This window comes from Mesocricetus auratus, unplaced genomic scaffold (genome assembly GCF_017639785.1).
Source record: "Mesocricetus auratus isolate SY011 unplaced genomic scaffold, BCM_Maur_2.0 Super-Scaffold_100691, whole genome shotgun sequence".
Lineage (NCBI taxonomy): Eukaryota > Metazoa > Chordata > Mammalia > Rodentia > Cricetidae > Mesocricetus > Mesocricetus auratus.
Window position 1 is genome coordinate 22,296,102 of NW_024429267.1, and position 144,179 is coordinate 22,440,280.

Consider the following 144,179-nt stretch of genomic DNA (forward strand, 5'->3'; position numbering starts at 1 on the left):
TACATGTGTAAACATACATGCATTCGTTTGTGTGAATGAGGACATGGACTTGCTATAGAGTGTATCCTCACCTTCTGCATAGCTTGAGACAAGGTCTCTTGTTTATTTGTGCCTCCTATACCAGTCAGGCTGTCTAGCCCACAAACTTCCGGGACTTCTCCTCTTTCTCCCTCCCATCTCTCTGTGAGAGTGCTGGTATTACAGATGTGCGCTCCAACTTTAGCTTCAGGTAGGTTCTGGGTATTTAAACTCAAATCCTCACACTTGCACAGCAAGAAGTTTACTCACTGAGCCATCTCCTAGCCTCTTTATTGTTGTTATTTTGGCTGCTGTTGTTAAGATTGGATCTCACTATGTAGCCTTGACTGGCTTGGAACTCACTATGTAGACCAGGCTGGACTTGAACTTGTAACACACCCACAAATTCTACTTCTCTGCCTCTGCTTCCTGTTTTAACTTCTAATGTTGTGATTACATCCATGTGGACAATACCCAGCACTAAGATTCTTTATTTTCGAACACAAACACGTATTTTGGTTATAGTCATCTCCCATTATCCTTTGGCATCCCCTTTCCTTTCTCTCCCTCTGAATCCCTCTTCTTCCCATAGTCCTCCAGTAACTACACCATTAGAGAATATGGCAGCCCTCCTCCAGAAACCTGAACAGTTGGCAGCTCCTCAAGAAGAGATAGATTTTCCATGATGCAAAGTGGGAAGGCCCAACTTGTGTAGGTGTCCATAGCTGCTGTGTATTCATGGTTGACATGGCAATGTCTTATCCAGATGGGAACATTTCATGACACTCTCCCCTACCGTCAGGTCCCAGGTCTTTCCAACCTCTTCTCTGTGACATTGTCTGGGTCTTGATGGGTAGGGTGGGGTAGGAATGGACTCCCATTTAAGACTTAGCCCTCATCAGTCATTTATTCTAACACTTTGATTGGCTATAAGTTTCTATACTAACTGTCCCTCTCTTAGAAAACGAGCTTTTTTCTGCCCCTGGATGACAGCTGAACTAGTAGTCTGTGGGTATAAACACAAATACTTACAGGCAATATGCTCATTTCATTTAAAGAAACCAGAGTAATGTGTTCCTCCCTTGGGCACCTTCCCTCCCCAGCCATAGGCTTTTACGCAGGTTTATAGCACTAGGGATACATTTCTTCTCATGGAGTGAGCCTCAAATACAATCATAAAGTGGTTTATTATCCCCAATATACTCATGACACTGTTGCACCAGTCGGTATCTGTCTGGTACATCAGTGTTGTAGCACACATGGTGTACAGCTGGGCGAGACCATTGATGAATTTTCTCACCCACTAGCATACATGTCTATCAACTGAATAGATATTGAAAAGTGTTACATAAAACAGTGAGATTCTATTCAGCTGACAAAGGAAGAATGAAGCTATAAAATTTTTAGGAAGGTACATAGCCTCCAGGCTCTATGAATGCCAGCCAGAAAGGAGGGGTTTTCCAGCTCAGTTCCATTCTTGATTTTTCTATGTCGTGTAGCCAAAATGTGTGATGTCTCCATTCAGAGTGTCTTATCCTCTAGTTCTGGTGTGCAACCAAGAGCAATGGCAGAAACCTGTATACTTTGAAGACTACCGAGAACTTTCTGGCCACCAACTCTGAAGGAGAAATCTCCCCCCTATACTGTTTAAAATCCTATGGTTTGGGAGAGCAGAATTCTCTGTTCATGAATGGTACATCCCTTTCAAATACTTTTAAAAATCTTAAACATAATTTTAAAAATTGTATATTTTGGTTTCTATATGACTTTTAAAATACATATTCAATATCTGTTAACCATTTTCACTCTTTTCCCTCCTCTATTTCCCCACCCCAACCCTGCCAAAGACTTCATTCTTAGGACCCTTGCAACTTTCATATCCTTTACTATCTCCACTTCATGAGCCTCCTTTAGTGGTTCCTGGCCTCTACAGACCCTCACTCAAATTAAATACAGAAACCTAAAAATTCAAAGCCAGGACTGCATATGAGAAAGAACATACGGTGTTTGTCTTTCTGGACCTGAGTTGCCTCACTCAGTATATTTCCCAGAGCCATCCATTTTCCTGAAAATTTCATAGTCTCACTCTAACAATGGAGTAGAATTCTACACTGCATATGGATCACATTTTCATTATTCATTCATCAGTTTCTGGACAAGATTTAGGCTGATTCCATGTCCTACCTCTATTGTGTCTAGAGCTGTAATGTATATGGATGCGGAGGTATCACTGTTGCCCTGGAAACAAATAAAAATTATGTTATTGAGCAGGTTATGTTTACATATTTAGGAATGTATAAATAAATATGTAATAACAATTAAAGAAAAAGAGGTCATGAATTTGAAAGGGTTCAAGGAGGGGTATGCATTGGAAGGTTTGGAGGGAGGAAAGGGGAAGAGGGAAATGATATAATCTCAAAAGATTGAGAAAAATTTAAAGCTAAAAATAGGACTTCCATATGTTGTAGAAGTACCATTCTTAGACATATACTGAAAAAACTCTAACCTACAACAGAGATCCTGTTCACAATGACCCATGTGCCTTAAGTGTAGGCATTGCGCTGTAGATGTATCAGTTGGTACTGAGCTCCACAACTCTGTGTTTTCATTGGCCGTACCTTTCTGTAATGGTCTCCATCTGTTTCAGAGATAAGTGCCTCAGTGAAGGGTGAAGATGATATTTATCTGTCTGTATGAGAACACATATTTAGAGGGTAGTTAGGGCTTCTACTGGTTTAATAATATGGTAGTTTTAAGTTCTCCAAGGTTTGTGACTTCACTAGTCCTGGGTGGTTGGCTAGGTTTCCAAAAACAGGCATGATTTTCCTTTTGTTGAACTGACTTTAACTCAAGTCAGAGAGCTGTTGATCACTACCAAGGTATGTGTGTCACGACTCCACCCTTATGGTTACGGTGCCATGCTAGTGACTTGTAGTTCATAGGCCTCACAGCTACATGGGACTGTTGGTTGCTTTCTCCCTTTGGAAGCTTGCATGATGCCTTCAGGTACCACAGAAACTAGTCCTCAAGGAAGAGGCTTTGAGGACAGATCCAGCTCAGGAGTCTCAGGACTCTGAGGAGCACACATGCACATCTATTGCAACTTGGTCTATAGGTGCATAACCATAAGAAAGATAGTGTGAACAGTGAGCACCTGAAATATGGTTTACGTGACTGAGGAACTGAATTTTAGATTACATTTCATTTCAGTTCATTTAAATTTAGTTCCAGCATGTATAGTGTTCTAAATAAATAAGATAAACTTAGTGAAATGTAACTAGTGGCTACCATATTGAAAAGAACAGCCTTAACCAGTTTTTTACCAAGTTAGGTGGCATATGACCTTTACATTTAGGGAACTGAAGAAGAATACAATCTCCCATGGGTGAGGTAGACTAAGTCAGTCATGATGACCACATATCCCCATGTGGCAGAAAACACATGCATTCTTGCATGTAGTTACTAGATCAGGGAACTTGCAATGGTTGGATTGTTTGTGAATATGAGTAGAACATAAAGAAACCGTGAGGATGGTGAACATCCTGTGGTGGCAGCAGGAAGCTATTATCTGTGGTCATCCAGTGGCACAAAGAGGAAGAGTTTCTGAAACATTCTCAAATGGATGCTGTATGTGCAGAAACTCACCTCTCTTTGAAATGGCCGTTTTGCAGGCTAACTTCTGAGGGCTTTGAACACTATGGTTTGTGTCTTGACTAGTCTGCTTCCATTGTAATATAACCTTTCCTTCATAGGCCTGCATACCTCTCTGTGTGTCTCTTGGAAGCACTTCTCATTGAGTCCAGGTGTCTTGGATAAAACGTCTTCATCTCAAGGTCACTAACTTGGCTGTGTCTGTAAAGACCTCTTTAGTAATAATCTTTTGCTTCCTTTGGTCTCTACTAGAAGCTGAAAGCCAAGCACACTCATGTGTCCACAGAGATCAGTCACAGCAAGAAGTGGAACAGAGGAATAGGGTGTAGATCTAGGAAGAGAGGATCCTATTCAGAGAACATGAAAATAGTCATTTTTATTACAAATGTGCTTTTGGCATCCGATTCAACTGGAATTCAAACCATTGAGTGGCAGTACTGTAAGTAAACTCAACTCTATTCTTATTTATGTGAACAAGATCTCTCCATGTGAGCTTCAATTCATTTTAGCAGAACTGACTCGTCTAAAGGAAAACGCCCTATGGGAGAAGAGGGACACCCCACTCATTTCACATGTGTTTTCCCAAAATGTGCATAGAACAAGAACAGTTAAACATTTTCTATGCATGAGGCTTAAAGCAATGGTGAGCTACAAGAATCATAATTATAGTTTGAACCAGGGAAAAAATTCTCAAAATCAGGAGTATATAAGCAAGAGGAAACATTTACTTAGTTTATACATATTCAGAAGGAAGTAATAAAACATTTAATTATAAGAATAAAATTTATTATGATAATATCTATAGAGGAATGGGCACTTAACTTTAAGAAAAATAATGTAAGATGCTGGACTTTCTGAGTCTTATAAAACTGTCTTAGAGTTGCTTATAGGTTATTTGTTTGTGTGTATGCACATGTATGCATGTGCATACATGAGTTTATGTATACCATGTGTATGCAGGTGTCTACAGAGGCCAGAGGAGTTGGCTTCCCTAGAGCTGGAGCTATGCATGGTTGTTGGCTGCTTGATATGTATTCTGGGAACTAAATCTGGGTCCTCTAGAAGAGCAGCAAGTGCTCTTAACTTCTGAGGCATCTCTCATGGCCTGAAAGAGTCTCACTGTGTTCCTTTGGAGGGGGGAAAGTGATGCTGTTGAACCTAGGTCTTTCAATGTGTTACACAATGGCTCTTCTATTAAATGATAATCCCAGCCCTTTTCTCAATTTTATAAAATGATGGAATCAAATTACCACAACTGGTGAACTGTCAGTGCAGAAGATGGATCCAAGCGTCTATATCTCCACAAACAAAAAACAGTTGACAGACTGGCAATATGGAGATAATACATGCTTTTAGAAATCTGGAATTTACATTGGGCAGTGGTGGCACACGCCTTTAATCCCTGTACTCCCGAAGCAGAGGCAGGTGGATCTCTGAGTTCAAGGCCAGTCTGATCTACAAAAGCTAGTTCCAGGACTGCTAGGTCTACAAAGAGAAACATTGTCTCAAAAAAATTTAAAAAAATAAAGAAAAGAAAAAGAAAAAAATCTGGAATTTAAGCAAGAGCTTGTAATAACCTGGGGAACATTTAATCGGCAAAGAATATCTGAACCTCCATGTATGGCTCAGTAATCCAACCCAGTGTGGTGTATACCCAAGGGACTGAAAACATAGTCAGATAAAATTGTGTCATAAACATTTGTAACAGAATTATTAGTAATGAACAAGTGAAAATGATCCAAATGCGCATCACCTGGTGATCAGATAAAATTTGGTATATTTATACAATGGAATATTACTCAGCTATATAAAGGAATGAAATAACAATACATTAATCCATTAATGTATTACAATAATACACTAACTACAATGTGGATGAGCCTTGCCAGCACTACGACAAATGAAATAAAGCAGTCATAAAACATGTGTTGTATAATTTACTTTTGTTTTTATGAACTGTCCAGAACAGGCAAATCCATAGAGAAAGAAATAAAATTAATAGTTCCCTGAGGAAAGATGAGGGAAATGGAGAATAGCTGCTAATATATATGTCTTCCTTCAGGATGATGGGCAATATCATGAATGCATAAAGGCCACCCAACTCTCCGCTTAGAAAAGGTCTAGACTGTAAATTTTATGTTGTGTGGATTTTATCTCAATAAAAAATTCCATGAGATGCAATAAGAATATAAAGCATTTTCATCTGCAGATTTAATATTTTCAACATTCCTGGTTACCACCTTTGCAATGTTTAAAATGTTAGAAAAAAAAATGTGTGCAGGGTAGGTGGAGTCAGGTGAGACAGCCGCTACTGGACTTTCATGCAGAAAGGCTGCAGTGCCAACGGTCGGATTCTATAACTTCACAATTTCAGGTGACTCAACCTTGAGGTTTGTTGATTTCCTAAGAAGTCTAAGAATCAATAAATATGACATCAAGGATCAGAGAAGGAAGGTGAAGTTAGCCTTGCTGGTTGGAGGGATTGGAGGGAAGAGATAGACCTGAGTGGACCAGCCTTTTGAGGCAGAGGATGGAAACAAAAGCAGAGAATCTTGAGAGGCAGCACATGGGAGCCTGGACAGCACAGTGCTGGACACTGCACTCAGCTGCTGCATGGTAGCCGCTGCGTCTCAGCGTCCAGGCATGAGCAGTGAAGATGATGTCGGATTGTTTTCAGGATCAGCGGCCTGATGTATAGAAAGAGTTTAGAGCAACTGCGCCAATATTTGCTGATCAGTCAGCATCTCCAAAATTAACGATGTGCGACACCAACCCCATTGGCTTGAACAGTGGCATTCATTCCTCGATTGCACCCATTACAATGGGTGCTCTTACTTTGGGCTACAGGCTGAGTCCAGGTCTCCTCCAAATATTTCATCTACTTTGAAATAGCTTCTAACCAGGGCACATGCCTTGTGTGGCAAAATATCAAGAACGTGAGACATTAATCTTCAGAGAGAAGTCACTTTACTGTTGTCTTCATTTTATTTTGTTTTATATGTCGCTCTGAATTTTTGTATTTTCATTGAAATTTAAATAGGGATTACACTATCATTCATTTAAAAATTCCTCAGTTGTCACACAAATACAGTAAAAAACACCAGTATTATATCAATCCTAAGCAATATGAACACACACACACACACACACACACACACACACACACACACACACGAGGAGGGGAAGGAGAGGGAGAGATTTTCTTAGATCCTGATTTCATTTTGAATATGATTTCTCTCTGCTCTTCTTTTGACCAGGCAGTCATTTGTACTGTATGGACAGTATTCGCTGCCGCTACCAAAGAGACATAACTTGGAAGTGCTTATGAGTGATTTGCTGTGCTCCTGAGCAGGTGAGACACATCCAAGGGAACCCATTCTCTCCACCCTTCATTTGGCTGCGTGTCTTACAGTTCAAAGCCAGCAAAGCTGTGATCTCAAGTTTTTTATCTGTTCTTGGTGAGAAAACTAAGGAAACCCATTCTGATAGAGATAAATCAGAGACGGATGACTTACACCTCTGCAGACAACCTAGATATATAATCCTTGACAACCATTCATTTGTTTTCCTTCCTGGAATAGTCCATTTAGCTTTCAAGACTTTAGTAACCATTTTTTAAATGCATTCGTATTCGTATGTATGTATTTATGTATGAATTTATGTGTGTATGTATGTATATGTTTGGCCACTCATCCACATGAACAGTACATGTGTTCAGTAGCCTCAGAGGTCAGAAGAGGACACTGGATTCCCTGAAACTAGAGTTACAGGGGGTGATGAGTCACTTGATCTAGGTGCTGGGACCTGAGCTGAGGTCTTCTGCAAGAACAGCAAGTGTTCCTAAGCCCTGAGCCATCTCTCCAACTGAAGCTTCAGGGATCTTTTTTATAACAAAGTGAATAAAATTAGCACTTTGTAAAAATCTCATATTTTTATGAAGTGCTTGAACTTATCTCCTGAAATCAAGTGTTTACTATGAATGTGTAGGAATGGCAGAGTGTTCCAGTCAGGCAGCAAAAACCCTTTCTCACCAGTGTGCAGCGTGCCTTTTGAGCACTGGTAGGATAGGATTGTTTGTTTCCAGAAAGACAATGCTGACTGACTGACTGGACAGAAGTCACAGCTGTTCTCGTTAATTGTGGTTTAAATGTTTTATATGATGGTTACATTTCCTTTGAATGAGCAAGCAATAACCTAGCCCCAGAGATGGAAGAGTTCCTCTCTTGAGATGTGACAGCTCCTGAAGTCCCCATAAAACGACAGTGTCCTTGTGACCTTCCAGGGTTAAGGCGTGTGCACATTAACACAGCTGCCATTCATCATCTTTAGAGGGAGAGAAAACCGTCATGGACAGATCGGCCCATTTCCAAGTGAACAGCAAAGCAATAGAAAAATCTTTAAGTTGTGTGATTCCCATTGATAACAGGAACACTTATTTGTAAGGAAGTACTCCAGAGTGTTTATAGAGAGACTTGGTGTGATTGCTCCTCTCTGATGTCGTCCTGACCATACACACCAGCGTGGACTTCACAGGGGACGATCACAGTTAACCAAGTGGGGATTAAATTATTTTTAAACAATATGTCTACAAGGATACAAAATAGATACATTCCATTTTTACATACTATTTTCCTACCATCATTGCTTAAGTGATGCACTGTAACTAATGCCTTTCCCACATCACTTAACATTGTATTCGGCACTATCAGTCATCTAGAGAGGAATCAGGGACATAGCCGCGTGTACTTAGAACATATGCGAGTACTGTGCTAGCTTATATAACTTGAGTACGTGTTCATCAGAGGGAGGTCTTAGCCTCACAGACACCGAGGGATGCCTGCATTGCTTTCATAATCTGAACATTTCCTGAAAACCACATGTCAGCTTTCTTCTTTCCCTTAATTCTTGAAGTATCCTATAAGAGAAATGGCATTTTATACATCATTATGCTGGAAAATAATAACGTCAGTGTCCCACAAAGGAACACATGAACAAAGTGAAAGTATCTTGGCAAGGTAACTTCTTTTTGCAAGATGGGTGTGTGCAGAACCCAGATTGGACTATTGAATGTAAGGAGCCAAGATAGTGTCTATGTTTTATTCCTGATATAGGTGGTGACAGTTTCTCATCCTATTGGCGGAAATTTGACCTTACAATCTACAGTGATTGACTAATCGGGGCAAAGGGTAAGGGCGAGGTTCATTGACTACGGACCCTTGTTGGGATAATTACCTTTGATAGAAAAGAAGAATCTGCTTCTCACAAAAATAAGGCACAAAAGATGGTTTTCAAACTATCTACCCCTTATCCTCTTTATTCTCTTTTTCTTGATCTCAATCGATGTCATAATGACGCAGTAGATATTTGGTTTGGTGAGTACCTCCAGAGGGGTCCATAACAAAGGATTTACAGAAGGCATGTGAGAGAATTTATTTAAAAAGTGTACATTTCCAAGGGATGATTCTTGCTGACTAGATGACAGCCGTTTCAAGGGTCCATTCTAAACTGTCACCCATGTTCATTTCAGTACTATGATGAGCCACAGGCCTCTCTAGGGCTCTGCAGTGACTGTTGTACATGCACCAGTGGCTGGATTTTACAGGACACATTTGAGCATTATTCACCATTTTTTTTCATGTGTTAATTTAGTAAGGCTCGGCACAAGGTCTTCTGGACCTTGCTTTCTATTTTCCAGCCACAGACCCTGGGGAGAAGAAGGCAGAGTCAGAGGAGTCACCAGCCAGACACAGAAGGAGCAGGAGATGACTGTGCCATGCTAACAAACCTACCAACACATGGCAGGGTGTAGATAAGGAATATGGGTTAACTTAAAGTGTAAGAGTTAGCTAGTAATAAGCCTGAGCTATTGGACGAGCGCTTACAATTTTTTTTTTCGAGACAGGGTTTCTCTGTATTGTTTTAGAGGCTGTCCTGGAACTCGCTCTGTAGCTCTGTAGACCAGGCTGGCCTCAAACTCACAGAGATCCACCTGCCTCTGCCTCCCGAGTGCTGGGATTAAAGGCGTGCACCACCAATGCCCAGCTGAGCATTTACAATTATTATAAGCCCCTGTGTGGTAATTTGGAAGCAGCTGCTGGGACAGGAAAACTCCACCTATGGATTATCTCTGAAAGGAAAAGAAAAAAAAAGAAATGGGAAGAAAGGAATGAAGCTAGGAAGGAGGGAGGGAGAGAGGGAAGGAGAAAGGAAAGAAGAAAGGAAGAAGGAAGGAAGAAAGAAGGAAGGAAGGAAGAAAGAAAGAAAGAAAGAAAGAAAGAAAGAAAGAAAGAAAGAAAGAAAAGCCAGTGTTTCTTTTTGCTCAAGGAACAAAATCGAAGTTGTTCACCTGGGCATGCAGGAGCTATCAGTGGATGTCTGCTGGCTTCCAGTGGGATCCATCCTCCCCCTCCCTCAGCCTCCTGGCACCCCTACCTCAAGCCCACAGCCCTGCCTTTACTCATAGAAGACCCAACACTTGTTTTCACTCCTCAGCTCCCTACCTAACTGTCCTGTGTCCATTCTTACACGGGGACTTTTAGACTTTACTGGAGTCACCATTAAGCCAGGTATACTCCAAGTGCTTCTCTGTCATCACAGAGACCCAGAAAAAGAAAAACAAACTCATTCCGTTTTTCAGAAGTGCAAAGAATGAGCTTGAGAAAACTATCCTGTTACTTCTCCTGCAGTGGTGTCCCATGGTGAACATTGTCAGCTCACCGACATATCTAAAGTAATAAAGTTTTAAAAAAGACAATTATTAGTGAGCAGAGTGGAGACAAGAGGCAGGCTTCGTGACATTTAGCTATTAACCCTAAGAGTGATGGCTAGACTCGTCCCTGCATAGAGACCTCTTGTGCCCAGAGGAAGCTTTATGTTGCTCTGTTGCTAGAACCTAGCTTTAACTTCCATTCCCTCCTCTCTGTCTCTCCCTCTTTTGTTCTTTCTCTCACCCTTCTGCTCCTTCTCCTCCTCTCCTCCTTCTCTTCATTCTCAAGCCCTCTTCTCACCAAAGAAAGTCTTCCTGCGATGATCAGTGTGAACAACATATTTGAAGCAGTGGCTTTGCTGGCAGTGGGTTGGGAGCCTGGAGCCTGCCTCCTGTCCCCTGCTTGTTACATTCCTGCTGTGCAGGAATCTGAACAAACCAGTTTGAAGGTCCCAGTGGGTGGTGTGTGCTCCTGTGGGGGCATGAGTCCCTGTTTGGAGGTGGGATGAACAGAAGGTGATCTTCTTCTTCTTCTTCTTCTTCTTCTTCTTCTTCTTCTTCTTCTTCTTCTTCTTCTTCTTCTTCTTCTTCTTCTTCTTCTTCTTCTTCTTCTTCTCCTCCTCCTCCTCCTCCTCCTCCTCCTCCTCTTCTTTCTGCTCCTCTTTCTTTCTTTTAAAATTTGTAGCATGCTCAAAGCTCCTCCCCACTTTGTCTCTAAACCTCTGACTTTATGTTCTGGGCTTCCTAGGACTGGGGTTGAACTGTAAGCCAACAAACACTTCTAGTGCTTGCCAAGACACCTTCCTGCTGAGAACTCACAGCAGCCCCTGCCCCAAGAGAGCTGCAACTGACTGGCTGCAGTCCTCAGAGGGACTGCAAACTTGCAGGTCTTTATCTGATTACTTGCCATGACCCCACTCTCATCCAAACTCCACACAGCTGCATCGGGAAGCATGCCCTGTGCAGCTGCACCTGGGTGCACGCCCTTTCTGCTTTATACCTGGAAGCATGCCTTTTGAAGCTGCACCTGGATGCATGCTCTTTCTTCGCCTTCTCTTGGAAGCATGCCCTTGCCTCATTGTATCTGGAAGCATGCCCTTTCTGCATTATATCTGGAAGCATGCCCTTTTGCAGCCAAGCTCTTTCTCTGCCCCACCAACCAGCTCTCAGATAATGACATGAAGACTTCTCAGGGCTGCCAACTAGAGCTTAAATAAAATTCCAACTACACTGTTTCTTCAGTTGCACCTGAGTGCATGCCATTTCTGTAGCTTCACTTGGGAAATGCTCTTTCTGCATTATACCTGTGTACCTATCCTTTCTGCGACTGCACCTAGATGCATGCCCTTGCTGCATTATACCTGGATGCATTCCCATTCTGCAGCTGCATCCAGAAGCATGCCTTTTCTGAGACAGCCTGAGTTCATAACATCAGCACAGAATTGTTTGGTAAAAGAGGAACCGTTGTAATCGACAGAGACCACCAAATGACAAAAGCTATATAAACAGCTGTGGGTGGCTGTGAGATCTATAAATTGTTTGAAGCCCATCGCTAAGGAAGGAAGCTGAGACCCTCCTGAAATGAGCTCATGCTTGCTATCTCAGATGTTTCTCACATTGTGGCCCCCTCCTTTAGTGCGACCCATAAAAGAAGTGTTTCATAGGAGGCAGCCTTTAACTGTAAGCCAACATCTACATGTAACACTCAGCCAAATTAAAACAAAAGTGTGCTCCAAAGATGGACGAAAACACTGACCTTGATGGCTGTACTGAAACAAGGCACCACATACAGAAAATGGTATTTTCTGTAATCTCTGGTTAGCCGACTGTGATTTCTGAGGGTGGTTTTGAGCTCATTGTATCTACTTTAAAAACAAGTCCAGCACAAATGGCTTTGTTGTGCTTGGCTCTGTTGCAGGGGACACAGAGGATGCAGGCAGCAGCCTGTTGCTCTGTTAGGAAAGCTTTGAACTGGCCCTGGAGGGGGTGGGGTGCTTTCCTCCTACTTCAGACGTGGGCTGGGCCAGCTGCTGCTCTCACAGGGAGCTTACACTGAATGTCCTCCAAGGTTCTTTCCAACTAAGCATTTTTGGAGTATATGAATATAGGTTCATTTGGAGGTCAGGGAGAGGAGAAACTAAAATTAGAAGGAATTTTAGTGGGGACTTTCAGAATGGAGGAAGTTGGAAGGGCTGCCAGGCTTTGGAGATTCGGGAAGAATATATTCCAGATGGAAATGTGTATGCGGCGCCAGCGTGGAAGAGGCTGGGTGGGTGTAAATGAAGGGGACCGTGGATGCTGATGGGACAATGAGAGATGGAACAGAAAAGGCCTCTGGAAAGAGAGAAATTGAACTGTGGGGGCAAAGGTGAGCCGAGCAAGAACCTGACAGCCATTCACGCGTTATCTGATGAAGCTGACAGATGCCTAAGGACACCTGAACTTCAGAGCTTCAGAGTGTCTCAGAAGCGCAGGGAGGTGCGAGAGCTGTGCACTGAGTGCTGGTTTCTTACTGCAGAGGGACCGGGCTTTCCCACCTGAATACAGGGGCGTGGCTGCGGATCTGAAGAGTCTGTGGGTCCAGGGCGGAGCTCCCTTCATGTTTGAGGTGTCTCTCTTGTCTGTATGGAGACGAAAGGGCAGCGCGGAAAAGTCTGTAAACAGGCTCTCCAGGCCAGAAACATGGGCGTCTCAGAACGTCCATCTTACCCCAGAGCTTCAGGGGGACTTTAAAAATATCAGAAAAATCCATTGCTAGTGGACAAGTGAGTATAGCTGGAAGACCATTAACAAGAAGTTAAAACACCCGAAGACAGTCAGATGTGGAGCTGTTTCCCAGGGATTGAAACTCATTATCTGTTTTGTAGCTCCACCGTTATAATTACACGATAATATTCCAATCTATGCATAACTAATACACATGGTTATAGGGACAGAGCTGCGGACAATGGAGCAGGCAAGAAGAATCGGTGTTCCCTAAAAGTTGTGCTCATTCTAGGTAGTTTTACCTCTTTTTTTTTTTTTTTTTTTTTTTTTTTTTGCTTTGTTTTGTTTTGTTTTTCAAGACAGGGTTTCTCTGTGGTTTTGGAGGCTGTCCTGGAACTAGCTCTTGTAGACCAGGCTGATGTCGAACTCACAAAGATCTGCCTCCCGAGTGCTGGGATTAAAGGCGTGGGCCACCAATGCCTGGCTTAGTTTTACCTCTTTACGTTTCAGCATTACTGGATTTAGAACTGTATACGTTTGTATCTTCGTCCTATTTCTTAAAAACAAGCCACCAGAGGGTGAGGGGGGCCAAGGAAGCATTCCAAAAGCTGGGGCTAGAATTTGGACCACAAGACATCAGACCATCATGACGCGCAGAGTCCCCTGTGTGGATGCCTGGTCATGTTTTTACCACATTTCCTCCTGTATAGATGCCACCTCTCTGGAAAGCCTTCTGTTTGACACCTGACCTTGTCACGCTTCTCTCTCCCTTCCAAAATGTCACTTTAGGGAAACAGTGGGAGGAGCCGGCCACGACACATGGCTTCTCATGGGCACAGGCTGAACATGCTTGAGGAGGAATCTTCAGGCGAGACAAACTTGTAGTTATATCACATACACACATGCACACACAAGCTCACAGTTCTTTGCTCTTTACTCCTCCTTCCTTTCCTCAACTATTTCAAGGTACAAAACCACCCAGAAGACCTGTTCTCAGCCACTGCCAAGTCACACTGAGTTCAGAGTGACCGGCCCGTCTGATGGTCAGCAGGTCAGAGTCATTGCTTGCATCTGGACGAACCACAGAGAAGACTAGAAAAACCCAGGTACCCAGATGATGCTGTGGGTAAGGATGAATTCACCTGAGACTTAAAAAGAAGAAACCAAGTGCAGTCCCCACCTAAAGGCCAGAGGCTGAAAGTCTGATTTCCATGGCAGGAGAGAGATTGCCCCATCCTCTGAAAATGGAGAAATGAAAACTTACTCTAGTCTGGGTGATCTGTTGTCAAATAACTAACTCCCCAAAGCCCCGTGTTATCCTAAAGCCATAGGTGATGGAGACATCTACAGCTGTCCCTAGTGCTACAACAGCTCCTACAGTTTTGCCATGCGGTTTTGTGCTGTACACGAGAGTATGTACTTGGTCATCCTGTTCCCTTGAGCAAACACTTTGGCAGAGAAACCATCCAGATAATGGAAGATAACGCGTTCCTGGACGCTTGCCACCTCCAGTCCGAAGATTAAAAAGCAAACAAACAAAAAGCACCTTTTTAGAAAAAGCAGACTGGATCTGGCTTTAGGGTTATGGCTGTATTGTCAAAGCTAAAGTGCTTTATTGACAAATAACTTCTTTCCATACACTTTGTCTGACCATATCATGGGTACAAAAAAAAAATACAAAGTTCGAATTGACGAGATCAATAATTATTTGTGAAGGGAAACCATTTCAGATGTGTTCAAAACTAGCCCCCCCATTCCTGTGATCTTTGCTTTCAAAGTCGTCTTGATTTAATGTTTTGCTTTCAGCGTACTTATCTCAGAATTGGGAACTGAAATGCATAAACAGCATTATTTTAAAATAATGTATTTTATCTAGTACAGTACTCTTAGTTATTAAGTAGAACTATAATTTGAAATACTTCATATCTCCTGTCTGCATTTCCAAAAGTCGCTGTTATATTTTATATTGGTGCTAGCATTGCTCACACTATTATGCTTGTGATCTGCTTCACATATTTAATTAAATGTTTTCTATTTTTTTTTACTTATACACTGAGGCATTTTTAACATGAATGGGGTAATTTTATAAGTGGAAAAAATATCCAACCTAACACATAAAATGCTGTGTTCTTTGCCACATAGACATTTAAAAACCAGAATTTCTGCCTCAAAATGTTTCCAAACTAAGGGAAATAGATGCTTTTAAAATGTCAGGGTAAATTTGAACCATGTGTGCTGGCTCATGCCTGTAAATGGAGCGTTTACTTGAGAGATGGGGGATTGCTACAAGCTCAAAGCTAGCCTGGGCTACACAGTGAATTCCAGGTCAGTTGGGACTACAAAGTGAGTCTCTGTTTAAAAAAAAACAAAGCTAAATAAACAAACAAAAAAGCAAAAAGAACAAGTTAGTTTTCTTATTTGCTTTATTTTGTTTTGTTTGATATTTTCATCAATCTCTTCTTAACAATGAGTGCAGGTTTGTTGAAGTTACAGTATGAAGGTTTATTGCGTGATTATTTGCTGTCATCAAAACTATGGAGGCAGGGCCAACGAGATGGCTCTGTGGGTAAAGGTGTCTACCACCCAACCTGATAACCTGAGTTCCATTGCTAGTATCCCCAGTGGAAGGATAAAGCCAATCCCTGCAAGTTGTCCTGTGAATTCCACATACGCTCTGTAGCATGTGCATTCAAACACACACACACACACACACACACACACACACACACACACACACACACACACACACCCCAAATGTTAAAAAAACAAAAGGAGATAATACTAGAGACAGTCTGTCTCCATATAAGGAGCTAGAGACTCTATGCCATATGGCTTATAGAAAGTTTATAAAAATTATTTAATGATAAGGAAAATGTCTGCTGCCTTACATGAAAGTCATATTCAATATGACACACAAAAGATACTAAGAAAAATTATGTAGAGTCTAAATAAATAGCATGTGTAAATTTGTTTGAAAAATACTAAAAAGCTTTTTATACCAGATTAACAGTAGTTTTCTTCACATCCGTTAAACAGGTTTCAAAGTTCATAAATCATTAATTCTTTGAGACCTTTGAGATCATTGATTCAGCTGCTCATTAATTCGATAGACAATGCATTCCATTTATAGATTGATCCAAATATTTGGGAGTTCTTTCTTAAATGAAACTTACCTGCTCCTTCTGGTTTTGACTAGCTGCTTTGAGCCTGCCCCTGGGGGAGACAGGAGTAATGCCTAATTCCTAACAGAGGTAGCCCTTCATGCGTTTGAGTCCTAAAGCCATAGATTCAACCAAACTCAGACCAAAATTGTAACTATACTGAATATGCACAGACCTTTGCCACAGTTCCTGAAACACTACAGTATGACACCATTTACATAGCATAACATTTGCATTGCATTAGCTGTTGTAAGTAATCTAGAGATGAGGACATGCATAGCAGAATGTGTATAAGTTATGTGTAAATACTGTCATGCTGTGTAACAGATTTGAGCAAACAGACATTGCTTCCACTACTTAACATCTGTAGCAGAATTGTCCACTTCTTCCAAGGTGTTCTTTTCCTCACTGTGATCCCCAGCTTCTTTAATCTCTTGACTCCTCCTAAGGTCCTGCTACACTTCCTGGAGGTCTTGGAGGAGTCTTTATCATTGTACAATGAGTCATGCAGTTAGAGCGTGCCCTAAGCTGTGCTCAGATTGTCCCAAGTCCCAGGTGACCATTTACTCCTTCAGTCTCTATACAGCGGAGGTTGAGCCTGAAATCAAGGAAAACTCCCCTGGAAACCTCACACAGGAGCCACTGTTTAGAACTGTCTGTCCTGTCTGAGTTTCTTCTATTACTTTTTAGATCTCAGCACAGGGTCTACAGCAATCTGTGGTTCAGCATCTGTCCTTTATATCATTTCACACTAAGGCATATCAGATCATTTTGCTTCATATCCCAGTCTGTCAAGTTCATTTTGAATTACAACTCTAACCAGCAATATACTGCATTTTGTCTCAGTTTTCTTTTCCTCGTGTTGATTAGTGAGGCTTCACCTCAGAAAACCAACTGAAGGCCAGGAGTTAGAGATTTGTCTTTTGTCCCTGATGTCCCAAATCTGTCTTTCCCTAGAAGACTTTATCACAAGGTATCTCACTAGATCCCACCACTCATTTCCATCTTTGTGAGGTGAACATCTAAGTGCTTATGAGGAGAGACAAGAGGGAAGGAACTCAAGAAATGCCATGCTTGAGTTCTATCCCATGTATGAGGAAGGCCGAGGGGAGAACACACACAGAAGGAGATGAGATGTACCCAAAGGGAAAGAGGCCTGACAAGAAGATAGCCTCTGGCATCGGTCAGTGGCTCCACAGAGCTGACAAGCTGGAAGTAAGCAGAGTGACAGGCTGGGTTCCAACCCAGTGACCCCTGTCAGAGTCACCCATGCATGACCCATTTCTTTGAAATGTGACTTCCAGAAAAATACAGGACGAGGGAACCAAGCTCCTGGGGAAACTGAGCAGCTAGGTGTTTTGGAGACCATGGCTGTTGTTATCACAGAGTGTTCCATCTGGCCTCTGGTTCCACACCTACAGCCTAAGGAAGTTTAACTGGTGAGAGTAGCGTTGTCCGACGCGATGAGATGATGCACCATGTAGGGCTGTTTACTATGTGTTTCAAACCAAACCACGGCACACAGCGTTGATCATTCCAGAACCTCTGTCTTGCTCAGTGTTTCCTTCATTTGTCACACGTTGAACTTGCTTTGCCCACACTCCCCAGACCCCACACTTCACCCATTCCACATGCTTTGAGCTTGTACATGCTTCATGCTATTACGGGAACATCACTGAAGTCTAGCATAGCGGCACAATTCCTACAGATATCTTTTCTGGAACTGCGTTCTGTAGCACCCATTTAAAGTACAGTGGGAATCATGCTTCCTGAAGATACCTAGCTTGTAAAGTTGGGCTTGGAAAGTGGTGTCAGAATTTGGAAGTAAAGACAGTCAATATCATAAGAAGTGCCAAGTGTTAGTGCATAACTGCAGCGCCTACTCCTGCTGGGCCTTTGAGCTCATCTCTTCCTGTGGTGCTAACTCTATTCACTTACTCTTTTTCTTCAGTTAGCAATAGCTCTCCTTCAGGTTGCTTACTTGTGTACCTTCTCCTCCATTCAAATTAAAACAACAACAACAACAAACAAGTAAGCAAAAAAAAAACACAACAGATGAAGTTTCAATTTAAAAAAGATCAAATCTCCCCCAAACTCATTAGCTATCTCTGCTCATTAGATAGTCATTGACAGTGGCATCTGCCTTCATCACCTTTACCTCCCACTACATCTCCCCTTCCAAAAAGTTGCTTCTCTGTGAATGAAGTTAAATGCTATTTGCCCATCCGTCTGACTTCTCCAGTCATTCACATCCTTCTCTTTGGAATGCTATTTTTTCATCTGTGGTTTGGTTAGTGTACATTGTCCATGTACCTACCACACACTTGATATTGAGAGCACAAACATCAAAAGCTTTCAGATGAGGTCTTTGTGGATGGCACAAAGATCAGCAAGGAAACAAAAAGAAATGTGTTTTTTTAAAGGAGTTTGTCAGTAGAAAGGTACCATGTTGATGGAGGATGTCCTTCTGTATATATGTTTCTCTTATTGGTTGATGAGTAAACACTGATTGGCCAGTAGACAGGTAGGAAGTATAGGAAGGGCCACCAGATGAGAATACTGAGGAGAGGAAGGCAAAGAAAAGTCACTAGGGAGATGCTGCTGAGGGAGCAAGATTCTCCTGTAAGATAGACAGACCACGTGGAAATACTTAGATTAATAGAAATGGGTTAATAATTAAGAAAGAGCTAGCCAGTAAGAAGCCTGAGTCATTGGCCAAACAGTTTATAATTAATATAAGTCTTTATGTATTTATTTGGGACCAAACGACTGCCAGCCCTAGCGGAGATAGAAACTCTGTGTACACCATGTGGAGTAGCAGGATGTGATGGGGCCGCATGTATGGACTGGTCTAGTCAGGAGAGGGGTGACTGAGAGTTAGGAGGGTCTCAAGATGCAGTGTTTTAGAAGGTGAGAGGTGGTCAGTTAAGAGTTTGGACAGTATGATGTGAATCAGAGGAAGCCACTGGAAAATTCTGAGCCATTTAGTGGCATGATCAGAGTTCTAGGTTAGGAAGAACACTCTGGCGGCATAGTGAAAAAGGGGATGGGTAAATAGTGATCAGAAGGTAGAGAACCAGAAGGAAGCAGAATCTGTAATAAGGTTGGACCAGTAAAAAAAGAGATGATGGAACCGAGGGGAGGAAAACTCAGTTGTGACAGATACAGCAGAAAGGCTGTCACAAAGAGAACCGAGAACATCCTGCTTTCTCCTTCCTGCTTGACTGGTTCTCACTCTTGGACCCCAGGGGTGAAGCTGAGAAGGCTCAGCTCATGATGTCCTGGGTCTCCTGCACAGAAAGGTCACAAGCCCCAGAGCTACGTAAATGGCCTGTACTTCATCTCAAACTCCAGCACCAGTTTTCAGTGAGTTCATCTCTTCTCGGAGGCCGTCTACACATCTTTAAGTAAGAACCATGATCCCCTCTGTACACTTGTTCCTTCTTATCTGTTGGGGGAAGAAGATTGCTATGCTCTTCCGGCTGGATGCTTTAAATGCCTTGACCTCTGTCTCTGTATCATCTGTAATTAGTTCACCTATTCACCAAATTACCAAATTCTTGAGCACCTAAAATCTATCTTAAACTAAGGTTAGATGGTGACCGAAACAAAGTCATTTGCCATACACAACTTCATTCAATGAGCACACATGTTCCAGAGTTCTTGCTTTTCATGTTCAGTAGTGTATTGTGGGAATCAGCTGACCTGTTGAGCATGCCTGCAAAGGGGAGTGAGGGTTGAGAAAAGAAAGAGACAAAAGACAGAAGGTAGAGTCAGGGGGCTCTCAGTGAATACTGTAGATGTCTCAAATTTACTTCTTATAGCCCTTTTATACTCAAAGAAAAAGGGGAGGGCAAAAGACTTCTTTACTGTGAATCAACAAATAAACAAGCACAATTACCTCATTAATTCTCAAAACATCTAGTAACCACATCCTAAGTCAAATTCCTGTTATTTGACCTTGAGGAACAAGAATAAGTTTGAACTTTCTGACCTTAAGTCAACACAGAACAGAGTACTGTGGGTTCCCACAGGGTACTAAGTCTGTCTCTCCCTCTTCCATCATCCTTCCCCACCCCCTCCCTGTTAGACAGGACTTACTATGTAACCCAGACAGGCTTCAGACTCTCTATCATGAACCAATACTCCTAGTTCCTTTCACTTTGGTTTTTTTCATATGTGTGTAAGTGGTGCGTGTGTGTATGTGTGTGTACAGTGCATGTGCGTGTGTATGGTGTATGTATGTGGTGAGAGAGAGAGAGAGAGAGAGAGAAAGAAAAAAGAGAGGGAGAGAGGCAGACAGACAGACAGACACAGAGAGAGTGTGTGTTCTCATGCTTGTGGATATATAGTTGAGCCTATAAATGTACATGCTCATGTGTGGAGGCCCAAGGTTAACATTGGGAATCTTTTTTCAGTTTTCCTCTACCTTATTCATTGGAGCAGGGTCTCTTAATCAAACCCAGAGCTCTTGGATATGGTTAGTCTTACCAGCTAGCTTTATTTGGGGAATCCCCTGTCTCTAAGACTGAAATTACAGGCAGGCTTCATTTAAGCTACCTGGGACAAAGGGTAGGATGTGTGTACTTCACATAGGTTGCCTAGGAAACAGTTAATTGTTGAGCAATCTCCCCATTAATCACTTTTATGTGTTGAGGGATTTTTGTTTTTCTGTGTTAACTTGAGTTAATCCTATTGTACTAAGGACAAATCAGAAATAACCCTCCATTCTCTTTGGTACCCTTAATTGAACTTATTTCTGTCTCCTTTGCCCATCTGTCCCACCCTCTAGTGGAATTCATTCTTCTGAAAAAAATGCCATTTTACACTTCACTAGTGATTAAGAACATGTGGTATCTGTCCTTTGAGTCTGGCTTACTTCACTTAACATAACGACATCCAGTTCTATCCATGTCTCTGCATGCGACAGGACTTTGGTAATTTTTATGCTGAATAAAACAGGCCATGCTTTCTTTGTAGTGTCTTCTTCTGAAGGGCTTCTGACTTGTGGCTAGCCCTTCAGTGAAAATAGGGATGCAGGAATCCTTTTGGTAAAATTACTTCATCTCCTTTGAACTTAAAGGAACATTGGCTGGCATGACAGATCTACCTTTAGACTTGGGGGATGGACCTCTCTTCTGATCTCCATTATGTTTGCACTAATTTATATTGCCCCAGCAGTTGCGTAAGAACCCCTGTTTGTCTGTGTGTTCACCAAGTATTGTTATTTTTGTCTTTGGGAAGACAGCCATTCTAATGAATGTAAGATGGCATCTCATTATAGTCTGGTTTACATTCCACTGATGATTAGCTAACTGAGCATGGCATGAAACTGAGAAGCAGTTATTAAAGATCCTGACTTTCCATACTGCCTCAGCCTCCCAAGCCGGTCCATGTTTATAGTGCAGTAATAAATCATCAAAGAAGGGGAGGAGCAGCAGAAGGCTTTCCATTACTTGTGCTTTCCATTACATGCCTACAGTGTCTAGCACTGATTAATTAATTACTCAACAAGCACTTACTGGGTGCCTACTATGTGCCAGACATAGTGTGGATGCTGGTAATTTCAGCAGCATCGAAGCAATCAATTAGAGGAAAGGAAAAAGAAAAAAAGATACCAGCTTTCCTTCATTGTGTGTTATTAGTGTCTTTGTAAAAAGAACAGAAAACAAACAAACAAAAAAAAAGCAGTGTTTCTAGGTAAGATGGCAGATAATGGGCTGCCCCTGTGTGAGCCCGTCAAAGAGGCAGAATAAGTAGAAAAAAGGTTTATCTCAAAGACAGAAATAGAGGAAGCTTGTTGGAAATCCATGCAAAAAAATTGAAGGATACTAAGAACAGCAGAGGGGAAAAAAGGACTCCCGAGGCAAAGATGAGGCTGCTGCCTCAGCCATGCTGCTCCCTGCTGCCTGAGGAGAGCCGCTTCTAAGTGGTGAGCCGCCAGTGTCCTGCTTAGAGCCCTCAGAGCTCACTTACTAGGCCCCGGTTAAACTCGGTGGGCCTCAAAGCAAATGTCATACATGTGGGAAAGGAACTTGTGCAGAGGTTGGGATGGAATTGAGAGTGGGTGGCGGTTACAGTAATCAGAATGGATATGAACTGTCAAAAATTAATTCAGTACAAGTTTTTGTTTGTTTGTTTTTTGTAAAGCTTACCTTCAGCACAAATGCTCTCTCAAACCTCAATACAGTTACAGGTTGGGTAAAACTGGTTTCTACACTGTCAGAGGGCAATCTTACAAGAGACTCTATTGTTAAAAGAAGAGCTACCTTGGGGCCTGGGGACAGGGAACAACTATGGATCAGGGAGTTCAGGGAGCTTGCCATAGCCCCTAAGCAATGGGAAGCTCTGAAAGGCAGTTACGCTGAGCCCGCTGAGCCCGAGGGATGAAAAAAGCAAGCAGAGTCTAGGGGTTCAGGCTGGGAAGTGCACACAAAGGGTAGCCCTGCCTTCCACAGCTGGTGGCTAGAGACAGATGTCATCCACTGAGAAAAGCATGTAGTTTGATAGACGAAATTCTATCGCCAACTATCCATCCTTCAGTACTATAGTGATGGGAAATCTGAAATCCAAGGGCGTACTTGATACCCAGTGCAACATCCCTCTGGCACGATGATTTAGTTACAAGGGTCATCCTCTGATTATACTGACCTCAGTGTCATTACTGCTTTCTTCTCTCTCATCTCACTTGGGAGAGAGCACTTTCTTCTAACTGAAAAGTTAACTGGCCCAGGCATAAGATCTGGAAAGTCTCTCTGGAAAGTGATGGAGTCTGTGCAATCCACAGAAAGCAGAGTAGGGCACATACAGGTCCCTGATAAAGACAGAGCTGGTGGACATCAGATTCTGGTCCAATACTGACCCAACCACAGAAAAACCATAGGAAAGTTAAATCCACAAGCTCATCTAACCTCTCCATCCGTTTGAAAAACTCCCTCCCTGTCGATTCATGTAAGTAGCAGTCTGCGACTCTTCAGGACCCAGGAAGGACTGCTCCAGCACCTCAGCCTTTTCTTCCCATGGGTTTCCTTTCCTCCTACGTAGTTAGCTTGTTTTTAACATAATTATATCAGATTTTTGTGTGTTTTCATTTTTGTGTGCTACTCTCCTTTAAATCTTCATCTAATTCTGTGTATGCATTTTCTTTCCATTTGGGGCAATATTTTTTCCTTGCTTTCTTTTTGCATTTTTGTTTCTTTCTCCCCACCCCAGCCGTGCTTCCTTTTTCTCTTCTTTCTATATTTAGTAGCGTTTGACTTTATGTAGTTTTAAAAAAATTCCGGTTTTAATACTTAAATCCCCCTTCTAATATTTATCTAATTTTACTTTTTAATTTCCTGAATATTAGGAAATAATTTCGCTGTTTTTCTTTCTGTTACCGTTAGTTGTTTTCTAATATCTTGCTTTCTCCTCCATAATATTCTTTCCATTTCCCTTCTTTCTTCATTTGTTTAACCTTGTATCTGCTCTACTTCTCCCCTTCCCTTGTCTCTGCCTCCACTTCTCCCTTCCCCTTGCCTCTTTCCTTTAGCTCACTCATTTACTCTTTTCACATTTGCCTAAAGTCATTTCTAACTTTATAGCACATTCTCCAGTGGTTTTGTCATTTCCTTTTTATAGTCATTGACAGTATGCTAGTGACTATAATTGATCTTGTATATTCTTAGATCTTGTGTGGTTTGATGTCACGCTTACAGGAGTTTGTTTCTTGTTTTCTTGAGCTGCGCATCAAGCCTTTAAGAGTAGACTGCTCAAGCACTACTAGACTGCTAGGAACATCCCTATCAAAACCTGACAGGAGACACTGTCTTAGTTGGGATTACTATTGTTGTAATGAAATACCATGACCAAAAGCATTTTGGGGAGGAAGGGATTTATTTGGCTTTCTACCATGTTATGGTTCCCAATTGAAGGAAGTCAGGTCAGGAACTCTGGCAGGTTGGGTAGATACCTGAAGGCAGGAGCTGATGAGGAGGTCCTAGAAAAGTAGTTTATTGGCTTGAACCTATGGCTTGCTAAGCCTGCTTTCTTATAGAACCCAGCACCACTACCCAGGGCGGCCTCTACCCACACTGTGCTGGGCTCTCTCACATCAATTGCCAATTAAGAAAATGTCCTACAGCTTGGCCTACAGCTTAATCTTATGGAGGCATTTTCTCAGTTGAGGCTGCCTCTTCTTCAATGATTCCAGCTTGTGTCAAGTTGACATAAAACTAGCAAGAACAGAGAAATTCAAACACAGAAATGCAAATCACAACATAGGAATGCAGAAGACATGAAAGCTCAAGGTAATACTATTCCAAAAATCATAGTTTTTAAACTACTGAACTAAAAGATAATAGGTAAGATGCTAGATGAAGACTTCAAAGCTTTTCTGAAAAGAATGATCAGTTATTTAAGAGAAGACGCAGATGAACAGATGGATTCAATCTAGAATCTAGCAGGGAAAATCAGCAATATGGAGGACAAAATCAATAAAATGGATAATATCAGCAATATTAATGAAAAGGTACCAAGGAAATTGAAACCGTTTTAGAAAAAATCAAACTCAATAAGTAGGAATGTTAGAAATTAATCAACATTTAACAATTAAATGACTCAGTCGGGTGATGGTTGTACACACCTTTGATCACAGCATTCGGGAGGGAGAGGCAGGCAGATCTCTGTGAGTTTGAGATCAGTCTGGTCTACAGAGATACACAGCAAAACCCTGTCTCAAAAAAAAAATCAATCAATCAATCAAACAAAACAATTAAATGACTCAAAACAACAAAGTCCAGTAAAGAACATTAAAATCAACCAAATGACCATGAAGAAGAAAGAATATCATTATTAGAGATGAACAAGGTTGACAAAACACTACATTAAGACAACAATGAATGTGGGGACATCAGACCTTGAACAGAGACCCACTTCCCCTTCGGCCTGGGAGTAGGCAGCTGTAAGACAATGTTTACTGAAAACAATTCAGTGCCATAAAGCTCTTGGTAGGGCTCCGATAAGGGCTCACTCACTGAAACACCATGACTTTGATCCCCCTATGGCTAGATGCTTCTTCCTGCTCCCTGCTGTTTCTCCCCTCTGGGGCCGGAGATTAAACCACCAGCCAGGAGGGTGAGAAGTCTGTGAGAGCTGTGAGAGGTGTGTGAGAGCTCGGTTGGAGAATTGTGTATGTATGGATGGCAGAAGTCCTTAAACAGGGAAGCGTTTTTACTTGGGGAGTTCTCCTAAGCCGACTTGGGGAGCATAACGTTTTCTTAAAGCAACCAACCGGTCTCTGTGTCATCTATCCCAACCACCTCGCTACATTCTCGGATGCAGGCTGCTCAGCAGGTGCGACAAATGAATAAAGGAAGTAAATATGAAAACAGTATTTAAGAACTCTTGTTGATAACCAAGAGACCAAACCTAAAGGATACACAGGATGGGAGAGAGGCTGAGATTAGACATATTAAGGAATTTATTTAGTGAAATTATAGGAGAAAATTACCCAATCCAGAGAAAGAAATAGATATTTAAAAATGAGTCATTTAAAGCCTCAAGTACACATAGCCAGAGAAGTTTTTTTTTTTTTTTTTTTTTTTCGAGACAGGGTTTCTCTCTCTATGGCTCTGGAGGCTGTCCTGGAACTTGCTCTGTAGACCAGGATGGCCTCGAACTCACAGAGATCCGCCTGCCTCTGCCTCCCGAGTGCTGGGATTAAAGGCATGTGCCACCAACGCCTGGCTGCCAGAGAAGTTTTATATAGATTTCAAAAGTGCAAAGCAGAATTACAATATTAAAGACTGAAAAGAAAAATGACAACATATCTACAAAGGCATAAATATCAGGAAAACACAGATCCCTCCTGAGTAAAGAATGAAGAAAACAAGGAATTTCAAGTTCTGGAAGAAAGTAAACTGCCAACCAAGATTTCAGTGATCTAAGACTGCTGATGGAATAAGGAAATATCAAGAAAAGCACACACTAACATAATTATGACCACCAACCTAGCATTGCAGATGGTACTTAGAGAAATAATATACAGAGAGAAAGGAATAAGAGTCTCAATCATGAAACCACAGGAAATAAAAATTGTGTGAGTAGTTGAATGAAGAAAGCAAGAGGGAATCCTTCATGTCCGATGCAGTAAATCATCAAACCCCTGATATGAATTGGGGTGAAATTGGTATGAATGGGGGAGAAAGTGAAGAATAAGCATTAATCCAATAAGAAAAAAGTGACACCATCCTGAGTGAGGTAACCCAGTCACAAAAAGAGAAACATGGCATGTACTCTCTCATATATGGATTTTAGACATAGATCTGGGGAGTGCCAGCCTACAATCCTATGGCCAGAGAGTCTGGGAAACAGAAACTACATTTAGTGGCTGGTTAAGTACTGAGCTGAACTCAAGAAAGCCAGTATCAGAGAGGGAGGACTGATGATCAAAGGGATTAAGACTGGGCTGGTTTAACCCCCAGAAACAGCTGACCAGACAAAGGTTAACTCTTGAATCCCAGGCATCAGCCTGGGAATCCAGCATGGGACTGATCAAGACCCCCTGAATCTGGGTGTCAGTGAGGAGGCCTAGGTAATCTATTGAGCCTTGGGTAGCAGATCAGTACCCATACCAAGTATACACACGGACTTTGGACTCCCATAGAACAATGTGAGGTGCACTCTCACCCTGAACTCTTGGGGAAGGGTCTAGGCCCTGCCCTATATGAAATGACAGACTATGGACACCCCCATGGAGGGCCTCACCCTCCCTGGGGGAATGAGGGGATAACGGGGGGGGGGGGATGGGGGGAGGACACGGGAGGAGGGGAGGGAAAAGGAGAGGGACCTGGAACTGACTTGTGAAGCAACCTTGTTTCTTATCTAAATTAAAAAAAAAGAATAAAAAAATCATTATTTGATTAAAAAAATTATCATAATAAAAAAGATGCATTTCAGTTATACAATAGTGATTATTATTCTGTAGTGTCATTTTATTTGTCCACTAAATACATAGATTTAGGGTTATTTATTTTATTAGCACATAAAAAAAAAGAAAAAAGTGACAAAGTAATGGGATTGAGTAAATATCTCTCATCAATAACATTAAATGTAAAAGGTCTCTATTCACCAATAAACAGATAGGCTGACTGGATTTAAACCTAGATATAATTGACTGTTTTTTCTAAAAAACATACCTCACTGGTAAAGATCCTTGCATACTGAGAGTAGAGGCATGGAAAATCATTTATCAAGTGCACAAAAACCAAAGAACAAGCTGGCATAGATAATCTGATATCTGACAAATAAGGCTCAAACCAAAATTAGTCAGATTCAATAAAGAAAACCACTCTATACTAAGTGTAACAATTCAGTTAGTTAAAATATATAGCAATTGGGCTGGAGAGATGGCTCAGCCATTGAAGGCTAGTCTCAAATCCAAAAGATATAACAATTATAAATATATATGTGCAAATGTTCAGACTTCAAATTTCATAAGACAATCACTGATGGACACAAAAAAAGTCTGATATGTTCTGATATAACAATGATTTTTAAGTATGTTACCAAAAAGGTTGGAATGATTTAGAGATTAGTATGGTGACTGTGCAGGATGATATGCAAATTTGTAAAGCATTCATATAATAAAACAGAACGATCTTAGATAAATAGCCCCCAAGGTCTTATGAACAACAGGACCATCAGGTTAGAGAGATGGCTTGAGGTTAAAAGCAGTAGCTGTTCTTCCAGAGGTCCTGAGTTCAATTTCCAGCAACCACATGGTGGCTCACAAACAACTATAATGTGGTTTGGAGCCCTCTTCTGGCATGCAGGCACACATGCAGGCAGAACACTATATATAATAAATAAATAAAAATAAATCTTTTTCAAAAAGACCATTCAAACTAAAAAGCAATAGACAGCAAGAAATGATAATCAGAGCAGAAATAAATGGAATGGAGACTAAAAGAACAGTAAATAGACTCTACCAAAGAGCAGTTTCTTTGAAGAGATAAATGATTGGCAATCCCCATTTCGAGCCAAAAGAAACTTAATAAAATTGGAAATGAAAACAGGAATATTACTATAGATTCCAGTGGTATCCAGAGAATCATTAGTGGCTTCTTTGAAAAAAATCATATTCCCTATAACTGGGAAATTTAGAAGAAATTGATAAAATGTTGTGTCTTGGACAATTTTAAGTCTACTTTGATACATTAGAGTTATCCACGAAGAGGAACATCAGCTGAGAAAATGTCTCCATCATAATGCATGTAGGTAAGTCTGCAGAGCATTTCCTCAATTAATGATTAATGTAGGAGGACCCATCGCACTGGGAGTGGTGCCATCCCTGGGTAGCTGGTCCTGAGTTTTCTAAGAAAAGCTGACAAAGCTGTGAGGATCAAGCCAGTAAGCAGCATTCCGTCATGACTTCTGCTTCAGTTTCTGCCTCCAGCTTCCTGCCTTGACTCCCTGCCATGACTTCACTCAATGATGAACTGTGATTTGGAAGTGTAAACCCAATAAACTCTTTCCTCTCCAAGCTGCTTTTGACCATGGTCTTTAACACATCAATAGCAAAGTAACTAACACATCCTGGAAACACATGATCTTCCAAAATTAAATCAGGGAGAGGAACAACTTCAAAAATCTGTATCAATAATATTGAAGCAGTACTAAAAAAATATTCCAACAAAGAAAACCCAGCGTCATGTGAATTCATTCCTAAATTCTACCAAACATTTAGAGAATGACTAACACCAGTGTTCCTAAGGGAGGGATCATCACTAGTATCGTTTTATGAAGTCAGTATTGTCCTGATTTCATACCAAGATAAAGATACAAGAAAAAACAAAAAACTGGAGACCAAGATCCCTGATGAGCATATTTGTAAGAAATGAAAATAAAATTCTTGCAAACCAAATTTAAGAACACATTAGGAATATCATAGACCATGACGAAATTCATTTCATCTCATTGGTGCAAGGTTGGTTCAATATACACAAATCAGCACATTATGTGTAATTCAGCACACAAGAAGACATATATCCAGGAATCACAAACATCCCATTTGATGCAGAAAGGGCCTTGGAAGAGTATAGTATCTTTCCATGATAAAAGCCCTGTAGAAACCTGGAAGAGAAGGAACATGCCTCAACATAGTAATGCCCATATATGAAAAACCTACAGTCAACAATATACTAGTGGCAAAAAAATAACTTTAGAGTATTATTTAGAATTGTTGCACTTATATTCATGGGATACAGGGTCTTTCATTTTCTTTTTCGACTATAGCTTTATCTGGTTTTGGCATTAGAGTATAGATGGCTTCTTTAAAAAAGTTTGAAAGACTTCCATTTTCATGTTTTTCAGTATTTAAAAAGTAACTGGCACTAATTTTTATTAAAATCTTTTATAAAATTCCTGAGCTTCTGTAAGATGAAAGATTTTTTAAATTATTGCTTCAGTTTCATTATTCATTACTGGTTTGTTTGTAGTTAAACTCACTACTTATGTTTCCAGAAAATTATCCACTTTTTTTTCTTTGGTTTTTCGAGACAGGGTTTCTCTGTGGCTTTGGAGGCTGTCCTGGTACTAGCTCTTGTAAACCAGAGTGGTCTCAAACTCACAGAGATCCTCCTGCCTCTGCCGCCTGAGTGCTGGGATTAAAGGCGTGTGACACTACCTATCAGCTCTAAAAATTATCCACTTCTAAGACAGATTTTTAGGTTATTATTTATTCAGGTTAGTGTCTTTAAGATTTCATGTTTCTGTGTTATCAGCTGCAATGTGTTTTTTTGTCTTTTATTTTACTTATTTGGATGGTTTTTCTTCTCAGTCTAGCTAAAGTTTTGTTGGCTTTATTCTTTCAAAGTACTAACTCTTTGTTACTTAGTTCATTGTATTGCTTTCCTTTGGGTTTTAATTTTTTATACTTTGATTTTTATTACCTTTTTACTACATTGTGTTTGGTTGGTTCTTGCTTTTTAAAATTTGCTTTTGAAGTACATGATTAGATTATTTATTTGAGATCTATTTTTATGTATATCTATGGTGTAAACTTTCTTGCTGGTACTACCTTTTATGTACTCCACACATTTGTGTGTGTGTGTGTGTGTGTGTGTGTGTGTGTGTGTGTGTGTGTGCGCGTGCGGTATGTAGCCATTTGTTTCTAGAAAAAAATTCCTTTTATGTTTTTGCTGATAGCCTGCTCATTTAGAAGCATGATATTCAGTTCCATGCATTTTGTGCTTTCCATTCATTCTCTTTTAATTTGTAGTTTTATTAAGTTATGGTCAGATAAAATATATAATATAATTCCAGTTTTTTAAATGTATTGAGATTTGTCTGTGGCCTAAACTGTAAGCTCTTCTGGAGCATGTTCCATGTTCTGAAGAAATGAGTATGTTCTCTGCTGCTTTGAATGGGATGCTCTGCAGATGTCTGTCATCTCCATTCACCGTATAGTATGGTTCATCTCAGATATATGTGTGATTTTTCTGCTTATATGAATGATCCATTAAGAAAAGTTAGGGGCTTTATTATCCCACCATTATTGTATTACATATATTATATCTTATACATCTAAAATAGTTTTAGATCTACTAGTGTTTAAATATGTGGGTGGTCCCTTGTTGAGTACACACATATGCAACTATTGTATCTTCTTGTTAATGTGTCTTTTTATAAAAATATAATTGGTTCCTGTCTTTCAATAATTTTGATTTTAATTTTGCTTTATCTGCGTATACTCTTGCTCACTTTAAATTTGTTTTCATGATATACTTTTTTCCCAACTTTTCACTTATATAGTTCTGATTTACTTTACCAGTGAGGTGTGTTTCTTGTTTGCAGCAACTAGTTGGGTATTCTGTTTTGGTGTGTGTGTGTGTGTGTGTGTGTGTGTGTGTGTGTGTGTGCAGTTTATGTCTTTTATTTGGTACATTTAATCCAAACTTTGCATTCAATACTATTATTGATAATAATATCAACAATATTTTTGTTAATTTCATTCTGCTTGTTTTGTATATTTTCTTTCTTTTTGCCTATTTTATTGTTTCTGTTATTTAGTTGTTTTCTGTTGTGCTAAGATTTGATTCTTTCTCTTTTGTATTTTTGTTCTTCTACTGAGTTTTGGGTAACTCATGTTTTGTGATAACAGTTATCCTTTCATTTCTATTGCAAGACTACCTTATGTATTTCTTCTTATAAACATAGTAATATGTTTATAAGTGTGTATATGATGTGTATATGGGGGCATGCATGCATCATAGTACATGTGAGGAGTTCAGAGGACAACGTTTTCTTCTTCTGCTTTAAGTTCCTTGATTGAAATTCATTGTCATTAGGTTTACACAGTATCTCAGCATGCCTATTTATTATATACCTGAACTGGTGGCAACTCCCTTAGTTTATCTTTATCTGAGAAATACAATTTCACTTTCAGTTTTAAAGGATAATTTTGCTAGACATAGTATGCTTTTTTTTAATATGTGGGGAGACACTTGTGTGTTAGGGTGCACATACATGGAAGACAAAATAGGGTATCAGATCTCATAGAGCTGAAATAACAAGCATTTTAGGGACTGGGATCTAAATTGTGGTCCTCATGATGTATGTGCAAGTATCCTTAACCAATGAGCAATCTCTCCAGGCTCCATATTAGTAATGTTTTGGGGGTTTTGTTTTTGTTTTTGTTTTGCAACAAGATCCCTTCTCTTAAGTGTGACTTGACACTTTCTCTTGCTGATTTTAGGGAATTCTGCTAAAATTTTCAACATTTTGACTATAATATGCTTTGCTGAGTGTTTGTTTGGGTCTAACTGGAGGCTTTTGAGATGCTAAAATCTATCTGTCCATGTCTCTCAAGATTTCAAAAATTCATAAACACTTTTCAGATTTTCATTACCTACTGGAATTTTCATAGTACAAATGATAATTTTCTGAATTATATTCCAAAGCTTTTATAAATGTTATTTGTGTTTCTTGTAAAATTTTACTTTACCATTTTCCTCATCATTTTTTGCTTTAATGAATCTATTCAACTAGTTGTATTTCTTTCAGAAGAAAAATATAATAGAGAACTTCCATAACAACTAAGGTTCAAAAATTTTTTCTTTTGCTTTTTTAAGTTTTTTTTATGTAAGTTCTCTATTATACTTTTCATCTTAAAGATTTTATTATTTTATCAATTTGTGTGTATTTGATCTTTGCCTGCATGTGAATCTGTATGCTATGTATATGCTGTGCCTGCAGAGACAGAGAGGGCATCAGATTCCCCTGGACCTGGAGTTATGGATGGTTATGAGCCATCATGTGGATGCTTGGAATTGAACTTGGACCCTTTGGAAAAACAGCAAGTACTCTTAAATGTTATAACATCTCTCCAGTTCCCTATTATATTTTCATTTAATTGATTGAAGCATTTTAGTTCCAAGACATCACACTGAATTTTTCTTTTGTAGTTTCTATGTATGTGGTGAGTTTTTCCATTATTTTAATTTCCTATTATAATTTTTCTATGTTCCCTTTCATCTCACTGAATTTCATTAGAACCACTAATTTTAAATTATTTTTCATGCATTCCATAGGCTACTTTCAACTTCATATCTATTTTGAAGAGTGACTATGTATTTCTGAGATATGCCTTCAAGCTTCACAGGGTTGATCCATGGTACCACTGGTTCTTTTGGAGATATCTGCCACATCTTGATGGTGTAGGTTGTGTAAAGGACTGTCCTCAGAGGCCTTAGGACAAGCACAATTGGTACCCAGGGTTTTGGCACCAGTAGCCACAGATCTGGCAGCACAGGATATGAAGAAGACCTTGCTCAGGATTCTCAGGATGAATACAGGAGATGTTTGAGTATTTAATATCATCAAACAGTCCTCATATCACAGATAGAGTAAGGGCTTTTCTCAGATCCTGCCAGATAGGCTTATTTGGTTCTGCAGTCTGTGGCACTAGTAATATTAGATTTAAGGTGTTGGGCACAAAGGATGCCTTCTTTCAGCTCCATGGAGAGATTGACATTGGTTCTGGGAGTTGTAGAGCTGTTAGTGTCTTCCATTGAGCCAGGGTATCCAGATGATCCCTTCTCTGGTTTCAGAGAACAAATAAAAATATTCTAATGTGTGGGACACCAGCATCTGTGGTCTGAAGTATAGTGTACATTCTTCCTGTCAGCCTGGTTCCAGTCCATGTCAACTCCAAATAGCACACAGACTCTATTAGTTACAATGATGTCAGCCAATGTCCAGGGCTTCTCATTGGCTAGTTCTCTCTTAAGTATTAACCCATGGCTACTAATGTATATTTCTATAAGGACTTATCTTTCTGAGGATGCCCTTCTGACGCATCCTCTTTTCTCTGGGGTTACATGGAGACTCCTCACTCTTGACTACATTTCCCAGAATCCTCCTTGACTCCTAGTCCTACCTATCTTGCTTCCCTATTGGCCAACAGTGCTTTATTAACATATACACAAAAGGACTTAACCTCATCACTGAAGTCCATGAGATTCTGAGATCTTCCCTAGGTTGTTCATAGTATGCACAGGTAGGTAGCATTTTGGGTAATGGAAGTAGCATTTATACTTCTTGTGATGCAGGATGAGGTGAAGACCTTCACTAGGTCTGTGGGCTGAGCACCAGGAGTTCTGAAGCCTTTGGTCTTAGCATATGTGGTCTTGCAGCATGTGGCATTGGTAGAAATGTCCCATAAATTAGGGTGGGTGATTGTGTGGTGGTGGTGGTGCATACCTTTAATCCCAGCACTCGGGAGGCAGAGGCAGGTGTATCTCTGTTAGTTTGAGGCTGCCCTGGCCTACATAGCAAGTTCCAGGACAGGCTCCAAAGCTACACAGAGGAACCCTGTCTTGAAAAAACAACAAAAAAAGTCAGGATGGGGAAGATGTGGTGATGATGAATCTTATGGCATTAGTAGTCTCAATCTGGGGCATGAATGATATGAATGGGCTCTTTCTGTAGTCTCCAGGGAGAACCAACAGGCACAGTCCCTATGCCATCAGTTAGGAAGGAAACCTTACCTATGCCCCACCAGTTAACAACGCAGGTATTGATCAGGGTGGAAGTCACTGAGAAATCTTGCAAGGGTGATTACAGTTTCAATGGCTTGGGCTAGGAAGAAGACATTCCTAGATACTTCCAGATGAACATGAGTGTTTGTGAGGCTTAGAGCCAAACTGCACCCATATTCCTGGAGTTGTCAAGAAGGTTTTCTGCTTTGGATGTCGAAGATCTGTTTAACTGACATCTCCCAACAAATGGTTCCAGTCCCAAGGCAATGAGCATTGCCTGAGAGATTCACAGAGGACTTCCTTGAGTTAGTAATATTCAAAATGCTGAAAAAAATGCATTGGATGTGTGTGTTCATGTATCTGGGGATATATACATGACAATACAGGAAGGTATCACTTTCTGGAAACTTAGATTACTGGTGGAAGAATCTGAAGCTAAGAAGGTAGACACTGGGAATTCTATGAAGAGTTCTAAGTGCTGATCTGAGTAATTAATATTGAACTCATTAGATAATGGAAATGTGTTATTTTAGATCTTTGGACATAATGGCATTATCATTTGTTTGTTTATAAAACATCAGCAAGATTATCGCCTTTTCCTGATATAGTCCTTTGGCAATTCAGTAAGATGCATGTTGGGTCAATAGTTCGTGATATTAAAGTGAGGCAAACATTTGTGAGAGGTAATATGGACTCATTTGTGTCCACAATACTGTGCCTGTAAGCACTGAAATATTTGGGACGTCCCCCTCTATTTTAAGTTAGACTAAAAGCTGCAGCGAACAAACCTATCCATATGTTTCTATTAGCTTAGATGAAAAAAAAAAAAAACAAAGCACAAAACCAAAACCAAAAAACAAAGGAAAGTGTTCTTTGTCATTTATCTAAATGAAATGAATTAGCAGTTTCTGTAAGATTCAACAAATTCAAAGGCAAATTTTATACAATATCTGCATGTAGTCTTAATGGATTTCTGAATGATGAGACTACAAATATGGTGTCTCCCCAAATATGGTGTCTCCCCAAAACATGTAATCTATTTCTAGAACGAGATGATGGAGCCAAAGGATGTGGTTGTTTATATCTCTAAACAAAAAGATTGGATTATTGAATTTAAATTTCATATCAAGTTACAAAAGCAAATTCTCATTTGAAGAGTTTTTAAAGGCAAATAAACCCATTGGTGTTACCAAACACAGAATTGTGTGTATTGCATTGATGACTTAACAATTAACATTCTGGATTAGCTTCTGAATTCTCTGTTAATTAACAACATACTCCAAGTACTGGTCTGGTAATTTATTCTAACTTCCTTCTGAGTAGATATGAAACCCAGTAAGATATCAGGTTTGGCCAACCTCACCAGGGGAAGTGAAGAAAGGTTCCCATGACTTCAAAGAATCAACAGTGCCCTCTAAAGGAAGCTCACATGATGTGCATTCAATATCCAGGTTTAATTCAGTCACAATGCTTCTTTAGTTGTAATTTATGACATGGATTTGAAATTACGAAAGTAATTCAAGGTAATTCTTATCATGGATACCAAGGAGCTGTCAATAGCAACCTTGAATCTCATGGTAGAGCCTTTTTTAACTCTACTTACTTCTGTTCAGTAAGAACTACCCCGGGGGAACGTGGTTTCTGAGTAGAAAATTAGACAGCCCAATTGATGAACCATGAGAAACAGCAAGTCCCCATACATATGTTGGGAAACTGTGCTTCTCTGAAGGGTAAATGTGTGGAATCAAGTGCTGAGAAAGCCTTGTCAGCTTTTGTCCAGGGCAAACTGAACAACTGTATCCTGGGAAAACAGTAAAAACTGCTGACTTAGAATGGGGCAGCACAAGACTGACTACACATGAAAACCGAAAGATAAAAGTGATGTGAAACATTTATGGGCGTGTCCATCTGTCTAATGCTGTAGTTTATTCTTGTGTTTTCTTCATCCATCCTGATGCGCAGAGGGCCATCTAAAACTTGTTTGATAATGTTGTAAGAAATATTAGGTAAAACAGGGTACGTACCTGAGAATAGTATTGCCGTAGAGGCATACATCAATGAATGAAGGTAAGTCATACATCAGTGAATGAAGGTAAGTCATACATCAATGAATGAAGGTAAGTCATATATCAGTGAATGAAGACGTTAGTGCTAGAAATAAATGGCTGCAGCAGTTAGTGTCACAGTGAGATGGAAAGGAATAAAAATCATTTTGTTTCTTCTGTAGCAAATCCATACACATGGAACACTTTGAGCATTCTTAAGACTTGTCCTTGGAGTTGAAGTCTAGGGTCTTGGAAGATGGCTCAGAGAGTAAAGCATTTACATCTTAAGAACCTGAGTTAAGATCCTCAGAGTTCATATAAAGCCAGATGCCCTAGCACACACCTGTAATCCAGACACCCTTGCATGGGATGGGAGATGGAGACAGGAGAGTCCTTGGGAGCTCACAGCCCAGCTAGCCTAGCCTAGCATATGCAACAATAAAAAAGATACTCTGTCTCAAGCAAGAGTGAAGATGAGCATCAATATACTATCCTATGCATGTACCTGCATTCACTCACACAAACATGCACTCATGTGTACACACACATGAGCATAGACAAGATTTTTAATATGATTAAACTATACTTAATATAATTAAATCTGGATTTACTAAGCAATCGAAAGAAGAAGTTAGCTTGATGCTTGGTGCACACACTTCTGTTGTGCTCAGCATCTTTCCCTGCACAGTCCCTTGTGAGGTCAACAGAGCAATTTCCAACAGCAGAGCAAGAAAATCTTCACCTGGGGCCCCAAAGAGGATTATGTGGGAAGATTAACTTTCTAGTCATTATCTTCTTTCCGAAGGAAGAATGTTAAATCACTCAGAGCTATATTAGGTTAATATTAATGGAAACAAAAATCTTGTTCCCCGGATTTGGGGACAATCAAGGTTATAGGGAACATCTCAGCAGAAGCAGCTGCTGTTGGTAAAGCAAGCTGGTCACTGCATCACCATAATTAGATGCAACATGTTGTTCTGAAGAAAACCAAGAGTTGAGGCGAAGAGAGTCATTTTTAGCAGCCTCCTCCAAATAAGAACAAAGCTAAAAGGCATGTCAACAGAGCAGCAGGGACAGGGGAGTTGCTGAGAGTGGAGGGCCCTGATACCTCATGAACTCACATCAATCGCAACCCTCCTGGGATGCATCTTGACCATCACAAGCTAGAATTAAAGGGCACTTTAAATTTTCGTTTAGGTTTTCCTTCCATCTCTTCATAGGAAAGACAGACCCCAGACAGTAAGCGTTCTTAAATCTCCTGGGTGGCATGTGTCACTAACCCCCTCATCCTGTCATCTAGGTTTTTAAGTAAGAGCCTACTTGAAGTAGATGCCAAAGACATGCTTCTGAGGAGTCTGTCACCACTGTAACCAGTCACTTGGCTACTTGGACAACTAATGTACCTTAGTTCTCTCCATGAGTAGCGGGACATATGCAGCCTTCCATTGGCAATAGAGTTATTGAGACCATATTAAATGAACATAAATCTCTTCCTGAATTAAAATCCTGCTCAGAAGAAAAACTAATGCATGTTGATGGAATTTGCGATAACACAGGGCACTCTAGAATTCACAAGCAAGTAGCCTGGGCGGTTTAGGACCTCAGTGTAACTCTGTCAGAGAAGCCATCTATCTGCCTTTGTCATTTAATACGTGTACCTTCACAGTGACACTACTGTCCCAGTCCAGTTTTGCCTGTCCTATGAGGTATGCTTACACAGCACTGTCTATCATCCATGTGAGAGCACCTACATGGCAGCGTAGGTATCTCTACGGGGCTGGCTGGGTGGTCTCACTAGCCTCACATGGCTGGTAGGGAAGCGAAAGGAAAGGTAAACACTGGGCCAGAGGACACTCCACCAGCTGAAGTTCCCAGCCTTTCTTTGTGTCACTTATCCTTATGGCCCTTTGGTCCTTATGACCCTTTGTCATGTATCAAGGGACAGTCTAGTAAAACAACAACACACCAGGCTGACAATTAAATATTTCCCTGGCATCTTTTTCGAAGGTCTTCTTGGAGATAATATCTTCAGGTGGTCACCGATTTGGTGAAAGTTTTAGGCTAGCAAGGATAGGGTCTTCTTGTGGCTTTTAGGAATGTTGCAAAGCAGTGGGTAAACGCACAGCTTTTGAAGTGCCCCCAGTCTATGGCTATGCCATCCTGAAGGTGTCGGGTCTTGTCTATAATGCCTCCTACAGCATATTATGGGTATTCAGAAATACACCCAGAGAGTCATTTTGCCGTGTGAGAAAACTGTCCAAGATAACTCTCCCTGCTCTCTGGAGAGGACAGAGGTAGAACTGGGTCTTGGATACTATATCAATCAGCTAACGAAAAGAACTTATGGGAAGCGCCCTGGCAGATCTTTCGGTTATCCGACTATGGGGTATCTCTTGTGATCAAAGGAGCAAGTGGTCTCAGGAATTTCACTTCTGGATTTTAGGGACATTTTGGGGACCAGAACAGGAGGAACCACAGAGAGGGCTGGAGGTACTGCAAGAGAAGACAGATTGAAAAAAAGTCAACAGTCTGGGAGACAGCTTCGTCAGTAAAGGGACATGCCGCGCATGCCTAAGGAGCAGAGTTTGGATCCCCAGCACCCAGGTAACAGGGTAGGACAATGCTGGCCTGTAATTCCAGCACTGCAGGGACAGAAGGTCTACAGAACTCCATGCCCCCAGTCTAGCTCGATAGTGAGCTTTGGATTGGGTGACACCCTGCCTCAAAAACTAAAGGTGGAGGCGCACAAAAGGTGGATGGGCAGGAGGTCAGGGAGGACCTGGGAGGAGAGGGAGGGACAGGAAGTATGGTCAGACTATATCTGTAAATTTTCAATTAAAAGTAATAAAAATAAAGGTGGACTGTGCTAAACAAGGAGGAGAAGAGCAGTGCTTGGTCTGGAAAGGAAGCGGATGGATTCCTTCCATGTGTGGGGTTTATTATAACGGGAGAGTCTCAAGCCTTAGCCTAGCCCTGAAGTTGGGCATTGGACAGAAGCAGTACAATGCATGGTACAATGCATGGAGATTTAAACATGATGGGGCCTTCTAAGAAAGGAGGGGCTTTCCTGTAAAACCTGGAGAGAAGCTTAAGCATGAGAAGGAGCGGGTAAGAGAGAGACACAGCTACCTGAGAGGGAGCTCAGATAAGCCTCAGAAGGGAGTGGGCTTATCTGAGCCAGGCATCATTAACTGAGAGCTGTCAGGTCACTGAATAGAAAGAGTCTTAGCTCTCTGCTGGGGGCCAGGAATGGAGGTGGGGCATGGCCTGATTCAAGCTGTGAGGTCTGACCTAAGGGTGCAGGCCTATGTTCTAATAGAAGATGATAGAGGGCGACATATATATATGTATATACATATATATATATATATATGTATATATATATGTGCTGCACCAGTATGATGATGCACACACACAGACACGCATGTACAACCCCCCACCACACACACACAAAGAGAATCCATAGTCACTAAGAGTCTACTGACATGAGCCTCTGCACCAAGCATCCATGGTTAAGACCAGCTCCAGATCTTCTGATAACCAGAAAGAAATCACAACCTGAAAATTACTTCTAGTCTTACCCATTTCAGGATCAATCTCTGGGGGCAGAGAAACAACCCATATACAAGTTCTCTCTTTTGTAGATGCAAAGCTCATGGGTACAACTAGAAAATAATGAAGCAAAGAAAAGTTCATTGCTTTCAGCAAGCGAGCACTGGATATAATCGCAAAACAGTGCACATCCCTGAACAGAGAAGACTAGGGGCTGTAGCCAGGTACAGTCACAGATATTCATGCAGGAAATCCCATCATGACATGCAAATGCGGGCTCATTCCTTACCATGCTGTGAGGTCACACATTGCGTGTTCGAAGAATTGGCAGATTTGGATGTCCAGCAGGTACAGAATTGACTGTTTTAACGAGCAAAGTTTATTCTAGGTCACCTAATAGGAGGGATTTCAGCTGGCCCCTTGTACAATTCTCTGGAGATCCTTATTGAAAGAAAATGAAAACATCAAAACCTGCTGGATGTCACTAGTGAAGGGCAGCATCACTTGAGTGACAGGTGATGCAAACATGTCTCCAGTTGCTTCTGCTGGCTATGAACTGTCACTACTACCTTTGGAACGATTTGAGGAAAGAAAGTTGATGATTCCTGAGAGGAGTTTGAACATCCTGGATTCTGATGGGTGACTATGGAAGTCACTCCACAGACAGAGTGTCTGTCCAGGAGACCGAATGTTATCCTGAGCACAAAAGCCTAGAAACCTGAGAATGATATTCAGACAGAGAATCCATTGTGACCTTGGGATATGGAGGACATCTTCCTTCCATTTGGGATTACAGGGAATCCCAAATACAGTTTCTGACTGCTGGGTGGACAACTCCTGCGTTCCACATTTGGAGTGGCAGCAACTTTCTTGCTGGGCCTCATGTCCTGCATTGTAGCTGTGGTGATGTATTCCTGGAGTCAGGTGGCCTGCATTGGCAGAGGGGTAGTTCAGTCCTCCAGTGTTCTGGAAACCATTTCTATTAGCCCACTCTACAGAGTCCTCCAGTTCTGTCTTCACAAGCTCCAGGGTCACTTTATCAAATTCTTTCTGTGTCAAGTATCAAGAATGGATTCTGTTTCACACACCAAACTCCATCATGAAACAGAGTACCAAGACAAATGGGAGGCCTGTCGTAAATGAATCTCATAGATGCTTTCACTTCCCTCACAAATGAAATCGAGACAAACGAACAAATTACTAAAAGAGGAGAATGTGAGTGCAATCGTTGTCTATAACACTAAATAACAAGAGAACTGGATTGGTTCAAGTTTGGGAAGTGATGCATGTTTCTAAGATTCATAATCCATAATTACACAATACGGACTCACAGGGGCTTGCAATAAAGAAATGTGTTTAGTGTTGTTTACCCTACAGTTTGCCAAATTGCTTCAGAATCGCAGTCAGTATTTGACAAATGTTAGTCTATTTAGCTTTGAGGAAGAAAGATACTGTCTATATAACTTACTAAGAAAATACATGAGACATCACAAACAAGCTATTAAAAATTTAAAAGAGAAGACAATATAGAATAAAATTTTATAAGCAATAAAGCCAATACAGTTCTGTTGACAGAAGTTTCTGTAACACCCAGTGCCACAACCACTTAGTCCCAAATAAACATGCAGAGGCTTATGTTAATTATAAACTGTTTGGCCAATGACTCAGACTTCTTATTGGCTAGTTCTTTCTTAATTATTAACCCATTTCTATTAATCTGTGTATCTCCACGTGGTCTTGGCTTACTGGTGATTCCTGTGGTTTCTTGCTTTCTCAGTAGCTACATGGTGTCTCTTTGGTTCTGCCTATTACTTTTCTCTATCCCTGTGCATATTCCCCACCTGGCTAAATCCTGCCTGCTAATTGGCTGAAACATCTTTATTCATCAACCAATAAGAGAAACACATATTCACAGCATACAGAAGGACAGCCCCCATAATCTCCTCTTTTTCTGTCTAAATAAAAACACAGTAAAATTATATATAATAAAACAGTTACCAAAGAATTATAGTTAACAATATTTAATTCACTAACATTTGGCAAAATTTAGAGAAAATATTCTATCGTTTATCCTGTCTTTGTGATTACAACTAAGGAAAACCATAACCATAACTATCTGTCTTCAACTCCATCAAAGACCCCAGAAGGATAATATATAAACTCTAGAATTGATAGAGACAACTCGCTGCCTGGAAAGTCATACAAAGTTCCTATGTAATGTTGGGGCATCCCTCTTTAGCCTATGGGTCCAGAATGTCTGGCAGACTTTTTGATGAAGCAGGAAATTTGAAGGACCATCCTGTCCTTTGGAAAATTCAGCAGTCACTTTTCTCTGTAACCTGCTTGTCTAGTTTGGACAGCATGCTTTCAATAAGTGCAGGCAAGAGCAGTTTCTTGTCTAAATGGCTATCCCTGCCATGTTGAAAGCAAACTTATCTTTCTCTCTCACATAATTGGTGTTGTCAGGAGCAGTTATCATGAAAAACCCTAATAAACCATTTTAAATTTTGTATTCTGTAGGTCTTTGAAAGGTTTTGAAGAATACCTACCCATTTGAAATATATCTGTATATTTAGAAAACCTAACTAACATAAGTTTTGACTATTATAAGTGACTATCTATAATCAGTATTTAATTGCACATTACATTTTAATGAGCTATATAAACAAAATACCTAAACAAGAGGAGAAATATACGTATAAAAATTGACCTTAAATTTGTATCAATAAACCAAAATCCTTACCAATGCAAAGTATTCATTTCTATATCATATTCCCTTTTTTCATTTAGAAAGTGATTGACTGTCATTATTAACCATTTATAACCAACCCTGTTTAAATGAAACAAACATTTATAAACAATATTTGCGAATTTGGGTGTAGTTTTCTCCAAACTGCTTCCTGCTGTTTGGGGGCACTGTCAATCCCAAGGGGATTCTGCAAAAACCCAGAACCATGACAAAATCTTGGCTGTAGTAGTCTGAGGCTGCATTGTCTCAGCTGTTTTGGATGTCACATCACCTGGGTAACTGCTTTAGGTAGTCTTGTTTGATCAAACCATGCTAGTATGGAAGGAATCCACAGCTTTTCACCTTCTGTGGAAACAAAAGCAGAACCTCTTTTCCAAAGTAGCATGTCCTTAGGCTTAAAATTTGAAGTCAAGGCAACATTTATAATCAAATGTCGTTAGCAGCTGTTGCTCCTTCCTCAGGAATCAAACAATGCAAATTCAGCACAATAACATACAGTATACCAGACTCTCTGTGTATTTTTGACTGTCCTGTAAATCATTCTGTAGACCACACTGGCTTTGAAATCACAGAAATCCACCTGCCTCTGCCTCCAGAGTGCTGGGATTAAAGGCATGCACCACCACTGTCCAGATTTTTTAAGGGTTTTCTCAATCCTTTTTCTTTTCTTTCCCAAGCCTACATATATTTTTTAACACACTGTAAACCATTTAGAGGGGTTTCCCCTCTGAATCTGTCTTTACTGTATATCTCTTTTTCTGACTACATGAGTCTTTATTCTGTTAAGCATGGTTAGGATTAAAACAAAGGGTTTTTTCTGCTGGCTCCAGGATTTCCAATAAAGTGGGTGTTTACCTCCAGCTCTGTCAGTAAAAATAAAATAGAAAATTAGCAATGCACAAAACAGTACACTAAAAGCTAAAATTGATCAGAAATATCAAGTAACTCTAACCCTCTAGTCAAAGACAGAGTTTAAACCAGAGTTTCAGGGGTTACACTGCATCCGATGCTTCCTGTATACCATCTTGCATCCCCTTCCTTTAGCCTGCCCTCAGCCACCTTCTCTGTGGCATGTCCTTCCATGTAGACTACAGTCTGTTTCTGTAGGTAGCAGCTCACCCGAGTGGTGAATAGTACTCAGTGCTCACACTCTCTCAACCTAGAAGAGCGAGAAAACTAACAACCTCAACCAATTAGGATGATGATCAGTGGAGAGAATACTTCCCTTTGACAATTTCAAAAACATTTAGTACTATCTTTGGAGTATCCCCACGACACCAAGAACCATGTAATCCCAACGAATATCAATTCACCAATGAAGGAATGTGTTGAGCTCTCTTTTTCCATTTATTCTCCATGGTATCTCATCCATGCTTGCTGGAAACCCTTCCACAAGGTTCTGTATTGAGCTCACTTTTTCTATGTTCCAGAAACATCAATTAAGTCAATATGGTCCTAGAAAGCTGACCCTCTGAGTCTGTCTAGAACTTAATTCTGGAGTCAAATGGCAATGAGTACCTTAGTGTGGAGAAATGAACCTATTCCAGTAACTGAAAGAGGACAGTGAACATTGCTGCAGAAGGCTAGCTTTCTGAACCTGAAAATATTTAACAGAAGAGTAGCACCAATGCAGAACAGGGTGTAAGAGAGAATGCAAATGGTTTTATGTTCTGATAGCACGGACATTATAAAATGAATACAGCTGGGAAGAGAAGAAATTCACAGCCTCATCTGTGAAGTTTAAAGTTGAAAGACATCATTTAAAATTGATGAGCCAAGAAGCAGAAACATATAATATTTAATAATACAAAGAATAAGAAAGATAATGCCAACCACAGTCTTTTGTTGGTGTAGAGTGCACAGGGAAAGGAATCATGGTAATTGTTAATGCCCTGGTTATGGAACTATATAAACACTATTTAAAGGAATAGAGGGGGAAAAAAGTAAGCCTTTCTTAATAGCAAAAGGTATATATATATATATAGGCTAAGAAAATTCCATATAATGGAAAAATATTTTTCTAAACTGCTGACACCAGAGTATATAAAACAACAGTGTAGAACAAAAATCAAATTTACCCAAATAGCATAAATGTCAAGTAACTTAATTTATACATTGAAAGTGGTTTTGAGGCTGGATCACTAAACAAGGCTAAAAATAAATGGGATGCAAATCTACTTGACAACAAACACAGGATCGAGATCTTAATAGGAAAGGTGAAATTCAATCCTCAAAGAATAAATGATCCATAAAAATAAAGATATTCTTAAAGCTAATGGCCCAATTCACAGTGAGGATACAATTATAAATCTTTTATGCATCAAATAACACTTCAGCATATTGTATAAAGTAAAAATTACTGTAGTCACAATAGAAATGGAAACCACTCTTATTAATACAATCCACCACATTAGTCCTGAGTGAACAAGTACATAATTGTATTGCTAGTCACAAAAAAAAGCACTTGAAAAACAACTGGACAACTGCTCTTAAAAATCTTAAGTAAAATGAGAAAATATATGTATCTATATAACATGAGGAAAATTGAATCTATCTCAGCCCCAAAGTCAGAGCCACATTTAAAGAGAAAACAATTCATGCACCCCCAAACTATGCATGATTCGGTTACTGACAGCATTGTTTCAAGTTGCTGGGGGAAGAAGCTAATGCAGTCACCAAGAAAAGTGAAAGCAACTCAGTCTACCACAAGACCCAGCAATTCCACTCTTGGGCATATACCCAAAAGATGCCCATTCACACAACAAAGATGTCTGTTCAACTATGTTCATAGCAGCATTATATGTAATAGCCAGACCCTGGAAGCAACCTAGATGCCCCATAACTGAAGAGTGGATAGAGAAAATGTGGTACATTTACACAATGGAGTACTACTTAGCGGAAAAAAAAACAATGGAATCTTGAAATTTGAAATTTGCAGGCAAATGGAAGACACTAGAAGAAACCATCCTGAGTGATGTAACCCAGTCACAAAAAGACAAATATGGTATGTACTCATTCATATATAGATTTAGACACAGAGCAAGGGAGTGCCAGCCTACAATCCCAGTGCCAGTGAGTCTGGGAAACAGGGAGGTTCCCAAGAGAGATGCATGATACCCCAGAGAAGTGGAATGAGGCAAGATCTCCTGAGCAGATTGGGAACATCGGGGGAGGGGAGAGACCAGGAAAAAGAGAGGGGGATAAGAGGAGGAGAGAAGAAGGAAGGTTGAGTTGAAGTAAGAATAGAGGAGAGCAGGATGAGAGATACCATAATAGATGGAGTCATTATAGGTTTGAGGAGATAGCTGACACTAGTGAGATTTCCAGAGATCTACAAGGATAATACCAACTGGCAAACTAAGCAATAGTGGAAAGACTACATTAATAGCCCCTCCTTGATGATAAGTTTGATGACTACCTTATAAGTCATCCTAGAACCTTTATTCAGTGACTGATGGAAGTAGAGACGGATACCCACAGCTAAACACTGAACTGAACTGCTGGAACCCAGTGACAGAGATGGAGGAGTGATGAGCAAAGGGGTCAAGACCATGTTGGTGAAACCCACAAAGACAATTGACTGGACAAGGGGGATCTCTTGAACCCCAAACTGATGGCTGAGAGGCCAACAGGGGACTGATCCAGACTTCATGAATGCATTGTCAGTGAGGAAATCTCTGGGGCCTTGTGTAGGAGATCAGTGTTTACCATGGCATACAAATGAACTTTGGGAGCCCATTCCACATGGAGGGATGCTCTCTCAGCCTGGACACATGGGGAAGGGCCCTGGATGAAATGATAGACTCTGGAGATCCCACCAAGGAGGGCCTCACCCTCCCTGGGAAATGATATGGGCATTGGGTGGAGGGCTGGAGAGGGGGCTGGTGGAAGGACAAGGGAGGAAGGGGTGGGAGAGGGAGCTGGGATTGACATGTGAAGCATTCATATTTCTAATTTAAATAAAAACAGATATTGAGGGGAAAAAAGAAAAATGAAAGTGATGTCATATGGGAATGAGGCGTTAGAATCATCATTATCAAAATGTTTATATGCACTCAAACCTCAGAAATTAGTTTTTACATATATAAGCAGTAATCACATAAAAGATACAAAGGAGGAAAACGATGTGTTTCAGTAGTGGTGAAAACAATGTTGGACCTGGGAATACAACTCTGTGGTAGAGCCCTGGGACTCAACCTCAGCAGAACTGAGAATAAACTTACTGAGAAATGTGTAAAGACTATGCAAAAGTAATCCAACAAAACCTAAGAACATCACTGAAGTTTATAGAAGAACTAAACAGAACACAGACAATAGTCTCACATACACAGGGTGGCATTACAGAAGTATCAATATTGCCTTAATAAAAATATCCTAGGGGCTGGAAAGATGGATGAGCAGTTAAGAGCACTGGCTGCTCTTCCAGATGATCTCGGTTCCATTGCAACACCCACATGGTGGCTCACAATCCACTGCAACTCCAGTTCCAGGAGATCAGACACTCTCTTCTGGCCTTCGGGGATACTGCACACATGTGGTACACACACACACACACACACACACACACACACACACACACACACACACTTTTTAAATAAAATTAAAAAATATCACCATCTCTAAAGTTCTCTTTTTTAAGCTAACCACGTTTTTCTAAGCCTGGGTTGTAAATTAGTTTGATTGTCTGCCTAGCATGAACAAGGTCCTAGGTTTGAGCCCTAGCTGAGGAGGGAAAACATAAGTTGTTGCCAGGCATAGGGATGAATGCCTGTAATACCAGCACTTGGGAGGTGGAGACATTAGGATTACAAGTTCTGGATCAGTCTGAGACCCATATAAAGACTGTTTTGAAAACAAAAACAAACTCCAAGTCTGTAAAGTAAAAAATGTTTATGTAAACAGTGAGAGACTTGTTAAAATAAATTAATAAATTTCATGGTTTCCAATAGCAATGGGGTAATAATTGGCACGTGAATAGGCAAGCAAAGAGAACTGGAATCCGAAATAGGTCCTATTGTGTATAATTATTTAGTATGTTATCAAGATGGAATTTCAAAATGCAATGTTGAAATTCTCAAATAACTAATAAATATTATACTTTAAAAGTTGGGATTTCAGGAACTAGGACTAGACCAGATGCCTGTGCTTGGGGACTGCCACAGTGGCTTCCATTCCAGAGGCAGGAGCAAACACACCCCAGCATTCTAGTCTCCTGCTCCATCCACATGACTAAGAATATTGGGACCTATCTCCAGGCCACACTCCTGTGCCTGGGGTATACCACTGGGGCTCCCATCCATCCCAGTGGGATCCAAAGCACCCCAGCATCCTAGTTCATTTCTCCACCCATGAGACCAGGAAGTGGACAGCTACCAGAACAGTGGACTTGACTACACTCACCAGAAGGGAACCCTGGTCCCACACCCACCAGGAGAGGAAGAGGCACCCTCTGGAACCCACTGCAAGAATGGATGGGAAGGAGACAATGTAAAAAAAAAAAAACAAGGAGCAACAGAAAAACCAATATGACACCACCAGAGTCCAGAGACCCTACACCAACAAGACTGGAACACCCCAACACAAATGAACCATAAGAGAATGACATAAAAACAACTTCATGGAAATGATAGAGGCCCTCAAAGAGGATATGAGAAAATCCCTTAAAGAGATGGAATAAAAAACAATCCAAAAAATGCAAGAAATGGAACAAAAGACAAAGCAAAAGTTGCAAAAAAAAAAACAATTCAAATAGTGCAAGGGCTGAAATCTGAAATAGAAATAATAAAAAACACAGTCTGAAGGAATGCTGGAAATAGAAAACCTGGGAAAATGGTCAGGTACTACAGATGCAAGCATAACCAACAGAATACAAGAGATGGAAGAGAGAATCTCAGGTGTTGAAAATACACTAGGAGAATTAGATTCATTGACCAAAGAAAAATTTAAGTCCAGTAAATCCCTAACACAAAATATCCAGGAAATATGGAACACCGTGAAAAGACCAAACTTAAGAATAATAGGTATAGAAGAAGGTGAAGAAACCCATCTTAAAGGGCCAGAAAACATATTCAACAAAATAATAGAAGAAAACTTTCCCAACCTAAAGAAAGACATGCCAATGAAGGTGTAAGAAGCTTACAGAACACCAAATAGAGTGGACCCCCCAAAAATCCCCTCGATACATAATAAAGACCCCAAACATACAAAATAAAGAATATTAAAAGCATCTAGGGAAAAAGGCTAAGTTACATATAAAGGAAAACCTATCAGAATTTCACCTGACTTCTCCATGAAAACTATGAAAGCCAGAAGGTCCTGGATAGATATTCTACCAACATTAAGAGACCACAGATGCCAGCCAATAATGCTATACCCAACAAAGCTTTCAATCAATATAGATGGAGAAAACAAGATATTTCATGACAAAACCAGATTTAAACAATACATATCTACTAACCCAGCCCTACAGAAAATTCTGGAAGTAAAACTCTAACCCAAGTAAGTTGACTACAACCAGAAAAACATAGGCAATAGATAATCCCACTTTACCAACAGGCAAAAGAAAAAGTGGTGGAAATCCACACACGATTCCACCAATAACAACCATTCCAAAACAAACAAGAATGAGCTATCAATGGTCACTAATTTCCCTCAGTATTAATGGTCTTAACTCACCCATAAAAGACACAGGTTAACAGAATGGACAGAATCCATCCTTCTGCTGCATACAAGAAACACACCTCAGCTTCAAAGACAGACGTTATTTCAAAGTTAAGAGTTGGGAAAAGATTTTCCAATCAAATGGACCTAAGAAACAAATGGGGGTAGCAATCCTAATATTTATCAAATTAGACTTTAAACTAAAATCAATCAAAAGAGATGAAGGAGGTCACCTCATACTCATCACAGGAGAAATCAACCAAGATGAAATCTCAATTCTGACCATCTATGCTCCAAATACAAAGCCATCCACATTCGTAAAAGAAACATTACTAACACTCAAAGCACATATAAAACCTCACTCACTTGGAGTGGGAGACTGCAACACCCCATTCTCACCAATAGACAGGACCACAAGACAGAAACTTAACAAGGATAGGAAGGACCTAATAGAAGTTATGACCCATTTGGGTTTAACAGACATCTATAAAATACCCTATCCAAACACAAAAGAATATACCTTCTTCTCAGCTCCACATGGAACCTTCTCAAAAATCAGCCACGTACTTGGCAACATAGCAAACCTCAACAAAAAAATTGGAATGACTCCATGTATCTTATCAGACCATCATGCCTTAAAGTTAGAATTCAACAATACAAAAATCGCAGAAACCCTGCAAACTCATGGAAATTGAATAATACACAATTGCACCATTCCTGGGTCAAAGAAGAAATAAAAAAGAAATTAAAGACTTCCTAGAATTCAATTAGAATGAAGACACAACATACCCAAACTTATAGGACACTTTGAAAGCAGTGCTAAGAGGAAAGTTCATAGCACTAAGTGCCCACATGAAGAAACTAGAGAATAATCACACTAGAGAATTAACAGCACAAATAAAAGCTCTAGAACAAAAGGAAGCAAACTCACCTCAGAGGAGCAGACGCCAAGAAATAATTAAATTGAGGGCTGAAATCAATAAAGTAGAAACTAGGAAAATGATACAAAGAATCAATGTAACAAAGAGTTGGTTCTTCAACAAGATAGACAAACCTTTTTCCAAACTTACCAAATGGCAGAGTATGAACATGCAAATTAACAAAACCAGAAATGAAAAGGGAGACATAAAAATGGACAGTGAGGAAATCCAGAGAATCATCAGGTCATATTTTGAAAAGCTGTACTCCACAAAATTTGAAAATTTAAAGGAAATGGTCAATTTTCTGGATAAATATCACTTACCAAAATTAAATCAAGAACAGATAAGCAATTTAAATAGTCCTATAACACCCAAGAAAATAGAAGCAGTCATCAAAAATCTTCCAACCAAAAAAAAAAAAAAAGCCCAGGGCCAGATGGCTTCAGTGCAGTATTTTACCAGAAATTCAAAGAACAGGTTATACCAATTCTACTCAAAGTATTCCATGCAATAGAAGCATAAGGATCTTTGCCAAACTCTTTTTATGGGGCTTCAATAACATTGATACCCAAGCCACACAAAGGCACAACTAAGAAAGAGAACTTCAGACCAATATCCCTCATGAACATTGATGCAAAAATACTCAATAATGGATCCAAATCGGATCCAAGAACACATCAGAAAACTTATCCACCATGAACAAGTAGGCTTCATTCCAGAGATGCATGGATGGTTCAACATACGAAAGTCCATCAATGTAACCCACCATATAAACAAACTGAGAAACAAAAATCACATGATCATCTCACTAGATGCTGAAAAAGCCTTTGATAAAATCCAACACCCCTTCATGATAAAGGTCTTGGAGAGATCCGGGATGACAGGAACATACATAAACATCATAAAAGCTATATACAGCAAACCAACAGCCAACATCAAACTGAATGGAGAGAAACTCAAGGCAATTCCTCTAAGATCAGGAACAAGGTAAGGCTGTCCCCTCTCCCCATACCTCTTCAATACTGTACTGGAAGTTCTAGCTAGAGCAATAAGACACAAAAGGAGATTAAGGGGATACAAATTGGAAAGGAAGAGGTAAAACTTTCACTATTTGTAGATGATATGATAGTTTACATAAGTGACCCAAAAAACTCTACCAGGGAACTCTAACAGCTGATAAACACCTACAGCTAAGTGGCAGGATACAAGATCAACTCAAGAAAATCAGTAGCCCTACTATATACAGATGACAAAAGGGCCGAGAAAGAAATCAGAGAAACATCATCCTTTACAATTGCCACAAACAGCATAAAATACCTGGGGGTAATGCTAACCAAACAAGTGAAAGACCTTTGAAGGAACTTTGAGTCTTTAAAGAATGAAATTAAAGAAGACACCAGGAAATGGAAAGATCGCCCATGCTCTTGGATAGGTAGGATCAATGTAGTAAAAATGGCAATCCTGCCAAAAGCAATCTACATACTCAATGCAATCCCCATCAAAATCCCACCACAATTCTTCACAGACCTTGAAAGAACAATTCTCAGCTTTATATGGAAAAACAAAAAACTCAGGATAGCCAAGATAACCCTGCTCAACAAAGCAACGTCTGGAGGCATCACCATCCCTAAGTTAAAGCTCTATTATACAGCTATAGTCCTGAAAACAGCTTGGTATTGGCACAAAAACAGACAGGTAGACCAATGGAATCGAATTGAAAACCCTGAGATTAATCCACAAACCTATGAACACCTGATTTTCGACAAAGAAGCTAAAATTATACAATGGAAAAAAGATAGCATCTTCAACAAATGGTTCTGGCATAACTGGATATTGGCATGTAGAAGACTGCAGATAGATTCATGTCTATTGTCATGCACAAAATTTAAGCCTAAATGGATCAAAGACCTCAACATAAATCCAGCCACACTGAACCTGTTAGAAGAAAAAGTGGGAGGTACCCTTGAATGAATTGGTACAGGAGACTGCTTCCTGAACATAACACCAGTAGCACAAACACTGAGGTCAACAATTAATAAATGGGACCTCCTGAAACAGAGAAGCTTCTGTAGGCAAAGGATACAGTCAGCAAGACAAAAAGGCACCCCGCAGATTGGGAAAAGATATTCACTAACTCCACATCTGACAGTGGGCTGATCTCCAATATTTACAAAGAACTCAATAAGCAAGTCTCCAAAACACCAAAGGATCCAATTAAAAAGTGGGGGACTGAACTAAATAGAGAATTCTCAATAGAGGAATGTAAAATGACTGAGAGACACGAGAAAGTGCTCAACATCCTTAACCATTAGGGAAAAGCAAATCAAAATAACTCTGAGATACCATCTTACTCCTGTCAGAATGGCTAAAATCAAAAACACCAATGAAAATTTATGCTGGAGAGGTTGTGGAGAAAGGGAAACACTCCTCCACTGCTGGTGGGAGTCCAACTTTACAGCCACTGTGGAAATCAGTATGGAGATTCCTCAGGAAAATGGGACTCAGTCTACCACAAGACCCAGCAATTCCACTCTTAGGCATATACCCAAAAGATGCCCATTCACACAACAAGGACATCTGTTCAGCTATGTTCATAGCAGTATTATATGTAATAGCTAGATCTTGGAAGCAACCTGGATGTCCCACAACTGAAGAGTGAATAGAGAAAATGTGGTACATTTACACAATGGAGTACTACTCAGTGGAAAAAAATGGGATCTTGAAATTTGCAGGCAAATGGATGACACTAGAAGAAACCATCCTGAGTGAGGTAACTCAGTCACAAAAAGACAAACATGGTATGTACTCACTCATATATGGATTTTAGATATGAATCAGGGGAGTGTCAGCCTACAATCCCAGTGCCAGTGTGTCTGGGAAACAGGGAGTTTCCCAAGAGAGATGCATGATACCCCAGAGAAGTGGGATGAGGCAAGATCTCTTGAGCATATTGGGAACATCGGGAGAGAGGAGAGGGAGCCAGGAAAAAGAGAGGGGGATAAGAGAGGAGGATAAGAAGGCATGAGGGATCAGGAAGGTTGAGTCGAGGTAAGAATAGAGGAGACCTGGATGAGAGATACCATAATAGATTGAGTCATTATAGGCTTGAGGAGAGAGCTGACACTAGTGAGATCTACAAGGATAACACCAACTGGCAAACTAAGTAATAGTGGAGAGACTACATTAATAGGTCCTCCTTGATGATAGGGTTGATGACTAACCTATATGCCATCCTAGAACCTTCATCCAGTGACTGATGGAAGCAGAGACGGATACCCACAGCTAAACACTAAACTGAACTCCTGAAACCTAGTGACAGAGTTGGAGGAGTGATGAACAAAGGGGTCAAGGCCATGCTGAACCCACAGACAGCTGACCGGACAAGGGGGGAGCTCTTGAACCCCAGACTGATGCCTGAGAGGCCAACAGGGGACTGATCCAGAATCCATGAATGTAGTGTCTGTGTCCTCACAGAAATCACTGGGGCCTTGTGTAGTAAATCAGTGTTTACCATGGTTTATGAATGATCTTTGGGAGCCCATTCCACATAGAGGGATGCTCTCTCAGCCTGAACACATGGGGAAGGGCCTAGGTCCTGCCCTGGATGAAATGACAGACTTTGGAGATCCCCCCCAAGGAGGGCCTCACCCTCCCGGGGGAATGATGTGGGGATTGGGTGGGGGGCTGGGGAGGCTGGTGAAGGGACAAGGGAGGAGGGGTGGGAGAGGGAGCTGGGATTGACATGTGAAGCATTCATGTTTCTAATTTAAATAAAAACATATATTGAGGGAAAAAAGTTTGGATTTCAAATCCAACTCCTAAATTTGATCTTCTTGTTGTTAAGCTAAGAATTGAACTTAGAACCTAGAGCAAGCCAAGCCCTCAAATGGACTTTAAAGAAATGGTGTCAGGACAGTTTGATAGCCATTTAGAAATTTTAAAGCTGTATCATCCCAGAATATATGTGTATAAAATTCTGTAGAATGTGAGGCAGAATTCTTTTGATTCTAGAATGATTAAAAATAAATTACAGATAAAACTTTTAAAAGGACATATGATGGGGAAAAGGCAAAATCAAAAGATGAGAATAAACTGATTTTTTTGTCTTATTGCATTTACATTTATTTCTATGTTGGGTTTTGTGCTTTTATGTCTGTGGTTGTTTTCTTTGAGTTTATGTTTGTGTACTCCTTGCATGCAGGGCCCGAAGAGGCCAGGAGGAGGAACAGTTGGCGGCATGCCCTCCAATGTGGGTGCTAATTCTCTGTGATCACAGCACAGTTCTTGACTTCTGAGCCATCTTTCCAGTCTCAAATTGGGGAGGAGGGTATCCTAAGGCATATCACAAAGGAGAGATCAACAACCTGATAACAGAAAGGATTTGCACAGGCATCGAACAGGTATTGGGAAATGAATGGTGCTTAAACACCATATCAGAAAAAAATAAAGAACCACCATCTGAGCTGGAGCCAGGAAAATACAAGTTTCCCCACAGTAATGAAATGTCCATTCGAAAGACAACATAGGCTATTGGTTGTGCGGCCTGCATACAATCCTGGAGGGCAGTGTTGTATTAACTGTTAACCAGTGATGTCCCTCTGTCTGATCATTCCACTCCTGGGAATCTGACCCACAGACAAGCATGAGGCTGATGCACATAGCCAACTGGTAAACCATTATCCATAATAGCAGTACAAATTCCCATCCAGAGAGAACTGGCAGTAGCCCTGGATGTGTATATACATGGAATGCCGTGATTTATCCTTTTTAATGAAGATGCTGTCTATGTAATGATAGGAAAAGCTCATTAGATTGGTTTCCTGGGGCTGCTTCAGCAGACTTCTGTAACTGAAGTGGCTTTAGGACAACAGAAACGTGTGCCCTTATAGTTGTGCAGATTATAAGTTTTAATCAAGGTGTTGGCATGGCCACACGCTCTCCGGGGTCCTGAAAAGCATCTGCTTGGGCTCCTATCTTGCGCATGGTGATCCTAGCAGTTCTAAGGATCCCTTGGCTTATGGATATACAGGTAGTCTTTCTCCATCTTCACATGACATCCTCCATCACATTAGGAAAACGTGGTTACAGGTGTCAAGAGAGAACTTAAGAGGGAAGGAAGGAGAAGCTGATCAAAATACATTACATGCATGCATGAAATTCTCAAACAATACATTTAAAAAAAGAAATCAGAGTTTGGTTAAATAAATGAGTTAGTTGTTTAGACCCATGAGCTCAACCACCACGCTGTGGAAGAGACTGAGTGAAAATAAGCCTAGGTATATCACAATGTACAAAACACACTTTTTATTTAGTAAAGACAAAAATCCATATTGCTTTCATTTGCATATGTTATGGAAGGATTCTTAGGAAATCAACAGGAAGACTTTAGTTATGGATAGGGGCATTTGTGACTCAGATTGGGGACTGTGGAGAAGAACAGGAAATGACTGTGTGTCTTTTCCTGTCATCTTAACTTAGGGACCATAGACTATACTACCTTGGCAAATAGGTTTTTTTTCAAGAGGGTGAAATAATGAGGTCTCTGGTAGGAAAATGAGGATCACCAGAGCAAGTCACAAAGTCAGAAAATAGACAGGCGTGGATGCTCAGAACAGCTCTTCAAATGGCTGGTAGAACTAAAGGTTGACATCATCTTATTTGCCTATCTGTCAATGGCTGGCTTCTGCAGTAGCTACAGTGAAACCATTTCAATTGTCTTCAGTTTAACAGAGACGAGCGATTAGTGGTCAAAGTCTTTTCATAATAAAAAGAATGCCCTTCCTTTCTAAAAATCAAGTTCCTCACCTATTAATAGATGGGAAGATGAGCGTGTGTGACTTCATTAACTGTATAATTCAGATATTTTTGAAACGTTGAGTAAAAATCAGAAATTATTTTTAAGGAAACTATTTTAAGGCAGAAGCATGAACAGAATTATTTCAGTGTTAGTACAACCCTGTTTCAACACATGTGTTTTGCACACTACATAACCTTGTGCAGATCCCTGACTATAAATGCCATCCATGTGTAACAAAGCCCTAAATCAACATCTTGGCTATAGACTTACCTTCTGTCTGCTGCTCTCATGTGTTTGTATACTTGTTAAACAACTTGACACCTTTAAGAAAGAGCTAGAAGCCAGGCATAATGGTGTATGGCTATGATCTCAGCACAAGAAGAGTCAGGGGAAGACGGTCAAGAACTCAAGGCCAGCATCAGTCACGTAAACAATCTTAACTTGAACAAAATGGACAAAAAAGGTGAATTAAAATGAAGCTACTTGTCACTTGCTCTCAAATCTGTTCCTCTTATAGCGCTCAAGGCAGCTCCTGCCACTGCCACCTCCTTAGTGACTGCAGGCTTCTTCCTCCCCCACCCGATAGATTACCAAGAGCTGCCAATACTGCCTCATAAACAACTCTACTATTTATTTATGGAGTGGATTCCCATGGACTCTTTCATTGCATCTTATCTGCAATTCCTGAGTTGTGCAATCCATCTTCTGCATTAGTATGGAACTGATGGTTCCAAAATGAAAATCGATGTGATAGTGACATTCAAAACTCCTCTTATGGCTTCTAACGATTGCATTATATACAAGAGAAGCCCTGAAAGCACTGTTAAATGAATAAACAAATTAACAAGTACATCAGAGGCAGGGAATAGACACTGACATTTTCATATTTATTAGTCATAAGATAATTGTTAGAACACCACCCAAATAAAGCTATTTGCCAGTCCTTAATCTCAAAAAAACCCAAAAAACTGTCCATATGAATTCAATTACGATAGGGGAATTTCTGTTTTTCCTTTTAAACTTCTTGATTTTATTTCACTAAATCAGCCAGGGACTATGATTGCAATTTGTATGAGATTTTGGAATCAAATACACCAGTAAACAATAATACTCATAACAACCACAGTGGGATTTCTGCAGAGCTCCACACACAATGGAGATGGAATCTCCCAACAGTGATTGAAATGCAGAATTCTTCCAGCTTCAAATTCGTGGACACTGAGCTCTCCCTAAAATAGATGACGAATTCTCAGGCACCAAATTATTATTCCAGACACATTCTTTGTGCGCATACCTAAATACATTTCTGTGATGCTAAAAGCATTCAGAGTTGGATAGCACTCATCTTGCTATAAATTTAAATGCAACCTGACCTGTATTTCTATGAATGATAAAAATGCTACTTGGGCAATCTAGCGTGTGCAGTTAATCAAGAGAATTGTGTCTTTAAGAGTATCCTAGCAACATGCCTGCAGCTAAGGAACACCCAACTGACACTGCTCGTGGGTTTAATTATGCTGCTGGACTCCATCAAACTTTCTGGTTAATCAAAAGGATGCTTAAAAAGAGAAACAGAAGCTAAGCTGCAGCTGCAATGAGAACGGCTGGGGAAGACGAGAGAGGAGAGCCGCAAAAGTCAGTGAGGTCACTAGAGCATGTTTCCGAGCACACAGAATAGGAAAAGAGGTGAACAAAGTTCTGGGTCCAATGTGGGACCAGACCAATGTGTTAATTACTTAAGAGACTGCTAGTCCCCACACAAAAGTTGGACGGGGTAACCACAGTACAGAAACATGTTCAAAACTTGTAACTGTATTACAATTTCACCTGCCTGCCCAACATACATTTTCTGGAGCCTATGCCCCGGAGAAAATACTTAGGACACATCAGGAATCACCAGGAATAGTTACTTCTACTGTCACCACGGTTACCTCCATTGTCAGTAGTTTTTTTGATTGTTTGTTTTATACAGTTCCTTATTTTTTTACAATAACAAATCCCATATAAAATTTCACAAAACAGGTCTGTTTAAGATGAAATGGTTTGTTTGTTTGGCTTTGTAGTAAGCCAGGAAGCCAATGGAAGATGTGGAGATTTGCATTGCAAACAAAATCCCAATTTATAAAAACCCAATGGATGTTGACCATAAATGACACATGTATTCACAGGAGCCAAAGAATGCACAAGGTTTCACGTAATTAGTTCTATTTTACTTTTACTCAAATCACCTCCTGAATATAGACTGATCCTTTAGATAATTTTAGTTTCTAAACTTCCAAAAAGCTTAAAACTTCGAGACCAGTTGCTAAAGTAACTGTATGTTCACACAGAATGTCAAACTTGAACCACTGAATAGTCCTTTTTGAGAGAATACTATGCATTTTCAAATTATCTTTTTCTGGAAATCTGAGGGTCATAGGATGTAACAGAAATGTCATGTGAACTGCCCAGTTCTTCTGATATTCATTGTTTTTAATACAATCTTCTTTCTTCCTTCTGACATACTAGCCAGAAAACCATCAGTAACAGACCACAACTAGCTGTAGCCATTGAAAAGATAATGATTGCAGGGCTGGGGAGATGACTCAGCAGTACTTTATAAGCCTGGTGATCTGAGTTCGGATCCCCAGAACCCACACACAGTCTGTACACGGTAATGGGATTATCTGTAATCCCTGAGACCTATGGGAGACAGACACAGAGGAATCTCCAGAAGCCACCAGGCCCGCTAGCATAGCTAACCACTACAAAGGGACTATGTATGTCTCAAAGTAGAAAAGCCAGGACCATCACCCTACGTATATTACCACACACACACACACACACACACACACACACACACACACACACACACTTCAACACAGCTTCTAGGGAACACGCAGCGCTGGATTTGAGTCTGCAAAACCTACGGCCATTCCTATACATAAAAGAGCACCCTTTTCCTTTGCTCTCCCTACTTCAGCTGTATCAGGATGCCCTGGAGGGCTCATTGAAATACAGATGAGCTCTGATGCTGTCTCTACACAGTAGGTTTGTAACCTATCTACCCCAGGCATCTTTATCTAGCTTCCAAGTGCTGCAGCAGTTGCGGGGGCAGAAATACACCACCGTTTTCCTGGTTGGTGCTTTTGGGGTCTATTGATTCTACATCTCTTTTGGAAATAACTTAAGTGGCATACTGGTTTGTACTCATTATTTGAAGGCACTTCCCCACCTAATATGTAGGAGAGTACATATTACCCATATCACATTGATTAGAAGAGACTCATAAAGAATTTAATTAAGATTTTTAGAAGAAATTCTAAAGGAGGAAAAAACAAATATGAATGTTTCTAGGAAAGACAGCATCCATAACTATCTTACATGAACTCTGATTGTCTATATCAGGGTAAAAATCGGACATTAACAATGTTTTATAAATAGATTGTAAGAAAAGTGTACCTAGCTAGAATCAATTCCGAAGTCACAGTTCTCTTCAGTCCTGGAATTCAGGGACACCCAACACTGCTGACTGGGGGGCTTCCTCTAGAAACTTTGTACTCAGAGAGCATGAGAGTCTTGGCTCCTGGTTTCTCCTTAAGTTCAGCAGTGAAGTAAACCTCTGTGAAAACGTGCTTCTCCCACAACCACCGGCTGCTCCCTCACAGAAACAGCAAATGCCTTCTCTAGAGGACTGCAGCCTCTGCATGAGTCACAAGGAGGAGTCGTCACTTCAGTTGAAGATGGCCAAGAACACAGCTAGCTTTTTAAATGTTCATATTGACAAGTCTCTACTGATTAAAAAAATATTTGGATGGAGATGTTTGTGTATGAGCATAGTATGTGCATAATTCATATTTACTGTGCACCCACATACCTCCTCTCTCCCTCCCCTCCCTCCCTTGCTCCCCCCCCGTGTATGTGTGTGTGTGTGTGTGTGTGTGTGTGTAAGCCACAGGCTGACATAAGGTGTCTATCTTGACCACTGTCTGTTGTAACTACTGAAGCAAGGTCTTTCCCCAGACCTGAGCTCATCATTTGACTTGGTTGTCTAGCTAGCTTGCCCCAGAGGTCCCTTCTCTCCCCCTCCTGAACACAGAGACCACAGGCAGACAGCCACTTTGCTTTATCTTTTAGTCATCTCCCCAGTCCAAGCACGAATCTCAAGTTCAGAGCAGACAGACATCCTGCCCTTCTTATGATGTGCATCATTCTGCTATTTTCTTCTCCTAAAAACACACCACTTCAACTGATTCCCATAAGCGTGTAAAGATGTGATCAGTCCCATTTCACATATGGGGAACTTAAAGACAAATTATTTATTGAAAACTGTAATTTGCAAGCACTCAAGTCTAACCTATTTCCTGACCTCAAAGTCAAATGTTTTTTTATCCTGTTTTGACTTATCTCTAATTTTTATTGTGTTAGGGGCGGGTTGAATATATTCACGTATATAAAGGCACATGTCAGAAATAAACTATTATAATTTTTAAATGAAAAGGTTTATTTTTTATCCTTTGAGAATTTAATACACATATACAATGCATTTTGATCACATTCATCCTTCCACTTCCCCTCAACTCCTCTCAGATCTACCCCTCCCAACTTCGTTTCTAAAAATTACCAACTCCAGCCCACATACTCATGGGTGTTGGATTGGGCCAACCACCGCATCAAAATCAACTCACCAGAGTTGAGAGATCACACTCTTAAAAAACAAACAAACAAACAAACAAACAAACAGACAGACAAACTCCTTCCCCAGCAGCCAGCAACTGTCTAAAATTCTTCCATCTGTGGATCCATACCTTCTCATTGTGCAGAAACCCTGACCTTTTCTGACCAGGGTAAGAGCAGGGAGTTCACTCCTGTCTGCACAAGGCAACCAGCACAGAGAGCAGGTATATCACAGCATACGTGGGCCAGTGACACTCCTGACAGTGTGTAGGAGACAGGGAGATAGTGCCAGTTTGAAGGGCAAGTTAGTGTCTTACCGAAAGCAAGAGCAGCAGAAGTAGTGTGTTTTGTAAGCTGTTTTTGTGGAGTACCGACACACTAATGCACAACTGGTTTTTGCTTGTTTGGTTTGGTTTGCTTTCTTACGCTGTGACTATGTAGTGCAATATTCCTCCTTTGAAATCTGGTACGCGCTGTAACGCGTGTTCTATTTGCCTCGATTCTATAAAAGGAGCAGTGATTGATACAAGATACCAGCAACTCAGGACAAACCTCTGTGAGGCATAAACAAGCCAAAGGATACAAAAGCAGCAACTGCCATCTCTGACATTTAAAAAACGTGCTCTCCCCTTTCTTAATCCCTTTTCCATGACAACAGCAAAGTAGGGAAGACATGAGTGGCCCTGGCTCTAAGCATGGATTCGTGTGTATCAATTCGTTGAACGTGTGCAAGTCCCACAAGGTAGGGTCTCTCCACAGCACTGTCCTGCAGACAGGCAAAGGTTAGTGGCAGTAACGGGGTGTGAATTAGATGATGCAACCGTAAGCCAGTATTATCCAGACTTTTAATTGCTGTGAGGCATGACTCTTGCCTCATGTCACAAAACCTGTCTTGAGAAAATCCATCACTAGTTGTTTTCCTGCTGTTCTGTAGAAGAGCTCATAGTACTGAAAAGACACAGTATCTTTAGTATTGATGATCTAGAATTGGGAGCTTAGAAGCTTTATCTGCTTATGTCTTGTGTGCCCAGTATGTGTGTATGTGTGTGTGTGTGTGTGAATCTTTGTTCCATTTTTTCAACTATTCCATGGAACGCATAATTAGCTTTAACAGCAGCTGTTTATCAAGTGCTTATGATATACTGGGCATTTGGTAGATCAGCAACCTCAGGGTTTTACCCACTTACACCCATATGGACCTTCCCTGTGTGCTAACCAGCCAGGGACACCACCAGCCTGGAATAGGAAATGAAGATGGTCAAGAAATAGTGGGTTAGTCAGCAAACAGGCCGATGTTTACATTCAATTTACTCCTCCCTTCCTGCACCTTCTCTTTATTGCCATGTGAGATATGCGCCATCATAATGGCCATTAAGGTAGAAAAGATTAATTGGAACTATAATTATCTGAGAAGACTGCCACACTGTCTGCCCTGAGTTAGTACAAATTCCTGTGCTTCAACTGAAACTGCCAAACAAAATAAAGGCAAATGATGAGGTAAGAACCTTCCAGATCCTGCTTTCACTGCACATCTTGTAAATACAAAGGATCATTCAAATAGAGTCATGGTGTGCTTTAAATTTTTATTAGTAAGAATCCAGAGTACAAATAAATTTAACTTGACATTTAGAAAAAAAACTGATTTGCTCTCTAAGTTCTATACACTTTAATATCCAATTTTAATACCAAAAATTATGCTTTTAAGCTTTTAACTTAATTTGTTTTAATTTTAGTAATTCCTTGCTCGTTGGGTTAAACAAACTGTCAGGTAGAAAAAGGCATAAATCTAATTAATGTAATGAATAAATTTTTTCTGGAAAAGTTTTTTAAAAACCTTAAAAATTAGAATACTTCAGTAGAAAACTTGCAGCCATGAACAAAATTAACATTACATAATGTTTTATCAAGAACACAGTATCACAAATCACTCAGTTACACACAGCGTTCCCCTCGGCTGATCTGTCACTGCTCCAGCAGACCAGGCCTACTCAGCACGTGCCTCTGCGTCTGTCTTGAACTAAGTGGAAGGAAATTGCCTTTCTACAGAAAACTCTAGCGTCTCGTCGGCCTGGCAGGTGCCCCGATTCTAAACACCTCTGTCCATGGTTGCTTCTACATCAGTCCTGTAAGCCCAAGAGCATCACACTTCTGTCTCCTGGGTTTGAGCACAAATTCAAATCTTAGGATTATGTATTAAAATTTCCAAAACTAGGACTCTGGAAACATAATTGAGTTGAAAATCATTCTGTGTTTGGCTGACATTTCTTCTACTTCCTGTATTCTGGTAGGGAGTCTTGCATCAGAATACAGAGTGTACAGAAATCGAGGAATAGCACTGTGCCCAAGCCTCCTGGAGTCACACAGAGGGGCACCATCTAAGGCAAAAATGTCTTCCGTGCCCCCCAAGTGCCTGTGGAGCAGCAGTGAGTAATTTCATGGCTGAAACTGAGGAGGACGGTCTCCTCAGGAGTAATACACCAGTACATACCTTAGTAAATACCCCAAACACCCAGGGTGGGTGTATTGCCAGAGGTAGTTCCAATGTTGTTGTCACCCCCACTCAGGAGTGGCTTGGCTTTGTCACCTCAGACAAGGGCACAGCTCCTAAGTCCCACTGCTCAATGCTATCTGGAGCCGTCACTGGAGACCCTTAATTTCCATTTAACCATCAGTGGAAAAACAATACTTAGGCTCAGTGAGATCTGACCAAAAGTAAATAGAGGTAAAAGTAGGAAATGAAAAAGATTCTAGTGAAGTAAAACTTCCCACAAGGTCAGCTCAGTAAGTGAGACCAGCTGTGAAAGCAGAAAAAGAAGGCAACAACTCTCCTCTTGGTTCATTTCAAAACAACAACAAAAAAAGCATTCTTAGCAACGTGGCTATGTGGTATGGTACAATTTGCTTAATTGGGCCATGCTCAGCTGCTAAAAATTACTCCCTAATAACGCTATTTTATCGTTAAAAATGTAAATTTTTGTAATAAATACCGTATTAAAATACTTTAATATTTACAATTTAAAAAATAAATATATATACTCTGTGCTCCAGCCAGTCATCTGAGTGTAACCTCTTCGATGTCCTCATCAACAGAGTCAACGGCTGCCACCGATGGCTTATTGCTCGTGTGCTTCAGCCGCTGCCTGTTGGGATGACAGCTTCTTCCTTCGCCGAGGAAAAAGTCTTCATCTTCATCGTCAGGCTCCCGGACTCTGCCGCTTTTATCCCCAGAGGGGAAATTACGGGGGTCCAAGTCTCCCCTGCAGGCAGTCAGAAAATGCGGGTCTCCGCTCTTGGTGGAAACGGTGGTGCTGCTGGTGCTGGTGCTGGCGCCGAACAGCTCCTCCATTAGGCTCGCTTTTTTCTCTTTTCTCAAAATTAAATCCACACTGTCTTTACTCAGGCTTTCCAAACTGCTGTTTTGGAAATCTAAAAGGCTGCTTTTTTGGCTAAGTGTATTTGCCTTCCCTGACATTTTTGCAAACGAAGGCACATAGCTACCAAATGAAAACTCATCTGAAGGGGCCGGGCTCCGAATGGGTCCTGGGCTCCGGCCTTCTCCTCTGGGAGTTAAAAAGTTCATTTCTGACAAATGATGTCCATTGAAGGATCTATCTGAAGACTCAGAGTGTGTGTGTGATTTGGGGCTTCTGTCTGGGGAATGCAGCTTTAAGTCAAAGTTGGGGAGCAAAGGCAAAGGCGGCTGGTTGAGGTTCTGAGGGTCTTGGAGTTCTCTGTTGATTTCGTTCAGTTTGGCCAGAAGCATTTCTGTCTTGAGCCTTTCTGCCTCTTCTTCCGGCTTGTCCGCATTCTGAGTTTGCACGTGGAACCTCCCAGCTTCCGTCGCGGGCTTCTCCGCTCGAGTGAGTGAAGGCGCTTTACCTTTCACCTTATCAGGTTCTTCTCTTTCCCACTCTGTAGAAAACAAAATTTAACAACAGGAGTGTTACAGCACAAGTAATTCTAAGTAGGAAAACTCAGCTACCAATTTTTGCAGAAAGTCTTTTAATCTACATTTGACATTCTAAGATAGGCACAATGGACATCATAATATTTTGTTTCTACAGTTGACATTCTGGATTAGAAAATAATTAATGTGGATTGCATTAAGAGCCACACACATGACACTCTGCTCTTCGGTGTATCAGTAGGAAGGTTCTTCGTGCAGTACTGTACAATCCATGGTGGGTGGCGAGACAGAACTGGGAACTTAAACATAAATTCTTGGCTGCCCTGAGAAAGCATCCCTCGCACAGAACTCAAACAGCAAATGCACTGACTCAAACCAAGAGAAAATTTCAGTTAACTCTCAAATGAAGAATATCATATTTTCTTTAAAAAGGTATGTACTTATCAAAAATATTAATTGCATAGACTAAAAAAGAGTAAGCAAAAATACTCCACAGCAAAAATGATGCCAGAGGTGAGAATTAAACACAATTTATGATCAAGTTCGGGGGGAAGAAAATGCTTCAAGGAACAATCTTGTGTTTACCAAAAAAATCACACTATGGACAACAGACGAACTAAATGTGGTAAGAGTTAGAGCTCCTGGAGTGTGGAGCCATGATGGAGAGCTGTGAGAGACAGTCTGTGCTTGGAGGAAATGCATGCCAAGCTCTTATGCGTATGGACATGAGGTGCAGAAATGCATGCCAAGCTCTTATGCGTATGGACATGAGGTGCAGAATTCGTTCGAAGGGTTTGTTTTGGCCGTTCTTGACAGTTTCCTATAATTTTGAAATCATTTTCAAGTAAAAGAATAAAAAATATTAAAATAACATAATTTCAGTAAATGGCATACATTCTGATATCATATCACCCCACATATAAGGAGACAGCCTAAGAGACCAGGCCATGGTCTTCTGTTATTTTATTCCTTTTCTTGTTCCCTAAGATGGACTGACGATAACAATTTCCAATCCTGTGTCTTAACACATGAAAGCATCTTGCTCGGCCTCTGTCCAAAAGTGATACCAATAGCACTTCACACCCAACATGCACGTTAACATTCCCATCCAATAGCATGTTAACAACTTCAAGCAACAAATGGATCACAAATTTCTGTTCCATGAATTTTAGTTTAAAACAAACAAACTCAAAAGATTTACAGCTACCACAGAACTAATGGGATATGTAAGTTAGTCTGCGACTTCCCGTGCCCACATCTTGGGCACATTCTATACATTTCCATCATCTAAACTGTGCAAACTGTTTCTCTGAACCTATAAGCAATGTTATTAAAGGTTTACAGATTAAAGTAAAACAAACATTTTAGGAATACTCAGGGCTTTGTAGATCACTGGCTTTCGTGTTTCAGCCCCTGCAAGACCCAGAGATCAAGGCCAGCACAGCAATTGGCTCTTCTTGGTTAACTCTTACATAGTTACAAGAATAGTTTCCCTCTTTGATTAAACATTGTTTCATCTAAATTCTCTGGAGTTAATTTATTCCTAATTCCCAAGCCTCAGTAGCAACTTCCAGTCTTCCTTTTCTTTCTTTGGTAACTTCATTCAATCGTTCTGACTCCTCCCTCGGTTACCACCCTGTGCTGCGGCCTCCTCCCCTTCACCAGCTGCTTCCAGCTCACTAACTGCTTACACAAACTCTTACCCCTCTCAGGCTTCCCCGCCTCCTGTTTGCCAGAGTGTCCTTCCTTATCTTCACTGTACTTGTCTTCTTTTTCAAAGGCTGGATTTCGAATCTCTGCTCCACGCTCGGTTTGCTCTTGGTACTCCAGGTACTATTATTTCAGAAATGCAAATTCACATAGGAAGGGGGAAAACAGTCTTTAAACATGGTGGATCAGTCATTACGTGTGACTACCAAGTTAGAAACTAAATCAAATCTTCACTTAATAAGTCAAGTTACCATGCTTTGAAAGATGCTTCAAAAAGGACAATTTCTTAATTGAGCTAAATTTTTAAAGAAAATTATAAGATACATCAGAATCAATACAATGAAAATAAAACCAACAACCTATATAAAATCGTGATGAGGTAAGCTGTAAAATAACTTTGGTTTGTGTACTTTTATAACAAAATCTGATTAATTCACCTAACCAGAAATGGCTATTAGCCAGCTGTAGTAGCCAAGTAAGATGGTGTTGAGTTGCAGAACACAGCAATTGACAGACACATCGGATCTTTCAAATCTACATTATGTCTAAACCTCTAATTAATAATTATGTAGCATTTAAGTAGAATAATGTTATAAACTTATCTGCTAACCCCCAAGATAGTCAGTCTTCATTGTCAGCTTAGAATCAGTTGTCTAGGAGGTACACATCTGAGTGTATCCCTAAGAACTGAGGAGGGGGCTGGAGAGAGAGTTCAGTGGTTAAGGGCAGTCAGTGGCTGCTCTTCAGAGGTCCTGAGTTCAATTCCCAGCAACCACATGGTGGTTCACAACCATCTACAGTGGGATCTGATGCCAGAAGAGGGCATCAGATCCTACTATATATACATGCAAGTAGAGTACTCATGTACATAAAATAAATAAATCTTAGGAGAAAAACTAAAACTGAGGAGGAAGGCCCACGATGAATGTGTGTGAACCTGCCTTAATGGCTGGGGATTGAAAGGGAAAAAGGCGAGAGCCGTCTTAGTGCCCACATTCATCTCTGCTTCCTGACTAGATGCAAACGACCAGCTGTCAAACATTCCCCACAGTGGATGACATCCCCTCAAATCAAGAGCCAGAAGGAGCTCTTTCTTTCTTGGTCTGCGTCATATGAGATATTTGGTCACAAAAACAAGAAAGGTAACTAGCATACTTCTCCAGAGGACACAGGACCAGAGAGGGGTGGGAAGTATGTGTGGAACGTCTGGCTACATTTATGAAAACAGATTTCCTGGACTTTGGCTTTTAGTCATCGTGCTGAACTCACCGAAGAATGATATTCTGTTTCACCCCATTTGTTTTCGTAACACCGAACTGTCTGTGATGTAACGGAAAATTCTTCAAGCTCAAAGTCTTCAGTGGTCTGTACTCCTTTTGTACACAGGTCTGTAAAATCACTCTGGCATGATACTACCAAGAAAACCATAAACAAGTTTTCTAACCCCACTGAACAATGTTGACATATATTCAATTGGCAATATTCATCTAAAGGAGAGTGCACACTTTGTTCATGAAGGATTAACTAGCAATTATGTGATTTGAGGGCAATTATACTACAAATGCTAATAATCTTTTGCAAGGTTAATGCTTTAAAATTTCTCTGATTCATAGAATTATACTTTTGTTTAAGAAAAGGAAAACTGTACAATAATACACAGTATAAGTGAAGTGACATCTGGGGTTGGCTCTAAAATATGAGAGAAATTGGAAGGAATGATGAAACCGCAGCAGTGAAGAGTATAATTGGTAAAGCTAGGTGCCTAATACTTACGAATAATTACATATTTCACGTTATCAAAATTATAATAAGGTTTGTAACCTTTTATTAAAATTAAGTTTATTTAATGATATCATAAAAGCTGTATACTAACACAACATTTTGGGATACTTCAACATGGAACATATAGATGTTTTTTAAAAGGTTGCACAAAACTTTTTTTTAATTTTGTAAATTCTATTTTTCTACTCATGTGCAAAGATTGACTCTGTATATGATATGTGCCATGTATGTGATGTGTGTGTGCTCAAGATGCCCAGAAGAGGGCATCATATCCCCTGGTGCTGGGGTTGCAGGTCACTGAGCGGCCTTACATGGGTGTTCTGGAAGATCAGCAAGCACTCTCACCCCGGCTCCCCTCCCCGTCATCTCTCCATCCCACCCCACCCCGATTTTAATGACTTCTCCTTAGAAAGACAAAAGCTGAAAGACTGATCAACGCTGATTTGTAAACCCGAGATCACATATACTCAAGGGCTCCTCCCTCACTGTCTCTAGAGTCCACCATCACTAACAGCTCCAGTTGCAGCAGTAACCCTACTATACCATTTTTTCTTGCAATAACTTCTTTGTCTTTCTTTGGAGAGGACTTCGGCAGACGATTAGCGTATATGTTTTTTATATCCAACTCTCTCTCCTTTTCCTGAAAACAAACCCAATACAAGAAAGGAGGATAGTTAGTTTGAAATTAAACAAATGCCCTCAGTGGGACAGCCAATACCTTCTTTATTAAACTGCAATATCTCTGGGGCAGCTCTCCACTGTAACTATCAAACTAGAAAACTAGGAGGAGTGGGAGGGAAAAGGACGAGGAAGGGAAAAGAAGAGGAAGGGGAAAGGAAGAGGGTGATTGGGGAAAGGAAGGGGGAAGGGGGAGGGGATGGAGAGTAGGGGGAGGGAAGCAAATACCACAAGCTCCCCCATAGAGCTAGTAATGCCTTTCTGTGATCCAGGCTTGGCCCCAGGGACAAAAGCAGAACCTTTCTTAAGTATGTATTTTGGGTTATTAATGACTTAAAAATTAGATTGTGTTGGTCTACACAAGAGATCTTCATAATATGGGAATACACCTTTTTCTGAGAACCTGAGCATCAAAGAGAACTAAATAAGGCTATGCATAAAATTTTGTATAATTCTGAGCAAAATTTCAACCCATCAATGACCTCCATAAAATGAAGACATGTTTAATGTGAATTGGTTTCCTCGAAACAGAATGAAGGGGCGTCAACTTTAAAAGCGAGCATCCTGGAATGATGTGAGGAACACTGATGATTCAGGAGTGTGACACGCATGCTCATTCCCATGGTTCTCTTCCAGAATTTTGTAAAACTGACTTCATTTACAATTGTTGCTATTGGCATATACAGTATTTTACTCTGTTACAGCAATTATATTAGCAACGCTTTTCTTTCTAGGTGACACATACAATACTAGAATTTTGTAAATTACATAGTAAGAAATATGAATAGTGACCACTTTTTACAAAAATGCTAGGTAAGGCATATGACAGGAGAAATTGTGTGGTCTAAAAGAACGTGCTCACCTTTAACTTGTGGTAGAGCCGCTGAAGCTCCTTTTGAAGAAGTTTATTTTCATCGTGAGCCTCAAACGCCCTTTTCCTTTCAGCAAGCAACTGCCGCTGGAAACTGTTTGTGCTCAGCTCGAGGTTTTTGGATAGTTCCTTTGTGAAACAACAATACCAGTAGTCAAACATAGGACTTAGAAATGCCAGGTGACATCTTGGTAGCACTGACCAGACTTAAAAACCAGGCTAAGTTTAGTGCCAGGCAGCAGGTTCCCTATCCATTAGTAAGATTCTAAGCTCAGTGACCCATCCTTGCTTTTCCTGATGATGGATAATCAATCCTCACACATTTTCCTACAGCACACTGTCACTTGAGGGACCGACAGACAGAAATGATAAGAGGGGAGCTTCCAAAAATCAGTACTGGGAAGCAAATACCAAGGTAGTTAAAAGCAGACAGCACAGGTGCAATGTATGCCCTGGAACACCCTCTCAGGAGACGGGTAGCTGTTCCCATGGCCCTGAACACGCATCATCGAGGTTATGAAGAATTTAAATTAAAATACCTTTCTTTCCAAACGAGTAGCTATTTGCTTACCTTCTAGACAAAATAGTCTTCCAAACAAAACAGAAAAAAATGCGGTAGTTACAATCTCACTACTCAGTAATCGCCATTGTCAACATCTCAGTGTACAACTTGGGAGTTCTCTGTGCTTTTCCCGCTCATATCATAAAAACCTAAAGCAACAGACTTGTGCCCCACAACCCTTTAAAATGGAATCATTCCATTCGAGATCAGCATAATTTATTTAAGCAGATTCTGCTGCCCCAGTTTTTCTGTGCTTCCACTTTTCCCACAGTGAATATCCTAGAATAAATAACTTCAAACATAAATTGATTATTTCCCTAGGGCAATGTCAGGAAATGAAGTTTCTTGGCTCTTACTGAAATTAAGAACTCCTGTCTTTGAAAGTAACAAAGTGAATAAAAAACATTTTTGAGGGAAATAACTTTTCTGGCTTGTATCGCTTATCAACATACATATATGATATATATATATATAGAAAAATCACAAAATTCAAAGAAACCAAACATCTCAGTAAAAAGTAGAGGAGATATCTGAACAGGTGATTTACCAAAGAAGACAGAAACAAATAAGCACCAAACATGAGTCTCCAGTATCGTTAGCTGTGAAAAAAATGCAAACTAAAGCCACAATGAAGTAATATTATCTATCTATTAGAATGTCTAACACTGGGAGATCTATATGACAATAGTTCGTGGGGATGAACAGGTATTCATGCACTCTGAATTGGAGATATTACACGTAATGTAGCCACAGTTTTCAGGGCAAGTGACTAGCTTGGCTTGGTAACTTTCCTCAATATGTCAATGAAGGAGTTAATGGTGAAAAGCAAAGAAAACCAATTTACTAAGCATGACCACACCAAGAGGAACAGCTGGCCACACAAACATCACCATCCCCCAGATCGATCTTAAGAAGGAAATGCTATCACCTATTCAATAGTGCACCAGCAGTGGATACTCTTTAGTAACAATGATGCATCCGGGGTCACTGTTAAGTGCAAAGTTAAAGATGCTTTCATTTGAACCTAGTGGTGGGCTACTGTAATCTCAGATATGGGAACTCTGAGGAAGTAGGAGCCTGAATGGAAGCCAGGCTGGGTTACATGGTAAGATTCTCTCTCAAAAAAAAATCCAAATCATAACAGTACTAAGTTAAAATGTTCTATATAAAAGGCCAGAGACCTACACAGATCAGCACCATACCTCCTAAAGATTTGATCCTGTGTTTCAGGAGGAAAATACTATAAAAGACATTATGTCAACAGGAGAAAAAACAATATACTAGGGTCAGTGGAATAAAAGAAACCACTGTATACATGTAAATCACAATACTGGCATATTTAGGATCAATGGACATGATATATGTAACTCCCCTTCAGAAAGTTAATCTGTGTGTCTGCATACAACAGAGAAAGAACATGGGATCCCATGACTGCATAATATAGGTCAAACATGTTAATGTTTACAATAGGTAAGTGAATAAACTATTTAGTTCAGTATTCATTGTAGCATTTTAGATGCACAACTCTACGTAAGCTTGAAATATTTCTATAAAACAGGTAGTAAGAAAACTGTACCTCTAAATATAGTGAGGCAAATCAGGAAGAAGTCATTATACTAAAAAGAAGAAACAGCACAGGTAAAATGGGATGAAATATGCTTGAGTTCCAAAAGACAGTGCTGTCCAGAAAGAACCTAAATAAGACCCAGGGAAATGAATACTCCAAAGTAAAGGAAAATATTTTCAGGAAAGATGAAAAGGTTTGCAACTCAGAAGTCTTTCCTAAGAGAAAGTATACTTCAGTAGGAAAGAATATGAACCCTGAAGGAAAGAAGCAATATTGAGCAATGGTGACAAGCATGGATCAATGTAAACTTAGAAAAAGCCAGGAGTCACCTTAAAATGGGACCTACTATCTGAAATTGTATACTTAGAGTCAAGAACCCTTGCACACCTCATTTCTGTGAGTACACAGACATTTGCTGCCCTGGGACGATGAACCTTTCAGCTAAGGAGAACAAAAGAACCTGTATCTGCAAAAACACACAAACATACCCTCAAAATTCTACTTCACAAAGGAACTGGTTGTAACCTCACCTCACATATCATAGGAGATACATACGTGAAAAACACAAACACAAGGCACAGCAAAGAGGGGAGGCAAGGTGAATACATCGGGAAGCTACAGCCAGAACTCTGGGGCAAACACGGGGACCAGCTGTGCTGAGTGAGCAGAGCTGTGCTGAGGGCGGGGCACACAGGATCACCAGTGCCTATGCCCTTGCTTGATGCTCAGAGACTTCTTGTCTGATAATCAGAACATAGACTCCACTAACCGCATATTCCTAAAATGTAGGGCATGATCAAGAAACCAAACCTTAGAATTCACAAGTAGAAGAAATACAAACTACAGGCACAGAAAGCATAGTCACTGAAATTTAAAAGAATTGTTCTCCAAATCAAGAGGCAATACTAGAGATCTAAGGACAAGAGGCATTTAGAACTCTAACTAGAAATGACCAGAAAAGCATGTCTCCAAGGCACTGTATGGGTAAAATGCCAACAAAGAACAGGAAAGCCACAAAAGAAAACTTCAAGTAACATACAAGACAGACTCATCCAAGTCACATCAGAAAGCCCAAACACCAGGAAAACACAGAGAAGAGTTAACAACGGTGTGTTAAGACTACCAAAGCTATCCTTTGACATAACAGAGATGTTTTCCCAGACAAGTACAAACAAAAGCAACTGACTACTAAACTAGCACTACAGAAGGTATTTTACAACAGGGATAGAAGAAAAAGGAAAGAACCAAGCATATTTAACTCAGTATTTGGCACATTGCTAAAATAAATAAGAAAGAGAGAAAAGAACAAAAAGTGTCCAAATAAGCCAAGAAAAAAATTCAATAAAATTACAGTAGCATAGCTCTCAGTATTGACCCTGAGCCTAAATAAGTGGTTGTTTGTGGTGATATATTATTTGTGATATATTAAAGCTTGCCTGAGGATTCAGAAAGCCAAGCCAGTCACAAGCCTTTAATCCCAGTGGCCAGAATCTAAGAGGTGGTGGTACACAACTTTAATCCTAGGACTCAGGATTAAGAGGTAGATGAATCTCAGTGAGTACAAGGTCACCCAGACTACACAAGATTGGTTCAGTCCTATAGAGAAACAGCCCACATGAAGATGATCTCACACCCCTTTAATCCCAGCATTATGGAGGTGTATAAGACAGGAGCAGAAGTCAGTAGGAGGCATTCATTCTCCAGCCACACTGAGGATAGGAAGACATTCAGTCTCAGGATTCTCCAGTCACGCTGAGAGGCAGGAGGATCAGCCCATTCAGCCTGAGGTAGTGGTGGGAGCTATTGGCCTGCTACTTTGTTTTTCTGACCTTCAGCTTGAAGTTTAACTCCCCCCATATCAGTCACTGGATCTTTTATTAATCCATGTTACAGTTCTAAATTCTCCAACTAAAAACTGCAGACTAGCGTACGAGCTGACACAAAATTCAACCTCACTGGCAAAGATACACACACTGAAATGGAAAGGCTGGAAAGCGACTTGCCCTACATGCAGAAACTATAAACAAGCAGAACAGCTGGATTTGATAGGTGATAAATTGACTTCAAGCCAGCGTTAGAGGGGAGGAAGAGCATACCCATAACAAAAAGAACAATCCATTAACAGGATACGATGGCTGTAAATATATATATATATATATATATGTATATATATATGTACCACACATTGTTACACCCAATTTCATAAAACAAGCGCTACAAGTCCAGATAAAACAACACTGATCTCAACACACTAACACTCACCAATAAACATGTTACCAAGACAGAAAAGCTTCAAAGTCAAGTGGGACCAAAGGGAACAGACTTAACAGACATGTGTGCATAACAATTGGGAAGATACTTTCTTCTCAACAGCTCATGGGCTCAGTCTCCAAAATAGATCAATTTTAAGCCATAAAAGAAATCATACCAAATATTTAAAAACTGAAATAATGTCTTATATCTTCTATCATAATGAATTAAATTAGAAATCAATGAAACCACAGAAAGAAAACTACTGAAATATAAACTGAAGGGATTTGGAGGAAAAGGGTGGGAAGTTGATATGATCAAGATACATTGTATACATGTATGAGATTTCCAAAGAATAAACATGTCTAAAGGAGTAAAAAGAAAACATGCAAACACCTGGATATTGAGCAATAAACTGTTGGATGATCACTGAGTAACTGAAGAAAACAGGGAGAAATTGCTTAGAATCAAATGAAAAAAACAACTTTCTAGGTAGTTCTAAGTGGGGTGTTTGCTGCAATATGTGCCTACATTAAGGGAACCAAAGAGAAATCAAACAAGTAACCTACTGATATACATCAAGATCTTAGAAAAACAAAAGCAATACAAACACCAAATGAGTGGACAGGGAGAAATAACAAAGATCAGAGAAAAAAATAATGAACCGCTGATATGACAACAGATACCCACGAAATCCAAAGGATCTTTAGTTGATATTTTGAAAACTTTTGTGCTAGGAAGTTGGAAGCTAGAAGAAACAGCTCAAGGTCTAGACTCGTGAGATCTACTATAATTGAATTAAAGTGATACATATACATATGTATGTATGTATATCTTAAACAGACCCAGAACAAACAGTAAAACAGAAGCAGTAAGGAAGTATTTCCCAACAAGGAGAAGTCAGTTTTGATGTAGTCACAGCTAAATCCTGGTGACTTTCCTTGTTCCTGTGACAACACACCTGACAGAAACACTTAACAAAGGGAGGGAGGGTTAACTCACAGTTCAGTGTGGAATCCACCCTGACGGGGAAGCCATGGCAGGGCACTACATAGCCTGTCAAACGCACCCACAACAGAGTTGAATCCTGGTATACCATTATTTCTCATTTTTACTCAGTCTGGGACTCAAGACCATAGAAAAGATAGTCCCACCAATCACCTCAGATAACTTAACCTAGAAACTAGTCACTCGCAGAGGTTCATTTTGTAAGTGACAGCAGATTCTGATAAGTTGATAATCAGTTCTAACATAACAAAATGTAAATTAGCCCAGCCACTAGGGGAAATGGAGGGTCCTAAAGAAACTAAAAATAGGCTTACCATGTGATCCACTGATTGCTACTTTTAAGTGTATATCCTAAAGAAATGAAGTCAGCACACCAAAGAGATACCTGCTGTCCTTGTGTACCATGGCACTATTCCTAACAGTAAGAATCGGCCTAGGTGCTCAACAGATAAAAATATACAGGAAAAAACACACACACACACATACTACATACATACATATACACATACCATATACACATGTACATGCATTATACATACATACCACGTATATATGTATATGCATACAATATACACATATACAATATACACATGTACAAATGTCATATACATAATGCATAACATATTCACACATATACATATACCATATACACATGTATATGTGAGCAATATACATACACACATACTACATATGTATATGCATATGATATACATACACACATACCATATACATAGTACATGCATACCACATGCATGCATGTACACATACCATAAATATGCATGCACATATATCATATAAATGGGTATATGCATATAATATACATACACATACCATACATACACACATATCATATGCATGTACACACATACCATATATATTATTTAGCTGAAAAGAATAAGGCCTTGTCATTTCTGAAAATTCAATGGAATTAGAAGTCATCATGTTGAACAAAATAAGCCAGAGACAGGAAGACAAGCATCACACCCTTTTCCATACGTAAAAGCAAAAACCCACTATTCTGAAAACAGAACAGTGATCACTGGGGACTGGCAAGGCTATGGATGCAGGAGAGAGTGGAAGAACGGTAGACAGTTATAGCGACCCATGTCATATGCCTATATGGAAACACCACAGTGAATCCCATTAACAGTTATATGCACTAGCAAAAATAGATACTTGATGATGAAAATATAAAACCCAGAATGAAAAGAACAAATATAAGTTACTCTAGGACCTAAAACTGGAATACAAACCATGAGTCTATAAATATCAAGAAAAATGCATAATCAGAAAAAAGACAAATACAAACTTAGAAATACACAGGTTTGAGAGGTGAAATGTATAGTAAAGAATAAAACGAGAGAATACCATACACATTATTCTAGAAGAGATGTTTATAGCTTTGAGTTTTATAAACTGCATAAGGGCAGCTTAGAATGAAATGAAATTGCATGTGAACACTGCTGTAAAACTCACCAGTATTAGCATAAAGAATCAAGCAATATATAAAACTGCATCAAGCAAAGTAGCATTAACGCCTAATGTATCTAAATGCATCGCACTAATCAAACAAGAATGCATTAACTATTCCAGTAAATAGAGATACCCATCATCTGATGAGATCCAGTTTATTATTTAAAACAAAAACCCAGCACCATGTTCTTTGCTATGCATGATTTAACATCTCTGGGTGGTAAGAATATTCAGTTTTCATAGTTTTTTCCACTTTTTAAAAATGAACAAGAAAAAAAGCACTAAAAATTAAAAGGCCAACTCTAAAGCTGTGCTTGAAAATAAAATGTCTGGGAAGGAGATGCTCCTGATAGCTTCAGCAGAGTAAGTCCTGAGGAAGGCAGCCACTGGGAACTTTACCAACACTGTCCTCTTTTTCAACATCAGACCAAAGGCAATAGTAGAAATCAAGTAAGAACATGAATGCTTTCAATAATTTTCTTATGCTATACATTATTACACAAGGAAAATTTGCCTTCAAAACTTGGAGAAATTAAATGAAAAAGCAACCTTTAGGAGTATTATCTTTGGCTGGTAGGACGACAGAGACTTTTCTTACTACTTTAAAATAAATCTTGAAATGTCTTTAAAGAAACATTGTAATGAAACAAAAACTTAAACACTTAACTTTTCCCAAAGTGAAGTATGCCAGAATGCTAACTCTTTTGAAAGACAGACAAAGGGCAGCAGCTGTGCAAACATTCTCTTGGCTGGTTTTACTGCCATTTATTTCCTCTTCCTAATAAAGAGGAATATCATTAAACACCAAGTTTGTTTAAATGGCTCTGTTCATGTTATCTTAACCACTATGCTATGTCACTGCAGCTCAGTTCTCAAGACTTATGCCTTGAGCAGGCAAGGGGCCTCACACTCACCCCGCCAGCCTACCTTACAGGCATGCCACTTAGGGGGTTCCTGGCAGATGAGTTCAGCCTCTACTGAAATCCTTCCAGGAACAGAAGGCTCACCAATCACAAGGTACTGTGTCCATGACAGGAAATTCAGTGATTAGGAGTTCTTCTTTACAAATGAGTAGACACCAGTTTCTATGTAATGTTCATCAGGGTTGTATTGCTCCAAGAACACCAAAAAACAGCATTTCTCTTCTTTCATGCCACAGCCCTTTGATTAACTAAGTTACATTTCCCATGAGTCTGATCCATGCCTCCATATTTATTCTATTTATTTTTAAAACATTTTATTACAGCGTGTGTGTGTGTCTGTGTGTGTGTGTGTACGCACAGGCACCTGTGCCACAGAGCACATGTGGAAGTCAGAGGACAACTTGAGGGAATCAGTGCTCTCCTTCCATCAAGTGGCTCCCTGGGATTGAACTCAGGTCATCAGACTTGGCTGCAAGCACCTTTATCTGCTGAGCCATCTCTAAGACCAGCTCTGTTTTAGCATGTCTTACATGACAAGGTTTGTTGCTTTTACTTCCTAGCTATCCCATTTGCTCTCTACATGTCAGCTTGTTAATATTTTGTGCATGTTGTTATATGTAATCTGAGCAGTAAAATTAGAGTTAGCAGTACCATCTACCCCACAGAGTTTTCTATGAATAACTCTTTCCCTGTGTTTACACTTTAAGCAGCAACACAGCCTTACCAACTAAAAATATGATCTTTTTTACAATCCGAACTATTCAGCCAGAGGTTCTACAATAGATATCTATAAAGCCAACGTTTTACGAATATTTAACTCTAATCAAGTTTTATGAGGTTGTTTGGAGTAATATTTTGAGGTTAGGGGGATAGATTCCATTTTCATCTTGTCATCATCAAACTAGCCACCCTCCTCCACATTTGTGGACTTGTCACAAACACATCATGAATCCAAGCCATTCACTCATTCTTTCCAGAAACATTAATTATATTCCAGACAGCATATCAATATTGTGAGCACAAACAAATCAGACTGGTTCCTGACCTTTAAGAATCCATCAGTTGAAAACTAAAGGGGACAAGACCTGACATGACATCCAAAGCACCACCTAGAAACTTCTCCAGGTTCACTGCAGCTTGGGTACAGATCTGCTTGTGAAGTTTTCTAACGTTATTTTCAGCTAGTGCTCGTATCTTCAGTGAGACAGTAAACATGATGGGATGGGGAAATGGCTCGGTCTGTACAGTGCTTGCTGTGTAAGCATCATGAGGACCTGAGTTTGAATCCCCAGCACCCAAAATACACTTTTCATTAGAAAAGCAATGTTAGTAACAATTGTTATGGTAAGCTCCTGTCGGTGGTGAGAGGGTATCGAATGACACTGATACATTGCTCGGGGCTTGCAAGACAAAGACTACTTCCTAACAGGGATGATTCTCAGGAGCTGCCTATAAACAAACTGATGAAATCATACTTCACTGCAGGTCTCCTCACAGTATTAAAGCCCCTCTTAGTGCCTCTGTTACTTCTTCAGCATGAAATTCTTATGTAAACATTAACACAAAACCAAAATAATTGTTCTATGTAGTGAGAAGTTTCCATAGACCCTCCAAACATAACTACTGAGGTCATGAAGTACTAAAGTATAATATTTAATTATATTAACATATATATGGTCTGGCCATTTTTAGAATTGTTTTACAGCAACAATTAGCAGGGACCTCCGTTTTCATTTTCAACATTAGGAGCTTTTCTTCTTTGAAACATTTGATAATAGATGTAATAAGAACTTAATTCAGAGTGGGGTGACCTGGAGGGATGGCTCAGTGGTTTAGAGTGCCTATTACTCTCACAAAAGACTAGAGTTCAATTCAATTCCCAGCACCCACACTGGAAGATTCACAACTGCCTATAACTCCAGCTCTGTAGGATCCCATGCCCTCTTCTGGAGTCTGCAGGCACTTGCATTTACATATATATGCATGAAATTAAAAGTAAAATCTTCAAAACAAAACTTAACTTTGGTGTCCCAAGCTAAAAACATTTCAGGCACATGAAGGGCTTAAAAACCCTGACTTTAGAGCCAGTGAGATGTTACCAAGCTTGATGACCAAATCCAATGTCTGGGGCCACGTGGAAGAACAGAACTCAAACCCACAAGTTGTCCTCTGATTTTTACTAGCACGCCATGAACATACAATTCTACACAGAAAAAGACACGGAGAATGTATGCGTGCATGCACACATGCATGCTTGTGTATATGCACACAGACAATAGACAACACAGACAGACAGGCAGACAGACCGACAGTGTGAAAATAAAAATTTTAAGTATGATAGACCATCAGATTTCAGAGCTGAAAGGCACCTCAGGAGTCCTAGCGTTTAATTCCACAGATGAGCCAGCTGAAGCCTGGGGATTAAGAAAGACCACAAAACACAAGGACAAAAGCAGAGATAGCTTGTTGATTCGATATCCACTATTGTCTTAATTCACTTCTTTAGAAATAGCACAAGAGGAACCGAGGCCACAGCAGAGCTTCTGGACTTGGGGTTCGGAAGATAAAAGCTCTGAGGGCAGAAACTAGTCAGTGGATGATCATGTGGGCAGGAGAGAAATGGACATATCTAGTCAGTGAGAAGGGGAAACCATGCTCAATTAACCCTTGCTTCTAGTGACTACTTACTTGAGATGCAGTTCTACCTTAACAAAAGAAGCACTCCCCTGCTTGAGGGTAGTCCTGAGTCAGGGAAAGTGAGTAATGATCTCTTACAGGAAAATCTACCAAAAGAGAAGTCTACCCAGACTTTCTTCTACAGCGACATATACTGAGCTCCACAACAGCAAACTGCTTCCTGAATTTTCACCAACTGATAAAAGACAGAGGAAGTCTCAATAGTTTCATCATGTTTTCTTGACAAAGTAACTTATTCTGTGCCAATATGATATTACAAGCAGTTGGATTTTCATACACCAAGTGTACACCTACAGCTTGTACGTGCACAGTAACTACAGTTTTATTTGTTCATAAAGGCTGGAAGACAATTTTCTGTTTGATGGCTGTGAACTCCTATGATGGTCACAATCCCTGACGTGTGCTTCAAGACACACTGCTGTGACTAACCTACTACTGCAACCTTGGTCAGGAAGGCATCCAAAGTCTGGAGAATACTATGTAAGATTTAGAATAATATTAAAGAGTAGCTACTTTTTTAACGTGCTATTTAAATATGCTGCTGTTTTCTAATTACTGTAAACATCTGTGTAAGGTTGAATTGTCTGCATCTTTATCAATCATAACAACATATTGCAACAGATTGAGTGCAGAAGCAGATACAGGGCCCAGCTGTCCTTTACTGAGTCAGACATTAAAGCTATTTACAAATGTATAAAGCAAACCACTTTCCTCCTGATTTACCTCAAGTTCAGAAAAAAATACTGCTAAAGAATTTTTTAATTATTTTTATTTTATGTGTCTACGTGTTTGCCTTCATATAGATATGTGTGCCTCATATATGTCCCTAGCACCTGTGGAGGCCAGAATAAGACACTGACCTGGAGTTACAGGTGGTTGTGAGCTGTCCCATGGGTGCTCAGAGCTGAAACCTGGTCAGTCCTCTGCAAGAGCAGCCAGTGCTCTTAACCACTCAGTTATCATTTAGACTGAAATATTTTATAATGCAATGTAACCAGTTATTTATCAGTGTTTAATGTGTTAAGGAATATTTTAAAATGTTCTAAACTTTGAATTCCTAACATGGCAAACATCAGCAAAGAAACCCGCCAACAAAATCTTTGTTGGAGAAGGGTTGTTGATAATTTTTAGAAGTTTGAAAACCTCTGCATCCTACAACTAAAGCATGCTTCTCTCTACTTTCAAAGTCAGGTTTTAAGTACTAAAATTTGTATTAATCTATTAAAGAGCATACATTAAAACGGGATTTGAGAACTGTTCAATACATTGCTAATGTGTGCTGTTACACAGTTCAGTGACTAAAAGAGACAACAAATTGCTGTCATGCGGAGGGTTGACTACACTCAACAAGGAGCTGTCATGCAGAAGGGTGATCACAGACAACAGTGTGCCACTCCTCTGAAGGGTAACTATAGACAACAATGCGCTATGCATCTGAAAAAAAAATTGCAAGCTTCCTGTGAGAAAGCATTCTGAAAGCTTCTATGCAATATATATATACACATATATAGAACCCAAAATAACCGTGTACAGTAATTTTAAATGAAGGTTAAACATGTGGTCTGATTTAGGTGCCAGCCCTTTATACAGTGTTCAGCAAGACTAACTGCATCAAGCAGTTCACCCTGGTATGTCCTGGGACTGGAACAAACACTAGTTAGTATAGGTGAATTGATTCCTAAAGGGAGAGGACAACTGTCAGGCAATTGACTCCACTGAAATCTTTCACTATTTATCTCTGTAAACACATACCCCTTTCTAAACTATCGACTGCACCCCTAAACTACCAAGCTCCCATGCACCTTGTCACTCACATTAAATAACAAAACAAACCAGCAGCCAAATTATAGGCTGCTATACATGGGAAAAGGCTATTGACATTCAACTAGTTAAACTTAATACTGTAAGGAGGTCCCCCTCCACTCTTCAATAACTGCATGTGATGAGAAGAGTAAAAGTTGTGGCCCGACATCCTTATAAATCTAAAGCTGTCTTTCCCAAGTTCCAGCCTAAAAACAGAATTCTATGATTTAAAACAATCTACACTGAAATAAAAGAAAGCTAAAATCCCACAGAAAGGAAAATAATACCCTGAAGCTCATACAGAACCACAAAAGACCCAGAAAGTCAAAGCAATCCTGAGATAAAGAAGGATGCTGGAGGTATAAGCTAGGTTACAGAGCTATAGTGATTAAACAGCATAGCACTGGCACAAAAACAGACATGGAAATCGATGGAACAAAGCAGGAGATGCAAACATGAGGACATGTAACCACAGTCACCTCATATTTGATGAGAAAAATGGAGAAAAGATACCATCTTCAACAAATGGTGCTGAGGAAACTGATGTCCATATGAAGAATGAAAACTAGACCCATATCACCCTGCATAAAACTTAACCACAGATGGATCAAAGACCTCAATGTGAAACCTGAAATGGTGAATCTGCTGGAAGAAAATATAGTCTATACCTTATAGTTTATAGGTCTAAGAGAAGACTTTCTGAATAGGACTCTATTTGCTCAAGAATAAGGCCAACTATTGACAAGTGGGACCTATAACACTAGAAAATTTCTGTATAGGAAAGAAAACAGCCAACCTAATGAAAAGGAAGCCCACAGAGTGGGAGAGGATCTTTGTCATCTATATATCTGATAGAAAATTAATATTTACGATATTTAAAGAAACAAAAAACAGAGTCAAGGAAACAAAAGACCCAGTTTAAAAGTAGACTATGGATTTGAACAGGGTTCTCAAAAAGAAGAAATAAAACTATCAAAATTATTCCTAGAAATTAGAGAAATACAAATCAAAACAACTTTGAGATTCTAACTTACCCCAGTCATAATGACTAAGATCAACAAAACAAATGACAGCCAAGGCTGGAGAGAATGTGGGGGAAGAGAACCCTCATTCATTGCTGTTGTTCTTAAAAACTGGTCCAATTATTCTGAAAATCATCAAAAAACAAAAACTAAACATCCCATGTGGCCTCAGCATATGCCTAGAGGACCCGATATCCTTTTCCACAGACACTTGCTCAGCCATGTTCATTGCTGCTCTGTTCTCAATAGCTAGGAAATGGAAACAACTTCAAGGTCCTTCAACTGATGAATGAATAATCAAAGTGTGATGCACACACACTATGGAACATTAGTCAGTTGTAAAGAAAAATGAAATTTGCCAGTAAATGGATGGAAATAGAAGGTAATACACTGAGTGGGTTACCAGGCGGCAGAAAGACAAGTGGCACATACACTTATATGTGAATCCTAGGTTGTGAGTCTACAACCTAGAGTCTATGCAGAAACCAGGAAGGGAGTAAGAGTCCGGGGTCATGGGGGTGGGGTGGGGGAAGTGGCGACTCTAAAGAGGGGGTAGTAAGACATGGATACTGTGGAGGGGGAAGGGGAAGAATAGTGAGGGGGGACTTTATCTGGGGAGGAGGAAAGGGATACAGTATTGAGTATAGTACACATGGTCACAGGGATAAAGGACACCAAGGATGATTGAGAATGTCACAGTTAAACACATTATTTTATATTTACTGAAAAGATATATAAAAATATTATTTAATACTTTAGACAAATTTATGTCACCCAGGTGATAATACCTCCCCCAAAGAAGCTACAGATTGACAAAAATCTTCAAAAAGACGGTAAGAAAAGTTACAGAGTGTAAGAAAAGAACTGTCAAAAGTCAACAAAACACACACACAGAGACAGAGAGAGAGAGAGAGAGAGAGAGAGAGAGAGAGAGAGAGAGAGAGAGAGAAGAGCGAAATAATTCACTTACCAAATGTTAAGGAAAAACCCCACCAAGAACAAAATAAAAATACACTAAATAAAAATCACAAATGGATATTCAACTCCAACACCTTAGGAAAGCGCTGTTTAGCAGCGCAGGACAGGGTGCTGCAGGCCTGTGAGAACGGGTTAAAACAGGGTTAGTACCAAATGCTGAGGAGAAGGACCAGAGCAGAGAGGCACTGAGGTGAACGCCCACCGGCAGGGCTACTATAGAAAGGCGGGGACAGTTTCTGACAAAGGCAGGCAGACGTTCTACAATCTAGCACATGTACTTCTAGGTACACATCCCAGAGAAATGAAAGCCATGTTCATATAGAAAATCTGTACACAAACGGTCTTAGCAGCTTTACTGCTTAGTACAAAAGCTAAAGGTAATATCCTTCAATTGGTTATACCACGACACTCTGTCACCACACTGTCAAGTACTTCTCAGAAATCAAAGCTTTTACTCATCCAACAGCTATCATTAGAGTGAAAGTGATGGGTGCCAGCATCAAGCCTATACAATAAGCAACTCCAGTTATACAGCATCCTTGAAATTACAGAATTATAGACATGCCTAGTAGTGAATGCCTCAGGTTAGAGAAGGAAGGATAAAGGGTATTGCTGATCTGTAGCTTGACCTGAGCTATGGTCACAAACCCCATGCATGTAATCAAACATACATATGTGTACAAATAAAGCCGGGGAAAACTGAGGAGTTTGCTGGATCATTTCCCTGTATTAGAACTAACTCCCTGACTCTCCTATTGTGTGATGATTATAAAATATGGGGAAAATGCATTTTGTAATATGGTTTCTATTAATGCATAATGGTTCCCATAAACTTTCTATTAGTGCATATCTATCTACAATGATCTCAAAATAGGTTAAAAAAAAAGCAAAACAAACAAAGAAGCCAGTATCCTTATTTTTAAGAGACATAGTTTGGCTTTACGGTCTAGGTTGACTTTGAACTCAGTCCTTCCTCAGCTTCCCAAATGCCCAGATTACATGCACATGCCACCACACCAGGCCTGTCTCTGCCCCACCCCACCCTCACACAGTTGTTTGTGCAGGTTTCCTTATACAAAGGGCCCCACATAGTTTCACTAAAACCATTTAATACCCATGTCCCATCATATTTCTCATTTGTTCCCCTCCTCCACTGCCCCCATGTCCCTTAAACCATGTGATTCTCTTCTTTGCCCCCAGGTAGCCCCCTTTTTACTTTTGCTTTTTTGTTATGATATTGCATGACCTTCTCTCTGCCCCTTTATGATCTTTCTCCTCTCTCACGAATTTCTCACTTCATGGAAAGAGATGTTTTGTACAGGGTGGTTACTATGCTTCAAAGACAATCAAATAGTCAAACACAGTGCTTCCAGAAATCAGCATGTGGCTTACTAATGATACATACAATCTTTGACATCTAGCGCTTAAATGCATGCTCTTTTGTGTAAGTGACGGTATGCATACATGGGTGTGCATGTGTGGAGGCCAGAGATCAACCTTGGGTTTCATTCCTAGCAGCTGTCCACCTTGGCCTTTCCCTCGTACCTGGAGTTCAGTAAGTAGACCAGGCTAGTGGCTCAGTGAGTCCCACAGATGTGCCTGTCTGTGCCTCCCCTCCCCAGCACTGAAATTGCACCACCACCACCTACCATACCCAGCCATTTTTATGGAAGTGCTGGGGGTGGAGCTCAGGTTCTCATGTTGTAGAGCAACTCCTTCACAGACTAAGTTCTCTCCCTAGCTGTTAAATATACATCCTTAATTGTCCATGATTTCATCTGCAGTTCTGTTGTCTGGGACAAGGAGTCAATCACTATGTAGCACTGGCTGGCCTAGAAAGTATACCAGGCTGCTATCAAACTCACCAAGATGCCTCAGCATCTTGCGTTTTAGAATTAAAAGCCTGAATTGCCACCCTGGATCTGTCCTTGATTTCTATCCAAGAAAAACAATATTAAAATGCATTTCCAGCTCTAAGCAAAGGCCAAACTACAACAGGCTACTTAATCAGAGTCCTAAAATGCCCAGTGAGTACCAGCCACAGAACACAACGTGAAGGCATACAATTTTACCTTAATTTTTCTCTCGGTGTCATCTAATTTTAACTCTGCCGTAACCAGTTTCTTGGCCAAATCATCTCGTTCTGGGAGGTGTCTAGCCTCGGAGATCTTTTTCAGTTTCTGCAAGGAAAACTTCGTCCTAAATAGTTCCCCTTCAGTGTCTTTCACCCTCTTCTCCGTTGCCCGTTCTTTGTCCTGAGATTTTCTTAAACGTTCTTTGAGTGCAGTAATCTCATTGTTGTGACGCAGTATAAGTTGGGAGATTTCACTCTCTGCATCTTCAAACTTGGTCAGTGCTTTCTCCTGACGAAACTGAAGACTTTTCAAAGCCTTGTTTTCTTTGAGCAGCTGGGCTAGCCTGATCTGCAGTTCCGACACTTCATTCTGCAGCTCGTTGATTTTCAGAAGCCTCGCAGACAGAATCCGCTTTGTAACGATATCCGGATCTTTCCGAAGCGGCTCTCTGTTGAGGCTTTGGGACCGAAATCCGATTCGGATTCCCCTTCTGATGGGTTCAGCCTTAGGGCTGACTTTCTTAAGGGCTAAAAAAGAAACAGTAATAATGTGAGTGAAGGCCATACCCATGTCACTATTTATCCATTCAGAACATGTGGATCTACATAACTTTTACTTTTTGTCCTTAAAAAAATGATCTTATAGCCTGGGTGCAGTGGTACGTGCCTTTAATTCCAGCATTTGGGAGGCAGAGGCAGTGGGTCTCTGAGTTCAAGGCCAGTCTAGTATATATAGCAAGTTCCAGGGCTATGTAAAAATTAAATACCAGGAATGTTTTAATGTCTTGATACATTTTTCTTTAGAGAGGTTTTGGGATAAGAGATAGCTTAGTTCCCAAAGTATGTGTCACACAAGCACAAAGACCTGAGTTTGCTCTCCACAACCCACATGAAAAACCTAGCCAGTGTAAAGCCAGGTGTGGGTGGTGTGAGCTTGTAATCCCAGCACTGTCAAGGTGAGGACAGAAAGATCCTGCAGCTCACCAGCCAGTCAGTCAGGACTACTTGGGCAATCTGTAAACCCATGAAGAGTTACTGTCTCAACAAACAAGATAGATAGCTCCAGAGAAATGACACCCAACATTGTCTTCCACCCTCTACATACATACACACATGACACACACACATACACACAGACAGAAGCATAACAAAGACATACACATATAAACAAAACAAATGTCACTTTAAAGCACATAAAATCCTTGAAGTATACACACTAAATTATAACATTTCTCAAAATTTTTAAAGCATTTTTATTAAAATTTATTGAGCTTAAGCCTCACAACTACTCTTTAAAAGAGAGATCTAAAAGCCTATCAAAAGGTTAAAATACAAAAACAAACAACCTCTGTAACGTGCTGCCTTTCCCACCAGCTGCCTGGGCCCCGTGGAACTGTCTGAACCCCCAAATAACACACATATATTAATTATGAAGCTGTTGGCCATTAGCTATTGTTTCTCATTGGCTAGCTCTGACTTAATTATTGACCCATAATTACTAATATATATGTTTATAAGGACTTATCTTTTCGAGAATTCAGACTTGCATCCCCTCTTCCCGGAAATCACATGGCGGCTCAGTTCACTACATTTCCCAGAATTCTCCTAGACTCCTAATCCCACCTATCTTGCTTCCTTATTAGCCAACAGTGCTTTATTGACTTATACACAGGTCTTCCCATCAAACTTTCAAGTCAAAAAGCCCACACCAGGCCATCTCCCTTTCTACCTGCTGCCTGTGGATCAGAATGTAAAGCTCTCAATTGACTTCTCCAGCACTATTATGATCAAAGACTAACCCTCTGAAACTGTAAGCCAGCCTCCAGTTAAATGCTTTCTTTTGTAAGATTTTCCTTGGGATGCTGTCTTATCATAGTAAAAAAAAAAAAAAAAAAAAAAAAGGAACCATGGCCGAAGTGGGTACCAGGAATGGGAGAGAGGTGGTTTGAATCAGAATGGTCCCCCACAGCCTCTTATGTTTGAAAGCTTGGTCCCCAGTTAGTGGAACTGTTTGGGAAGGATTGGGAGATGTGGCCTTGTTGGAGGAGGTGTGTCACCAGGCCGTCTCTCTCCTCCCTCTCTCTCATCTCGTTCTCTCTCTCTTGCCTGCCTGCCACCATACTCCCTGCCATGATGATCATTGGCTAACCCTCTAAAACTGTAAGCAAGTCCCCAATTAGATGTCATGGTCATGGAATCTCTACAGCAATAGAACAGCAACTAAGACAAATTCAGTTTGGTTCTGTTGCTTGGTCTAAGGCAGACAAATGACCTCAAACTTTAATTCAAGACATCACAGAGCAGAAAGCTGTGCAAGGCAGGGGGAGATAATAACTGAAAAATTCTGACTGTTGCTAGAATCCTTTTCCACTGGTCTGACTGTTTTCAACAATCTTCTCAAATAAGGTAAAGCTTACAAAGCTTTGAGGCCTTAACTGGGGAACTTCCAGGAGAGAAACAGAAAACTAATGTGCTTCTTGCCCACATTACCCTAGACAGGTAAATATCCTTGGGAATACCAGGCATTTTCTAAGGTTCAACTTGACAAGAGATGTGTATAGAAGGTGTGTATAAAAGGATTGACAATCAAACAAGAAAACCACTCAGGTGTCAACAGATGGGCATCCTGAGGCACTGGACTGGGATCCATGAACAGGTTGTTCTCATGTGGATACACATTCTTTGAGATTCTATTCTTCTTTGTTATTATTATTATTATTACTACTATTATTATCATTGCAGGGTGCATGTGTATATGTTGTAGATCAAAGGGCAAAGTTGGTGTTTGTGGAGTTGTGTTTCTCCTTCCTCTACGGTTCCTGAGTCAAAGTCACATGATCAGGCTTGAGGAACAAATATGCTTAACCTGCTGCTGAGCCACCTGGCTGATCCTCTTTGTAGTTTTTAATGTGTAAACATTATTTTTCAAGGCAACTATTTTTAATGCAAATTTAATTATACCCTTTCTTAAATCAGTCCAACAGATGTCACCCACAAAAATAATGAGTATAGCTTGTTAGCATGGGATGTGGGTATTTCATTATGTGGCTTCTGTTTTCTTCTCAGCCCCCAACTTCCTGAAGCTCCCTTGCTTCAGGAAGTCTCAATAACCTGCAGTGGTGTCATAGCTGTGCTACGTGCATCAATGTGTCATGATTACCTTACTTGCTATAACTTATTGCTCTAGGCCATTTTTATAGACTATAGACTTTGTACATGTTGCTCCATGAAATCTCTGTTCCTGACACAGAGATTTATTAAAATGAAGAGACTTACATAACAGTACACAGATATGCATGCTCCAGAGTAGCAACATTCTAATAACAAAAACTGTTTAATAATGATCTAGTCTCCTTTGACTCAGTGAAGTTGGATGATGATCTGGAGCCCTAAGCCCATCCCCAGGTTAAGCCGCATGTCTTCAGTGACCATTGTGCTAACCACCAGTGCTGTCAATAGTGTTATCGATGAATCATGACCAGTTCATATCACTGCTTTTAGTTACTTTCCAAAACAAGGCTAGAGGAAGTGCAATTGCTTTGCAGATTTTGCCTTTACAGTAAGTGCCTCTGAGATCACAAGAAAGACATCTCCTTAGGAAGAGAGAAAATGAGCAGCCTTCTGGTGCTCTCCTCTGTGTGACTTTGAACATAAAAATGCTAAGATACAGTGATGTATACATACAAGCAGCACCTCATTTATGGAAACAAAGCCTATCTAAAATGAAAATCAGCCCACTCCATGCACACAGTAACATGCACCCTAGAAGAAAAGCTTTGTTCACATGGGGTTTTGCGCATTGTCCCTAGGATCTGGGTACCTGGGATCTTTTAAGTAGACACTTACTTTGATGATGCACCTGGTTGTCTGACAACTGTCTTTTGGGATTCTTCTCTTTAGTACTTGGACATGAAGGCCGACTGACAGGTGATGAATGGCCAGAAGACTGTGTGGAGGACCCAAAGTCAGATGAATAGTGAGAGTAACGGTGTTTGCCTGATTTTCTTTCTTGATCAGTATCTGAACTTCGGTCTCTTTCCCCCATTGTTTGGAAAAATGACCTCTAGTCACATAATTTTACAGATTCATGAAAGTACTGGAAAGTATTTTTGTAGTCTTGGTATCCTGGTAGTATTTATTTATGTGCAGTTTATTTTCTTCACAATATGTCTGCAGTCTGCATCAGTAAGCACAAGATGCTTTATTCCCTACATTGAGGAAAGAGAAAGCAGACTCATCAAAGGGTCATAAAATAATCAAAATTGGAGCAACTGAAGGCAAAATACTTCACAGCATCCCACAATAAGGAAGAGGCCATCGTTTATGTTTTTATGCATTAACTTACATATTTGAAATAAGACACATTCTGTCATGACCTAGAAAATAACATTCCTTCTGAATAAGGTCAACTAATTTTTGATTTTCCTTTAATCCTGAGTATTAAAAACACAATCCTGAAAATTTATGAGACAATAATTGTCAAATTGCCAGTATTTTCGTATGTGGGGTGTGGCAATAAAAAAAAGCCCTAATAAGAAAAATACCTAGCCAAGTGGTGCTGGCACATACCATTAATCCCAGGACTTGGGAAGCAGAGGTAGATGGATCTCTGAGTTCAATACCAGCCTGGTCTACACAGTGAGTTCCAGGATAGCCAGGGCAACACAGAGAAACCCTGTCTTAAAAAACAAGAACAAAAACAAAAACAAAAGAAATACCTAAGATTGACTATAAAAATATAAAACAAAAGTATGTTTTTAAAGTTTAAAACATATCATCCTTAGTACATAAGTACCTCATAGCACCCCATAAAAATTGAAGTAGCCGGGCGGTGGTGGCGCACGCCTTTAATCCCAGCACTCGGGAGGCAGAGGCAGGCGGATCTCTGTGAGTTCGAGGCCGGGCTGGACCGATAGCCTCCGAAACAATACAGAGAAACCCTGTCTTGTAAAAACCAAAAAAAAAAAAATTGAAGTAAAAAATTAAATGAGAAAAACAGATGCTAATACTCCATATAAATAAATATATATATATATATTTAAAGCTATTATATTACCAAAGATGCTTCAAAATAGTAAAAATGTGGCCAGAGTTACCATCAGGAGACTCTGAGAAGAGAAATTTGACAAGATACATTTATTTTATTTATAGTTTCTAGAAATCAATTGACTTTGGATTTTTGAGAAGGGTTTGTAACCAAGGATGATGGCCTTGAACTCACGACAAGCCTCCTGCCTTGACCTCTTAACTCCTGAGATTATAGGCAAAAGACATTATGCCCATCTTATTTATAATTTTGATATTTAATTTAATAATTCCGATTATGGGTCCCCCCAAAAAACTGCAAATATGAGGAAAAGTAAAAATGTTGCATATAATATTATACATGTAGCCTTTTGGTTGGAGAGGTGTTTGTTTTGGTTTTTGAGACAGGGGCTCACTGTAACCTTGGATGGCCAGGATGTTCTCAAATTATGAGATCCACTGGCTTTGGCCTCTTCCTCCCAGGCTCCCAAGTGCTGGATTAAAGGTGTGTGCCACCATTCCCAGCTTACAATGCAACTTTTTAAACTGGAAGCAACCTAATTTGTCACAGATTATGAAAAGGACTGGAAAATCAATACCATATACATCCTTGGTAACATAAAAATTTTTTTTGTGTTCAAGGAAATGTTTATACTTATTACAATAAAGAAACATCCAACTAGTTCATGTCACAGATCTCAAAAGCACACATCCATTGAAAAGATGTGGCAATACTGAACATTCTTCCCATCCAAAGGCAAGAACTCAAAATAATCTGAAAAGCAAGAGATGAATCAGAAACCAAACAGAGCCTACTGGAGCAAATGCGTTATAGATGATTCATAATCTCTCTCTCTCTCTCCTCTCTCTCTCTCTCTCTCTCTCTCTCTCTCTCTCTCTCTCTCTCAATATATTTATGTTGCTAAAACAAGAGAAGAGGGCAACTTTTATAATGAGAGTAATTCCTCTCTTCGTATTTGGAAGACAGGGCCTTATTGATGAAGTAACTACTAATAGTAGAGCGCTTCCTAACACATGAAAAGATGTATGCACAAAGCAGTTACTACTACTCACAGTAGTAAACTACAATGACCAGATCGCCACCAGGCAGGAGCTGGCCTTCTAACAGACTGTAAGCTACTGAAGTAATGAGGATGCTCTTGACTCTCTGTATTTGCTCTATAGTCTGGGAAAACCTCCAGGAAATACTAAGAAAGGACAGAGTGAGGGCATTGCTCAGAAGCGCGACACTGGCTTAGCCTGAGCAGCATGTGTGAGCCGAGGTGTGCATAGCAAAGACCGACGAATAACAGCACGCAAAGTGCAGGAAGAATGCAGTAGGGACAGAGAGTTTGGAAGCTTTGTCTCTGGAAGGGCTATGTTCAGGTTGATGGTGTCTTTAAGAGACAAGATTTACACAAAGTAATTAGGTCATGAGAGTATTGTCCTTGAAGGAATTAACCCTGATCTCCCACAGTGAGTTCTTGAGATGGTGGGTTGTTTATATACAAAACCAAGCCTAGACCACGCATGATCCCACACACCTGTAATCCCAGCTACAAGAAGGAATGAGGCAGGTGGATCATGAGTTGAGGAGCAGCCTGGGCAACTGTAAAGGCTCATTCTCAAAGTAAAACAAAGGGGTGGGAGACAGCTCACTGGTCCAGAGCTTCTGTATCATTAATGGTGGGAATGCCACAGGAAAGAAACACGCGGACACGCACCTCCTGGGAGGACACAACTGAAGTAGTCTTCCTCCTGTCCCCAGCGTTAAATCTGAATCTGGTCAAGCCTCCAAACATAATGCAACCTACAGAAAATGTAGGCTGTATAATAAAACACCTTCACACACAAACTGCAAGGAGAACAAACTATGCTGAAGAGGTTGCATGTGTAACGAGTCTAAAGAAACAAGAAATTTCAGCCTGTACATACCATCTCTATTGTAACTCAACTTCTATAAGAGAACATAAGATGACTGAGAAAACTTAAACCCAGGCTGGATATTAAATGTTGAGGAATTACTGTGGCAATTGTGTAGTTTATATTTGTTATGAATATTCATCTTTTAGAGATATTTGTTCAAATACTTCAAAATATAATTAAGTGATGGCATGTCTGAGGTTTGCTTCAAAATATCCCAGAGAAGGATGGAGATGAGAGGTCACCAAGAGTTGGCAACTGTATGAATGAGGTGGTGAAGAAAAAACCACCTTCATTATCCTGCTACCACTGCTTCTCTGGTATAGGGAGAGCGAGAGAGAGAGAGAGGAAGAGAGAACCTTAGGATCCAATCCAAGGCCTTGCACATGCTAAGTACATTGCCACTGAGCTCTCTCTCCACTGAAGACTTAACACTTTGATCTTAATTTGATTTATTAATGTTTGCCAATCTCAGACTGTTAAAAATTCATTAATGGATCTGAAATCAATGGTTCTAATGGCAAAGTACTAATACTTAGAAAAGCAAACCACAAATTAAGTCTGGAGACAGGACTCAGTAAGGAAAAGGGTTTGCCATGCAAGTATGATGACCTGGCTGGATCCTGGCTCACATTTAAAAAGCTTGGCTGCAAAGGCACACATCAGTTATTCCAGTGTTTACCTCTCAAACTGGCTAAAATGAGGCAACTAAAGTCTCATTCAACAGCCAGTTTTATTCAGAGCATCAGACAATTTATACCCTGAGGGTTAAGAAGAATCACATGATTAAAGTGTACAATCACAAGGACAAGCTGCACGCAGCAAAACACTTCTCCATAGACACATATAAACAACTAACAACAAATTGTAACGAATAATCTGAAGTAAACTCACTATCTGCTACACCTGGAAGAAGCATAAAAACACATTCCAGGGACAATTCCATATTTTCAAGAAACTGAGGTCACAAGACTCTTGTCTTGTTTTCTTAGAGTTTTCTCACAAGCATTTAGAATTCTCTCACAGCTCCATTCTTGGGACATTCTGACATCCCAACACTGGAGTTGCAGAGACAGGAGGATCCCTGAGGCCTAATGGGCAGCCAGTATAGGCCAAACTGGCAAGTTCCAGGTTGTCAAATAAAGTAAAGAGCCAAATTCTATGTCAACCTTTGGTCCTTACATGTGCACACACATTTACACACACCAATAAGTAAATACCAGCCTGGTCTGTCTCCTCTGCCATCCATAGAGTGAAACTCTTAATAGCAAGTACTAGAGAACTGTTTTGAGGATTAAATGGGATAGGTCAGTAACTATCACATAACTAAGTACATTCCATTTGAATGCTAATATTGTTAAAGTTGATTATGTAACATAAAGATGCATTCGGTTTTTATCTGTATACAAGAAGTAGCTCCCTGACCTCACCCATCTAGACCATCAAGGTGCCAGCAGTCTGTTCTTGGCAAAGGGGAAGAATATACAGAACAGCACCCTTTGGCCTCCAAAGTACTCACAGTTAAACCACACGAACTTCCTACATCCCATTTATCCAACTTCCACTCCACACAACAAGTATTTAGAATGTTTAGACTTTCATGCTTAGTTTCCCTTCATCCATGGCCAACAGGGTCCACAATTATTAAATGGAAGAGTTCAGAAATAAACAACACACAACTTCTAAATCGCACACTGTTCATAGCATCACGATAACATCCCGTGTCCTTCTGCTCTATCCAGTTTGGAATGTGAATCAGCTATCTACCCAGAGTATCCACACTGCGTATTCTACCTGATCATTCCTCACGTAATAGCCAGCTTGGTTATCAAGTCGGCTCCACTGAACCACAGGGCTTAAGTTTAGCAAGGACCCAAAAGCGCTATAACAGTGCTGTTATACTCTGGATTAAAAAGATGCCAATCTGCTGTTAGGTAGGTGGAAACGTTGAAAGTTCTTTTTTTTTTTTTTTTTTTTTTGGAGACAGGGTTTTGCTATATTGTTTTAGAGGCTGTCCTGGAACTCGCTCTGTAGACCAGGCTGGCCTGGAACTCATAGAGATCCACCTGCCTCTGCCTCCCAACTGCTGAGATTAAAGGCGTGCACCACCAACGCCCGGCTAAAAGTTCTTTTTAAAAATTACTTAATTTTATTTTCTGTGCATTGGTATGAGGGTGTCAGAGCCCCTGGAACTGGAGTTACAGGCAGTTTGGGCTACTATGTGGATGCTGGGTATTGAACCCTGGCCCTCTGCGAGCAACCAGTGTTCTTAACTGCTCAGCCATCTCTCCAGCCTGAAAGTTAATAAAGGAAAAAAAAAAAGACCCTTACAGACTAAAACTTACTGTACAAGATATTTCAAGAAAAGACTACATTTACATAATTTTATTATAGTGTTTTGTAATTGTTCTAGTTAATATTACTAATCATAATACCTAGCTCATAAGGTATACTTTCTCCTAGGCATATAGACTAGGCAAAAACATAGATAATACAAAGTTTCACACCATCCTCAATTTCAATTATCTGGTAGGAGCTGAAGAACATATTCCCAAAGGACAAAGAGGGGCTACTGTATACTGTTTCCTGAATTACTATCTTTAAACTATGAGGATTTAACTCACTCTTAATTTAAGATTGCCACAACATTCAGCCATGTTCTAATTTCACAGCCTTTTATTTTAGAATACCTAATTGGCATTTTCTGGCTGAGAGTTTTGAAAAAGCATGCTTGTTACTGTATCTCTAACAAACACCAGCTTTTTATGCTATCAATAGCCTGAATTCCATTCTGACATTATTCTTGTGTTTCCTACCCTAACATAACCCAGTCACTTTCTAAACCTGGATACACTGCCATTCTTAAAGAGTCATCAGAGTCTGTGCCAGATCTTCTAGTCCATGGGGTCATCTTTATTAGTTTCCATAATCATTTACTGGTTCATATCCTTAAAGGGACTGTACCGTTGAGGAGGGGAAGTTCTATGTCTGGAGCTCTATATAAAGTTTACTGAGAGGATGCTCTATGTATAATTAAAGAAGGAATGCTCTATGTATGTTTAGGGAGGGGAGCTCTAAGTCCTTTTCTGTCCTCATCCTTGATACTTTCAAAGGTTCTGAATTCCAGGTCAGGTCATTTTCTCTAGAACTCTTAGAATACTTACTGCTCCTCTGACTTTTAACTTTCAGTGTTGCCTGGGAGTCATTTGTTGGGGTCATTCTCTTATTAAAAATATTTCAACCTCTATGAACAATAAAACACCTTCCTGTACAGAATTGGCATTCTGGCCGTTATCTGGGTTTCATTCTTTAATAAGCCCACCCCACCCGTACCCATCCCACATTCCACCCTCCCAGCCCTGGAAATCCTGAAGTCACATTTCTGCCCAGTGTGAAAGCTAAACATTTCACCTGACTTCTTTTTCAAACTTTTTTCGGCGTCCAAGATTACACTCCTGCAACTGCACCCCATACTGGAGAAGTCCTAAGGGAGGGGATATGCCTGACTCCATGTCCTGCTGCACCTATAGCCCCAGTTTCCAAGTGGAAGATGCTGGAGAGTCATCTGTAGTCTAGAATGCTATCTCTGCTCCCAACTGTTTGCTTTGAAACCTACACTAGGCAGATTTTCCCAAGACAGCTTTTATCAAGATCACCCATAATGGTGTGGTGGTTTGAAAGAAAATGGCCCCCACAGGAGGTGTGGCCTTGTTAGAGTAGAAGTAGTTTGGTTGGAGGAAGTCTGTCACTTGGGGGAGGGCTTTGGGGTCTTTTTCTCAAGCTTCACACAGTGTGACAGTCAGTAGACTTCCTGTTGTCTCCAAGATGTAGGACACTCAGCTATTTCTCCAGCAACATGCCTGCCTGCATGCCACCATGTTCCCCACCATGATGGCAATGGACTGAACCTCTGAACTATAAGCAAGCCACCACAGTTAAACGTTTTCTTTATAAGAGTTGCCATGGTTGTGGTGTCTCTTCACAGCAATAGTAACCCTAACTAAGACAAATAGTCATCTTCTGACAGCCAATTTCTATCTCATTCCTACTTGACCTCATAGTGTTACTGACTTCCTTCAAAAAGCATTCTCTTCTCTTCCTGATGCCCAAATGTTTAAACACCCAATATACCAGCCACACTGGCTTCCTCCCCTTTGTCTTTACTCCTCTCTTAGATCCAACTTTCAGACTCATATATCCCTTCTTCCTATTGTATTTGTCATTCCGAATTCACATGGCCAAAATTATTAAAATGTCTCCATCCCCACCCCTGACTCTTTCCTGTTTCCCTGACCTCATTAAGGGGACTTCCCTCTATTAAATTACTCAATTTACAAATCTAAGGTCATCCTGGGTCGTTCTCGAATCACATCCCTGAGTCATCTACAAAGTCTGACAGTTAACCTCCAAATATATATTGTGGATCTACCTGCCTCTTGCCATCTGTGCTGCCACTGCCCCAGGGAGTCATCGTCTTCTCTGGGTTGGATGGCTGCACTCACTGCTGACAGCCTGCCTTCATTCCCACAGCGAGTTCTTCATGCAGCAGCCAGAAACAGCACTGGGGAGCAGAGATTATGCAGCAGGGCTTCCCGGCTCACTCCACTTCAATGACTTCCTAAGACCATTACATTACTTAAGGTCCCATCTGTCCCAGACTTAGCACCCCGCTTCCTGCCCCAGCCGTGCCATGCCTCCACTCTCCGCTCTTCTCCAGACTAAATGGCCTCTGTGCTCCCCACCTGCCAAACCTTATACTCACTTCGTTCTCACCCAGAACTTCCTAACAGTGGCTTCCTCACCCTGGTCTCAACACAGACGCCGTCTTCTGAAAAACTCATTGGGCTGAATTCTATTACAGTGAGCCCAGTCACTCTACTCTGCTGGTCTGCTTTACTCTCTGTATAGGCCTATAAGCACTGGAAACACTCTTCTATTTACTGTCAGAAACTTGTATGGGTTTATTTTAAATAACTGAGAAATCTAATAAGGCTTTAGACAAAGTAAGGTTCACCTGCATTTCTATCTATAATTTGTACCTGACTAATATTTTTGGTTTGGAGACAGGGTCTTGGGTAGCCCAGGCTGGTCAGTAACTCACTAGGGAAGCTGACAATGGCTTTGATCCCTACTGCCGTCTCCCGAGGGATGGGATTACAAGTGTGAGCCACATAGCTGGCTTAGATATATTGTTAAATGAATGCCATTACTTCTCTTAAAAATGTGTAACTTATAGAACACAGCAACGAAATGACTCCTAACGACATTCTGATACACTCAGCCATCATGAGAGAAGATTCTCCCTGCAGTAGATGGGAACCAATACAGAGACCCACACTGGACTGAGAAGCCTGAAACACTCTTTTCTAAATGGGCTGTCTCCATCAGATGCTCCACTTACCCACCCACAGCTCAGGAAACACTGGAAGAGGAGGCAGAAAGACTGTAAGAGCCAGAAGGGATGGAGGACAACAACGAAACAAGGCTGTCCAAATACAGCAGTCCCAAAGCGCATGTGAGCTCCCAGAGACTGGGGCCTCAACCAGTCTAGGCCTTACAGGGTCCCTGCACTGAGACGGTAAGTAGACCCAGGCCCCATTGCTAACCCAGGAGCTATTTCTAATTGATAACTGCTCATAAAAGGAAAATTAGTTCTCTAACTGTGTATACAAACCACTCATGAGGGAGACCCAATGCCCAGCAGCAGATGACCACCAGAAAACAAACTCAATGGCATCTTTGGAGTCACTCTGTCTCAATGGCTTATCAGGGCTTTTGGGTTCTTGTTTGTTTACCTTGTGGGTCTGCATATATTTTATGTTTTCTTCCAGTTTTGTGTTTTTATGGAATTTCTGTGTGTGAATGTCTGTGTCTCTTCATTTACATGTGTTTCTTGTGGGGGGGAAACATAATCAGAATATATTGTATGAAAAAATGTATTGTCCATTAAAGAAAAAGAAAAAAGATATGTAACTTGACAGAACCCTGAAGATTTATGTTCCATGTGTAGGTTTCCTATTCATTTAAACTAGTCATTGCGAACAGGAATGAATCAGTTGTCAGGTGTTTTATCTGTTTCTCCTGTCATGAGGAGTGGGATGGAGTGGTTTATGCATTTCATTAGATAAAAATTTAACTAGCTAAAAGCTTTCTCTCTCTCTCTTTCTCTCTCTCTGTCTGTGTGTGTGTGTGTTGCTAATTCAATCTCTAAGAATAGTTACCTTCCTAAAAATGACCAAGTGCACTACTACAGCAATGCCAGGAAATTACCAATTCCAAATAAATCTTTTTTTATCAAAAAGTAAATTTCCTTAATGAGAATCCTCAACAATACAGGTTATACCTAACTGGTCAAGAAGTAACAAGGCCTCCTCCAGGGCTGGAATGCCTCCTTGATAGCCAGGCTCTCATGGATGGTAAAGTGAGCTGCAATCTGCAGCCATCACTGTGTATACACATTACCACAGTGACCACCTGGCTCATGGATCAATTCCCCAACAAAAGCCTGTGCTGAGTTTCTGTGTATAAAACATTGTTCCCTGGTTACCTCTGCTGATGGCAGGTAATAGGACAGGAAAAGTAAAGGAAACCAAGAACAACATTTGGAATTGAGGAGCTCTGTCTCCTCAAGAAGGAAGAGTATGGAGTGATGGTAAAGAGTGAGCCACACCTGCAAATCCCACAGAGAACGGTAAAAGATTAAAAGGAAAATGAAAAGCCATAGTTTCCTCACTCTGTTTACATGCTTCTGCATATTTATAGAAAAAATATTTTATTTGCACAAAATACCAAACTATATTTGTTTAAAATAAAACTTTAAAATACTAAAAACTTTTAAACTACATCAATTTTTTTTTAAAGTATGACTTTAATATGATCAGTCAGACCACAGAAAATGCTAGCCCTGTCATCTCTGGCACAATTAGCTTCTTTAAAAAACAACAACAACAAAAAGCATAACTGAAGTATGTATTACCAAAGTTTAGTCAATCAAATGACAACACTACAGAATGCTCCTTGATCCATCCATAAGACACTTGTTCAACACCCACCAAATGGCAGGCATTGCATATTGAGTAAGTTAGAAATGAAAAATGAGTAAGACACCACATTCCCTCATATCAACAAGCTGGGAGCCACGAGGAGGAAAAGTAACACACCAGAATACAGATGCTGGTGGTAAAAGGAATTAGAGGTGGTGAAATGAGAGCCACGATTAGTGCCAGAAGGGAGTTGGGAGGTTTCCAGGGGAGACAATGCTCGTTTCTGCTTTCAGGTCTTACTAGAGGTTAACCACAGCACAACCGGGGTCGGGGTGAGGGGAGACTGGAGGGGAAATGGTAAATTCGGTTACTAAAAGCAGGCAGCTGGTGAAGGGATTCTTCCAATAGAAGAAGCAGCACCTGTCAAAATAAAGTTTAGCAAGGGTTGGGCATAGTGGCTACACCTTTAACCCCAGAACCCAGAATGTAGCCTAGTCCCTATGCTAAGCCAGCTAGGGCCTAATAACAAAAACACAGCATACCTTCAAATTGCAAATGGTTGCTAGGCATGTGAAATGTGGATCATCAGAACTGAGATACGTGGCGATGGGAATATGTGTGTGGGACTTCCGTGCTTACTGCTCAGCCTTGATATAGCTCAGCCTAGACATCCCCCAGCAGATGATGAAATGTATTCACCTGTAAACATGATATTGAAGGAAAATGGATGGAACTGAAGATTGTTCACTGGTATTTAAATAAGCAGCCTCAGATTATCTCTTTAATAATCTTCCCATATTGGTTATGTGTTAAAGCAGTATTTTGGATTATTCAGTTAACCATATATTAATATTAACCTTACCTGTTTATATTTTTGTAAGCTTACTGAAAAGTCAATATGCTTCACATTATATTAATATTAGACAATCTGGTTTGAAATGAGTATGCTGGCTGTGAGCATCAGTAAGTAATGAGTGAATCTGGATCAGGAGGAAGGCACCATCGCAGGAAGATTTCATATGGAAACAAAGGGTCCTCAGGAAAATCAGGGCACACAGACATGACCTTTACAAGGGTCCATGTCAACCATGGAGGCTTGAGCTGTAGTGGCATAACTAGAATACAGGGCTTCAAACTGATGTCAGAGACATTTTAGCAAGGCAAATAACCTAGAGTTGATGACGGATTAAATGTGGAGTATGAGAAGAGAACCTGAATGAATTTCAAAGTTTTTGACTTGGAAAGCTGGATGCAAATGATACCAGGCATCTGCATGGGGTTTGTCAGGAATACCTGTGGGCAGGTTAAGCTGAGTGGAAATGCCTGGAATTGCCTACACAGGAGATGAAGAGATGCAAAACTTGGGATGTGCTAATTAGTTATAGATGGTAGAAGCCCAAAGGAAGGGGGGAGCTGGCCAAGAAAAGGATGCTATGGGAAAAAAAGGAAGATTAAGCTGCGGTGGGCAGTGGGGTGTCTTCCAGAGTTGACAACAGAAAGGAGAACTGCTTGAGTCTTCTAGCAAGAGTTGTGGAATTAGTTCTGTGATGTTAAGGAGATGCATCTCCAGAAACATCTCTTTTTCAAGGGACGTCTGAATGGTGGTTTATCACTCAAAGACTAAGAAAACTAGACTTTCCAGTCCTACAATTGAATAAACACAGTAGCCAGTATGCAAACAATCTCAGAATGAAACATTATAAGTGATAAATAAAACTGGAGTGTGGAAAGAGAATAGAAAGAATACAGATTAATGAACATGGGCAAAATGCAACCTCCATGCACCTTTTCCCTTGGTGCCTGTTACTTATTTATGTATTAATATGTGCAAATGTCTGTGCACCATGTGCATTCTCGGTACCCAAAGAGGCCAGAAGAGAGCAATGAATTCCTTAGAACTGGAGTTACAGACAGTAGTTGTGACCTGTCATATGGCTGCTGGGAATCCGACCTGGGTCTTCTGGAAGAGTAGTCAATGCTCTTAACTGCTGAACTAAATGATGACTTTTGATCCCAAAGACATCTAATCCTGAATGTATGGTTGGGCATAAACATGTATGTGGTCAATTGTACTCTGCTTGGGCGATGAGCTTAGACCCTCAAACTTCGGGGTGGAAATGAGCAGACAGGGACTGTTCCATGACGGGAAAGTCACAAAACTAAGCCTAAAAAAATAAATCTACTTTCATAAAATCGTCACACACACACACACACACACACACACACACACACACACACACACACACACACAATTTACCCAAACATAGGTACAAATACCTCCATAAAATTAATCCTCACAACGAATCTACTATTCATCGCACCCCCCAAGGGGGGGGAGGAAGTACTGCCTGCCGCGAGTAACTTGTTGCCAATAGATGCCATTAGTTTTCAAGCCCACGAAGTCAGTAAGAGTTTATACTTGGGTGAACTGGACCAGCCCTTCACACTCAGAAACACTGTCCCCTTGTTCACCCCCACGCGAAGCAAAGCGTCTGTGCCCACCCCAACGCAACTATGTCAACAGGTAGGTTTTGCTAACTACCTCTAGTCGTCTCATTCCATCCCTCGAGGACATATAAAAGTAATTCCCAGCCTGGCCAGGGTGCTGTCCCCTGTAATGACAGTGTAGTAATAACACGCCTCTGAAAGGCTCCACGCCCATCCACCCGGATCTCCACCAGCCTCCAGAGGTTTCTTTCTGGGAACTTCGCCCTTCTCTGATTCCGCCTGCACCGCACTTTCCTCCCGCTTTTCAGGGCTAGCAAAGGCTCCTAACTTTCTCCTGCTCCGCCCCAGCGCCGCATCAGCCTCCCCGCTCCGCCCCATCGCGTCCATCCCCCTGCCGCAGACCTCTTCTCTTGGCTTCGGCCCGCCCCTTACCCTCCAAGCCGGCGCTGCCCGCTCCTGCCTGGATCACCCCTCTGATCCGCGAGCCCGACCGACGGCTGCGGCCGGAGGCGAGGAATACCGGGACGCTGCCTACAGCGGCTGCCAGGAGTTTGAACTCACTCACTATAGGGGACCCGCGGCTGTGGGCGGCAGCTCGGCGGTCTCGGCTCCCGGGCAACGGAGCGGAGGCCCAGCTTGCACCGCGGGAGGACCGGCCTCCGTCTCCCCCAGTTCCCATTGGCTGCTGCCTCCAAATGGTCATTCCTATTGGTTAATGTAACGCAGGAAGGCGGGATGGCAGGACGAGAGGCATCAGCCATTGGTCGGCAGCTGAGGCGGGACTGAGGTCCGTGAGGACAGTTGCAGAGCGAAGCCGGGAGTTCAGGGCGGCCTGAAAGGATGCTAACCTTCTCTGGACAGGATCGGTGAAACTGGCTGCTGCACAAAATCCTTAGAAACTGCCAGATATTTGTGTTTTATTATAAAGAAATCATAGTGTACCTTCTGTGCTCCGCTGAAAGTGATCTTTAGAAAGATGTGAACTTGATACATTAATGATGCTCCTGCCTCGGGGTCTGGGCCTTCATGAACACATCATGAATGTGGTTTGAGCGTAATTATTTAGGTTCTGGAGCGAACTTTGGAATAACGGACAATCGGAACACAATTGCACAGTTTTTTGTTTGTTTGTTTTAAGGAATATTCTGAAGTGCATACCAGTGGGCTAAGAGAGGCCAGATGACAATTTTTTTTTCTAAAGTTGACAGTGCACACTGAACAGCGTTAATTGCAGTAGGCAAAGAGGCTAAAAGGAAAATAATCTTTTTCACGGGGCCTTTGAAGCTCTCTGAGCCTTGTCATCCAGATGGTTTAAGACTGTCCAAAGAATCGAATTCTTGAACACAAATATGTTCTAATCCTTTGCCCATTAAAGATCATCATTCTCATTTCTCACCTCACTTCCTGTTTCCACTTGTGCACTATTCCAAAACTTTCATTGATGTATTTTCCTTCAAGTAGCAGACTAACCTGCCTAAACATTGTAGATGTAATTTTCTGTATATTCAGTGTATCATAGGAGATAGCAGCTGTCCTTTAGTGGAAGTAAAATGATAGCTCCCTCAAGCTGCAGTGAAACACTTCCTATCAATTAGTTAAATCTGGCACTTCTCTGTCAAAATAGCTCACCCTTATTATTGACAAAGTTAACAGAAAGTAGTTAAACTATCTTGGATGAGCTACTTTCAAAGAAGGGATGCTGGGGAAAGGTTGAGAAATATGCCATTTCCTAGACAACTGCCTCCCACCATCTCCACAGGAGGATTGTGGCACTCAGGGAAAGTTATCACCGTGACTAACTGAGCACACACAATGTCCTAGGCTATAACATCCTATTCTGTTTCAGTGCTTGACTTAGATATTGTTAACCATCATTTATACTCCAGAAAATAGATTCAGGAGTAGTACATGGTAAGATTGGGATAGAACCACAATAATATTAAATTCCAAATTTAGCATCTTTGGAGTGTTTCTATAACAGGGTAATAGAATTACTGGCAAGTCAACAAGTATCTGAAAATTAAGAAACCCTCCAAACAAAAAGATCTACTTGTGTGTAAATTTTCAGTGCTCTTATTTACAGCATGCAGTGTTATTTGTCCTATCTTATTAGAGACAACACTTGCTTTATTGACCTTGAACAAAAGAAAAGACCAAGAGAATTTATAAAATCCCAAAAGTAAAAGCCAGTGTTACTGAATTAACTTTTTAAAGGACTATCCCAAGTGTGTGATAACTTTCTGTATGACATGCTTTCGATCTGTCATTTTGTTAGGACTGGAATTTTCTGGTTATATCATTTCACTTCACTGTGTACTACACAAGATACAGCTTTCTAGGAAAGAGAGGAAATGAAGCTACCAAGGCACATGTTAATATTTCTGTGAACCGAAACTATTTAACAGCACCCAGGTTTGCTGTTTCTAGATTGTGTTTGGAGATGAATCCTCTCACCATTGGGCACTTTGGGTTGTATTTTTAGTCTCATGGGAATCCCTCTGTAACTGCAGTGATTTCAGACTGTTGGCCAAGAAATGGCCATTTTTCTGCAGGAAGTTGCCATGTTTAATGCTCTGTGGCAATGACACCAAGAATAGTTAATTGTTCCTACAAATGTTTTCTAATAGAATTATTCCAGTTTTCCTTGTAAGGTAACTACTACTACAGAGTTAGAAGGATTTGTTAAAACTTGCAAACCATTTACTAGCCAGAGGAATAATTAGCATTTCTGCCATCAAACAATACAGAAGTTGCAATGATCACAATTTTAAAAGGGGAGATATCATCTATGAATATACATGTACATAATATTATAATTACAACAGTGGACCATCCTTAGCAGAGTTAAGCTGCTCATTAAATACCATTCTTTTAAAAAGTTGTGTGTGACAGTTATGTAAAATTCCAACATCTGTGAGACTCAGGCAGGAATATCTCAACTTCCATCTTTGACTACATGCATAGCGAGATCCTGTCTTTTTAAAAAAACAAAACCATTGAACTGTCGAAATTTTTATTTTTTTGCCTAAATATATGATAAGTAACAAAGTTTGACAAAAATGGAACTTTGTGTTGTTTATACTTATTTGAACTTATTCATCAATTTGTTTACTGGGTATATAGGTTGTTAGTATATAACATCAAGTTTTAAAGAACATCTATAATAGGTATTTTGAAGAAACTGAATGGCTTAAGGAAAAACGAATTCAGGATAAGGTTCAGGGCAGCTGAAGACCTAGACCTGGGGCTGCTTTTCTAAGAACAACTAAGTTCAATCTGATTATCATTGTCTATCTTTGTGTATTCAGGGCCCTTGATTATTACACTGTATAAAGGACGAATTGTTGAATATTTGGTGACATTTTTGAGTGATTTACTGTGCTAGTGGAAACAAGAAACTGAACCATTTAGACATTCACTAGTAACTTTCTTTCAAAGCAGAGCGTGAACCATTGATAGCATCTGCATTTTGTAGAGTTTATTTCAACTGGTTGCATCTGTGTTAAATGTTAAAGATGGCTTCTGAAAAGGAAAACGATGCTGGACTAGAAGCCTACATCCTTAATTCCAAATCTGACTTTGCCTCTTACTAGCTGTGGGACTAGTAACAAAGTTTTCATTGAAGTTTATTATCTTTTTGTTTGCTTGTTTTTCAGTTTTGTTAGGTTTTTGTTTTATTTTTAGGGAAGCAAATGACAGTATCAGTTGTCATACTTAAAATACAGGAACCGCTTTCTGTGAGGGGCATGATATGGCACATGGCAGGGAGAGCAGACTGGGTACACATAGATTAACTTATGTCTGTCTGTCTGTCTGTCTGTCTGTCTGTCTCCCTCCCTCCCCCCTCTCTCCTCCTTCTCCTCTTCCTCCTCCTCCTCCTCCTCCTCCTCCTCCCTTCCTCCCCACATACCTTCTAAGGAAGTTCTAATGAACTTGCTTATCTGAAAATCCTTGAGGAAAAAATATATCTAAGGTCCTTCTCATTTTAAAAGGTTTGTGGTCACATGAATACAACTCCATTCAAACATGCTTGTCTCTTTCAGCCAGAATTAGTATTTAATCAAGAATGGGAAAGTATTGTAGTACCATAAGTACTGTCCATGGACTAGTATGTTGGTGTTTGATCCACATTTATAGTTTCATAGCATCATCATAATAAATGAAAATGAACAGATAAGTTCAGCCATTCAAATGGTTTCTAATGTTATCTTTTTTATAAATGAAATGAGGAGGTAAGTTCAGCCATTCAAATGGTTTCTAATGTTATCTTTTCCTGTTCTAGGCCTTTGTCTTAAAAAAAATATCTTGTACAGAATTCTAAATCTGAAACCAGGACTACCTGCTTGGTTTGGGAATCAATCTTTTTCTCTCTGTTCTGTCTGTCTGTCTCTCTCCCTCCTAACCTCCCCACTCACCGTGAGTGTGTGTGTGTGTGTGTGTGTGTGTTTGTGTGTGTGTTTACTTTTGCTAGCTTGGTTTGTATTTTGAGACAGAATCTTACTCTAAGTCCAGACTGACTTCGAACTGGCGGCAGTCTCCAGTCTCTGCCTCCTGAGTGCTGGAATTCCAGTCCTGTAAAACCAGGCCTTCCTTGCCCTAAAAAAACTGAAATGGGAAAAGGTGCAGGCCCTAGCAATTCAGCCCCTCCCCAATATGGTGGCCCTCAAGAATTCTCTCAATCACTTAGCAAATCACATAGGGCAGCTCCAACCCTACCACCACCCCAGTGAGGTGCTCAAATCTACCCGCAGCTGATGTGAGAACCAGGATGGGTCCAGCAACTGGCTCCCCAAGGCGCTTTGCTGAACTGGCAGCAATCTGATGAAGCAACTGACCTCACACCAAACACAGTGAAGAATTTCATGCCACGGGAGGCGGGGGGGGGAGGGGTGGCACAAATCAGAAATGTCCCCCAGAACCAGTAGTTAGCACACCTCTTAATCCAGGGATCCCAGAGTTACCTCCTTCTACTTCCACAGCAACCTGAGGAAGGTCGTGCTGCACTTTGATAGGAAACAAAAATTTAAGTTAATAAATAAAACAGTAAAGCCCATTAGAACTTATTACCCACCCAAAGGCAAGTTTTCCCAGTGTTATATGCCATTTTCTATGCCGATCCCTCTGATTCAGTCCATTACTTAAAGCAGAGGGTTATTTTGAGGATTAATTTTTAATAATACGCAATCTTGTTAAGTAAAAGCTCTAAGATTTTTTTTTAATCTTTAAGATCACACACGTTTCGAGTGACTTAAAGGAAAAGCCCGAGCATTAAATTAAGGAGCGCCTGTCGAAAGTGCTGCCTGAGGAGCAAGAGGTCTGATCTACCTTCTCTCGGCCTCTCTCGGGTTCTATTTGTGGTTTAGAAGGTGATGGAAAGGACGGTAAACACAATGGAGAGGTCGCGACGGCGCGGGTCTCCCCGGATTTAAGCCTCCCACCTGAGCCTCCGAGTCATCTGAGCGTGAAGGTGACGCTGCCCTTCCCTCTTCCTCCCTCCATCGCTGCGGCTCTTTGTGGCGCAGCATCCCGCTCGGCTCAGAGCCTGGCGGTGCCTGTGATGCCGGATGGATGCATCAGCCGCCCTGCCCATCCGTGGCCATGGCAGAAAAGACCTTGCAGTCATTGGGGCTTTTACCCTTTAAAACAATGCATGATTTATTTCCCAGATGATTTCCAACCAAAGTATTCAGATGAGTGAAATCTGGGAATAAACCAACTTTATTTCCCCCCTTTCCTTTTGTTTTAGCTGTTGGTCTGCCTTACTAAATTTAGCCGATTACCCTTTCAATCTCATCACGTGAAAATTTTATCTTGCTAGTTCAAACAATAGGAATGCAATTTTGGAAATAAGATTCCAAACTATAAAAGCCACGTTCAGTTCTCTCCTACAGGTACGTAAGTAACTGTTCACCAGTGAACTACATCGTAACTCAGACAAATTGATCTGATCTTCATTCCTCAAACGATCTAAATTAGTTAGTCTAACTGATAAGCACCAAACTCATCACAGAAAGCCCCAAACCAAGCAATGGCCATTTGGAAGAACATATTCCGGGTGTTGATAGACGGTGTCCTACCCTGTACATCTAGGCTATTGCCTCCCACAATTCCAGGGAAATTTTAAAGAAGCTGTAAATTAATTAAATGTTTAAAGATTGAAGGATGTTAATGGTGAGAGGCATGGAGTGAATTGAGGAAATTCTGGAAAAAATAGAAATAAAATAGAACCACACTAAGAGATTAAATGAGGAAAAGTGACAGCCCCAAACTTCAGAGGTGACAGGAATCATCCCAAAGGACACACAGGGAAATTCCAAGTTCAGAAGCAACGTCTTCAAAAGTTATTCAAGAAGGGGCTATTATCAGCAAAATTAAAGTGCTAGCTTATCCATCAGCCTCCTTCCCGTCTTTCCCTGGAGTATGCATTCCATATGAAGTTCATAAACACAGCACCAAAGAGGCAGGTATAGCTAGGAAACAAACATCAGCGTTACAAATTTTAATAATTAAAGAAATCACCAAACCTAGGAAATGAAGAACATAGGCAGTATCTATACAACTAAGACATCCTCATCTTTCAGAAGACTGGATGAATATGGTCCAAAATTAGTAAGACAAGAACTGGACAGAAACATTTTATTACAGTTTAAGAGTAACCACCACGAAAAAATGAAATTCAATAGATATGGTGATGGTGATTGTGCCTGGGTAGGAGATGGGAAATGTGTTAGATTTTCTGTTTTCATATTTCTTTAACAAAAGAAAGGGACTTCTCAAACACTGGTGAAAGAAAACGTAGGGTAATGCACTGACGTGTCAGTAGTAGGATTATGAAAGAGGAAGATGTTTGGTTGTTTTCTAAGATTCTTCTTTTTCCCAGTTCCTTGTCTCCATTATGTATATTGGGGAGAAAATGTTATTAAGAAGATGTCACATTGTGAGCCTGCTGTCACATGTATCATACATACAAATGAAGGATTTAAAGCCATATTTAGCTTAGCTGAAGGGAGGAGGACGAAGAGGATCAAAGGAAAGGCTGGCATTGCACCTGCTGCTAACAAAATTACCAGAGAGATATGGACTCAGGAAGCCAGGAAAGGTGTCAGATCCTCTGAAACTGGGGCTAGATGTGGGTGCTGGGGACTGAACCTAGGTTCTCTGGAAGAGCAGCCAGTGCTCTTAACCACTGAGCTGTCTCAAACCCCCACCTTGTCTTTAGTAATGGGGTCTTTCCCTGAGCTTGGAAACTCACTGATTTGTCATGAGTGGCTGGGCAGCACACATCAGTGGCGTTTCTGTCTGTTCCTCTCAGCAGTAGCCTGGCTTTTTCCATGGGCGATGGGCAGCTGAACTCCATACTTCAGCAAACACTCACTAACTGAGCTGTCTCCCCAGCCCCAGAATTGCTGGTTTTTGAAGAGCATTTTTTATTAGATCTTTCAAGGCTGTTTTTAATTCCTCTCCTGGGATTCTTCCAATGCAAGCTATAAAAAACACTTTAAAGAATGTTCAAAGCCTCATCATTAATGTACAGAGTGGAACAGGAGAAAGTACTGGGACATTCAGGGAACCAAGCAGGCCTATGCACTTGCCCTTATAAAAAGCAGCTGCAAGCAAAGGTCAGGTCTATAATCCTAGCACTGAGTGCTAGAGACAGGAGGATAGGCATGGCTATGCAGTAAGATGCTGATTCCTAAAACGAAAGTCCATAAATAAGAGAGAAGAAAAGTCTCCTGAGGTCTTTTCAACTGAGGTTTAGCCTCCCAAAGCAGGATCCACAAAAGGACAACATTCACCTAACAGCCTGATGCTCAGGCCCCAACCCAAACCCACAACAGTCACATAACAGTTGAATGCTCAGGCCCCTGCCCAGACCTACAAAATTAGGATCTTCATTTCTGTCCATTCATATGCTTAGAGAACTTTGAAAAGCACTGGTTTAAGAGAATCTAAACTTGCCTTGGGAAAATTCTCAACAGTTAAAACAGGATCCCTGGGACCAGCAAGATGGCTCAGCAGATAAAAAGTGTGTCGCACAAGTCTGCAACCTGAGTTCTACCCCTGGAAGCACATACAACTGGAAAGAGAAAACCTACTCCACAAAGTTGTCCTCTGACCATCTTCCAGCCCTGGAACCTTTTTATTATAAAAAAATCTGAGGGATAGGAAAGCATGACTTTGAAGTCACAAAAATCTGTGCTTAAGGACATAATGTATTCAAAAATATTAATAGACCCTTTCTAATTTTCTCTCGACAAATACTACTGACAATTGTTTGAGAGTTCTTGTTTCTGAAGTAGTCTTTAAAATTCAATAGAGGCTTTATTGAGAAGTCTGCAAGATGAAATAAAGAATGCTGATTTAAAATTTGTAATTCAAATGTATTTTTCTATAAATCCTAAAGTTCAGTCAATTGGAATATAAGTTAAAGATATAAGATGCAGAGTGGTGTAGTTAAGAGATTTGAAGATGTAAGTCAGAAAGATCTGGTTGTCACTCAGAAGTTGCAAATTGGTACCAGTTATTTAAAGTCCCTCAATCACCTTTGTGTGTGAGCCCAGCCTTTAAAGGATGAGCCATCTTTCCAACCATAGTCCCTGGTCTGTGAATGGAAAACATAACATCTACTTCATTGGATATTTTGAACATTAAATTAAGTAATTTCTCAGTACACTCATATTTTAATGAACTTGATCACAGCTAAAGAATGTGAGCCAAAGGTTATTTTAAGGTAAATATTGCTATTACAGAAACTTTCTTGTAATTAGTAGCATTTCTGTAGATGACATAAAAGAAAAAGACATCTTTCGTACAGTAACCACCTTCTGTGACCTACATAAGCAAAACATTAAAAGTATTTCATGTTCTTAAAAAGAAAAATTGAATAAAGAGGTTAGATAACCTCAAATTGATTTATAGGCTAGTATTAATATCACAAAAGCTATTTCATTAAATAATTTCAAAATTAACATGAAATGTAATTTAATCACATTGCTATTCATTGAGCTTCTATCTCCTTTTATAAATAACTTTGTAAGAATTTTATTTTGAATATTATATTCTTTTAAAAAACGAATAAGCTCGGTGGTGGTGGTGCATACCTTTAATTCCAGCACTGGGGAGGCAGAGGCAGAGGCGGACAGAACTCTGTGAGTTCAAGACCAGTCTGGTCTACTGAGTTCGGGTACAGCCAGGAGTACACAGAGAAACCCTGCCTCGAAAAGCCAAATAAATAAATAAATAAATAAATATATATATTTGAGATAAAAAATTGTAAAAATAGAACCACTGTAATGCAGGACATATTGGCTCTAAGACTTTTCCATAGACTAGAAACAAAATGATTTAAGCCAATTTTTACTCGGAAAGAATATGCCAATGGCTGTTCCTTTACATTCCTTCCAACAGTCACTCTTGAAATATAGAATGGATGACAAAGAAGAACTTGCTTGTATCTCATACTTTACTCTGATAAGCTTTAAAAGGCATCTTATAATGTTAGATTCCGACTAATATTTGCTAATTTCTGTGTAAGCAATTATCTTCCAATGTTACTAACGTATTTAGTACGGCACTACAACATTAATAATCACCTTATGACCTTATGTTTTAAATTAATGTTTCATAGTTTTTTGTTTGTTTGTTTGTTTTGAGACAGGGTTTCTCTGTGGCTTTGGAAGCTGTCCTGAAACTTACCCTTGTAGACCAGGTTGCAGGTTGGTCTTGAACTCACAGAGATCTACCTGCCTCTGCCTCCCAAGTGCTGGGATTGAAGGCATGCACCACTACCTCCAGGAATTTCATAGTTTTCAGTGTGTCTCTTTTCATCAGTTTAATGCTTGTCTTTTGGATATGACTGTAGTTTTTGAATAACAGAAACTGTAATTATTTTCGGTCCTAGGGATTGAAGTCAATCTTCATGCATGTAAGTCAAGTCTCTATCATTTCTAGGACAGAAATTGTAATTCAAGAATCAAATTCATCAAATCGTGTGTGTGTGTGTGTGTGTGTGTGTGTGTGTGTGTGTGTGTGTGTGTGTGTTTGGAATTTTTCTACTGGAGTTTTTAGGTTCCTGTGACATGTGACATGATAAAATGATGGGAGCTACAGGATGTAAGTACAGACTGCTTTAGCCAAGGGAGCACTTTCTGGGACCATGGAGTGAGTAATAATTTCTCTTTATTATGTATTTTTTGTAAATAATATTTTTAAAATTTCTTCATATATTTTAATGTTTGGACATGGCATATCTCTCTTCATAATTGTTTTTCAGTTTAAAAACATTTTTTCTGTTTATTCACCTAGTTTGGGAGAAATGTTAATTAAGGACATGAATGTATGATGACATAGCAATTAGATAATATATATATATATATAAAACAATGTTTGTAAAAATAAATTTAAACATAGGAGTAGAAAACAAGCAAAAACATTGCCTCTGTCTTTGGGTGAAAGAATTATTGTACATGTCCTGATTCATAAACATATTTACGACTAGAAAAAGAGCAACTTTGAAAATGCAAAAAGAAATGTGTACTGACTTCTACAACAATCTGCTTTTCTGCCCATGTGAGGGATATAGAGTGTAGTAATGGTCATTTTATGGTTCTCTCTTGACCACCTGCACAGTAAAAGACACCTAGCTGTGGATTCGAATAGCATCATATGCCCATCAACAAATCCTGATAGAAACACATAAAGGTTTTGGGCTTTTAACCAGCATGTTTAAAATGTATCTGCAACTTGTGTTCTTATAGCATTTCATAGATCATTTCAAAATGAAGTGGTGATAAATGATATGACTGGCGAAAGAAACCAAATAATAATTGTAACTCACATTTAATTTTATTAAAAATCAACACCTATTTTTAGTGTTTGTCTTTTTAATTTGTTATTTAAGTCATTCATGATGAGAAAATTATTCAAACTGTACTGAAATGTAAAAACTTTTAACTTGACAAAATAACAAAAAGCATGCAGTCATGCATTGATAGTCAAAGAACAACCATAGAATGAAAACAATTATGTCAGGAACTATTAACAGAGAAATGGGAGGACTGAGCGCTTCCCACCAGGAAAGCTCCTGGACTGTAGCAGCCATTGCCAGGCACTAGCCTTCCAGGGGTAATTGTGTTAGGATATTTACATTTGTACTAAATGAGCACCAGCAGAAAGTGCTTTGCCATCAGTAATGGGTAAGCTTGCTAGGACACTCCCTCGCTTCAGTCAGGAAACATTACATGTCCCAAGAATGCCTTTTCCCTAAGTAAATTTTAATATTTTATGAGATAATTGTTCATTTATGTGTCTCACTTGGCAGATAGAACTTTTTCCATCATGCCATTCCGGGAGAAAAGTTATACTAATTGCAGGAAGTTTGGAATTCATCACACTGGAATAGACGAGCTATTATGCATATTGCACTTTATTGTTTTGAACCTCACTGATTGAAGGACTTGAGATTGTTCAAACCCAACTAGGCTATTGCTTTCCTTGGGGCTATCATGGAATGAAATATTTACTATGCAAATCAATATCATAAGTGAGACTCTCCTAAGAGAAAAGTAATTTGAACATTTCAGCTATGGGAGTCAAATGAATTTCTCGTGACTAAGTCATGCAAGGAGGGAATGGGGGGCATTGTCACAGGGGGAAAAGCAAAGGTGAGACTAAGAACATGAGCTCCTGCTGGGAGTACTGAGGCATGGGCAGCAGAAACGGTGGATTGCGAAGATCACAGCTAGGGCACGGCCTGTCTGTACACAGAAGGGCATCCACTGTAAGATGAGGAGGCAATTGCTTAGGGTGCTGCCTAATGTGGATAGTGGAGGAGCCTGGCCTCAAGCCCGGCTCTGCATGGTTTCATAAATACACCATGCACATGTAAACTTCACCATACTTTTGAAAATGGTAGATCTTATTTGAGTGTATTTAAATCAGAGTCACATTAACTAATATAACCATATTTTACTTGGAAATAATACATACTCTGTATAAGCGGATTGTAAAATAAGAACAGAGCACAACATGGATACCTTCAGTGGCCAGCAGGCCAGCAGTGACAGCTGTGGTTCCATCACAGATTCTGATGACAAAGGGGAATCTATAGAACTTGGCCCTGTGGGTATTTTAAAATTTAACTGTTATTCATGAAACTATTCAAGCAGATGCACCACAAAATAGCATAATAAATCTCTCTGTTTTCATCAAATGGAAACAATTATGATTATTTTGATGACACAGACTTAATTTAAAGTGACACTACAGGATGTGAATGTTTCTTCTATCGTAGTATCTGACACAAGTCCAATAAGCAGATGAGTAAATGACAGGGTTAGCAAATTTAAAATCAAGAGGAAAAAATAGTTCACAGCATTCTAAGAGGGGAGAAGGGACTAAAGCTGGTGGGAAACTATTTCTAGATCTAAATAATAGAACAACTGTACATGAACTTGTAAACTAGAACACATCATACACTCACTCTACATTCATAGAGATATTAGAAAGAAGAAAAATAGATCAGTAAACCTTCATGGGCTCAAAATTTTTTTAAAAAAAGAAACAATATGTATCAACTTTCCAAAGTGTAAGAGAGAACCCCATTGGTTCTGTAAGTGAGCAAATCAGAAACAAGAAGCGACTGATAAAGGTGTGTTGCTGATACAAAAAGAAGGCAAGCTGGATGAAACAACTCAGAAGTATCTAAGGGTAAGTATGTAAATGAGAGAAGACAGCTACTGTTGAGAAAAAGAGACAGAAATCAACTTGTGGGAAGAAAGGCCTGGAATCAAAGGTGTTCGGGCAGCGTAAGCATGCCCAGGGTCTCTGAGGTCTGGCTCTCCAATGCTCTTTCCTGAAAGCAGGAAACTGGACGTTCTAGGGGGAATGGGTGGGTGACTTCTGAGCTTGAGCCAAGTCGGCAGAAGATAGAACACAGACCTGAAACACTGGGATATGCTCAGAAAGCAAGCAATTCTAAAAGAGGAGGAAGAATGAAGCAGAGGGGAGCAGAGAGGAGTGGTTATGAATCACGAAAGACAAGAAAACTAGGCTGAAGGGAGGCTCCACTTGCCAAATATGGGACGATCTAAGCACTAAAATAGTTAAGGGTAGTAATGACTATAAATCTTACAGAAACCCATGAGATTTTATCAATAACACACATACACTGATCCATAACCACACACATACACCAATCCATAAACACACAGAGACACCCATCCATAAATACACCCAGGCCCACAGAAGGGATACTTTAATACAGTAAAATAGCTGTTGAGTATGGGGACACACTGGAGATCTGAAATTATTTTGAAGTAATTATTAAGAACTAAAACAGACAAGCAATCAATGTATTGCAACTCTGTGAGGAGCAAGATAATTTACATGTTTTAAAGTGTCTCCACACAGATTCCTTCATAGTCACCAAATAAAAACCACTAACTATGTAATGGGGGATAAAAGATGGCACCTTGAATAGATAATAAAATTAATACCACTGACACTAGCTCTTGGAAACAATGAACATGGATAGAACTAGTCTTAGTAGCTAGACAGGCAGGGCTTTTCTGGGGCATTAGCCCCAGCTGAGGGTGACAATAGTGACTCAGAGGAGCTCAGATTGCTGATTCCTGAACAATGGGAGCAATAAACTGTTATTAGTTGGAGTTTGGTTATTTCCCACTGGTCTTGGGTACAGGTTCAAAATATATTTTCCCTCTTGTATATAAACACCCTGGCCTTGAGGTCTGTGGACTAGCTACCTTGACTTGACCCAGAAACTGTTGAGTTCTTCCTAGTCTTGGCATCAACATCTTGCAAAATCACTCTAGCCTTGGGCTTGGTGTGGACCTGAGATCATAGTAATGGAGGGCTTTCAGTACTTGAGCCCATACCAGCTCCAGGGGGATAATAGAACAAGCTGAACCTGTGCTACAGTTTGGAACAAAACTTGTGGAATTTGAGTCAATGCTTAGGGCATTAAAGGAATGTGGTAGTTTGAAAGAAAATGGCCCCTAAAGGGAGTGGCACTATTAGGAGGTATGACCCTGTTGGAGTAGGTGGGGCCTTGTGGGAGGAAGAGTGTCATTGTTGGGGTGGGTTTTGAGGTTTCCTTTGCTCAAGTTATACCCAATGAGACAGACCACTTCCTGTTGCCTACAGGTCAAGATGTAGGACTCTCAGCATCTCCTCCAACACCATGTCTGCCTGCATGCCACCATGTCACACCATGATGACTATGGACTAAAACCTCTGAACTGTAAACCACCCCAATTAAATATTTTTCCTTTAAAAGAGTTGCCATGGTCATGGTATCTCTTCACAGCAATAGAAACCCTAACTAAGACAAACATAACAAGTTTGCTGTTTGATGACTGTGTTATTAGCTTGTTCATAGTAGGTGTTCAATAACTATTGACTCATTAGCTTTATCATCTGTTCTGTACAGTCACTTCCTAGAATCTGGAAATTCATGGCCATATCATGGGAGCTTTTTAGCTTTCAGCTATACAGAGCAATTGTCCTTCTAATTTTAAACATCATATCATTGTCCCATGCATTTGAATTATACACAGCTATTGACATCAGCTCCTTTGTCTGCAGACGACTTTGGTCTTGCAACATATCAGGTGGAACACCTCTGTCTGCTTCCATTCACCATGGCAAGAAAAAGTCAACCAGAATTAATGGGCAACTAGGCTTAGCCTCATTGGGAGCAGCTATTTCTTATTAAATATTGTAAGCAATATATTACTTCTTGCCAGGAACAAAAGTAAAGACATTGTCATACTCAAAGCATTACCAGTACAAAGGACCAGTCAGCAGAGCACCTGGAGGACCCTTATTCAGACAACCCCCTGGGTATCATTCATCTGCAGACTCAAGAAGCTATCTTTCTTCTGTTTGCTTGCAGAGGGAGGCACAGTCAGAATCTGGATGGACAGAGCTCACTCTTCGTAGTTGATTTGTTGTCTGAACTTGAATGATAATGGTTGAGTTGGTGGGATGACCACACAAAATGCCATGATAGAGTATAGCAGACCTGAAACTAGAAAGTCATGAGAGAGGACCATGGCCAATTCAACCGTTGTTGCCTCTTTAATCTTGAAGAATTTGATTGAACAGTTATTCAAGTGACCATCTAGAACCCCACAAACTTTAGTTTATTGGGTCAATGAGGGGCTTCGGTCTGGGTCTGCAACCTAATCCAGTATCTTCCGGCAAAGCTACAGAGTGTACAAGGATGGGGGTGGAAGATAATACACATCATGTTCTTAATGGGTAATAGTTTGAAGGCATGGAGTTTGCTTCCCTTTGACCCCCTCATTGTGCTACCTAACTGTGCCACCACCTTTGAGAAACAGAGGGACAGTGATGTGGGATGTCCTTCTGTATGCTGTGAATATGTGCTGCTTTTATTGGTTTGTGGATAAAGCTGATTTGGCCAATGGCCGGCAGAATAGAGCCCGGTCGAAAAAATCCAAACAGAGACTATGGAGAGAAAGAAGGCAGAGTTGGGGAGACATGATGTAGTCACTGAAGAAGCAAGATGTGCGGTAACAAGCACGAGCCTTGTGGAAGAACATAGGATAATATAAATGGGTTCATTTAATTGTGAGAGCTAGTTAATAATAGGCCTGAGCCACTGGTTAAGCACTTATAATTAATATTAAGCCCCCGAGTGTTTATTTGGTAACTGGCATATGTAAGAGAGATACATACAGAAGAGTATGTATCAACTTGTGATGTGGCACCTGGAATATGATGCTACACTACACAAGTGGCACCAGGCTGAGCATTTTTGACACAGATCTCACTGTGATGAAGCGTTAGGCAAACCCCAAATGAGAAATCTGTTAGAATACAAGGCATTATGTGTTTTAAAGTTGTCAGTATTGTGGATAAAAAAGTAGACCGTGAAAGTGTCTTTTTCAGGATAGAGAATAAAGAGGTGACAACCAAATGCAATGCCTGATATGAGACTTAATCCTTAACTAGAGGAAATACGAATGCTTTAGAAGATGTAACCAAGTCAACTGACACAGAGGAATGCAAGAATAAAAGCACTCCATCTAATCAAGTTGAGTGGAAATGCCTACTCTTAGTCCTAGCTAGTTGGGAAGCTGAGGCAGGAGGATTACTTGGACCCATGATTTCAGTACCAGCTAGGGCAGAGTGAGACATCATCTCAAAACAGGAAAACTCTCCAGTGAGGGAAATGGCTCAGCAGTTACAGCTCTTGCCATTTATCAGGGGAAATAGAATTTAAATCCCCAGAATTCATGTAAATGCCTAGTGGACATGGTGCCTATCTGCAATTCCAGCCTTGAAAGGAGGAGAGAAGTTCCAGAACAAGTTTGACTATCACAGGCAAGCTCTGGGACCTTGCCTCAAAGGAATGAAATACATATAGAAGACTGCTAACACCAGCCCTGGGTCTTCATACATGTGTGCAAGTACAAATACCACTACATATGTGAACACACATGCTACTTAATAAAATTAAGTCAACAATGACAAATATAATGAAATTGATATATATGAGAATACTACTGTTTTAGTCTGGGTGGTTTATTAAGAAAAGAGGTTTATGTTGGCTCATGGATCAGGAAGCTAGGACATCAGGAGTCATGATGCCACGATCTTCTCAGCTTTGGTGAGGGTCTTGTGCTGCATCTTAACATGGTGGGCACTTGGAAAGGACAGAAAAACAGAAGCCCACCCTAACAATCTTCTTTCTCAATAATGAATCCAACACACAGAGAACTAAGTCATCAATTAAGAATTAACCCAGTCCCGTGAGAAAGGCATTAACCATTTTAACTATGCAATCACTTATTAAAGATCCCATCTCTAGAACAATAGAAATTTAAGTTCATTATGACTTTTAGTGGGGACAAAGCATGCTCAAACCACAGAAACCCTCCAGAAGTAAACATAAGGATATTTAGATTGAAGAAGGTGGTGAGCACAGCTTTAGATGGTTTAATGGTCAAACTTGCTTCTCTTGCACGATAAACACTATGACAAAAAACAACTTTGGGAGGGAAGGATTTATTTCAATTCACCAATCTCAGGTAACAGTTTATCACTGAGGGAAGTCAGGGCAGGAATTCAAGGCAAGAATCTGGAGGCAGGAACAGAAGCAGAGGCCATGGAGGAGTGCTGCTTACTGGCTTGCTCAGCCTGCTTTCTAATACAGTTCTTCAGGACCACCTGTCCAGGGGGACACCACTTACAATGTACTGAATGCTCCCATATCAATCAGTCATCAAGAAAAGACTCCCACAGACTTGCTTCTTGGGCAATCTGATGGAGGAGTTTTCTTAATGGACCATCTTCCAAAATGACTTTAGCTTGTGTTGAGTTGAAAAACAAAAACACATTCAGAGGAAAATCAAAGATTTTTTACAGAAATACATAGCATATGAATGATAAAACAAATGGGCTACAATATAAGCTATGGTTAAATCTGAGCAATGGGATAGGCTATGTATTTTTCTTTTTCTTGATAGTTTTCTGGATTTGAAATTATTTCCAAATAAAATGTAAAGAAGGCTAGGGTCAAGATATGTTTTAGAGGAATCAGTAGGATAAAGAAGATACTGTCTTGGGAAATTGAGGGGACTTCACACTCAAGAAGTAATGTCCTAACAGGAACTAGGCAAAAACATAAACTCTGGAGGAAGGCAGTTTAGACATTGAGGTTAGTGAAAGTTGAACTGATTGGAGTGAAGCTGGAGAGATGAAGTAATCAGTTAGCATAAAAATTTCTAGACTTGTAATAGTATCAGAGTGAATAGAGATAACTGGATGCACCCTCTCTGATGATGGCCAAATGAGGCACCCATCAGAATATCATTAGGGGTCATTTTATCATTTTGTTTTTCATTTGGTTGTTGTTTTTTTTTTAACCAGCAGTATTTGACTTTGTGCTAAGTATCTGGACTATCTAGTCCCCAGTTCTTGGTCACCTAAGTAGTGTCTGGTGTGGGTTCCATCTCTTGGAGTGGGCCTTAAGTCAAATCAGACATTGGTTGGTTATTCCTGCAAGCTTTGTGCCACCATTGCCCTAGCGTATTTTGTAGACAGGATAGATTGTATATCAAAGGTTCTCTTAGAAAGATGGGACTTGAACTACCTAAAGGATGGTTCATCCTACCACAAGGACAGCTGCTCAACCATGTTCATTGCTGCTCTATTCGCAATAGCCAGAGGCTGGAAACAACACAGATGTCCCTCAACAAAAGAATTGATAAAGATATGTGGTAAATTTACAAGCTGTATTTATTACTCAGATGTTAAAAAAATGACATCATACAATTTCTAGGCAACTGACTGGAACTAGAAAAAATTATCCTGAGTGAGGTAATCCAGACCCAGAAAGATAAATATAGTATGTATTCACGTATATGTGGACATTAGCCATTAAATAACTAATGACCCAGCGTGGTTATGTTTAGAGGAAGGGACTGGGGGGAGGGAAAATTGGATAGATTTTATGGGTGGACTGGGGGCAGAGGGTGGGAACCAAAGGATCAGGTCAGAAGGGGTATTGGATATATGGGTGAATTGAGTGGAATTTGAGGTGTGGCATGGAAACCTAGGTGATCCAAATGAGGTCTCCAAATAATGAGGAAGACGGAGTTCTAATTGGCCATCTCTTGTCACCAAACAAAGCTTCCAATACTGGATCTGGGTTACATCTGACTGAATTGTTGGCCAAAGGGGTCTCATGGAAATCCTCCAAACAACCCAGGCTCTTTGCAGGACAATAGGCTGTTCTCCACAAACTGACAGCAATGCCTGTTTGCTGAAAACAACACCCAGCCAACTCGTTGAACAAGGAGAGGTGCAGCTGGTGCCTACACAGAAACTTCACCCTCATATTCTGGTGTCCTGATCTAAGAAGGTATTTTGCAGAATACCAGAAGAAATATAAACACCAACTGAGGCATAATGGCTGGGTATAGTAACACGTATCTACTTTCTCATCCCCAGAGTCTGAGGCAGAAGGATTGCAATTTTGAAGCTAGCCTGGCTTATGTATCAAGATTCCATATCATATACAAAAAAAGAGTCTGCCTGATGAAGCCAGTGAGATTTAGACTAGAATATTTTAAGTTTTAGTTTAGATGTATAATTAGTAGTTTTTAATTGCGAGGAACAGAAAATAACAACTCAAAATGGTCTAAAGTAGCACTACCCAACACTAACTGAATATAAATTGCATGTGTGATTAAAGTTTTTTCCTAGCTGTGTTGGGGAGGGAGCAGTGAATGAGATTGAATTTTAATCATAAATTTTATTTATCCAACTATATCCAAAGTACATTTTACAGTGTCAACATATAGATGGGCAACATACGGTGGGAAAAGGCAGGAAGAATTATCTCTTCTGTGCATCTGGTACAATTGGAGATATAGACAACAACCATAACCATTTGGATATTTGGTGTGTGCATTGTGTACATATATGTGTGTTTTCTGTGTGTGTGAATGTGAGCATGTGTGTGCCATGGTGTGTGTGTGGAGGTGTTGAAACTCAGGTGTGGCTGTTTTAAGACAGGATTTCTCTTCTCCCTTCCCCTCTCCTTCCCTCCCCTTACCTTCTTCCTTTCCCCCATGTCCTCTCCCTTCCTCTCCTCTTTTCTCTTCTTCTCTTCTCTTTCTCACCACCCCACAACATTTGCAAGACTAGCTGGCCCACAAGTGTTCAGGAATCCTCTAGTCTCTGCCTTCCATCTCCCTGTAGGAGTGTAGAGATTACAGATGATCACAGTACATGTCCAGCAAGTGGGTTTTCCCTGTTCTATCTTTCCAGTCCCTCATCTCTGTTTGTGTGTATGTGTGTGTGTGTGTGTGTGCGCGCACCCGCGCGCACGCACCCTTGTGCATGTGTGTGTATACGTGTGTGCCTATGTTCATGTGTGTATACATGTGTGTGTGTACATGTGTGTGCAGACATGTGCATGTGTCTGTGTGTGTGTGTTATTATTTGGATGTTTTTTGTCTACTCAGCAGTTCATGTGTTAGGAGTTTGGTCCTCAGTCTTGCGCTGAGAAAGGTGGTAGGCTCTTTCTCATGGAGACATGTGCATCAGTGGGATTTTTCCTTTTCAATCATTAAAACCGCTCTTCTGGGACCTCCTGAGTTCCCATAGGAGTTATTAGGGAAGTGTTCTCAACTCTCGGCACACTTTATGGCTCTTTTATTCAAGTGTCAATCTCTTCCACTCCCACATGATCCCAGCCTTGGGATGTTGTCTATAATGAGTTTCTCCCTGGACCATCCCTTGAGCCTCCAGAACTGTGAACTAAATAGATATCTTTGCTTTATAAAGTTATCCTGCATCAGATGTTTCATTACCATTATGCAAAACGAACTAATACATTATCACACATTTTCAAATTATAAAACAGTGAATGAACATATTAATCAATTAAAAAGCAGTACTACTAATTAAAACCTTTAAACATCTTGGAACTGCTTTAAACTGCTGTTATTCTCCACTCTACATTCCTTAAAGCAAACATGCATACAAATAAACCACCATAAGGCTTTTACTATATTGGACTTGATTGAAGAAAATATTTTCAGATTTGTTTCATTGTTATTCCAAAGATGACCATGCTGGCTTCTCTCTTGCATTCTGACTTTAAATTGTCCTTCACATACAAGATCTGTAGAAGGAATGGGCCTGTGTGTTCATGTGTGCAGTTTCCAAACCCCTCTTTTATTCATTCAAAACACTTGTGGACAAGACATAAAATGAACTAATACAACTCTGTCTGTCTAGGGAAGTTCAGCTAAAAATTAGAGGTGGTTAGTCCAGGATACTGAAGGTTCAGCCAGTGACCTACATAAAGACGTGAAAATGGGAGGCACAGGGAAGGAGAACTTAAGAGGATTGCAGAAAAGGAGCTGAGATTAAAGGGAAGCTGGCCAACAATGCTCTTGTTCTGTTAGGTCTGGTTATTTCCTGAAATTTATTTCTGTAGTATTATCCCTATTTGTACAATACTCTTTTTGATTAGAGTTATTAATTTATGTTTCTATAAGGAATCACAGGTTCAGAGCAAGACAATTGTGGTTTGTTAGAAATACTCTCAAAATTAAGGCAAAACCATTTTATTTATACATAGTAATAATAATGTTGTCTGTTGTGTATAGCATATTATTATGTATTTCTAATATTACTATTATCTGCTGTTACAATTAGCTGCCAAGTTTTATTTGCTCATATATATATATGCAACTCCTCCTGGATACATATTTGTCATGCCTTGCCTATGTTTCCCACATTCCAGTAGTCAGTATTAAACAAAGTGAGTGGGACACTAAGGTTAGTTTAGGGGTGAGAAGGATGGAAAGGAATGGTGGGATGAGGCTGGAAGCACTCTGCCTTCCTCCTGACCTTTCTTTCTGAGAGCATCTCAGGAATACTGGAGGAATGCGTCTTCACTACTGGTGCTATCAACCATCCAAGGCTTGGAATACAATTAAATCCATTTGGTAAACATCTTGCATTTAGCCAAAGCCCAGGACTTTTTACCCAACACAAATATGCCCCACCCAAACAGTCTTATTTAAATTAACAGGCTGTGGTCTCCACTTCAATTTTGGCTTTGAAAACTTAGCTGACATCTCAACTATGTTATCATTTCATGCCTTCAATGTCTGTATTTTCTACTGTTCCAAATTCATTTGTGTTCATTAGCTTTCTCCTTACCTATGTTCTGTACTGCTCTGACAAAACACTGAAGCTGAGTAATTTATAAAGAACAAAAGTTTATTTCTTGCCATTCTGGAGGCTGTGGAATCCAAGATCAAGGTGGCAGGAGGATCAGCTGTCTACAGAAGATGGCATCCTCCAAAGGGGAAGAAACTGGTGTCCTTACATGTTAGAAAATAGAAGGGCTAGTGGTTTCTCAGAACTTTTGCCACCGTGGCAAAATACCTGTCATAAGTCATCAACAAGAATTATTTACTGTGCACCTAGACCACAAGTTTCAGTTTACAATCTTGGTCCCATCAATTCCAGACCCGTAATGAGGCAGAACACCACAACCATGGGAGCATATGACAGTGGCTACTCATCTCCTGGGGGTCAGGAAGCAAAGAGTGAGGATTTGGTGGGGACCAGGTTTAATCTCCAAAAGCATGCTCAGATCTGTGTTGCATGAAGTGTGTGTTGCTTTGTTTTGCAAGACAGGGTAGGCTGGGCTCCAATTTGCTGTGTAGCTGATGATGACTCTGAACTTCTGATCTTTCTGTTTCCATCTTTCCTAGTGCTAGGATAACAGATTTGTGATGCCACACCCGGTTTTACAAGGATAGTCACCAGGACTTTGTGCATATTAGGCAAGCACTTTACCGAGTTAAATCTCCAGCTTTCCCTCTATAGCACTAGTTTTTCCCCTTGATCTTATTATCTTAAGACTAGATTAATCAACTGTTGTGTGGCTGAGTTTCTCCTTGACGAATTCATTCTTCCTACTGAGCTTAGCAGTGAGTTTCCCACTAGACCATCATGAATAGCTCTGTAGCCACATATAAAGTATTCTTTGATGTCACTCAATTTATCAGTACTTGTCTCGTGTCAAATACATACCAGAATAATTATATCCTTTCATTTAAAAAATCCTATTTACTTAGAACTTGTAGCTTGAATCCATGAGAATCTACTAAAGGTTCTCAAGAATTTATTTAGGTATAAAATAGGGGTAAACGCTCACTGATAACGGAATAGGTGAGATGCTGCTGCTGTTCCAGCCTCCTTCGTCCAGTGTTCTGTTCAGGGCTGAAGAGCAAGCCTCCTGCTGCACTACGACTGCCCAAGAAAGTGCATGAGCAAGAGAGCTAATATGTTGTCACTAGGCAGACAAAGACCACACCCTTGGGCTGGTTACCCCAAAAGCCATTAGCTAAACGGATTAAAATCCCACAACAGGAGTTTCTCTTAAGAGTCAACTCATGATGCCCTTTCCATTATCTGAGCCCTTATTTCACAATACATCATAGTTAGAAGTTCAAAGTTTGGAATTTCACTGTTGCTCGTTTTCACAATACATTACTAATTGTTAGGAAACTGCAGTCATGACCATTGTAACATGTAAACATGCATTTAATCTCAGTGCTCAGGAGGCAGAGGCAGAAGGATCTCTGTGAGTCTGAGGCCAACCTGGTCTAAATAGCAAGTCCCAGGCCAGCCAGTGAGAGCCTATCTCAAACTAACAAAACAGTCAGAAAACTGAAGTCATAATTTATTCTACTTACATATTTTCTGTATCATCTATAACAGAGGTCACACTAATAGTAATTGATTATTTTCTCATTTTACTGAAACCTTAGTTTTTCCCAAAATAAGCCCAACTTCAGAATGAGCCTCATGAGGTAGAACATACATGGTTAACATTCATTAATCTTAGCTACTGTGCCACAGGCTATGATGTTCACACTTCTTAAACAAAATGAGATCCTGCTAAATGAATTTTGAATTTTGTTTGTCTAATGTTACATGAGTTATTTCTTACTTCCCTACATTCTTTTAGAATTCTGTAACTCTTATCTATATAAACTCAGTTTATGTTACAGAGAAAATGGTAATGAAAGACAATGAATCTGCATAAAATGATTGCTGGATTAGTTTGTAGAATCTGAAACGTTAATAATAGCATTCATATGAAAGAGAAAATGGCCAAGAATATCAGTAAGAACAAAGAAGCATCAATATGCTAATGAAAAATTGTTCAGACTAGGGTGGAAGTTGCCCACCATATTTCTAGTATTACTTAAAATTTTCATTAGTATGGGACTGTTGTGTGGGGATAAACATACGGATGAAACAAAAACCAGAGACCAATGCTCTCACATATGAATGAAGTCAGTGCTGCAACCTAAGGTAGTTTGGGTATCAATGCACTCCAGAGAAACGGATCAATACGATAGATGTACAGCCATGCACTGCATAATGGCTGCATGTGCAATTGTGGCCCCCTAAGACTATGTTGTTGTTAAATTATAAGCCACCTACATACATAAGTGGGGTTTCTTAGTGGAATTGACTCACATGGTTAGGGAGGCTGGGAAGTTCCTGGCAGGTCGCCTGTGAGCTGAAGTCCCTTTGAATACGAGCAGCTTGGCTCGGTGTAACTCCAAAGGCCTCTGAACTAATGCTGATATGAAGCCTGAAGCCAAAAGCCTGAGACTCCAGGGAGGAGTGATGTAAGCTCCAGTGTGAAAAGTCAGAATCCTGAGTTCTATCATCCAAAGATATCATCCAGTTCCTGAGTAGATTAATGTATTTCTCTGCTCTGTGTGCTTGCTTCCCTCCAGTACCCTGGCTGACCAGAGGTTGATGCTACACTGAAGGGATCCACCCTATCGGGCTCACAGCAATCGCCTCTGGAAACATCCAGACACACCCCAGTGTCTTTCCATGTCTCAAACTGACACCTTCAGTTAACCATCCTGATATAAAAGGATGGGCAGTTTAATCAACAATGCCAGAAATTAGTTTTTATATTTTTCTATACCATAAACAAAATCAATTTCTGATAAATACATATAATTTGAAAAATACTTAAATAGATATTTATTTTCATATCATGTATTTCAAAAGAATTTCTTAAGGCAAGGAAACAGGCAGAGTCCACAAAGCATAGGATATATGCAAGTCTATTGAAATAAGGGATCTAGGGATACATACAAAAAAGCCTATAGTGAAAAATTGAAGAATCCCAGGTGAATGGTCCAGTCACTAGGGGCACTGGCTGTCAGGGCTGACAACCAGAGTTCCATCTGAAAACCTTCACGGGGGAAGGAGAGAACTGACTCATGCAAACTGTCCCCCGACCCTCACCTGTGCACCATGGCACGTGGGCGCTCCCAAAATAGACACATAAATGTAAATAGATGGAGTCCTCACACGTTAAAGATAATGGTTACTTGGGTAAAGAGAGCAGAGCACAGAGAAACAGATGGTGGTGCCAGGTCGGGTACCCAGAAGAGGACAGCAGTGTGGCTGCGCTCTATTGTTTTAAGTGTATTTTCATTTTCTTTTATTATAGTAGGAATTTTATTATGGTATACTTATGATAGGACTTTTTGTTCCTATGCCAAAAAGGTGGACATAAGCAGGCTTATTTTCATTTTTACCTATGCTGCATGTATATATGTATATATCATATATATATACACGTTGTTTATGTACCCTATACACATGTATTTATATATGTATATATACATATATACATACAACATATACACACACGTATGTATACTGTGTGTTTGTGTGTGTGCTGCTGACCAATTCAAAATTAAGCCTGCTGCTGTTGTGTAATAGATGTTTAACTGGATAACTGCGTGTCTGGCTTTTATCCTGATTCTGCAGTAGGCCTGTTTACCTATACTGTCTAGGTGCTGACCTGCTCTTGTCACTTGGAGGACAGTACCTGTGCAATAACCATATGCAAGAAGAAATCTGCTCTTTACATCTTCATCCCATTTAGACGGAATTAACCCAGCTTGCACAGAGTTAGCTGTCAACGGGGAGTGCACAAGGCGGGGCTTGCTCACAAAAATTGAAGGCTGACACTGTGAGTTAATTGGGAGAGTTCCACTCTGCTTTGTGTTGAGTGCTAATGCCCTCCCTACGTGTGTACAATTTTATAATAGCTTTAAAAAAATAACCCCCCTTTTCTTCTTTAACTCCAAGTCTCCCCACATCAAGTATCTTTAGGAACATATGGCATTTCCAAGAAAAAGCCAAGTGAATATCTGAAACATTAATGCGCCATGCTGTTATCCTGACAGGAATAAAGAAACCCGGGAATCCGACAATCTCCTAACACAACAACTGTTGCTGCCAATTCCCGTATCCAGTAAAAATCATCACTTCGGAGGAGGGCCGCCGCTCGGTGACTAAGCAGACAGATGGCAGGTGTGAGTCAAAACACTCTGGGGTGCTAGTTCAATTCAAAGTGCTATGCCTTGCTGCTGGGGAGACCCGATGTACAGAACACCACCACCAACTGAACAAGGAGAAAAGACTAGAAACCCACGTAATCAAAATGTAAACAGAAGACATGTTAGAAACCAAATTCTGTGGGGCTGCTCTTCGATCGTTTGCTGGTCCATCTGATGAGGCCTCTCCCACGGTTCCCTGGGACACACAGGTGACTGTTCTCTGCACTTTCTGCCCCTACTGAGCAGGGACCACCTGTTTAGAAGGTCACCTGATTGCATTGCTGCAGCGCAGTGATCCAAGCCAAGAACTAAGACGTTAACCACATCCTTACCTGGCAAGCAACCCTCACTGGTTTACCACCTCACTGTTCAGTTTCTAGGAGGGAGTGACCAACTTTAATTTTTACGTGCAAGACACTAGCGCGGGGAGGGGGGTGGAGGTGGGGTTGGAGTGGATGTTCTCCTATTTGCATAACTGCTTTACATATTGCAATCAAACAGGATGAGATCAGCTGTAATGAATGCACATGTAATTTTAGAGACGGGCCCTAGGTGGAGCCTCAGTATTGGCGGCGACAAATGGATGAACAAATTGGAGATAAAATAAATCAAGTCCTTCAAAATTTCCATAAGTAATCGTAGCATCTTATAGCATCTTAAAGAGTGATCTGTTTGTCGTTGCTCAGCACGGCGGACAGCGAGCTATAGAACAGATGCTTTGTTTGTTAGAGATGAGTCTCAGGAGAGCATGCTCAGTCATAGAGAATGAAGACACATGATGTCATTCGTCTCCTTTTTTTTTTTTTCTTTTTTCTTTTACGGAGCAGCGTGAGTGGGTGAAAATGCCGTTAATCTGTCAGCAGCCTCCTGAGTATCCCTCTTTCCTATGGGACATGGACAAACTTATATATTAGCAAAAAAAAATAGCTTACCTTATAAGAGAAATAATCAGAATTATTTTAAGATGACTTATCTTAACTAAATTATAAACACAATAACCCTAAGTAAAATTTTCCTTTCCCATTTGTAATATATTTTGTTAGTCACCAATGCCAAAAACTACAGACACTTCATTTTTTCCAGTTATACTGGGATATAATTGACAAGTAAAAACTGCATAGACTCCAAGTGTATAATGTAACCATTTCATGTCGTTTGATACCTGTAGGCACTGTGAAATTATTGCCATCATCAAATTAATTAGGATAGCCATCCATAGATGCCATGCTTTGACATTACACTTCTTAGATTTTGCAGCTTCATTTTAAGAAACTCATATAATAACACATTACACAAAGACCTAGTTGTAGTCATTGTCCTGTGTCAGCATAAAATTCCGATTCTGATGACTCCACACAAATCTGCTGAACGGGAAAGTAGGAAAAGTGAGGCTGTCTTACCAAACAAACCTAGAGTGGTTCACAAGCAGACTCTTATGAGTCTGTAGTTAAATTCCAGGTATTCCGTACAGTTTTAATTTAATTTTTAAAACACAATTTACTCTCCCCTTTGATTTTAGCAAATACTGTGTTAAAATACTACGATGGCTGACTATAATAGTGCATGTCTCCTGTCCTGGCTAGTCAGGAGGCTGAGGCAGGAGGATCACTTGAATTGAAGAGTTCGGGTCAGCCTGGGCAACACAGTAGACCCTATTTCAAAATGACAATACAATAGTATCCAACTTAACAAATTTTGAATATTTCTCAAATTTTGCCCTTAAAATGGCTGCTTTGGTCACCTCAGCCTGTTGTCTCTATGGGCTGTGATTACCTCCATGTATCTCTAATTGAAACAGCATTTGCTTTAACTTTGAACTTAGGCGACAAATCATAATAATGTAAGCATCATGTATGTCGTGGCATCTTGTTTCCCTAGTGGACTTGCATTGGTGGTGGCCAAATTCTAGGGGTGTGGCTTTAGGAGTGCAGCCCTCATAAGGAAGAGGGGGTTCACTCACTCTCTTGGGCTGTGGTCGGTGATCCAGATGTACAGAGATCATGGTGGTTATTGACCATAATTGTGTAAGTGCTTCCCTAATAAATACCTGTTAATCATTTATCTGGGTCTTGTAGACTCATTTAAGCAAGCCTTCACATTGGAGACATCAGTTGTTTTTCATGCTTATATGGGAAATTAGTTGTTTTCTCACAATGTATGACAAACACAGCCAAACATCATTTACACAGATCACTACTTTCCAATTTAGGTAATTATTCTGTCTACAGCATACCTTGTTATGTTTCCAGTTTGTTTAATGATTTGTAACTGTAGTTGATTGTAGTTGGTTTCTGTGGTACTCACTCCCACATGATTTATTTTATTCACTTAGATGTGTCATCCCAGCACAGGTGTCTACAGCATCACAGATGGCTGACAGGTCCATAGTGCAGAGGGATGCAAATCTTGTAGGGTAGATGCTCTCACTCCCGAATCCCTGTTCAGGGTACCCTGAGCCAGAGCCACTTGACACATGGAACCTAAAACAAATAAGGACATGGCGCTACTCACATAAAGTACTTACATGGGTAAATAGTAAGTTTACTTACCTTTATACCCACAGATAAGAGTAGTCTTCATCCCTTATCAGTGAGACTTCTTATTACAGAAGATAGAGACTACTATAGAAATCCACGACTAGTCAAAATGCAGAGGACAACTGACTGTGGATGCCCAAGCCCAGCTGATACATCTACAGCACAACCCTTATACCTAAGGCTCAGGAAGCACTTGAGAAGAAGCAGAAAGACCCAGAAACTGAGGATGTCTGCCATGAAATAGTGTCTTCTAGATTTGACAAGGAACCTGAACCCACAGAATCTCAACGAGTTTGTGTGTGTGTGTGTGTGTGTGTGTGTGTGTGTGTGTGTGGTGTGCACGGGTGTGCACATGTATATGTATACTATTGCCATTGCTCTTGGTTGCCGACCCAGAACTGAAGACCCTATTGCTGAACACACAACATACTTTAGCGAAATGACTTAAATGAATCAATCTGGAGCTGAGCTAGAGCTTTCTTTTTCCCCCTTAGCCTTCATAGTGGCAGAGGGTGCTATGACAGATGCTGGAGGACAAAAATCTTACCCAGTTGTGAATTCTGTGAACTACAGCAATGACTTGCCAGGCAATATGTGCCCTCTAATGCAATAATAGCATGCCTGATCTGGGAGTAACCAAACCCTTTCTGATGGGGCTTGAGGCCCACTCCATAAGAGGGAATTCAGTCCTAGTTGTGTACACTTGATCAAAAGTCTATGGCTAGAGTGGTCCTAGACCCTCTTGGAGAATCTACTATTATTGTTTGCTAAATGGTCACATTTAGAAACTGCCATCAAAACATTTATACCCACAGATAAGTGCTGCCCCCAACCTCATTGCTGTAGTGGGTGACGGTAAATGCAGCAATCTGTATCTGGCTGAAGTAACCAGAATAAGTTACATACAGTAGAGTGCTCAGCCCTAAGTGGGACATCTGTGTCACTCCTCACCTGCCCCCAAGGCTCAGGAAACATGCAGGGGAGAGGGTGCGAAGAATGGAAGAGCCGGAGGATGAGGACAGGGAGATGTGTAGCTAAAAAGATGTCCTCTGGACATGCATAGCTGATGCACGCATGAACGCCCTGCAGCTGTGTTCATCTGCTCAAGATTGGTTTAAGATTAGGCCCCTCAAGTCAAGACCAGGCTGGTGAAACCCACAGAGACAGCTGACCTGAACAAGGGGGAGCTCTTGGACCCCAGACTGATGGCTGTGAGGCCAGCATGGGACTGATCCAGACCCCCTGAATGTAGGTGTCAGTGAAGAGGCCTAGGCAATCTATGGGGCCCTGGGTAGTAGATCAGTATTTATCCCCAGCATACAAATGGACTTTGGGTGTCCATCCCACAATGAGGGATGCTCTCTCAGCCTGGACACATGGGGGAGGGCCTAGGCCCTGCCCTGGACGAAATGACTCTGGAGATCCCCCCATGGAGGTCCTCACCCTCCCTGGGGAGCAGAGTGGGGATTGGGTGGGGGTTGGGAGGATTGGCAGAGTGTGAGACAGGAGAGGAGGGAGAGGGAGCTGGGATTGACATGTGAAGCAAGCTTGTCTCTAATTTAAATTTTAAAAGATTAAAAAAAAGATCAGGCCCCTCTAGGTTTTGGTGCACCTCTTTAATTCCAGCACTCAGGAGGCAGAGGCAGGCAGATCTCTGTGAGTTCGAGGCCAGCCTGGTCTACTATGGGAATTTCAAGAAAGCCAGATCTACACAGTAAGCCCTGTTTTGAAAACCAAAAATAAAACAAAACAAAAGATTAGGCCCCTCAACATTCCATCACAGATATGGGAGGGGCCAGAAAGGCTCCACCCTTTCCTGGAGAGATGCCATTTTCTTCAAGGGTATAAACTGATTAGCTGCCCATACTCCAGTAAATAGCTTCCCACATGTACTCAGGCAAGAAGTTCTAATTAAACCCAGTGGGCCACACACATGGGAAGACGTGGAAGTAGGAGGCAGAATTGTTGTGAAGAAAGGTTTCAAGGGAGACAGAGGGAAATAAGAAAGGGGAGTGGGGGTAGAAATGACTAAATACATTATACACGGTATGGAACAATAAAAAATCATGTTTAAATGCTTAGTGCTGCTTTCTTCTTCCCTCTCCCCGTCTCCTTCCTTCCTGTTTTTTAGGAGAAGCTGGCTTTCAAATGATCAACTATTTCCATAATTAGAAAGACCATTGCGACCATGTCTGTGTATGTCGTGTGTATATGCATCACCCATCTCAAACTGTAGAACAGTACCAATGTTTAACAAGTTGCGAATATTGGTAACCATCCCCTCACCTTCAACATGGGATTGATATTCAGAACTTTGTGTTGCTTTTCACACATGCGTGTTTTAGGTTACAACACATGTGTACCCATCATTAATTAAGACATAATACATTGAATGATTCTAATAATGTAGCTTATTATAAAATACTACAGTTTGAATGCTTTCTGTCCCTAGAGCAGTGTGTATTAAATCAGGTGTGGTCCTGAGGGTGGATCTGTAAGAGGAAATGCCCAGAGGAGTAGTAGACCATTGCAGGTGTGCACTCAAGGGGACTGTAGGATACCAGGCACTTCCTCTACCTCTTTGACTTCCTGGCAATGAAATGAAAAGTTTGTCTTTGCTGTCTCATGCCACCACCATAGGAAGGCCTAAAAGCAAGGGGTCATGTGACCATGGGCTGCAGCCTCTATAAGCATGAACCAAAGTAAGATTTTTGTCTATATAAGTTGTCTTATTTTACAATAGGAATAGAGAGTTGACTAACATAGTACATCTTCTGCAATTTTCTCGTTTCCAAAATTAGTTCTCCCCCCACCTCTGCCTCTCTGTTCTCTTCTGCTACTCCTGTCTCCAGAGACTGGTCTCCCTCCCTCCTCCCCCATTTTCTCATTCCCTTTCCCCTAGTAAAAAACCCCTCCAGGTGTGAGGTCTCTCACATCACTTTTTATAAATTACAACACAATTGCCAGTCTACTTTCCTTGCTTTTTATTTTTGTTCATTTTGTTAGAGTGATTTTATTGAGGTTGAATTTACATACAATAAAATGTCCTCGTGTAAAATACACATGTTCATAAGCTTTGAAAATTCATAAACCCATGAAGCTATCACAACTGTAATCTATAATAACCTCACAATCCAGATATTTATCTGTAGCTCTTTCTAATGTATCTCATACCCCAAACCTCATTTCTCCCTCTATAGACCTGTAAATTAGACTATCCTTTCCTAGAATTTTCTATAAACTTATATAATCATTTTGTATTTCTTTTATTGGTCCCATAATGTACTTGAGAATCATCCTTTTTATTGCAAGTAAAAAAGCACATTTTCAAGTAATGTTTGTAGTTTTCTCTTTTACATTTCTGAAAATTTGATATAGCAGAATAATGTATTTATCTATCTACACACTGTCTCTGCAATTTGCTACTTCTTGTCTATCATCACTGTAGGGAAGAAATCAAAACCAAAATTATCTTGATCCATGTCAATTCCTTGGGAATTGACAGCATAACGTTATGGTTTTCAGCATTCTATTTGTTCCATTGATCCCTGTGTTTAACCCTAAGCCTACTGTAAATTTATAGTAAGCCTTGATCAGATACTATAATTTCTTATCCATTACCTCCGTCTTAGTTAAGGTTACTATTGTTGTGTGTGATGAAACATCATGACCACAGCAACTTGGGGAGAAAAGGGTTTACTCAACTTATGCTTCCACATAGTTCATCATCAAAGGAAGGCAGGGCAGGAACTCAAGCAGGGCAGGAAAGGCTGGTGCTGATGCAGAAGCCATGGAGGGGTGCTGCTTGCTGGATTGATTCCCATGACTTGCTCAGCATGCTTTTTATAGAAGCCAGGATTATCAGTCAAAGGATGGCACCACCCATAAAAGGCTGGGCCTTTCCCCATCAGTCAATAATTAAGAAAATGCCCTGCAAGTTTGCCTGTAGCCTCATCTCATGGAGATATTTCCTTAATTAGGTTTCGGTCTTAGGTTTCTATTGTTGTGAAGAGACACCATGACCAAGGCAACTCATAAAGGACAACATTTAACTGGGGCTAGCTTACAGTTCAGAGATTTAGTCCATTATCTTTATGGTGGTGGCATGCAGACAAACATAGTATTGGAGAAGGAACTGACAGTTCTACATCGGGAGCCACAGGCAATAGGAAGTAAACTGAGTGCCACACTGTGCATAGCTTGAGCATAGGGGACTCAAAGCTTACCCCCACAGTGACACACTTCCTCCAACAAAGCCATACCTACTCCAACAAAGCCACACCTCCTAATATTGCCACTCTCTATGGGGGCTGCTTTCTTTCAAACCACCACAGGTTCCCTACTCTCTGATGACTTTAACTTGTATCAAGTTGATATAAAACTACCTGCTCCCCTAAGAGGAGCACTGGGACACTGCTGTGACAAGCCTCATTCATTTCTACCTTCTCAATGTCAAAAAAGTTGTATCTAACTTGATGGACTGAATTCGTTTATAGAACTTTTCCAAAACCAGTAAGCCATGATGAGGTAGTCAGTTTAGCTTTCCAGTCTCCTCAAGATGCCAGTACATGGAATAGAAGTCCAGTGGTCAAACCCCAAATGGCCACTGCTTGCCCTTATAAAGGGAGGGCTTGTTCAGTAAAACCAGTGTAGATTAGGCTGCTTGATTATCACCATCAGAAAAAAGTTACCAATTATTTCTATAAGGTACAGACTCAGCATTCTTTAATATAGGGCAATATCTACCTATAATATATAATTATGCTGTTAAGTTAGGATGTACCCTCCTCCAAATGGGCTGTGGACATATCATGACCTGGGCTTCTCTGAAAACTCCACTAGTGCTACTCACTCTTGCTTTTTCCACTCTTATAACTCTGAAATAATGCAAAGGCATAACCTGTGAGACAGTAGCTTACCTTCTCAATTTTCTAAGACCTATTTTTTTCACCTTTCAATAAATTCCTTAGTTGAAAGAAAATTACCTTTGAAGTCTTAAAGATGCACTATCTCAAATTAAGCTGAATTGGTATATTAATTCTTTCAATTCATGCCAAAACCACTTGAGGAATAGTGTCACCAGAAAGGGTCACTTGGAGGGCTGGAGAGATGGCTTACTGAGCAAAATCTTGGGTGTATAATCATGAGTATTAAATTCAGATTCCCAAGACCCATGTAAGGGCTGGGTTTGGTAGTTCATGCCTGTAATCCCATCATTTGGGTAGCAGAATCAGATGGATCCTGGAACCCATAGCTAGATAGTCTTGTTGAATCAGTGCGCTTTGGGTTCTGTAAAGGACCCTGTGATGGCAAATCTTGATTGTCAACTTCAGTACATCTGGAATGAATTAAAACCCAAACATCTGGGCCCAAGTGTGAGAGATTTTCTTGGTAAGATTATTTGAGTTGGAAGACACATCCTGAGTCAAGATCATCTGAGGTCAGAAGACCCACCCTAAATTGAAGTACACCTGGTATCCCACATAAAAGGATACAGAAGGAAACATTGGCTTTTTACCTACTTTCTCTCACTCTGGTTAGCAATTTCATCTATCTTGTTCCCCAGACATCCCTTTCCTGGTGTTAAAATACCCTTCTTCAGGGTTCCAGTGAAGATTGAAAATTGGCAGCTCTCTAGAACTTCTCTGGGACTCCAGCACAAAGTTGATAGCACTGAGACATCCAGTTTCATGAACTAGACAACTACCAGATCCTTGACATTTATGTAAGGAGACAGTCACTGGCTAACACAAACCCTGTCTCAAAACATAAACCAGGGAAGACACTTGGCATCTACTTCTGATCTTCACAAACCCTGTGCACATACACAAACATGAATACACATACATCTCACACACACAAACACACACAGAGAAAGAGAGAGCCTTCCCTTTCATGAAACAAACAGCAAAGATTCTCTTAGGAAAGACTTTCTCCAGATTCTGGGTCTGGAAATATGCCTTGCTCACTAGCAACTGACAACTTAAACTTAGATGAACCTGACTAAACAAATTCCAGAGTAACCCTTATCATCTAATAGCTTCTACATTTCCCCACATGATCTCTTTGCCCCATCACTAGAATTTCCTACCATGGTTTCAGCAGTGTCATAAGGCAGAACTGTGACACTGGGAAGTTTCAACAGACCAGACTGGGTCACCTCCATTCTCAAGACTCTAGACAGATTGGGGGGGTTGTAGAGTAGGACAGGTATTTATTTACTATAGCTACACCTAGGTGGGACAGGAGGACCAGCTTCTTCATTCTGTCTCCTGGAATCAGACACCGTGATTAAGATGTTACAGGGGGAGGATGAAGGAATATGCTTAGTCCACTGTCTTAGTAAAACTGTCTAATCTGTGCTTCAATGCCCTTTCAACTACCAAAGCAGGAAGTGGGCTAAAAGGCAAGCCAATAGCTGGGTCCATAGCCTTGAAGGATCAGCTAGGTAGATCACAGGTGACTGACACCTCTCAAGGGGTTCTACAACTCTAGTAAATGGCCTGTCCCCTTGATCAGAGAAACCATGGAAACCCAGAGGTTGAACACTACCAGGGTAAATTCTGCAAAGAAAAGAGTCAACATGAAAGTAAGTGTCCTCAATGCTGCCAAGGGAAGCCAGTCAGAAGGACCCTGACTTATTTCAGTAGACGGTAGAACTGAGAGCAAGAAATCTTAAAGGACCCAGGAGCTCCTCTCACATCCAAAGTCACTCCTGAATCAACCGCCTCAACTGAGCTTGACAGTGAAAAGGAAAATGAATCGCCTGTATGGTCTTCAAAACCCAATAAGAAAGCACAGCCAACATTCCAAGGAATCATATTCCCCAGACATTAGGCTTAAGTCCATCTAAAATGTTATATAGAAAACCGTTTCTCACAAATGATTTTTTTCTTACAATAAACTGCTGTTCAGATACAGAACATCATAGCTTTGGCTCAATTTCAACACTGTAGTGCCTACATGAGACCTACATGGAGAGAGAGGCCAATTATTGGTCCAACTTGGAGACTGAATGATGGTTAAATCTCCCTTTCTCTGGAATTCACTGTTTGATTGGAACCTCCAGCTCACCCCTGCACGATCCAGAAAATCCCATTCCTGTCTCTCTCCAAACCCCAACCACTCAGAGAGCCTCTGAACAGAGGAAAGGCATCAAAAAGTCCAGTTCCACATTCTCAGTGGCTACTACAGCTTCCTCCCCTGAAGTTGCCAGCCACCCAAGTGTCCACCTAAGTGCTCAGCTTTTGTCCATAGTTGGGCACAGACCCAGCTTGTGGTGGACACAACATCACCCCTCACCTACAACCCATAAAATCTCCCTGCTTTCGTTTGAGGGCACAGCTTCTCTAGCCTTGATCTCTGGGACTGGAGAGTTGCTCTGTTCAAATATATGTGTTGTTATACTTTTTCATTTGTCCTTGATCTGGCTTATGGTGTTGGCAGAGAAACCTATTTGGAGGTGGGCAAAAAACAACTATTACCCACCTGGGAGGGACTTCACATTGTGATCCAAGCCACTTCACCAGCTATCAGCATGCCTGAAAGTAAATCTTGGGTCCATCACCCTTGAAGACAGACAAGGAAAAACCTGGGGAGGATCTGGGTAAGCCAGACACAGGCAGATGTCCTTGTGAGCCTATGGAGGGATTCTAAAGGGTTCTGGATATTTTAAATTGTCTTTTGTTCTGGCCTCTCCTGGTTCTCTGCCTAGGATTGTAATGCTAACCTTTTATGAACTCATTCCTGCCTCTGGCAGGATGGATTTATTATCTCTGCCAAAGGGCTCAATTTCACTTCTCCCTGATTCTTCTCTAGCCTGTAATCCTCCCACATATCCCTAGCCAGACAAAGACTTTATTTCCTCCCTTCACTGGGCTTTTATACAAATACAACCATGGGTTCACTTCTGAGGTCCCTTCAGTGGGACCACTGGAGTGGTGTCCCAAATGCCACACCAGAATACCCAACAGCTCAAAGAACCCAGATCTGTCATTGCCACAAATCCATAAAGGCAGCAAGGGATACCTCTCAGGGTGTGGAGAACAAGAGATAGAATCAGATCAGGCAGACAGGGGCGGGGACCTGAAAAGCAGCAGTTTCGATTCTTGTCTCTGGCCAGGAATCCCAGAAACATTCCAGGCAGAGGCACTGATTCATACCCTGGTTTTGGTTCTGCCCTGGCCAGAGACCAGACATGCCAGAAATGTTCCATCAAGAGGCTCTGTGTGTGCCACAACCCATTGGTATGGAAAAGCAAATGGGACACTTTGTCAGCAGGTGGTGTGGTTAGCTTTCACCTGTTAATGTGACACAACCCAGCGTCACCCAGAAAGAAGGAACCTGCCTCCGTCGCACTGGTCTGTGGTCATGTCTGTGGAAGCACGTTCTTGACAGCTAATTTACGTATTAGGGCCCAGCCCTTTATGGGAAGTACCATGCCTAGGCAGGTGGGTAGCTGAACAAAGGAAGGAACGAGCCAAAAAGTAAGCAGCATTCTTTCATTTCCTCTGCTTTATTTCTGCCTCCAGGCTCCCGACGTGAGCTCCTGCCCTGGCTTCCCCAGATGATGGACTGTAACTATAACCCTAAGAAACGCTGTCCTCCTGAGTTGTTTTTGGTCAGGGTGTTTATTACGGCAACACAAAGCAAGCTATGACAATGGGTCAACTGGAATGACTAACTCGCACATGACTCAGTCACTTCTACCATGAGTCCCATGAAAGGTCCCTAGAATATCTGCTCAATGACACCCCATTTCTGAACCCTGCTACATAGGTGTCCCCCCACACCTCATGGACTCTAGTGCGTGTGTTCTCTCTCTCTCTCTCTCTCTCTCTCTCTCTCTCTCTCTCTCTCTCTGTCTGTCTGCTCTGTCTCTGTCTCTGTCTCTGTCTGCTCTCTCTCTCTCTCTCTCTCTCTCTCTCTCTCTCTCTCTCTCTCTCTCTCTCTCTCTCAGGCTTCCATCAATGAACCTATAACAAATTCATCTCTAAAAGGGCACCCTTCCTTGAAATTCATTCTTCTAGCTTATGAGTCGAGACCCCAGAACCACTGGAAGTTTTGAGTGACCACATGCTTCCGGCATGCTACCTCCTGAGTTAAGCCCATCTGAGGCTAGAAAGGCTCTGTCACTTAAGGACCCTGTTTTGCCCAGTGTCAGTAGGGTGACTATGACCAATCTGTACTGCAATTTCTTGGGCTTAGCATTAGAAACACTAGGGAGCACGTTAGAATGGGATGCCATTCTGGGTATCCAGAAGTCACATTTTTATTTAAATCTCCAAGTGATCCTGACAAAAGCACTTAAATCACCAATTGGTGAAAATTATCATAAAAGAACTCATCTAACAGTGCTTTTACGGAAGTACTTAAAATTGCCCATTCATTCATCTGGTCACAGTTTTCAGTCATGTGAGACCGTAGAGCAGGGAGTATCATTCCAGTTTACTGATGATAAATTAGAGAGGTTAAGGTCGCTCTGTCAATGTCAGAACTGGAGAGATACCACAGGCCTCTGCTGGGAGCCTAGTATGCTCTCTCACTTGCCATGTCCCTTCTAGAGTGGACCTTCATTCCTGTAGGTGTCAAGCCAGGGCAGCAAGAAGGCATACATGCAGAAGGCGAATGAATGGACACCACAGTAAGAGAGGATAGCAATTGGTCCTCTGTATTTCCATCTCTTCCTTACCTTGTCCTTTCCACCTCTCGGGGCTCCTCCTTCTGAAGAAATAGAAGAGAGGAAAATGTAGATTCAGTACTCACCTTGTATTATTACAGTTCAGAGCAGAGGTCCTCTCTACTGCCTGGGCTACGCTTTTAAAAGCAAAGACCACGCTTCTCAAAGGTTCCCTCAACAAAACCTCTCTTAACACTCAGTGCCTGTGAGTTTTCCACAGCCCCATGAACTGTCATCAGCATTTTCCTACCTATTCAATTCTACTGTGATTATAGTAATCCCTTTCCAAGGGAGCTTATCCGACAGAAAATTATATGGCATGGAAATTGCTCTGTATCTTTTCTAAAACCGAGAGAAATTTTAGTATAAAGGGGGCTATTTATTTGAAAAGATGTAGGAAAGAGAGCATGCAGCAATTGAAGGTAGAGGTTGCCTGAGAGGCCAGAATGGCTCTAACATTAGCTTTTCATCCATTTCTGTTGCTTCCAGGAACTCATCTCCCTCTCTGAAATACACAAGGATCATAAAGCATGAGAAAATGCTTAAAAAAAAAAAGAAAAACTAGGTCTTCTGACTTCAATCAAGTCAAACAATTTTATCTTATTAAAAAATTGAAGGAAAGAGCTAGTAGCAAATGGGTTTTGTACTGACTGTTTCTCATCAACTTGATGCAAGCTAGAGACACCCTAGGAAGAGGGAACCTCAATTGAGGGATTTCTTCTATGAGACTGGCCTGGAAGCATGACTGTGAGGCATTTTCTTGATTGCCAATTGTGTGGTTTGGAGAATGGCCTTCATAGGCTCACATATTTGAATGTCTGGTCCTCAGTTGGTAGACTGCTTGGGCAGAATTAGGAGATGTGGCCTTGTTGGCGGAGGTGTGTTACTGGGGGGTAGACTTCCAAGTTTCAAAAGCCTGATGCTGTGTCTGCCTTTTGCTTTTGGATCAGGATTTAAGCTCTCAGCTACTGCTCTAGCACCATGCCTAACTGCCTGCCACCAGGATGAGCATGAACTTAAGCTCTGAAACTGTAAGCCAGCCCCCAACTAAGTGCTTTCTTCTGTAACTTGGCTTGGGTGTGGTGTCTCCTCACAGTAATAGGACAGTAACTAAGACACTAATTGATATGGGAGGGCCCAGCCAACTGGAAATGGAACTATTCCTAGGCAGATAGGCTTAGGCTGTACATAAGAAGAAACTGAATGGAAGCAAGGAAGCAAGCCAGGACACATTATTCCTCAACGCTCTCTGCCTCACTTCTTGCCTTCAGATTCCTGCTCTGACTTCCCCTCTCTCCTTCCCCTCCCAGGTATCAACCCCAAGGCTTTCCACATGCTAAGAAAGTGTACTATGTTTTGTCATTTCCAGGGTCCCATGGCGACCCACGAGGCTATCACCATTCAGGCAAAACGCCTTGCCATCCTGGGGCCTTATGTATCCACATAATCCATACACATGTGTGACGTAGCTATGAGCCCCCATAGGTATGTGCTAAGTGACCTTTAAAAGCAGACATGCCTAATCTACTTCCCCTCTCTCTCCACATTTCTTCCAGACAGGCCTGTGCACACCCCTGTTCCCTACTCTTTACTAATAAAACTCTTAAGTAGGTGTTGTTGTATATCTTGTGATCTGTTCTGGTGCATGGTAAATAACACAATGACTGCTCTAAATTCCCCTGTCCTGAAGTTACTATTTTTACATGGCCTAGGAACCTTCATATATCAATGAAGTTCCTAAACCTGAAAACTTGCATGCTATCCTAACAATAAATTGTGGAAATGGACAAGTAGAGTTTGGATGGGTAACAGTAAATTATGGGAGAGTAACAACATAATGCATGGGGGATAACTTATAAAAGAGAAGGATTACCTTTATGGATTGTCTTAGTTACTTTTCTATTGCCATGGTAAGACATCATGGGAAAAGAGAAACTTGTAGCAGAATTTACTGGAGGCTTACAGTTTGGAAAAGTAGGAATCCATGACCATAATGTCAGGGAGCATAGCAGCAGGAGAACAAAGCAGAGAACTAATTTGGAATGGCATGGGCTTTTGAAACCTCAGAGCCAGACTCTAGTGACATACATCCTCCAAAAAAACAAACAAACAAACAAATAAAACAAAAAACGCTAATATCCTAATCCTTCCCAAACATTTCTACCAATTGGGAATCAAGAATGCAAATATATGAGCCTATAGGGACCATTTCCATTAAAACCATCCCAAGATTTATCTCAGCGTCAACTCCCACTGATAAGGACATCAACAGAATTCCATTCTCTCCCTGGATTTACATTCCAATTTGAGAGAGGAAGTACATGGTTGGGAATACCATCCTGCATCTGTTGTTGTCCAGTCACTTTCAGAATAATGAATTTGCTAAAAGGACAGATTTTGAGATGATGTAATTTGATCCCCTTCACCATTAATTATTTAGAATGCACCAAACTTCTAGAGAGAAATCATATTTTATGAAGATAAAAATAAACTTTTTGCTTTCACACAAATACCCAAAGGTTATGTGCTCTGAATCATTCTCTTACCCACAGATAAAGAAATGATTTTCCTCTTGGTTTTGGGTACCTCCCAGAGTCATGGGAGCCAGGATCTCGCCAGCCAACACAGGGGACAACTGATGGCTCCGGAGTCATGTAGACAGGGAACCAGGTCTGAGAGCTACTAGCAGGTTTCAGAGATGTCAGAGAATTGAAAAAAGGGAATTACAAAGGGAAGTTAATAAATTATTTGCTAAACATTATGAAATGTAACTCTGAATCCATTTTAGTAGCGCATAGAACTTTACTCAATCATTAGAAACTTCACTTCCTAGATGTTGTCACTCGGCAAAAGTTTTCAAGAATTCTTAGTGATTTATGGTGAATTAGGGTACACTGTTCTTTATAGTAACTACCAATCGTTCAAAACTTCTAATACCTATTATGAGGTACAACGGATTTTTTAGAAACTATTTGTTAGAGATTTATTCATTTTTACTTTTATTTTACTTATGTGTTTTGCCTCTGTGCATAAAAGTGCAGAAAACACTTTCAGTGCCACCAGAGGCCAACAGAGGGCATTAGGTCCCAAGAATCAGAGTTACAGATAGTTGTGAGGGGACACATGTGTGCTAGGAATGAAACTCCAGGTCCTCCGCAGGAGCAGCAAGTGCTCTTAAACACTGTTCCACCTCTCCAGTCCCATGATTTATTCTAATACATTTGCTGAATAGAAGTGTTCAGACTAGGGGCTGGAGAGATGGCTCAGAGGTTTAGAGCACTGACTGCTCTTCCAGGGGTCCTGAGTTCAATTCCCAGCAACCACATGGTGGCTCACAGCCATCTACAATTCAATCTGGTGCCTCTTCTGGCATGTAGGCAGAACACTGTATATGTCATAAATAAATAAATCTTTAAAAAAAAAAAGAAGTGTTCAGACTATAGAATGAACTTTAAATGGCCACAAAGCAGTCATGACTCTTCAGTGCCTTTATTATAAACATTTTAATTTTATGTGGTTAAAAATCAGTAAGCCGTGACAATAGAATAACATTTTTGATGGTATAAAACCAACAGGTTTTTTTATATAAAATATTTCAGTATTTGTAATCCTCTGTAGAATTTCTACTGGATATTATTAAATATCTTTCAATTTTTTCTGTATCTCTA

At 40.5% G+C, this 144,179-nt stretch overlaps 1 protein-coding gene and 1 long non-coding RNA gene across 3 annotated transcripts; one reads left to right on the top strand and one right to left on the bottom strand.

The window, feature by feature from the left end:
• Nucleotides 1-6,878: 6,878 nt before the first annotated feature.
• On the top strand, nucleotides 6,879-41,522 carry LOC121137602. The gene is made up of 3 exons (XR_005874900.1): nucleotides 6,879-7,021; nucleotides 38,751-38,911; nucleotides 40,248-41,522. It is a non-coding gene; the product is annotated as an uncharacterized LOC121137602 (long non-coding RNA).
• Nucleotides 41,523-62,210: 20,688 nt separating this feature from the next.
• Lca5 (lebercilin LCA5) lies at nucleotides 62,211-102,884 on the bottom strand. 2 transcript variants are annotated; one of them, XM_040740034.1, is made up of 9 exons: nucleotides 102,758-102,882; nucleotides 100,420-100,576; nucleotides 89,793-90,154; nucleotides 85,945-86,474; nucleotides 69,581-69,718; nucleotides 68,584-68,680; nucleotides 67,528-67,670; nucleotides 66,252-66,381; nucleotides 62,211-64,553 (listed from the first exon to the last, which is right to left on the bottom strand). In XM_040740034.1, exons 3-9 carry the CDS (start codon nucleotides 89,989-89,991, stop codon nucleotides 63,694-63,696), a joined length of 2,097 nt encoding a protein of 698 aa, XP_040595968.1. In that variant the 5' UTR covers nucleotides 89,992-90,154; nucleotides 100,420-100,576; nucleotides 102,758-102,882; the 3' UTR covers nucleotides 62,211-63,693. The 2 variants fall into 2 exon arrangements, with proteins under 2 accessions (XP_040595968.1, XP_005073747.1); XM_005073690.4 differs by lacking the exon at nucleotides 100,420-100,576 and having other exon boundaries at nucleotides 102,758-102,884.
• Between the last annotated feature and the right edge of the window lie 41,295 nt (nucleotides 102,885-144,179).

What these genes read in the sequence shown, in the direction of transcription:
- Lca5 (XM_005073690.4), bottom strand. Translation starts at nt 89,991, where the DNA reads ATGGGGGAAAGAGACCGAAGTTCAGATACTGATCAAGAAAGAAAATCA. An exon ending in CAACCAGGTGCATCATCAAA is followed by an intron (nt 86,475 to 89,792) that starts GTAAGTGTCTAC and finishes TTTCTTTTTTAG; the next exon opens with CCCTTAAGAAAGTCAGCCCT. An exon ending in AGTTATTGCAAGAAAAAATG is followed by an intron (nt 67,671 to 68,583) that starts GTATAGTAGGGT and finishes TTTTCTTGGTAG; the next exon opens with TATCATGCCAGAGTGATTTT.